The following is a 144,179-nucleotide window of genomic DNA, read 5'->3' on the forward strand; positions in this document are numbered from 1 at the left end:
GACTGAGTGGGATGTTTTGGCCCGTATTTCACGAGGCGTTTGGACTAGAAGTCAGACAGTTGTGCTGTCCCCCGTTGTAAAGATGCTGGTTAAGCGTTGCAGGGGGAGTAGGAAGGTGGCTTAGGGCGTCATTTAATAGTTACATGGTGTTCATCCTATGGGACCAAATGTGTGGCCCCCACAACAGAGAATGAAGCACATGAGGTAGAGGGACCACACGGGTAGAAAGGGTAACGTGGGGCCCCTAAATGAGGAAGAGGATTCCAGGGGGGTAGATTGTGCCGATGAGGTGGAGGGATCCGGGAGAATGTAGGAGCAGTGCTCACTGAGAGTGACTCGGGAGTCCCAATATGGCCGCCAGGTAGGCCAGAGCCTCAGTGTTCAGCGGAGGGTAGTGGTAGGGGGAGAGGCAGAAGTCTATTGCTCTGCCTGCGTGCACAGAGTGCAGAGCCAAGCCAGCGGGGGTAACCAGACTAATAAACTCCCAGGGCTTCTCCTCACCTTAGGCCCTGGGTGTAGCAAGATGGCTGCCGGAGCTCACCAGGGGCCTGAAGAATCACTGCTCCTCGATACCTCCGGGGATACCGCTGTGGATGCTTCGCCGTCCGCGTGTTCACCCTCCGGTGCGTGCGGCGGTCTTGCGGTGGGCAGATGTGTCTGCCTGTTCGGTGGAGCCCGGAGCCTGCAGGGCCCGTCAGAGGAGGTAGGCCGCAAGATGGCGGCGGCGGGACTCTCACTGTGGCGCCGGCCGCGCACTAGGCCGCGGATGGTGAGAGCGCCAAAAGGTGGAAATATCGCCAGCAAGCCGATCCGGGCGGCTTCCCGATTCAGGATGAGCCGTTTTGGGGCCTCGGCAGTCGATCCTAGGTGTGGATTGAGGTGGATGCAAACGGGGATGCACGGAGCTCTCCTCCAGTGCGTCCGTCCACCTCGGCTTCCGGCCACGCCCCCTGTCTGTGCCATTTTTAACAACCTGCTGGATTGGCCTGCAGACACCCCAATTGAGATGGAGCGTATCCACCGTGCGCTGAGACCCCCCCCCCCCCCCCCCGAGACTCCGAACCCCCTAGAGACATTATCTGCTGTATTGTCAACTTCCCTCTTAAGGAAGAAATCCTCAGGAAGGCGAGAGAACGGGGACGTATTTTATTTAACGGATCAGAGGTAAAACTTTTCCAGGATCTCTCATAAATAACTTTGCAGAACAGGCGCACGCTGCGCCCCCTGCTGGACATACTGCGAACACACAATATCCAGTATAGATGGATTTTGTCTCTCAGCCACCTCCAGAGGGCGCACCGCACTGCTCAGGACCCCGGAGGACTTACCTATGTTTTGCGAACAGCTAGACATACCGCTGGTGGATATTCCGGAGTGGTGTGCCTTTTACTTTCCTACTGAGCCGTGGAAATCAGTGGCCCTTAACGCATCGCCTAAGAGCCAGCGACCGAGCTCCAGACGCCGCAGATTGGACCCCACCTCCCCTGGAGACCGCCAGTCCAGAAGAGACCTCTCCTCACGCAGCGCACACCTTGCTGACACCCCAAGACGAGATCGCCAGAATGACTAACCTGCCTTGACACCTTTTTTCTCTTCCTCACGGTCCCGCCTGAGGACAGCACCGGAGCTTACCAGTTCCACCTCCATAGGCACCTGTTTCGGGTGCTGTCTCCTTTCCCCCCCCCCCCCCTTCTTTTTTTCTTTTTTTTTTTTTCTCTTTTCTTTTTTTTTTTCTCTCTTTCTTAGCATTTTGTTTTTCTCTCCAACCCGCTCTAGGCACGAAAAGCCAATGACTCTCAATTCCTTGTAAGGCTGGCTTCTTTGGAAGACCCATCTGACTCTCAATACCCTGTGAGGATGACATCTCTGGCAGTCCCCTCTGAAGCAAGCACTCTAGACGTCCTCATTTACTTGGACCCAGGTACTGTCACTGTTCTGGCACCTGCCTGTTCACAGGCTAGAGATATATTATGGAATCCTATTCCCTTAACGGGTCTGTGCCACACCTATTTCACTCTCAGGACTCTCCCAGTAATGGTAATTATAGACCCCTCTGCCTGCATTCCTCCACCCCCCCCCCCTTTTTTTTTTTTTTGTGGGACTGCACGGCTGTCGTGTTACCCTTCAGACGGCACGGCACACAAATATGTTGCCATTTTGTTAGGCTATTTGTTCACGCTCTCTTTCTCTCCTCATATTTATGGGGCCTGAAACAGGCGTACTTTATGTTATTTATGCCTTTGGTATTTTGCTTCTATATGTTTATATTCAGGATGCAATTGAGTTTTAACACTGGTTATTTACATGTGTTCCCTGTACTGCCGCACATCACATGCTCGTACGGCGGCCTCCCTCCAACTCTGTATACCTAGCAAGCCCTCGTCTCCAGTTTTGGAGGACTGATCTTACACACAGCAGATGACATCTAAGCCAAGCATTCTACACTGCGAGTTAGTCCCCATGCTAACGCCTATTATTGAGTACTGCCCTGTACAGTACGCACATTCCTCTGTCTTATCTGTTTGCTATACCTGTCCCTCTCGGTGCTACTTCTCCTGACCCTCCCCAAGCTCACTGACCCCACACAGACGGTCACATTGACCCAAGCTGACAACCCGGTTCTCCCCCATTAGGTGGATAGGCACGCCTACGCCCACCTCCGGTATAAATCCCTGTCAGAAATCTACTTGGATTCCTGAATACTTTCTCCCCCTTCCTTCTCTCCTCTCCCCCTCCTTACCCTCTTTTCCATTTTCTGCCCTTACCCCCCCTTCCCTTTCCCCCTTTTCTGCTCCTCTTCCCCCCTTTCTTACGCGGGGCCGCTCCTCTTCCTACTCCCCCATTTTTGGGACATAAAGTCAATCCTCACTAAATATAAGAAAAGAAAGAAAAACTTTTTTATTTTATTTATTTTTTACAATATAATTACCCTTCCTCACGATCATAATCCCAGGTCCTTGCAGTCTAGCACAATGCGGGAAGTCTCGAACGCGCAGACACAGCTCTCTCTGAAATGCCTCTCTCTCAACGTGAAGGGCTTGAACCTTCCGGAGAAGAGATCACAGGTTCTCTCGGCCTTGTCTAAACATAAAGCACACTTTATCATGCTACAGGAAACACACTTTCGCTCCGATGCGATCCCTAAGCTGACGAATCATATGTACAAACATGCGTTTCACTCCACCAACCCTGCCTCCAAGACTAAGGGGGTATCTATACTTATTTCCAAACTTGCTGATTTCCAACTAACTGACACCTTGAGTGATCAGGATGGTAGATATATCTTTATCAAAGGCACATACGCTTCCAAACCTATTACGGTGGCTAATATCTACTGTCCGAATGAACACCAAGTGGCCTTCTTTAGGACGGCTTGTGATCTTTTGTCCTCATTTAAGGAGGGTATCCTAATCCTGGGGGGAGACTTCAATGTCCCACTCAATCCGGCCCTGGACTCCTCTACGGGAGCCTCGGCACTTCCCTACCGAGCGCTAAGACAGATTAAAGTTCAACTACAGAATTTTACTCTCCACGACACTTGGCGCACCATGTTCCCGACGGACAAGGACTACACCTTTTATTCCCACCCACATCAGAAATATTCCAGAATAGACTACATATTTCTTTCCCAGATCGACCTCTCACTCCTCTCCCAAGCTACGATAGAACCAATGTTCCTTTCTGACCACCACCCCATAACAATGACCCTTACCTTCCCCGACTCTAAAACTGTATCCAAGACCTGGAGGCTGAACCCATCCCTTTTAAAAGACCCAGAAAATCGACAACACCTAAACGCCAAACTACGCCTTTATTTTCAGGAAAATACCTCCCTTGACGTTTCACCCATCTCACTCTGGGAAGCACATAAATGCGTATTGAGGGGGGAACTTATCTCCATGGCTGCAAAGGCCAAAAGACAACACCAAGAAAGGATCGCGTCCCTTATTAGCACAATCAAGAGACTTGAAACAGCACATAAGCAATCGACCCTGCAAGCCACACTGCAAGACCTCTTATACGCCCGCTCTTCTCTGTTAGATGAATTGGGCAAACGCACCAGACGTAGATATGTCCTTCAACATAGAGTGTTCTATGAACACGGCAATAAGAGTGGGCGGCTGTTGGCACGCACGATTCAAACAGCTAAAACCTCGTCTATAATTCACACTCTCCGAGACAACCAGGGCTCTCTCCTCTCTAAAAATGAAGACATAGCAGCGCACTTTGAAAAATTCTATTTTGCACTCTATAATCTACCAGAGGCCAACGTAGGGCCTCCTGACGCACCTGACCGACTTTCACAAATAAGAGACTTCTTATCCCAATATAGCCCCAACCCAATTACCCCGCAGCAGACCACGACCTTAGACCAACCATTTTCCACCGAGGAATTATCCCTCGCCATCAAACAAATGAAGCCGCGCAAAAGTCCGGGCCCTGATGGCTTCCCCCTTACCTACTATAAAAGCTTCTCTGACATACTCTCTCCGCGACTGCTGACGACTCTGAACTCTCGCGAACCCCGCTATCCCTGCGGGGCACATGCTAGGAGCCCATATAGCCGTCATCCCCAAAGAGGGTAAAGACCCTTCTCAGGTCTCTAACTACAGGCCTATTTCTCTACTGAACGTGGATATCAAGCTCTATGCAAAGATGATCGCAAATAGACTCTCACCTCTTGTCCCTGGCCTCGTCTCCCCCGACCAGGTGGGTTTTGTTCCGGGGAGAGAGGCTAGGGACAATACTATCCGGACTTTAAATATCCAACACTGGCTCTCTACAAGCGAGACTGAGGGATTCCTTCTTTCACTTGACGCAGAGAAGGCGTTTGACAGGGTGGCCTGGGACTATATGCGGGAGGTTTTGAGGGCCATTGGCCTTCCCCCCGTATGCTCGCATATATCAATGTTCTATATACAAATCCCTCCGCAAGGGTGAGAGCCAACGGCCTCCTGTCAAACGCCTTCCCCATACGTAACGGCACTCGACAAGGATGCACATTATCCCCCCTGATATTTGTCCTAACATTGGAACCTCTTCTCAACAGAATACGTGCCAACACAGACATCCAAGGGATCTTTATTAACCGCAGGGAATACAAGGTTGCCGCATTCGCGGATGATATTTTATTGACACTCCAAACGCCGCGGACATCTCTACCTAACCTCTTAAAGGACATTAAGACTTTTGGACTCTTATCCAACCTCAAAATCAATTATTCTAAATCCCACGCCCTCAACATCTCTCTACCCCCACAGGACGTATCTCACTGCCAAGACTCCTTTCCCTTTCAGTGGAAGAGGGAAGCGATCACCTACCTTGGTATTCAACTCACCAAGGGAACGGCAGGTCTTTATGCCCACAATTACCTGACGGCTCTAGCCAGAATCCAAATAGACTTGAAGAATTGGGCAAACCTTAACGTATCATGGTTTGGCCGCTCTGCCTTAATAAAAATGATAATCCTTCCACGCATATTATATCTCCTACAGACAATTCCAATCCAATTACCCCCGTCTTTTTTTCTGTCATACAAGAAGCTATGCACACTGTTTATCTGGAGAGGCAACGCCCCCCGTATTAAATACACTCGCCTGACGCGCCCTAAGACCAAGGGTGGCATTGCCTTACCTGATTTATACCATTACTACCTAGCATGCCACCTGACGAGACTGGTGGACTGGAAAGCTCATAGGAGGGGGAAGACTTGGGTGGCCTTGGAAAGCTCCTTCTCAGGTTACCCATTGCACACTCTTCCCTGGCTTTCATCGAAGCACTGGCCCCACTCCGTCAAGACCCACCCGCTCATCCACACCTCCTTGCTGGCCTTCAAGAAAGCGGTGGCCTCCCACCATCTCTCCTCATACCTAGGCCCATTGACCCCCTTGAGGGGAAACCCTGACTTCTCTCCCGGGGAGTCGACCGCGTTTCTTATGCAGGAATGGCCACATGATGACGTCTTAGCACAGCAATTCTTTCACAAAGGACGACTAAGATCCTATGACGCACTTAAGACTATCTCACTCATGAAAGAGTTTCCCTTTTGGACCTATAGACAATTAATGCACTTCTTCACCTCCAAGAATCACACTGACGTTTGGACAAGACGACTCACCCCATTCGAATCTCTTCATTCCCAAACCACGCCACAAAGACATCTAATATCCCAGATCTATTCTATCCTCCAAGACGAATCCCACACCCTCCAGACTGATCCCCCTAAAGCATCATGGGGTAGGGACCTGCAAATCTCATGCACAGACGATGACTGGGGTACTATTGCCACGTATGCACATACAGGTTCACTGAATGTAGCCATTCAAGAAAACGGCTACAAGATTATCACAAAGTGGTACAGGACACCATCCCGCTTACATAAATTCTCTCCCTCAATCCCAAATATATGTTGGAGGTGTAATAAAGAAGAGGGCTCTATGCTCCACATATGGTGGGAATGCACCATGCTACAACCATTCTGGAAAGAAGTACATGCCATTATAGCACAAGTCACCACATACACCCTAGATTTTAATGCTGCTCAGTATCTCCTCCATCACACTTCTTTGACCAAACGGTCATATCACAAATCCCTGGCCATGCACATGGTAAATGCGGCTAGACTATGCATTCCTGCGCTTTGGCGCTCCAATAAGACCCCAACTATTAGAGACTGGCTGACAAGGATCGCTAAAATTGAGGAGATAGAGGAACTGATCTATACCTCCCAGGATCGCATGCAGAAATTCTCCACCACGTGGGCCTGCTGGATGCATTTTAAGTCCACAGGAAGATACAAATCTTACTTTCCACATTGACAGTAATAACTATAAGCCACCAGAGCTGGACCCTGGCTGGGCCCGAATGTTGTAACGGGGCCGGGAGGAGGAGCGGCCCCCCATACTCCCTTTACTCCCTATATTCCACCCCTTCCCCCCTAACCCTACACTGATGCCCCTCTAGGGTCCCCCTTATGGATCTCCTTGCTCCCTCCTTCCCCCCTGTCTTCCCCTCCCTTTCCCACTTTTACCCCTTTCTTTCAACTCCCCATAGGTATACTACATTTCATTAACACACTACCCAACAAGAATGCCCCTCACCCCGTGAAGTAATGATACCGGGAGGCACGTCACATCTCATAAACCTATATGCAAGTTTCATGATCCCTTCGAGGCCACGAGAGGACCGAGCATTGGTGGTCCCCATGGTCATTGTCTACTCTTGATTAAACTTGCCACCACTAGACTGGAGCCTCTCGGGAGCACGTAACTGTTGGTAGTAAATACACTAAATCTATCCGTTTATTAGTTATTTCTGCTTAGTATATTGTGTACTCCCTCTCTTCATGTCTAGTAATTTGATTGTTTTGCTTCTATGTGATTTGTCATTGTACCGCACAGTAATTGATGCTGCCTTTCTGTACTCGTTTGCTATGACATGTATGTGATTACTTTATCTTTGAATAAAAATTTTTGTGGAAAAAAAAAAAGAAAGAAGAAGCCTTTTACTCCGTGCACATGTGCGTTAAACAACATCTTGTTTTTTTCAAAGTTTTATCTTGATTTTTTCAAAAGTACATAAACAGGCATGTTTCCAAACATAACATACACAACTCTGGAACTTACAAAGTTCAATATTGAAAAAATGAAGGCAATATCAGACATTATAGTTTCAAAAAAGGGGTTGATATTGCCTTCATCAGATGGGGTGATGTCACCCCTGTAAAAGCCAAATTTAGAAGATGCACACAAATTGTGAGTTAAAATGGGGATTTCCTTTCTTATCCCATACCTAATGTCAACATGTGCTATCTCCCATCATGGGCGATCAATGGACATGTTTTGGGGGTGCAACCGCTTCCTCTCATCTACTAGAGCTGGGAGGAAGGGATTTCACCCACAAAATACATACATTGAAATCCCCTGAAAGCACATGTTGACACACTGTGTGCATCTTACAAATTTGGCTTTTAAACTGTATTAAAACTTTAGATAAATGTTCTTAAAAAAAAAGAAAAGGGCGTAATCTTTGTTGGATTTAGATTCTCCATAATACATCAATCATGTTCTTCATTCTTTGTTGAATCTCCTTGTTTTTTTCCTTGATAATGTCTAAATCCTGACTACACCACATTATTTTCTGGATAAGCCCTTGTGCACTGTCATGCCGCGCACACACGAGCGGAATGTCCGACAGAAAAAGTCAGATGGGAGCATTTCATCGTATATTCCAATCATGTGTATGTCCCCATCAGACTTTTTACGTCGAAAATTCTAATGGACTTAGAAATGGAACATGTTCTAAATATTTCAGACGGAACAAATTCCTATCGGGAAAACCGCTCGTCTGTATGCTGTTCCGACGTACCAAAAACGACGCAAGCTCTGAAGCAAGTATGAGATGGAAGCTATTGGCTACTGGCTATTGAACTTCCTTTTTTTAGTCCCGTCGTATGTGTTGTACATCACCGCATTCTTGATGGTTGGACTTTGGTGTGATCGTGTGTACGTAAGAGTTTCAGCGGAATTCCATCGGAACTTCGTTGGAAAAACCTTCAGAGTTTATTCCAACAGGAAAACCAGTCGTGTGTACAGAGCATTACTGGTGAAATGAGGAGATTGTTCTTCCACAACTTGCACATCACCTAAAATAAAAATACACACCATGTATTATAAATATGCAGGCAGATCTATTACCTCAGTCTGTGGTGTCTGACACTGACCTGTTTTGGGGACAATTTCAACCATTTCTTCCACCTCTCCTTCCTCCACATCCTGAGGTTGTTGTGTCCTCTGCTCCCCTTCTTGAGGTGTGGTGTTCCTGGTGTCCTCAGACCTCCCGAGTCTTTTCTCCCCTATGAGAATGAAACAAAAGGCATACTTAGCACAGACCTATTTGTGGCCAGAAATATAAATGTGAAATATTGCTTGGAAGTGGGGTACAATTGTCTGTTTGGGTCGAGTTCCAAGTTGAAGACATGATTAATTCCCTGAACCAAGCTGGAATACTTTCCATTTTTGGACAAGTTTCACACATGTAGACACCCCAAGTATCCACTGGAGTACCTGTGTCTCCCCTCTGCCTTACAACAAAAAGGCCCAGGAAGGGGAGTAACATGAAGGAGGTAGCACTGGGCCTCATTAAGGATGCTAATGCGGCCCTGAACAGCTCCCCCCCCCCCCATGCTGAAGAGGCCTATGGCTGCTATGTAGCTGCATATTTGCAGTAAATGGAGGAGGGCCAATGCCTCAGGTGTGAGAAATTTATTTTCGAGGCCATTCAGAAGGGGTTGAGTGGCCAAATGAGTGATAGCATGCACTTATGTGCACTCCCCCATCCTCCTTCTCCTCCTCCTCCTCCTTCTCCTGCCACAAGTCCACCTCCAGATCCACACCCTCCAATGAAGGCTGAAAGGAATGCTGAAGAGAAGGCTGCAGGGAAGCGTGGAGGGAAGGCTGCAGGCAAGACGAGAAAGGATTGGCCTGGGTTCAGTCTGGTCCAACAGAAGACGCAGGCTGTGGTACCACAGCCTGGGGACATATATGTCATCTGCTGCTGTTCCTGATCTCTGGGAGTCCTGGACCAGTTTGTGCTCCCCATTATATGGACTTCTCAAGCTACCAATTTTTATTTCCAAATAGTTGATGTGTGCCCTGGGGTACAAAGGTTTTGCAAATTCCAGTAGTTTCTTCAGCCTTGCCTCCATCTTTATTTTGTTATGAACCAGAATAAATGGAGATTTTTTTTTATATGAAAATACTTGCTATGTGTTTTTCTTCAAACAGGACAATTTGTTTGTGAGTAGGCAGGTACATTTTAAAAATACAAGGTCAAAGTAACAAGGGTCACCAACACCAACCTCCTTGAGCTTTAAAAATACAAGATAATAATGTTGTTGTGGAAACTTGACACACAAAAAAAATCATGGAGATGACTAGAAGATAATTTAAAAATAATCCCCAAAAAAATGAGTTCTAGATTTTAAAAAAATTACAATAATTATAAACATTATTATGGAGATCTGGCTTAAAAAAAAGATTATTCATGAGATCACGATAAATAATAAAGAAATACGTTTGTGAGAACTGTGTGAATATGAGTAGCAAAACAATTTAATTCTTCTAGCATTATAAAGAAGAAGAGAATGTGATGCATTCAACTATTTAAAACATTTCAGCATGACGAGTGTGCCATCTCCATTACGAACAGTAGTTTCCTCCTTTAATCTGAGCATGCGTGAGTTTTTGCATGTCCGAATTGCATACACATGAACGCATTTTCGGATAGGAACTTTTTCTGACCAAAAAATTGAGAACCTGCTATCAATCTTTTGCTGGCATAATTGCTAGCAAAAGTCCCATGGAGCATACACACAGTCGCATTTTCTGACCAAAACCTCACATCAATCTTTTGCTGGTGGCATTTACGATCGTTTGTACGCGGCATTAGTCTGGTTTTTATTTTACTTTTTGGTTTTATGGTTTTATTTATCCTTGTCATGTACATACATGCTCCCTCCACTCACTTGCACACCTTCCTGACACTCAGACCATATCCAAACTTCTTACGTCACTCATACTGACATCTACTAGCTCTTTTACCAGCTCTACCCTGGAGAACACCCTCACTTCCATATCTCCTGCTCTAATCCATTTTCCCCAAAAACCTCCATGAAAATTACCTCATGGAACATAAAAGGGCTTAGATCTCCCATTAAAAGACTCAAGATCCTTTGCTATCTTAACCACTTCCCGACCAGCGCACGACGATATACATCGACAGAATGGCACGGGCAGGCATATTGGCGTACAGGTACGTCCAATATTCGATGCCGCCCTGCCATCGGGAGCACGCCGCCGGCGGCGCGCTCCCGCGCTGGTTGGGACCCCCGTGAGTCCGGTCGCGGGACCCGCGGACTCGATCGCCGCGGGCATCCCCGCGATCGTCTCACGGAGCGGCCGAATGGAGGAAATGCTGTGTAAACAACATTTTTCCATTCTGCCTAGCAACTAGTGACGCTGATCTCTGCTCCATGTGATTGGAGCAGAGATCAGTGTACACTAAATGAAAGCCCGACTCCCCCACAGTTAGTAACACACCCCTAGGAACACTTAACCCCTACACTGCCACCCACTGGTTAACCCTTTCACTGCCAGTGTCATTTACACAGGAATCACTGCATTTATATAGCAGTGATTACTGTATAAATGACAATGGTCCCAAAAATGTGTCAAAAATGTCCGATGGGTCCCCGACAATGTCGCAGTCACAATAAAAATCGCAGATCGCCGCCATTACTAGTAAAAAAAAAAATAATAAAAAATTATTAATAAAAATGCTATAAAACTATCCCTATTTTGTAAACGCTATAACTTTTGCGCAAACCAATCAATAATCGCTTATTGCGATTTTTTTTTACCAAAAATATGTAGAAGAATACGTATCGGCCTAAATTGAGGGAAAAAAATGTTTTTTTATATATTTTTGGGGGATATTTATTATAACAAAAAGTAAAAAATAATGTGTTTTTTCAAAATTGTCGCTCTATTTTTGTTTATAGCGCAAAAAATAAAAACCGCAGGGGTGATCAAATACCACCAAAAGAAAGCTCTATTTGTGGGAAAAAAAGGACGTCAATTTTGTTTGGGGGCCACGTCGCACGACCGCGCAATTGTCAGTTAAAGCGACGCAGTGACGAATCGCAAAAAGTGGTCTGGTCTTTGACCAGCAAATTGGTCCGGTCTGAAAGTGGTTAAAAGAGTGAAGACGGACATCACCCTGTTACAGGAAACACACCTTACACCCCATAATTTCCACCATATAAGGAAGCTTCGAGTAGGCACAATTTTAGGATCTGATGCAGTCAGACGGAAGGCTGGGGTACTCATACTGATCCACAAAAACCTCCCTTGTGAGGTCATATTGGTAGACACTGTGTCAGGGCTGGCTTAGCCCTTCCTCCTCTGGGCTGGACACTCAGCTGTCGGCTAATTGCCATCTCTCTTCTTTCTCCACAGTTACCAGCTGTTCCCGATGATGTTCATCCTACCTGCCTATTTAAAGTCTTCCAGCTCATTTCTCCATTGTCTTCACGTTTGGTCACATCACAAAGAACCATCTCCTGCTGTTTGTTTCTAGACTGGCTTGCTGACACCCCTCCTGGCTTCTTATCCAGCTTGCAGTTGCTCTCCTTGAATCCCTGACTTCTGGACTGGCTGATTACCTGATCTGGTTTATGAACTTTGGCCTGGCTGACTACCCGTTCTGGCTACTGGACTCTGGCTATGCTTGACTATGCTTTTTTCTATTTACCTTTTTATTTTTATTATTAATAAACAAGTGTAATTTGATTGTACTTCTGTCTCTGTCTGTTTCATAGTTCCTGATACACTGATAATCAGTAGGGATGAGCTTCGAGTTCGAGTCGAACTCATGTTCGACTCAAACATTGCCTGTTCGCCTATTCAGCGAACAGTGAACAATTTGGGCTGTTCGCGGCAAATTCGAAAAGCCAGAACACCCTATACAAGTCTATGGGAGTGCTAATTTCAAAGGCTAATATGCAACTTACTGTCCTAAAAAGTGTTTGGGGACCCAGATCCTGCCCCAGGGGACATGGATCAATGCAAAAAAAAGTTTTAAAACTGCATTTTTTTCAGGAGCAGTGATTTTAATAATGATTAAAGTGAAACAATGAAAGTGTAATATTCCTTTAAATTTCATACTTGGGGGTGTCTATAGTATGCCTGTGAAGGGGCGCATGTTTCCCGTGCTTAGAACTGTCCCTGCACAAAGTGTCATTTCGCAAGGAAAAAAAGTCTTTTAAAAACCCCTTTCCATTGTCGGCTCCCGTAATACAGAGAACACTCAATGAGTGTTCTCTGTATTAGCCGACAATTCATTCATTGATAAAAAAAATAAAAATAAAAAAAAAGCGTGGGGGTTCCCCTAAATTCAATTGCCAGGGCCTTCAGGTCTGGTATGGATATTAAGGGGAACCCTGCATCAAATTAAAAAAAAAATTGATGTGGGGGTCCCCTAAAAATCCATACCAGACCCTTTATCCGAGCACGCAACCTGGCAGGCCACAGGAAAAGAGGGGGGATGAGAGAGCCCCCCCCCTCCTGAACTGTACCAGGCCACATGCCCTCAACATTGGGAGGATGCTTTGGGGGTCTGTGACCCCTCAAAGCACCATGTCCCCATGTTGATGTGGGGAAGGGCCGGTGGTTGTGGGGGTCTGCGGGCGGGGGGCTTATCAGAATCTGGAAGCCCCCTTTAACAAGTGGACCCCCAGATCCCGGCCCCTCCTGTTTGAAATGGTAAGGGGGTACAAAAGTACCCCTACCATTTCACAAAGAAAGTGTAAAAATGGTTAAATAAGACAAACACACTTTTGAAAAATTCCTTTATTAAAAATAAAAAAAAATAAAAAAAAAGATTCCTGCAGTGCTAATCCACTCTTGCTATCCAGCGACGGATGATCATCTCTCCAGGGTCCAGCGATGGCTGATCTGATCCAGCGACGGGTGATTTTCAGTCCAGCGCTGTCCATACATGCATCCGTCTTCTGTCTCCACTGCGGAGACACTGCGGGGATCCCAGCACTGACGTTTCTTATATTAGGAGGGCGGGGCCACCCGTCACCTGACTCCGCCCCCTCTGATGCTGATGAGGGACCCCATGGGGTTCCCAGTGACGTATGGGTGACCCCGCCCCCCTCTGATGTAACGCAGAACTGACAATATCTTCGGCACTGACAGTACCATCCCAACAGTCTCAGGAGCAGAGATTCACAACACTGTGATCTCTGTATCATTTGCGAACCCTGATTCTTAACCTCCGCCTTTGGTGTTTCCCATCTTACCTCTGTAATAATGCTGACTTCCAGGCTTCTATGGGAGCTGCCTGGGAATAATTTTCCTCCGACAACACCACTCACATAGATAATCCTAACCTGTATTGGGAAGCTGGTAAGTCCTTCTGGGGTCGGATCATTTCATATGCCGCTTCTTAAAGCAAGAAGCATGCTTTAATACACTATCCAGAGGCAAGCTCTTGTCTCCAGCGTGCACAGCGCTCCCTTTTATTCCAAAACACCCCAGAAAGTACAGTAATAATATATATATATATATATATATTACTATATTACCAAAAGTATCGGAACGCCTGCCTTCAGAAGCACATGAACCTTAATGGCATCCCAGTCTTAGTTCATAAAATTCAATATTGAGTTGGCACACCTTTTGCAGCTATAACAGATTTAACTCTGTCCACGGTTTAGTAGGGTGTCTATGAGGATGTTTGACTATTGTTTCAGAAGTGCATTTGTGAGGTCAGGCACTGACTTGTTGGAGAGAAGGCCTGGCTCACAGTCTGCATTTTAATTCATCCCAAAGGAGTTCTATCTGTGTTTTATCGAGTTGATGTCAGGACTCTGTACAGGCCAGTCAAGTACATCCCCCCCAAACTCACTCATCCATATGTTTATATGGATTTTGCTTTGTGCACTGATTCAAATCATTTGGTGGAGGGGGATTATGGTGTGGGGTCGTTTTTCAGGGGTTGGGCCTGGCCCCTTAATTGAAGTGATGGGAACTCCTAGCCCTTGTACACACGGTCGGACATTCCGACAACCAAATCCGTCGGATAAATTCAGACGGATTTAGTCCGGAAGTGGTCCGGAAGTGGTGTTGCATACACACGGTTGGACTAAGTTGTCGGAAGTTCTGGTTGCCAAGAACGCGTTGACGTAAGCTACGTATGACGGCACTAGAAAAGGGAAGTTCAGCACCACGTCTGGCACCCTTTGGGCTCCTTCTGCTGATCTCGTGTTTATCGCGTGTTAGTAGAAGTTTGGTGAGAGACGATTCGCGCTTTTCAGATTTGTGCTTCAGTTCGTTACTGCTCTTCAGTTTGTGCTTGTCTGTGCGTATCTGATTATCAGTGCGTGTAGTCAGTAAGCATTTGTTTCTCATTGTGGACTATATCTTGGTATAGTACGCTTTGATTTGCATTGCTTGTCTGCTTGTTTCTGCTTTTCAGTTTGTTCTTACAGGCATTGCTGTTTATCGGTGCTTTCTGTTGTCCGTTCTGACCAGCCGACCGTTTTAAGCCATGTTTCGTGTATGTACTCGTCGTAGAGTTTGTGCTGTGCAGGGGCTTGGTGTTGGGCTTTTAGCTTTCACACAAGCCCGGTCCATGAACAGGGTGAGGAGGAGTTTGTGGACCAGCGTGACCAGTTTTCGCACATGCCTTTGCTCCGTGAGATCTGGGAGAATAATCCTGGTGATTTCAGGAATTATCTCCAGATGACGGACCCCGTATTTCACCATCTGCTGGCTTTGCTGTCCCCTTATATCACCAGGCAGGATACCTGCATGCGGCAAGCCATCACTCCGGAGCAGAGGCTCATCGCCACGTTGTGCTACTTGGCGACAGGGAGAAGCCTTCAGGACCTAAAGTTCTCCACAGGCATCTATCCCCAGGCTCTGGGGATCATTATTCCAGAGACATATTCTGCCATCATTCAGGTCCTGCAGAAGGACTATATGAAGGTAAGTTTTCTCCTTTAACATCACATTCTATGTATTTAATGATTGCTAATGTCTTGGATTTCTTTCCTCATTCCCTAATTACCATGATTGCAATATGTTCTAATTTATATGCTGTGCCCCTTTGTCCTCATGCATGCTGGAAGCCTTTTAAGTTCCTTGTTTGTCCTTCATGCATATTTGCCTTCACTAACTTCCCCACCATGCTCTTCTGGGCCCATAAACCTATAGACAGCAATACTATGGAGCTGACGTCTAGACACTTAACAATGTCTTTTGTCAGCTCCATAGTATTGCTTTCCCCTAAACACCCCCTAAATTGTCTACAAATGTTATGTGTGTGCTTAAATTCATGCAGAGTGCTATTTTTTTTTGGGTTGTTCCAAACTCATTATGAACCCCCCCCCCCCCCAACTGCTAGATCCTCTATCTGCTGACTTTGCCAAATCCAATACACACTCTACGTACCTTTTTTCTGGTCACATTTATGGACGAATTCACCAAAGCATGTAGTGCAAGGGCCTGCCTCAATACTTTCGAATGCTACACTTTCTTGTTTTATTTCTACTATTATTATCTTGATAGGTAATAGCAGAATGTCAAAATGTGTTTCCATTTTTTTATTTTCTTTTGGTATTATGACACTTCTTACCTGTCCGGTGGGCTGCCAATAGTGTAAGTAAGGAGGGGCTGCCCAAAGTATCACACACTATTTATGCATTCAGCTCTCAATGAAGTGGAGAGGGTTACCTGTCCAAAACATGCCCCCCCCCCCTCATTTTTTGCAAGGGCCCATCAGATGGGGGGGATGGGGGGGTGATGACTCTGATAAGGGGACCTTATACTTTAGGCTTTAAATACTAATTTCCCAAAATGTTATACTGATCTTGGCCAAAAATGTTGGTATCTAATCTGCTTGCAATGTTGATGTGCCAAATTACAATTTTTTTTTCTTGTTTCACTCCACAGTTTCCTTCAACGCCACAGGAATGGCAGACGGTGGTCTCCCACTTTGCCAGCTGTTGGGACTTTCCCAATTGTGGAGGTGCAATTGATGGGAAACACGTCCGCATCATCCCACCCCCCCAACTCGGGGTCCTACTATTATAATTACAAGGGGTTTAATAGTATCGTGATGTTGGTGGTGGTGTCAGCAACCTATGACTTCCTGTATGTGGACGTGGGGCAAAATGGCCGGATGTCGGATGGTGGAATGTTCTCTTCTACTGGCGTCTCTAGAGTGGCAGTCTGGGCTTGCCACTCCCAGAGGAGAATGTAGAAGGACTCCCGTTTGTATTCGTCGCGGATGACGCGTTTTCCCTGGCAAACCACCTGATGCGGCCTTTCCCGATGAGGACCCTCACCCCGGATCAGAGGATCTTTAATTTCCGGCTGGCCAGAGCCAGAAGAGTCATGGAGAACACTTTTGGAATACTGGCCAGCCGGTTCTGCCTATTTTTGATGCCAATGCACATGGCGGAATATAAACTAAATCACATTGTGCTTGCCTGCTGTGTTCTGCACAATTTTTTGAAAAAACATTCAGCTAACTATGTGGTCTCAGTTGGCCCAGATGCAGACTTGCCTGAAAATGACAATCTCGCGTCCCTTGAAGCTGCTCGTCCTGGCTTGCCCCCCCCCCCCCCCAAAGCGGCCGTGAAGTCAGAACCCAATACATGGAGTACTTTGTGGGTAGGGAGGCCATTGATATGCCAGACAATGTCTGAGAGGCATTTTTTTTAATAATTTTTTCTTTGAAACTACAATAATCTTTGTTTTCATTTACTGCTTGGCTTGGTTTTAGGTGTCTCCTAGGTATTTTTGCTTTTTTTTGTTGGGTCTTTTTCTACAACAGTGCAAACCCAAGTTCTGAGCGAGATGAGGTGACAGTCTCTTCTTCAGATAATCTTATTATGCTGTGGGTCTGCTACACACACACCTTGTTTTTGTTGCTAATGTATGTAGTGCATTAAAAATATTGCTAATTTTCAGCACTATGGCAGAAATATGTGGGGTCAGGAAAATGCCGTGATTGGGGAAAAGTAAACATCACTGTGGGTGTTATTTACTAAAGGCACATCCACTATGCACTACAAGTGCACTGCAAAAGTGCACCTGAAACTGCACTTGGAGTGCAAAATGGATTTGCCTTTAGTAAATAACACCCATTGCTACAGAAAACAACAACTTTACTCCAAATACTGCTTTTGCACATTGAAAAAGGAAGCCACAAATTGTTGATAATTTCACTTTTTAAACAAAGCACATTCACATGTGCGTTTAGAAAAGGGTTTTACAACAAACCAACATATTTGGTGTATAGAAAACATTATTTTCGGGAACATTTTTGAAACTTGCCATTTTTGTGTAAACAGGCATGTATCAAAGCATAACATACAGAACACAGGAACTTACAAAGTTCAACTTTGAAAAGTGAAGACAATATCAGACATGAGTATGTACCAACTGTGCTGATATTACCTTCATCACATGGGGTGTCACCCCTGGAAAAGCCAAATTTGGAAGATGCACACAGTGTGTCAATATGTGCTATCTCCCATCATGGGGGATCAATGTACATGTTTTGGGGGTGCAACCCCTTCATCTCAGCCACTTTCCACAATACACGTACATTGATCCCCCATGATGGGAGATAGGACATGTTGACACACTGTGTGAATCTTCCAAATTTGGCTTTTTGTAAAATACTAAAGTTGTTTGTTAAAAAACAAAACAAAAAAAACCCTAGCTAGTTTGGGGTGTTTCAGACTCTCCCCAAAACATCAATAATGTTCTTCATATTATGTTGAACATCATTGATGTTTTTCTCTATATTTTCTAAATCACGATTGCACCCCATTATCTCCCCAATCAGGATCTGGGCACTTTCACTGGTAAAATGTGATTCTTCTTCCACATCACCTAAAAAAATAAAAATAAACACACCATGTATTATAAATATGCCGACATACATTGATTAGTAGACTTGTGCACAATGGAAAATTTTGTTTAGTTTCTGTTCGTTGTCATTCGTAAAATACATAATTTCGTACTGTTATATTCGTTATGTTATGTTAATACGTTTTCGGATGATTCGTTATTATTCGTAGAGCGTCGAATTCATTCGTTCGTATTCGTTGAAATTCACTATTTATGTATGTATAGACATTCGTGATAATGATTCGTAGTTTGGAAAGCCGCTTGTATATTGAATCTTTTAACACACACAACGACAACGTCTCTTCTCTTAGGCTCAAATACAATACAACACCTTTCTAACTCAGTTCTCAGGAGTGCACTTTGCCAGTAATCTATCCTCCGGCACAAAATTAATTAGCTGATTGGACTATAAGATTTACTTTGAGCTGACCTTTTGTTTCATTAGATCTTTAAAGAATTACCGAATCATGTCGAATTCATTTGAATTCATTCGAATTCATTCGTTATAGTTCTTTCGTATTCGTTGTAATTCGTTATTTTTTTATTCGGATGCATTCAAATGTCCGAAAGATGCAAAATTCGGCTGAATTTCGATTCGTTACGAAACGGATTGCACAAGCCTATTGATTAGCTTACCGTAAGCTGTGGTCTCCGACACTCACCTATTGTGGTGACAATTTGTCCAACTTCAACAATCTCTCCTTCCTCCTCCTCCTCCTCCTCCTCTGCTTCTGGTGTTGGAATTTCACCTTCTTTGGGAGGTGTGGGTTCCCTGGTGTCCTCAGACTTTCCGAGTCTTCTCTCCCCTATGAGAATGTAAAAAAGGAATACTTAGCACACAGAGGGCAGAAATAGGAATATGAAACATTGCTTGGAAGCATCGTACAATTGTGTTTTTTGGCCGAGTTCAAAGGTGAGAACATTATTTTGGACACTTTCTAAAGCTTGAATACTTACCTGCAGTGTGAAGAAATGTAGTGAAGTGTAATTTGGGAAAACATTGTTTTGGGAGTGGGCTAACGAACAATGTTTATTATGAATGATTGAACCCATGAACTTGAAAGTTGCCATTTTAAACTGTACAATGTTAAATCAAAGCACATGGAGTAGTATGCAAGCAATAATAATCATATGAACACATGACAACTACTTACATTTTTGCAGAACTCGCTTCATCCTTCTGTACTGATCGTGCTCCCTCAGTTTCAGGTCTGACCAGCGTTTTCTCAGTTGATCCTTGGATCGTCGTACCCCAAACTTCTTCTGAAGACTCTTCACAACTTTAGTCATGATCTTAGTCTTTCTGATATTTGGGTTTGGGTAAGGTCCATACTTCCCATCATAGTCGTTCCTCTTCAATATGTCCACCATCTCCAACATCTCTCCAAAAGATATATTTGAGGCCTTAAATCTTCTCTTCCAGGATGGGGACGTTTCAGGCTCAGGGCTTTCCTCACCCTCCTCCTCGTTAGTGGAACTCTAATTGCGCACCTGCGTTCTCTCCGCCATGTTCTCTCCCCACTGCACCGAAAGAGAAGGGGCGGGGAATAGTCTAAAAAGAACGTCAGGGGCGGGCGGAGTTTCACGCATGTGCACTGTATATAAAATGCAACACGCATTTGTCGTACATACGATCTGTGAGCAAAGTGGGAACGATCGTGCAAACGAAGGTACAATTTTTAACTTGGTACATCACTAGCCTATACCGCTTCTATATAGGCTATATATGTTGGGACAAGATTAGGAGTGTTTTGCATGGTATTATTATTATTAGGGTTTGTCTTGTGTTGTGTCTTGCAGACAAGATGATCCCTTCAAGAACTCCAATTTTATGGGGCTATTCATTGATCTGCTCAGGGAGGTGCCCTGCCTGTGGCAGAAGAACAACCCCTTTTATAATGACTGAAGAAAGAGGAAGGCAGCGCTGAAGAAACGTCTTGCTTTGGTGAAGATCATGGTCCCCACGGCAGACATGACCTATGTGATGTTTAAAATTGGTGCTCTGAGGAGTACATATCTCAGGGAACGAAAGAAGCACCAGGATTCCCTGAGATCAGGAGATCCAGATGCCATTTATGTCCCCAGGATGGTGTACTACGAGAGGCTGCATTTTCTGGTAGACCAGGGGGAACCCAGGCCACCACTCCCCAGTCTTCCTTCAAGGCTTCCTTCACCCCCAGCTGAGGCTTCCAACGTCCAACCTGGGCCCTCCAGGCAGCAACATGTGGAGGGGCCCAGCTTGAGACAGGTATAGCATTGTTGAACATAGTTCTTGTACATTTAATGATGTTAACTAGATGTTACTATTGATCAGTAAGTTGTGATTTAACAAAGTGGTTTACATCTCAATAGACAGTAGTGACCAAAAATTATTGGGACAAGAATGAAAAATGCTGGGCTCAGAATGATAGTCTGTTCTATTTGGTAACATTCAATTTGCAACAGTCATGAGCACAAAATTGTGTGATTGATGAGCAAAAAACTGAAACTATGTCCCATTTTCATACACAGGAAGACCTCAGCCGGGAGGAGGCTGTGGCAAGTGGCAGCCGGGAGGTCAACCATCGCCCTCCTTCTCCTCCTGCCACAACTACAGGAGCCGAGCCACAGCCTGGAAGGAAGCCTGGAGGGAAGTGCCCAAGGAAGACCAGAGAGTGATGGCCTGGGTTCAGTCTGGTCTGACAGAAGATGCAGCCTCTTGTAGAACCACATCCTGGGGACATAGATGGCATCTGCTCCTCCTGATCTCTAGGACTTCTGGACCAGACTGCTCTCCCTGACATATGTACTCCACAGACCACCAAATTTATTTATAATTTTTTTTTTTTTCAAATATAAACTTTATTCAACTCCAAACAAAGGGAAAAAAAGGGTCCCCACAATACAGATCGAGTATACATAATGCCACAGCTTAAGTGAAATACAGTTACAACAAAAAGGGGTATATCTCGCCGATCACAGTGTATCCAGACATAAACAAAAGGCAACATCACTAATTTGCATAGCATCCAGAGCTGTCCCCACATCTTCTGGGACACTCCAGAGATGGAGAGGGTAGAGATCCTAATTCCCAACTTTCCTCATTTTCCTAAAGAGCATTAAAGAAGAGAAGAAACAGAAATGCAAGGCAGAGAAAGAGTAGAGAAAAGGGGGAGGGAGAGAAAGAGGGGGGGGTGAGAGGGAGTAAGGGTGAGACACAACGGCAGCCGATGGCCCCATTAGCAAGGAGTCTAAGGTAATAGAAGACGGTAGCCTTCACTGAGTAGACGAAGGCGTTCCATCTATCCCAAGTTTTTTTTAAAGGCTTCTTGTTTATTTTGAGATGTGAGAACCAGATCCTCCATCTGCTTTATCTCCTCAACTTTTCTAATACAGTGTGAGATGGAAGGGGGAGAACCCTGCTTCCAGTGCCCAGGGATGCAGGATTTTTGCTGCATTTAATAGGTGTCTCAGCAAAGACTTTTTATAAGTCTTAATAATGGTGTAGGAGAAAGAATGCAGCCTCCTCCGGAATAGGCACTTCTGTGAACATCTGTGTAATACGACGCACTTCACTCCAGAAACCCGATAGCCCAGGGCACGACCAAAAAATGTGAAGCAATGTTCCCTCCTCCTCTCCACAATGCCAGCATCGGTCAGAGGAGGAGGGGAAGCACCTGTGAAGTCTGGAAGGTGTCAGGTACCAGCGGGTGAGGAGTTTGAAATTCAATTCCTGTATTTTAGTACAGATGGAGGTTTTAAGTGCTAAAGTGATAATACACTGACTCTGTGCGGGGGAGAACTTGCACCCCAAATCCTCCTTGGGATTGCTCGATTTGCACCCAAAGTTTGGAAAGTTTGTTGTGATTCCAGTCTAGGATTCGGCCAAGATGGGAGGCAAGATAGTACCTCCGAAGATCTGGAAGCGCTAGCCCGTCATGTTGTTTGGAAAGCGTCATCTGTGAGCGTTTAAGTATAGGTTTTTTGCCGGCCCAAACAAAACTGGTAATAAGGGCCTGTGCTTGCTTAAAATATGAGACCGGAATATGTATCGGCAAGGCCTGGATAAGATAAATGAACTTAGGTAGTATGTTCATTTTAATCAGATTGCACCTCCCGAACCAGGAATGCAGGCCTGTGTGCCATTTATCTAGTAAACTTTGTATCCTAGTCAGCAAGGGGGGAAAGTTCAGTTTAAAAGTATGTGAAGTCTCTGCCGGGATGAGCGTTCCCAAATATTTTAACGCCGTATTGGTCCATTTGAGACCATAATTAGCCTGCAACTCCCGTAACATTTTTGGGGGGATCGCGATCGCCATAGCCTCCGATTTGGAGAGATTTATTTTTAAATTTTATAAAGTCCCAAAGGGTTAGTCAGGGAGAACAACATGTCATCCGCGTAAGCCGAAATTTTGCAGTGTAGGGCACCCACCTGAAGACCCGATATATCCGGGTTGAGCCTAATGGTAGAGAGAAAAGGTTCTAACGATAGGGCAAACAGTAAAGGGGACATGGGACATCCCTGCCTGGTTCCATTCCCAATTGTAAAAGGGGCTGATAGCACACCATTTGCTTTTACTTGGGCCGAGGGGCTCGAATAGATATTACCTATCCACTTCATCATTCGAACACCCAGGCTGATATGCCGGAGAACTGAGAACATGAAGTCTCAGCTCACACGGTCAAAAGCCTTTTCGGCATCTGTGCTCACGAAGACACAGGGGGTATGTGTGGATTTCGCACATCGCATGTAGGAGATTAAGTACTTTCGCCGTGTTGTCCCTAGCCTCCCTGGCGGGAATGAAACCAACTTGATCTAAATGCACAAGGTGTTGTGCCAGCCTGGTCGCTAAAATTTTAGAAAACAACTTCCAGTCCAAAGTACAAATTAAGGAGAGAAATGGGCCTATAGCTCCCACAGAGGCCTGGGTCTTTCTCTTCCTTGTGGATCAAGGAGATGTGTGCTCTAAGGGTATCTCCAGGGAAACTCCCATCCGTACCCAGGGCATTAAAAAAAGTCACCAGTCGCGGTCCAAGTATATGGGTGAAGGTCTTATAATACTGGGCTGTAAAGCCACCCGGACCCGGGGCTTTACCTAGCTTCAGGGATCCTATAGCTCTCTGCACCTCTTCCAGAGAAACTGGCAAGTCCAAGACTTCCAGAGAATCCTGGGGAAGTGCGGGGAGATGAGAATTAGCGATGTCGTTATCTATGTCCTCCGGTTTAGTACCAGAGGATGGTAAGTTGTAAAGGTTAGTGTAAAAATCACCAAAGCTTCTCACTATTTGTGCAGGGGTATAAGCTTTCTGCCCTTTCGGGTCTATAATCTGGGGGATGTAGGATTTAGATTTTAGGTCTTTGACTGAATTGGCCAAACCCCACCCACACTTATCCCCAGATTCATAAGTCATTTTGCGGCAGAATTCTAATGCCGCCTTCGCTCTATAATGTAACAGGTCTGTAATCTGAGTACGAGTCGTCTGTAACTCCAGATCTAATGGTTGTGAGGGGGCGTGTTTGTGCTTTGCTTCTAAGGAGGCCAATTTTGAGAGTAAAGTAGAGAGTTGTTTGTTACGTGTCTTTTTAAGGCGTGCCCCCAATTTAATTAGTGTTCCTCTTATGACACATTTATGGGCCTCCCAAAGAATCCCCGGGTCACTCCCATGTAATTTTCCCGAAAGAAGAGGTCCAGATCTCTAGAGACCTCCGTCAGCACCTCAGGTAGTTGGAGGAGGCTTTCGTTAAGGCGCCAGAACACAGATCTAGGTGAGGGGTTGGCAGCCAGGGTGTAAGTAAGGGAAATGGGTGCATGGTCGGACCACGTAATTAACCCAATGGAGGAGGAGCTCACTAAATGTAGTTGGTCGTGTGGTATCAAGAAGAGATCTATCCTCGAGTACAATTGGTGTGATGGGGAATAAAAGGTGTAGACCCTTTCTCCTCCATGTTGTAAGCGCCAAATGTCCACTAACTGAGTCCTTAAAAGGGATTTCGCTATGCGTTTCCTGTGTGCCACAGGGATTGAAGAGGAAACCGTGGAGGTGTCATAGACGGGAGTCAGGGGGGCGTTAAAATCTCCTCCCAGGATTAATTGGCCCATCTTGTATTCCATCGGTCTGTCTAGTGTGGCCCTGATAAATCTGTCTTGGTGGTCGTTGGGGACGTATATTGTCGCAAACGTGAAATGAGCGTCTCCAATCTGGCCTTTAAGAAAAATGTAACGACCGTCAGGGTCAGCTAAAACATCTTGGCAACGCCAAGGCAGTTTATTAGAGCTCAAGATGGAAACCCCTTTAGACTTAGATGACGGGTTAGTGGAGTGATACGTCTGAGGGAAAAGTCTGGTCCAAAGGAGGGGTAACTTGTCATTTTTAAAATGTGTTTCCTGAATGAAGGCCACGTCGGTATGTGATTTCCTCAGATCTAGTAGCAACATACGTTGCTTTTCAGGGACGTTTAGCCCTCTAGCTTTTAGAGAGGTTACTATAATCGAAGCTGCCATCATGTCTCAGGGAGGAGGGAGTGGGGAACGAGGGACGAGAAGAGGGAGTACCTCCGCAAAAAAGAAAGATGTGATCCGGATGGTGGAAGCGGGAGAGGGATAGGAGAAGGAAAGATAGAACAGAAAAAGGAAGGAGAGAGTAGAGGTAAGGAACGCGGCCCAAGGCTCGCGTAGGACAGAGAATAAAGTGCCAACACGAGGTCATGTGGCTAGAAGCAATACTATAACAGCAGAAATCTGCTTATGCACTCACCAGTAAGTTACTGGATATAGAGCGCGGTCCTATGTGGGACAGTGGACAGACAGGACCGAGAGGCGAACCCCCGGACCTCCCCGCCCGCCCCCGACATGTCAATATAACATACAATGCAACGGTAAACTTAAAATTGAGCAAAACAACAAAAGGGGAAGAAAAAAAAATGAAAGAGTTACATGTCAACTTGTAACTGGCGCCTCTTTTCTGTATAAAAATAAAAATAAAACAAAACTAACGCAGGCATTCCTTTCGCCGCTATGGGGCCCCACTACTAATCACAGATAACACACCCAACCTGATTGAGAAAGAGGGCAACCAGCATTCACATACATGTTATGCAATAATGAGCCCTCCCGTCACCCCAAAATACCCACAGAATGTTGGTCCCAAGGGCCAAAGTTTCTTCACCAGCAACGAGTCTTCCCAAGCCCGTCAGCTATGTAGATTCGCAAACTAATCTGCTCACCGCTAGGGAGACGAAGTGTAGGTAGCCATCCCCCTCCCCCACCCCGGGCCCAGTAAATGCAGGGACTTTGCCTCGAGACCTCTGTAAGCGAGATGGAAATACCACAAGCCCCCGTCCTCCCCCAACAGGGCCAGTGGATATCGTGCCAGAGGACCTCCGGTGCCCTCCAGATCACAGATACAATAGGTCGGTGCACCACTGGGTGTAAACTTGACTGAGCGGTCAAAACCAAGCATCTCCGTGAAAACATCGGAACCCCGTCTCTGCGGGTCAGCAAGTGCAGGCCCAGAAAAAAGGAGGGGGGCTTGTGGTATTTATATTTATATAATAAAATAAAAGGGAGAAACAAGGCAAGTCCCCACCAGGTCCCCCAGATGCCAAAAAGGGAAGGGTGCCCACAGACCTCCAGAACACACCCTAGGGAAGGTGACAGCCTGTCACTCGACAATGGGAGGCGAGGGTGCCGGATGTAAAGGGCCCTCGCTCTATGCGTCTCTTGAGGCCGATCAACGTCTCTGTCCTGCTCTCAGCTGGCGGGGAGGTAGCGGGCCATGGACCCGAAAAGAGCCCAGTCTGCCAGATGGACGCTGGAGAATCTGCAGCCAGTCTGGAACTGGGATTGGATCAGCTTCCAAAAACCAGAACAGGGCTGGGAGATCCATATATGTCTGCAGGGTAAAAGCATTGGCCTCCTTCCTGAATGTCACTGAGAGGGGGAAACCCCAACGATAGGTGAAGCCTCTCTGCTTCGCAAGATCCAGAAGGGGGCGGAGCAAAGCTCTGCGTTTAAGGGTCGCCCTGGATAGATCCAGCAGGAGTTTAACCTGCGCACCTCCCACGTCCACATCTCCGTGTTCCCAAGCCTGGCGGTGGACATTTTCTTTCTGGGTGTAGCGGTGGAACCTGCATAGCACATCACGGGGTCTACTGGGGTCCACCGACCTCTTGCCCAGCCTCCTATGGACTCTAACCAACTCCACAGCCTGTTCTGGGTCTACCACTACCATACGGAAAATGCTCAGCACCACCGTCCCCAGGTCTCCCGTTTCCATGCTTTCTGGGATCCTACGGAGCCGCACGTTATTACGGTGGCCCTGGTCCTCGATTTCCTCCAGGTGTAGCTGGAGAGCGATGGCAGTGTCCCTATGATGGTCCCTTGCCTGCTCCAGAGCCATCACCCTGCCCTCCAGGGAAGAGACCGAAGCCTCCCCTGTCGTCACCCGCTCTGCCAAAGTAGAGACCTCACCTCTCACTTCTTGAATGTCCCGCCGGTGAGTCTCCTCAAGGCAGAGAATCAGTGCCTCGATGTCGGTCCTGGTGGGGAGAGCGTGCAGGAGAGTCCTGATCCACCTCATGCTGTTCTGGAGGGGGGGTTTGCGGCCATCGTCACCTCCGGGGCGTCCTCCTGTGGGAACCGGGGCCTGCTGTGTGAGGGAACCGAGACAGGCAGAGCAGCACTAGCTTGCTGCGGATGTGTCCTCCGAGCGGCGTCCCACGTGGGGCCTCGAGGAGCTGCGGCTATGGCTCCCGTTGAAGGGCCCTGGGTTTGCCTGAAAAAGCGATGAATTTCGCCGGAGTTTCTTGCGGCAGGGGTCCTCCGCGTTGCGGCTCTCGTTATATGCTTTTTAGTGGTAAGCATACCGTTTTCCAAGCATGTATATGTTGGTGTAGGGCGGCGAGGCCGGGAGCTCCGAGAAAAATAAACCTCACGCGGCCATGTCCAGGCCACGCCCCCAGGCCACCAATTTTGCATTTTCAAATTAGTTCATGTCTGCCCTGGGGGCCAAAGGCTTTGCCAAATTGACCATTTTCTCCAGCGTTGCCTTCCTGTTTATTTGTTTGACACCTAAATAAAGTTTTTTTTTGGTTGAAGAAATACTTGCGTATGTGTTTTACTTCAAAAAGGACAGTTTATTTGTGAGCAGGCAGGTGCATTTCAAAAATACAAAGTCAAATAAATAACAAGGGGCACCAACACTAAACAACCTCCTGTAGATTAAAAAATAAAAACAAAATGAAAAAGATAATAATGGTGTTGTGGTAAGTTGACACACAAAACACACCCAAAAAAATGCAAAGATGAGCAAACTGTCAAAAAAGGAGATGCTGATTAAAAAACCAACCACAAAAAAAAAAAAAAATGATTGGGTAGATGTGACAAATTAAAATATTGTATTGCTGAAATGAGTAAAAAGAATAAAGAAATACGTTTGGGAGAAGTGTGTGTGAATATGAGCAGCAAAACAACTTCATTCTTGCCGCATTGTAAAGAAAAAGAGAATGCGCTGCATGAAAGAATTTTTAACATTGCAGCGTGACAAATGTGCTATATCGATTACGAGCGGTAGTTTTACCTGAGCAAGTGCTTCCGTGTCCGAATTTGATTGTGAGCATGCGTGGCACCTTGTCCGTCGGACTAGGTTACACATGATCGGACAATGTCCGATCAGATTATGTTGTTGGAAAATTTTATAGCCAAGTTGGAAAACTTGGTCCGTTGGATATTCCAACGGAAACAGTCCGATGGAGCCCACACACGGTTGGATTATCCGACAACACAGTCCTATCGTACATTGTCCATCGGAATATCCGACCGTGTGTACAAGGGCTTAAGCAGTTGAGGTCAGTGGCTGGTGAGGTACTGGCTAGTATCTGAGCCAGATACACACAGGTTACATACGCTGTAAATGTTAGAGCGAGAGCAATAATTCTAGCACTAGACCTCCTCTATACCTATAAACAGGTAACCTGTAAAAAATGTTAAAGCGTCGCCTATGAGAATTTTTGAGTACTGAAGTTTGTCGCCATTCCACAAGTGTGCAAACATTTAAAGTGTGACATGTTAGGTATTTATTTACTTTTTTTTATTCATGAAACAGGTTTTTTCCAAAAATAGCGCATCAGAAAAATTTCTGCACAAATGCCATGTAACATAAAAAGTTGCGCTGACCACCATTTTATTCCCTAGGTCATTTGCTAAAACAATATATAAACTGTTTGGGGGTTCTAAGTGATTTTGTAGCAAAAAAAATATGATTTTTACATATAGGAGAAAAGTGTCAGAATTGGCCTGGGTGGCAAGTGGTTAATTACCATAAGTAAGTCATATACAAATAATTATTATATATTGTTTTTAAGGTAATTTTCTATATTTTCAAAAACTGTACTCAAGCAGGTGGCTTAACAGACAAATTACTGAATTATCTTCAAACCAGTAATTTCACAGTAAATAGATAAATAATAAATAATTATGTTATAACATATAGCATAACAATATATGATATAGCTTGATTAAAAAAGTAACTTTTCAGCAGTAGAAGATTCTCATTCTCCCTCTTAAATAACTGTGTGAGAAAAACATGGGATTATGGGTAAATCTTATACCCATAAACCCATGTTTTTTTCCTTCTAGTTAAGAGGGCTGGGCTGGAAATGAGCATGAGTCTTTTAGACACATGCCCCCTTCTATGAAACTTCAGTGAGAGGGCAACCTTCACTGCAACATTTTTATTGGACCACTGGGGCCAATGGTATTTGGTCCAAGTCTCCAAGTTGTGCATTGAGCTAAGTGCTTCTCACAAGAAGTCAGAGGCACTGTGAGCTCATCCTCTCAGTCTGCTGCAAACAGAGTATGCGATCTTGTATTTAAACTGGCTGCTCGGTATTTAGCTTATGACAGACTGCACAAAGGGGCCCCATATCTCCAGAACCATAGGTCCCAGAAGTCCCAAATTCTGACCAGTGGGGGGTAGGACTTTGGCTAAAAAAAATTTGATGTTCAAGGCTCTGCCTCACCTGCCTCCATTGACTGCATGTCCCTGCTCTTAAGGCATCAGCATACCAAGACATTTTGGAGAATTTGGGGTTGGCCCTTCCTGTTCCAACATGACTGCGCACCAGTGTACAAACAGGGTTTATAAAGACATGGATGAGTGAGTTTGGGCAGGGGGAACTTTACTGGCCTGCATAGAGTCCTGATCTCAACCCGAAAGAACACATTTGAAATGAATTAGAGCAGAGACTGTGAGCCAGGTCTTCTCTCCGAAATCAGTGCCTGACCTCACAAATGTGCTTCTGGAAGAATGTTCAAACAAACCCATAGACACACTCTTAAACCTTGTGGACAGCCTTCCCAAAAGAGTTGAAGGTGTTATAGCTGCAAAGGGTGGAGCAACTCAATATTAATTTACCAATATACAAAGCCGTGCTTTGGTTTTAGGTTGACAATCCCGGTGGCTGCCTCCCCAAAAAATAGAAGTTCCCCTAGAGGAGTTCCAGATATAAATGAAAAACGTAAAAATTTAAAAAGTGAGGTCAGTGGCGCTACCTTTAACGTAAATTAGTTTTCTCCAGTCATAACTGTGTTTTTACATGCAAAAGACACCTATGTATTAGGGGTAACAGAAGATTATAATTATATATATATATATATATATATATATATATATATATATATATATATATATATATATATATATATATATATATATATATATATATATATATATATATACATACATATATATATATATGTGTGTGTGTGTGTGTGTAACGATCCCACCAGTGCCATCCAACTCTGACCTATTGGAAGTGAATAAAGTGATATATGCTAAGTGTATATAAGCTTAATAATGGTACTGTATCCAGTATCCTAGAAGTGCAGCAGTATAATGAGTGTCATTCCAAAAAGTAATTCAAGCAAAAAAACCTCAAACATAAACATAAAAAAAACCCTAGAAGAACACAAAGGGCAAAAGAAAAAAGAGAAAAAAAACCCAACCAAAACAAAACAAAACAAAAACATCACCATAAATCAGAACCAGCTCTGTCCAATGCAAAGCGGTATTTAATATAACCAGAACTATACAGTGTAAATAAACACTTAAAAAAACAGTTATGACTGGAGAAAACTAAATTACGTTACAGGTAGTGCCACTGATCCCACTTTTTTTTTTTTGAATAAAATTTTATTGAAAGAGTTAGAACAGTACATAATATCATCATCAGCAGGTACAAGTACAAGTATATATTTTTTGTGTAAAGTACAGTGTACAAGGCAAAATAAGACAACAAGACGAGTCTCGCATCATCTTAAAAAGGCATAAAAAAGAAAGAAAAGGAAAAAGGAACTTAATCGAGAGCGGACACTAATCCTCTCCCAAGTATGACTATAAAAATACGAGGAGGCTATAGCTGGATGGATCTAATGACCATAAGGCTCTAAACTAACCTCATAGGGCTAACAAAAATGCAGTACATAACAAAAGGGAGGATGGGAGAGGGGTGGGGGAGGAAGGGGGGGGCCTAAATCCAATACTCTATTGAAGGGAAACATCCAGTAGTAGAAAGGGTCATGTTCGACAAGGATCCTTGTAGACAAAGGAGAGTTTGTCAAGGTGAGTTTGGTCGTGTGGAGAGAGCTGCGCCCTAACAAAGAGGTCCCATCTGTCGTGGAAGCGTTTGGAAGCTTTCTGTTGGTCCAGATTGGTATTAATCTTGTCCCGAAAAAGGAGCTGTAGGAGGTCTCTTTCGACCTGGGAGATGGAAGACTTGGCTGTAGAGGTCCAGTTGGCCAGTATGGCCCTTCTTGCTAACAGGAGGCAGATCAAGGTCCAATCTTTCCCCGGAGGGCTGGGAGCGGTGTACCAGGGGAGTAGTGTGGGGTCCCAGTGTCCAAAGATGAGGAGGAGCGGGTTCTTGGGGAGCTTCAACAACGTAATCCGGAATATATAAGCCAGAACCTGGTCCCAGAAAGTAGCAATATAGGTGCAAGTCCAGTATCGGTGTACGAGAGAAGGCTTGGGTTGCTGGCACATTGGGCACATTGAGGGCAAGGTTGAGGCTGAGGAAAGTTTAGAAGTAGGAAGAAAAGGAATATGGGCGCGGTGAGTGATTTTCAGCTGTGTTTCCCTCCACGATTCGTTAGGAACCAGATTGTATACTGAATTGAGGCCTTGCAGGATTTTGTCCACTATGTCTTCTTCTGGAAAGTCTTTTGCCCAATTTAACACAGAGGACAAGGCTAAAGAGGGAGTAGTTTTCAAAAGTAAAGGTTTGTATATGTCAGAAATTTTGCAGGTGTCATTTTGTACGAGTGTTTCAAGGAACGATGGCGCGAACCTTGTGGATTCGTTCCTGCAGGTTTTCTGAAGGAAGCTAACACATTGACCATAATGGAAGGCCGAGGCATCCGGGAGAGAGAATCTTGCGGCTAGGGATCTGAATGATGCTACCCGACCAGATTCCGGATCACACAGGGAGAAGAAAGTAACGAGTCCCTTTTGGCGCCATTCATCATAAGGCTGTCGTTCCAAACCCGGAGTGAAATTTGGGTTCCCTTGTATCGGGAGGAATTTGGAGATGAAAGGAGACAGACGGAGGCTTTTCCTCACCTCCCTCCAGGCAACGGCAGTGTCTCTCAGCAAGAGGTTGTGTTGGTGCGGAGTTGGTATAGATTTCCACTTGCAGTGAAGAAGGGCAGTAAGGGAGTAGGGATGGACCATTGCTGTCTCCAGACGAAAGTTAGAACATTGGGACTTTTGGGCAATCCAATCTAGGCTTACCCGCAAAAGACAAGTTAAATTATACAGTCTAAGGTTAGGAAGACTAATACCGCCCTCGGTCCTGGGAAGATGTAGTTTTGAAAAAGTGATGCGCAGTCTTTTGTTTCGCCAAAGAAATTTTGATATTGCAGAGTTCAAAATTTGGATGTCTTTGTGTCTGATAAGTAAAGGTATTGTTTGGAGAGGGTATAGCAGGCGTGCGAAACTGACCATTTTTACCAAGTGGCATCTTTCCAGGAGGGAGAGAGGCAGATCCATCCAGTTTTCCAGTTCCAAAATGATCTTGGCAAAGAGGGGGGGGGGGGGGGGGGTAGTTCAGATGATAGAGGGAGGAAGGGAGTTTCCCTATCTTGATACCCAGGTAAGTGATATGTGACTTTGCTATCGAGAAGATGGAATTTTGAGTCCAGGCCGGAGGTGGGAGGGGACCGAGGGGCAATATCTCGCTCTTAGAATAATTAATGCGTAAACCGGAACATTTTTGGAATAGATCAAATGTGTTCTTTATCGTGGGCATATCTGCGGAAGGATTTGCGGAAAATATGAGGACGTCATCTGCAAAGAGAGACGTCTTCAAATGTTGCTCCCCTATCTTAATTTCATGAATTGGGGCTACTGTTAACAAGTACCTAGAAAGTGGTTCCAGGGCCAAATTAAAGAGGAGAGGGGATAAAGGGCAGCCTTGCCTTGTGCCCTTATGTAGGCGAAATTCATGTGAGAGCAAGCCAGCAGCAACCAATCTGGCTGCCAGAGAGGTGTACATAGATTTTATGAGCTGTAGAAAAGGACCGGTGAAACCCATTTTGTTCAGAACCAGAGACAGCCATTCAGTACTAACATTGTCAAAGGCCTTTTCGGCTTTAAGAGTAATAATGGCAAAATCCCCGTTCGGGTTACATCTAGCGTGCTCTAGTGCCATCATCACTTTTCTGATGTTGATCGTCGCCGTTCTGCCCTTCACAAAGCCTGACTGGGCAGGGTGAATCAGAAAAGGGATGACGTCAGCTAGCCTTGTGGCTATTATTTTGGATAAAATCTTGACATCAAGATTTAGAAGCGAGATGGGCCTATAGGAGCCTGGTTCTGTAGGGTCCTTCCCCTTTTTTTCCAGAAGTTTTACTATTGCCCGATTGCCCGTAGGTAGATAGGGGCCACCCATCCATATGTGTTGGTAAACCTTTTCAAATGTGGGTGCTAGGAGCGAGTTCAGGGATTTATAAAATTTGCCCGTTAGTCCATTCGGGCCAGGGGCTTTCAAGGATGCTAGAGTCCGGATCGTGTTGGTTATTTCCGCGAGAGATATGGGGGCATTAAGAGAGTCTAGTTGCGAGGGGGATATTTGGGTCAGAGTCACTTTGTCTATAAATTCGTGTGCCGTGCACTCGTCGATAGGGTCGGCCGCATACAACGACGTATAATAGCGCAGCATGGCCGAATTTATGCCCTTTTGTGACGTCGTTATAGAGCCATCCGGCTCCCGGATAGCTGGGATAATAGTTGGGCGGTAGGGACCCCTACATAGTCTGTCTAGCAGTTTGCCGGCCTTATTCCCAAATTTATGAAGAGTGGCATCAAAGTGAGCTCTCTTAATCGATTCCAGGGTGTCGGCCCAAGTGTCAAACGACTGCTTGGCTATTCGCCAAGCTATCCGGTTCTCGGGTGTGTCATGGGTATAGAGTGTTCGTTGAGCCTGGTGAAGTCTGGAACTGGCTGTGTTGTAATTAAGGTGTGCGTTCTTTTTGAAGGAGGATGCGTAGGAGATAATGCGTCCCCGAAGGAAAGCTTTCCCTGCGTCCCATAGCAGATTAGGGTTATCCGTATGAACCGCGTTCTTTTGTGTGTACAGTCGCCATTCTTTTGTGATATAGGTGTGGAAATCCGCGTTGTGTTGGAGGAAAGCGGGGAAGCGCCAGAGTTTGGGATTTGGATGGATATCAGGAGTCTCTAGAGACACAGAAATGGGGGGGTTTGATCGGAGATAGCAATATCATGTATCTCTGCATCCGGGATTAAAGGGAGTAGATCATGTGAGCTAAATATGTAGTCAATCCTGGTGAATACATTGTGTGGATGTGAGTAAAAGGAGAACTCCCTATCAGGGGCGTAAATGTTGGATATCACTATTTCTTTTGTCCCTATGCGGACACGAATAGAGAGCAATCTGCCCTGAGTATCCGTGTCCATGACAATATGGTACATGGGAGATGCTTGTGAACAAGGATAAGGACTCCCGCTTTACGGCCTAAAGCTTCTGAGCCAGCCACCGCTCCCACCCAGAGTTTCTTCATCCGAACAAAGTCGGGTGAAGAAAGGTGTGTCTCCTGTAGCAAAGCTATATCTGCTTTGAGCCGTTTGAGATGTCGAAGAACCTTCATTCTCTTAGAAGGAGAACGAAGGCCCTTCACGTTCCACGAAATTATTCGCAGCATAATGGGATTAGGACTGGGGTATGGTGTGCAAGTAGTAAAATCATTGGGATATAGGAAGTTGAGCGCAGAGAGTAGTGGTCGTCTACACTGGAGCATATGTGTAAGGCCCTAGGAAGGGGGAAGTGTGTACTATTAGTAAATTTAGTGGGTAGAGGGGGAGGAGTAGAGGGGGAGGGGTAGAACTGGAGCATTAACCAAAGATAGGGTAAGCAGAAGTGAACATTATAGCTAACCAACTTCGCTTTTTTCCGCATGGGGATCACTGTGAAGACCAGTTCCCATAACCAGCCCAGTATCATGTCAGGGGCTCCCGCCCCTCGGAGATGGGGTATAAGATAACAGCGGGGCATGCGGGAGAACAGTGTGTGGAAGCAGGTCTGCACAAAGAAACCCAGGGGGAAGAGGGCATAACTGTATACACAAAAAGATACCATCAACACAAGTCATTGAACATAGCATACTACGTTGAGCAAAATACCTATATAGCTTTGAACCATTGAAGAATGGTAAAGAGTATAAATAAAATATAACATAACGAAATAGTGCAACAGACAAAAAAGAAAAAAAAGTCAAATCGGTATGTAGGCAAACAGAACCGCAAATCCGATCAAGTAGTAACGGATATTACCTGAGAGGTGTGGACTCTCCAGGAGGGAGAGTCCAAAGTCAGAGCACCTAACCCAGGTATGGAGGAAGGCCAAACAGTGCCGTAAAGAAGGAAACACTTGTGTGTGGAAACAGCGGGGCCAGGCTTCGCCCCTCAGCGCGCGGTCAGGCCATGTTGAGTTGGACCCGAGGCCCTGAAACGTGAGGGAGAGTCTTTTCGCGGGCTTCTCTGATCCAGGGCTCGGTTGATTGGTGGGGCCTTGGGCGTGGGGCTGAGGTGGGAGCCTGAGCGTGATGATTTCAAGTAAGAAGATGCCTCATTCGGGTCTTGAAAGGACAGTTGTTCACAGGAGGGCGTTTTGATCCGGAGAGTAGCCGGGAATGCCAGTGTGAACTTGATTTGCCGCTGGTGAAGTTCTGCACAAATATGCTGAAAGGCTTTGCGTCTTTTGGAGACGTCCACCGAATAGTCTGCAAAAATCAGAACGCGGACTCCGTCTATCTGCAGAGATCTGGATTGCCGGTATTGTTGCAGTATGGCGGCTTTGTCCGAGTAGTTAAGATACTTGGCTATGATCGGGCGTGGTGATTTGCGTTCCGAGTTGAAGGCCCCCACGCGGTGTGCGCGTTCCACGGTGCATGGGCCTCCCAGACCCAGAGCTTCAGGAATGCGACGAGCGCAAAGTTCCATTAAGGCAGATTGATGAAGCGATTCAGGCAAACCTACAAAACGCAGGTTGCTCCTCCTGGACCTGTTCTCGAGGTCGTCGAGTTTTTCCAGAATGAATTTGTTCGTTCTGTCCTGAGCATGTTCCAGAGATTGCGTCTGGTAAAGTTCCTCTTCAATCATGGATATGCGATGCTCTGCTTCATTCAGCCTGGATGCATGCTCCCCCAGCTGGGCTTGGATTTTCTGCATGCCTGAGCTGACAGCCTTCTCCACTGATGCAGCTATCATAGGGGAGAGGAGAGCAGCCACAGCCTGTGCCAGGAGTTCCGTGTGGTGGTCCTGTGTCAGTGAAGGCATGAGAGGTTGCTGCATGAAGGTAGAAGTTTCAGGGCTGGATGGAGGAGGGGGGGCCTGGAGCTGTGGCAGTTGTGTGTCTCTTATAGTGGGCTGATGATTGAGCCTTTCTCCTACCTCCATCGCTGGTGCCATCTCCTCAGGCTGGGCCGCACATGCCGGATCCACGTAGGCCGAAGCCGGGGCCTCGATTTGCGGCGGGGGCCAGCCGCGTGGCGGCGGCCACGTATGATCGCGGCCCGGTTTTTTCAACGAACCGGTCCATCTCGTGGCCGGGGTCGTGGGGGAGGCTGCTGTAGCGATCGGGGCGGAAAACGCCGTTTTTTTAGGCCGATGGGGCGGGCGGTTTGTGGGAGCTGTGAGGGGAACAGCTACTCCATGCGGCGCCGGAACCGGAAGTCCCCACTTTTTTTACGTCTTTCATTCAACTCAATATTAAACCCTACAGACTTAGAATGGGATGCCATTAAACTTAATGTGTGTAAAGGCAGGCGTGCCAATATTATTGGTAATATAGTGTACGGTATGTATTATTCATAGGATATGATAGCATATGATCTGATATTGATATACATACATACTATATACAGTATACAGTAGATAACCAACGTATCAAATTTACAATACAGTCAAACATATGTAAATATACACATACAGGGAATGCTTTAATGCTCAAGCTTTTTTTATATATGTTCTCCCCGACAGAGATCAGATAGAGAACTGAAATCATTCTAGACTCCAGATACAGTAGTTATGCTTCCTAGGTATTTTTAGTTGGGGGCCCCAAATGAGATTTTTGAAATTGTCTGTTCTTACAAAGTAGTTTTACTTTTAACTTAGATGTGTCTTATTACAACGTAATTTTGTTTTTGTGATGTCTGGTTTCCTATGTTTGCTTTTGAGGTGTAACCACACATTTTTGGAGTACTGGCAGTGGGGGTAATCAGCCAGCCACATTCCTTCAGCACTGGGTACCATTCAGCTTCTAAAGCATTATTAGATCTTTTAGGGAAGGAAGGAAGTCAGACAGCAGGAAATTAGCTAATTGGTTTTTTAACAGTTTACTAAGTCAGTCCTGTTTAAGAATTATTAATCAGACTTAGCATGCAGACTACAATACATATCAAGCCCACAAATCTGCCATCTACACAATTTATTTAATGTCCTTTCAACAGCAGCAGTGATAATCACACAAAACACAGGATATAGTCACTTTGGTTTTCTTATTCCCACATATTTAGGTCTTTCCAGCAGGCCCTTTCTGAGGCCCCTATACCTACAGAAAACTGTAATATGTACACACACAGTGACAAATATTTTAAGGGAGTATTAAAGTTGAACTGCAAGCATAAAAACTTGTATTGGTATAGTGACTTACGCTTGCCGTTACCCAAGAGAGCCACTTCCATGGAAGGAGTGGACGAAGCAGGCACCTACAGCATCAGCCGCCGTCGAGCCTACCCTCCCGCACCACTCACTCCACCACGGATACCAGGAGCCCAACGCAATGGTAGCCCAACTGCTTCCCCAGCTCACCGCACGGCCCGCATTACCTAGACAGGTACTCAGGCCCTCTCTCTACGCTTTTTTTACTTTTTGTTGTTGCTGTTGCTTCTCTTTGTTTTATGGTCCCTTCTCATGACACAGGGCCCTAGCTCTCCTCCTGGGGAGAGCAGGGGATGGGGAAAAGACTTCAGCCCGATAATAAGGTAGACTTTTCTATATTTGCAACGTATAGATGATACCCATTGCCCGGAACCACACTGAGACAATACTTCGTGCCCACCATATCTTTAATTGGTGCAGATCGGCTATAACCCCAATATCCGTTACTCTTCCTGACTGACTCACGTAACGTATACCACTCCAAAGGAGCAGATGCGAGGCCCTCACCTCCGCAATGTGTAACTGTCATCACTGGTTCTTTATCCTCTGACTGAAACTCTTTGTATTTTACTTGCCTTCAATGTTTTTCTACACAAGGTATACCAAAAGGCAGATTTTTCAGCAGACCTCTACGCCTGGCTTATAGTTTACCTGAATATCCATAACAGCCCCCCCTAGAGACTCACGAAATAACAGGGAAGTAACAGGTCACTTCTCTAGGTGGAGGGCCAATCACGTAACTCACTTAACTCTCTTACTTTTTAGCCTGTCCCTTCTGCCCTCCTTTCCTTCTGTGCTCATACCTCACTGCTTCCTACTCTTTTTTTCTTTTCTTTTTTTTGGATCTCTACACGATGAACCACCTTCCCCTTCTGAATAAATTATCCTCTGACCTCACTTCATGGAATAAATCTTTATTTTCCTGATTCGGTAGGGCGGCGATCCTAAAAATGAACGCTCTACCAAGAATGCTCTATATATTACAAACGGTACCTATAAAACTCCCATCCGTATTCTTCAAAGCTTACAGAAGCATTTACTCCAGATTCCTATGGGGGGACCGCAAACCCAGAATTAGCTTTTCCCAACTTTCCCACCCAAAAAAAACTAGGAGGAATAGGTCTCCCAGACCTCCTAAATGATCATATGGCCATACACCTTACAAGAATAGTAAACTGGAATGTGCACTCGGCCCATAAAGACTGTGTTTCACTTAAGGCATCCTTCACAAACATGTATCTGGAATCCCTTCCTTGGATTCTCCCTAAACATATACCCCAAAGGTTAAAACAACACCCCCTAATTGGCTCCACGCTAGAGTGTTTTCGGAAATTATGCCACAAAACCCCAATATCCTCCATTCCGGGCCCACTAACACCGGTCAGACTAAACCCAGACTTTCCGCCGCGCTTTCATAGCAGATTCCTCACTGAATTCTGGCCACACGATCAGATGAAGGTTCACCAATTCTTTCACCAACATAAACTACTGACAGCCTCCCAGCTATCTACCCAAGGAGATAAACCACCCATTCCTCCCTGGACATACCTATTGCTGACGCGCTTTCTAAAAGCCCTCAACAAGGACATGCAATGCTCTAGGCAGCTCACACCCTTCGAAAGGTTATGCACCCAACGTTCACCACAAGCCCACCTAATAGCTGTCACACATGAGCTCCTCTTCGCTGATTTGCCAGCCAACGACAGCCTATCGTGCAAAGCATGGGAGAAAGACCTTGCCATATCGCTCTCAGAAGAGCAATGGGAAACAATCTTTTCTAAACATCCATAAAGGTTCCGTTAACGTTAATACCCAAGAAAATGGATACAAAATCCTAACCAGATGGTACCGTACACCTTCCCTCATACACAAAATGAACCCAGCCATATCAGACATCTGTTGGAGGTGTCATCAAGAGAAAGGCTCCCTACTTCACATCTGGTGGTCCTGCGCCTCCCTTCAAACGTTCTGGAAGGAAGTTTGCCGGATCACATCCCAGGTCACCTCATACACACTTGATTTCACTCCAGCCCAAATCCTTCTCCACCACTCATCCTTATTACGCCATTCATATCACAAGTCATTGGCAATGCATATGATTAATGCAGCAAAACAATGTGTCCCCTTATTCTGGAACTCCAATTGCGCACCTTCACTCAAGGACTGGATTCTCAGACTTAATAAAGTGGCTGAAATGGAAAAACTCATCCACATTACACGGGATACTCCCACGAAATACAGCACTAAATGGGCCTGCTGGTCTCATTTTCAGTCAACACCGGAATATAGGGCTATAATGGCTTCACCCACGCAGAATAGGAATTAACAAGAGCCCACTCTTAGGCATTCCTCCTCCCTTATCACTTGTAGGACCTGCCATACAGAAGATCATCCTTACCCCTGGCACTTAGGTCCCCTATTGGACCTTAGAGGATTGGGGGAAGCCAGAGACGCCCCCCCCAACATCCACCCTTGACCCCGTCTCCTTTCCTTTGTCCTCCCCTCGCCCTTTCCGTACCTGGTCCCCAAAACGTTCCCCTGTCTTCCTTATTTATGCACTTTCCCTAATCGCATTGGTAGGCTGCGGTGATGGGCGTTGGTAGGCTGCATTGATGAGTGCTGGTGAGGCTGCATTGATGAGTGCTGGTGAGGCTGCATTGATGGGCGCTGGTGAGGCTGAATTGATGGTCGCTGGTGAGGCTGCATTGATGGGTGCTTCAATAAAAAGGTGGGGTATATATGGGCATGGGAAAGGGGGTGGGGTCAGGGGTGGGGCCAGGGGGAGGGGCAGCAAAATGAGGTTTCGCCTAGGGTGTCAAAAATCCTTGCACCCTTGGGGTGAAAAGGTTGCAGCCTTTCATAAGTAGATACGGAAATAGCGAGGCTGCTTGCCTCCGGGGTTTTTAATGGGGTCTACAGTGGGGGTGGTGCCTGAGAAGGAACCAGACACGTTTCGCCTCGTTTCCCCACTTATCTGTCAAAAATAAAAAAAAGGAGTTCTGTCATAATCCGATGCGGAGCACTGTGTCCGATACTTCACGTACACAGCTATAAGGTGGGTTAGGTGTGACGGAAAAGGGGTGCCTATGGCAAACTAGGAATCCGTGTTCCACTTGCTTCCAATTTATTCGGAGAGCTTTGGCTGCTGGATAGATGCTGGCAAGAGGAGTTTTTTACTTGGAACGATGCCTGCCCATGGGTTTCTCAATTTAGTGGGCTATGGTTAGATGTTTAGTTCTTTACTGGAGTGGGGGGGTAGAGACGTGTCGGTCCCTGATTCAATCATACATGGCTTGGACGTTTGTGTGTTGGTACGCCTTCCTCCGATGTGTGTGCGATTATACTTTATACATTGCAGCACATTGCAGGTAGGTTCATTAGTGCCATTGGCTGCAAAACACAGGGGGCCAACGAGGGATATTGTACTATTTTGTTCTGGCATTGTGATTGTTTCAGGGGTTACGGAGGGTCATCTGTCAGTGACCAAGTTGGAGGTACTATAGAAGGAGGTGTGTGAGGCCCAGGAACGGCGTGAGGTACAGTTGAGGACTTTGCATTCATTGCTGGGTAAGTTCAATTTCACCTGCTGGTTTTATTCCAATGAGCGGGTTTTGGCCGACGGCTGCCGTCTGCTACAGTGGGGGTTTCAGGCCCTGGATGATTTAAACAGTTAAATGCAGAACATAGGGAGGGTTAGAAGGTTTGGTACGAGTTCTTGGCCACACATAACGGACGATGGGTGGATGCCAGGTCGATGGGAAAAGAGGTCACGAACACGGCGGGGTAAACAGGTTTGGGGGAAATTTCTCTTTCAGGGGCAATAGAGTGAGGAAATTTGGCCCCAAGTTTGTTGGGTGGAAGTGGGGTGTTCATTCGTAAACTTGTGCTATTGGAATTTTTCCAGTGGTTGCGGCTATGGAGCTGGGGGTAAGGGTCATGCAGGAACCTGACACGGAGTTGAATTGTGATTATGTGGGTGTGGTTATGTGGTCAACCACATGTCCGCATTGTCACAACTGGTCATACGGTGGCTATGCCATTTTGTGTTGCGTTAGGTGCAGTTGAACATTTTCTATATGCTATTCATCTTGCAGGCTTCGGAAACACGGGGGTCTTACTCGTGCATCTATTTTCGGTGGGATAGGTTCAGAGAGTTAGCCGGACACAGAGGGGGAGGAGTTCCCTACTCGGGCTGGATAGGGGAGATGGCATTGGAGTCACCACGGGAGGTAACAGGGCAGTCAGCCAGTGAGTCCACATGGGCGGCTTATGTAAAGGTATGAAAAGAAGGGTGGGTTGTTCGGTGCAGGAGTCTGAGGTCGAACATGGCTGTGTGGGGGCTAAGGTTGTTGTTGGTACTGTGGTTCCAGGAACTTGGTAAACGGGGTTGGTATCTGCCATCGAGCGGAAACTGGTGGGTTTTTAGCTTTTGTTTAACCTGCTGTGCAGGGTGGATTGAAAAAAGGAGTTTGGGTTGGACAATAAATAAAAAAAAAAAAAAAAATGATCAAAGGGTTAGAGGGGTGGAGGTGCTGCTGTTTGTGTTATCAGGATTCAGAGTAATAAAAAATAGATAAAAATAAAATAAATAAATCATAAAATAATAATAATTAAAAAAAAAAAAGGGATAAAACGTTTAGAGCGTTTCTAGGGTTTGGAACAGATGGCATGGGGGGCAGTTCATGTGGCACAAGGCTGGGAAGTATTGGTCGAGGTTCCAGTTTGGGTGGGTGTTCTGAAAATGCCACTGGGGACGCAAGGTTGGATGGTGCAGAATACGCTTCACACTCCTTCCACATCGGGGCAGCTTTAGAAGCTGCCAGATATGGGTTGGATGAGACGGCGGTAAGGAGGAATGGTAGGTGGGAAGCAAAGCGATTACGTACTTACCTATGCCTTCATGTGGTGGTGGAATAAATAATAATAATAAAAAAATTAAAATTAAAATTAAAAAAAACACACGAGTGGGGGAGTAGTCTGTACATACGAGCTGTGTTGTTTGTGGTATGGGGTTACATAGTTTACTTTAAAGTTGGTGCTGCCTTTGTTTGCCGTTTATTTTTTTTTTGTCTAGATGGAGGACTTATACGCCTTGTCTGGATTTTCTTTGTTATCTGTATGTTTGTTGGGGGGGCCAGAAGAGCAGATGCGAGATCGGTTGGCAGACAGTTGGGTAGTTAGAGGAGGGAGGCATGTGTTCACTGGCTAGGTGTATGGGGGTTGAGGTGCAGCAAGGTGATATGGGAAGTGGAACGTTAGGCGCGGCGGGATAAACCGCCGGCCATTTGGGTTATGCATGCAAGGGGTAATGCTTTTGGGTTCGAATGATCAGGGAGCTGATCTCGTACGTTAAGTCAGATATTTTACGACTTCGTACAGTTGTCTAACACTCAGGTGGTGGGGAGGTTGTGGCTCAGAATGGGGGGCCTGGTGATCAGGAAAGTAGAGGTGGAAACTTATGTGGGCCTGTAATTGAGGGTGTTAGAATACACCTCTAGGTAGTAGGGATAGTTTTCTGGGCTCTGGGACTCAAAGATGGGATCCAGCGGGCCCCGGGGGTGTGGGGGAGCCCTTAAGGGTAAGGTGTCATCCTTGCGGGCTGTGGCGGTGTTTTGTTGGTCTTTGACGGTGGCAGTAAACATATGTGATGGAAAGGGGTGGGGGGCTCATCGGTAGTATGTGCCCCTCTGGTGTATTCCAGCGAAAGGTTAGCTGGAATACTGTAATGGTTTCACTGCGAGAAGGGGGTTGTCTCCGAGCTGATCATCCGCTGGAGGCCTATTGTGTGGAAAAAGGTCCCGCAGTGTATTGGTGGAATATGTGTTGGAGTTCCGGTGTGCCGTCAAAGACCAACAGACTGGAGTTGAACAAGTTGTTACGGAGGTGATATTTTGGTATATATTTGATATTGGAGTTATTTATATGGTGTGAATAATAAATAGGCTGCTATGGCCATTTATACTCCAAAATGAAGGTGTGGTCTCATCATTTTAGAAGGGTAAGAAATGAGGATGTTGGAGTAAGAGGCAAGTTGGGTACCTCTGAAGTACACAGGTCATGTCATACTGATTGTCTTACTGATTTGCAAAAGTAAACACTTGCCAGTCATCTCTTGTTTTAGGCTAAGCTTTGCCTAACAATTTCCTTGAAGTACCTCATGGTATAAGGGCAAGGTGTGTCGTCTTCAGGTAATAAGATGGAGAGAAATCACAACACAATTCAGCAGCTCCTCTGGAGGTGGTTCTACAGAAATAATAAATCCAAATAAAAATTAATAAGCTACTCAGCTCTCTGTAACCTGGCAAGGAGGAGTGTAGACAATTAACCTCAGTTGTTAGCACTCACACCTATGTAGGCAGGGAGCCTACTGTATAGTTAGCACCTGGCTGCCCAGGTAAGGGGGAAAGGGTTAATGTTTTGCCACCTTTCCAGGTGTACTAATGGGCTTTCTCTGGGGTCCAGCCTCCATACCGTGTTCTATAAATCTATAAATGTGTTCTATAAGTGGGAAGAGGTCCAGATCCTAATGGTACTCATGCAATGTGGGACTAATGACAAAATGTTATTAATGGGTTGCTGCGCTAATAAATGACATACAAACCCCCACTTAAACAAATGTAGTGGAGGGATGTTTGCCTATTAACTTACCATAGGAATAATGTGATATTCTTTAAACAGAGTTTGGCTCCCTCTAGTGTTCTTTCTTTTTGTATCATGCTGTTAAGATATTTGTTTGGCTTTAGCAATAGCTATGCTCCAATGCATTGTGGGGTATGTAGTGAATAAGGGAGTGACTTATATGTGTAACTCAGTCTGGGAACTACCTACCCACGATGCCCAGGACACTTACCCACAAGGCCAAGGGACAGAACAGCCTGCTGGGTAAGGATATAAATGAGACAGGCATGGCAGGTTTCTGGCCTCTTAGGACGCCATTCAAAGCCTGCCTGCATGGAGCGGTGAGCGTGTGACCAATGGGCTGCGGCCTGTGAGGTGAGGAGCGGAGTCGTGTGGCATCTAAGGAGTTCCGGAACTCATCAGACATTCTTATCTGACTTACAACCTAGGGGGAGCCCTTGAGTATATGACATTAATGTTGGTACTGTATTAAACTGTTGTATTGTGCCTGATATTGCATTGCTATTCTATTGTGTATGTGCTATGAGGTAGTGGTGGGAAGGTGTTCAGTATAAGTGATTTATCATATTGAGCATAAGCCACCTTCTGCCTGTCTGCATATGCTTTTCAAGTGATTATTGAGTTCTGGATTTCACCTATACGTTCATTGTTATTATTTCATTCTTTATATTGAGGTTACCGCTGTGGTTAAATGTATTGAGCCAAGCTCTCTCAGTAAACCGTTTATGTGGTTAAATTACAATTGGTGTGAGATTCTATCTGTTGCCATAGTTGAAGGAGTGACGGATACCCGAGTGACAGTAAATATACAATATAATGTGTTATTGTTGTGATGCACTTTACCATTGGGTCTTATCCCTTGTTCACACGGTTGGACATTCCGACAACCAAATCCATTGGATAAATTCCAACGGATTTAGTCCGGAAGTGGTGTTGCATACAAACAGCTGGACTAAGTTGTCAGAATTTCTGGTTGCCAAGAACGCGGTGACATAAGCCACGTACAACGGGACTAGAAAAGGGAAGTTCAGCACCACACCCGGCACCCTTTGCGCTCCTTCTGCTCATCTCGTGTTTATCACGTGTTAGTAGAAGTTTGTTTAGAGATGATTCACTCTTTTCAGATTAGTGATTCAGATCATTACTGCTCTTCAGTTTGTGCTTATCGGTGCGTATCTGCTTATCAGTGCGTGTAGTCAGTTAGCATTTGTTGATCATTGTGGACTATATCTTGGTATATAGTACACTTTGATATTGATTGCTTGTCTGCTCGTTTCTGGTTTTCAGTTCGTTCTTTCAGGCCTTGCTGTTTATCGGTGCTTTCTGTTGTCCATTCTGACCAGCCGACCGTTTTCAAGCCATGTTTCGTGTACGTACTTGTCATAGAGTTCGTGCTGTGCAGGGGCTTGGTGTTGGGCTTTTAGCTTTGACACAAGCCTGGTCCATGAACAGGGTGAGGAGGAGTTCGTAGACCAAGAATTGGTTGCTCCAGCGTGACCAGTTCTCGCACATGCCTTTGCTTCATGAGATCCGTGAGAATAATCCTGATGATTTCAGGAATTATCTCTGGATGACGGACCCCGTTTTTCACCGACTGCTGGCTTTGCTGTCCCCTTATATGCGCAGGTAGGATACCTGCATGCGGCAAGCCATCACTCCGGAGCAGAGGCTCATCGCCACGTTGCGCTACTTGGCGACAGGGAGAAGTCTTCAGGACCTCAAGTTCTCGACAGGCATCTCCTCCCAGGCTCTGGGGATCATTATTCCAGAGACCTGTTCTGCCATAATTCAGGTCCTGCAGAAGGACTATATGAAGGTAAGTTTTCTCCTTTAACATCACATTCTATGTATTTAATGTTTGCTAATGTGTTGTATTTCTTTCCTCATTCCCTAATTACCATGATTGCAATATGCTCTAATTAATATGCTGTGCCCTTTTGTTCTCATGCATGCTGGAAGCTTTTCAAGTTCCTTTTTTTTCCTTCATGCATATTTGCCTTCACTAACTTCCCCAGCATGCTCTTCTGGGGCCATAAACCTAGCCTAGTCACTTAGCAATGTATTTTGTCCGCTCATTAGTATTGCTTTCCCCTAAACACCCCCTAAAATGTGTACAAATGTTATGTGTGTGCTTAAATTCGTGCAGAGTGGCAGAATTTTTTTTTTGGTTGGGCCAAACTCATTAGGAACCCCCCTCCCCCCAACTGCTAGGTCAGCTGATAGCAATCTTCTATCTGCTGACTTTGCCAAACCCAATACATACTATACCTACCTTTTTCCGGCACATTTATGGATGAATTCACCAAAGCATGTAGTGCAAGGGCCTGCCTCAATACTTTCAAATGCTACAGTTTAAAGTTTTTTTTGCTCCTATTATTATCTTGATAGGTAATAGCAGAATGTCAAAATGTACTTCCATTTGTTCCTTTTTTTTGTATTATGACACTTCTTACCTGTCTGGTGGGCTGTCAATAGTGTAAGTAAGGAGGGGCTGGCCAAGGTATCACAAATTATTTATGCATTCAGCTCTCAATGAAGTGGAGAGGGTTACCTGTTCAAAACACCCCCCTCATTTTTTGCAATGGGCCATCAGATGGGGGGGGTGATGAATCTGATAAGGGGACCTTATACTTTAGGCTTTAAATACTAATTTCCCAAAATGTTATACTGATATTGTCCAAAAATGTTTGTGTCTAATCTGCTTGCAATGTTGATGTGCAAAATTAAAAAAAAAATGTATTGTTTCACTCCAGTTTCCTTCAACGCCACAGGAATGGCAGACTGTGACCTCCCACTTTGCCAGGCATTGGGACTTTCCCAATTGTGGAGGTGCAATTGATGGGAAACATCATCCCACCCCCCAACTGAGGGTCCTACTATTATAATTACAAGGGGTATAATAGTATCATGTTGTTGGCGGTGGTGTCAGCAACCTATGACTTCCTGTATGCGGATGTGGGGAAAAATGGCCATATGTCGGATGGTGGAGTGTTCGCGCGGACGGAATTCTACGGCCGTCTCCAGAGTGGCAGTCTGGGCTTGCCACCTCCAGAGAAGAATGTAGAAGGACTCCCATTCATTTTTGTTGCGGATGAGGCGTTTGCTCTGGCAAACCATCTGATGCGGCCTTTCCCGATGAGGACTCTCAACCCGGATCAGAGGATCTTTAATGTGCGGCTGACCAGAGCCAAAAAAGTCGTGGAAAACCCTTTCAGGATAATGGGCAGCTGGTTCCGCCTATTTTTGACACCAGTACACATGGCGGAATATTAACTAAATCACATTGTGTTTGCCTGCTGCGTTCTGCACAATTTTTTGAAAAAACATTCAACAAACTATGTGGCCTTAGTTGGCCCTGATGCACAGTGGCGTACTAAGTGGGGGGCAGGCCACCCCAGGTTCCACACACTGGGGGGGTGTCAGGCCAGCGCCCTTCCCCTCCACAACTGAAGAGGAGACAGTGCCGCGGGTTAGGAAGACCACACAGAGAGTGCCAGAGGCACTGGCAGTGAGCGGCATTGCAGGGGGGAGGTGCGAGCAGCACCCGAGTGGAGTGACACCTGTCGGCTCAGGGATCTGGGACCCGGCGCAACAATCCCCTTCTCTCTGTGGTCGCGTCGCGCCGTTCTGATCAGTCTCGGCAGCGGCTATCACTCACAGCCGAGCAGAGTGAAGCCACCTCCCCCTCCTCCTGCATGCACAGCACTGTGTAGGCATAAAGGAGGAGAGGGAGGTGTCTTCACTCTGCTCGGCTGTGACAGCCGCTGCCGAGACTGATCAGAATGGCGCGACATGACCACAGAGAGAAGGGGATTGTTGTACCGTGTCCCGGATCACTGAGCCGACAGATGTCACTCGGGTGCTGCTCGCACCTCCCCCCTGCAATGCCACTGCCTTGAGCTCTCCGTGTGTGTTCCAAGGTACATTATGGGTCTGTAGGGGGGTCTGTGCACTTTAGGGGGGTTCTTTACTGTAGAGGGTCTGTGCACTGTAGGGGGGTTCTGCACTGTGGGGGTCCTGCACTGTAGGGGGGTCCTGCACTGTAGGGGGGGTCCTGCACTGTAGGGGAGTCCTGCACTGTATGGGAGTCCTGCACTGTAGGGGGGTCCTGCACTGTAGGGGGAGGGGTCTGTACTGTAGAGGAGGATTCGGCACTGTAGGGGGGTCTGCAGTGTAGGGGGTATGCACTGTAGGGGGGGTCTGTACTGTAGGGGAGGATTCTGTACTGTAGGGGGGTCTGCACTGTAGGGGGGGATCTGTACTGTAGGGGAGGATTCTGCACTGTAGGGGGGTCTGTACTGTAGGGGAGGATTCTGCACTGTAGAGGGGGTGTGCACTGTAGGGGGAAAAGGTCTGTACTGTAGGGGAGTCTGTACTGTAGGGGGGTGGGGTCTGTACTGTAGGAGGGTCTGCACTGTAGGGGAGGATTCTGTACTGTAGGAGGGTCTGCACTGTAGGGGGGTCTGCGCTGTAGGGTGGAGGGGTCTGCACTGTAGGGGATGATTCTGTACTGTAGGGTGGTCTGTACTGTAGGGGGGTCTACACTGTAGATGGGGGGTCTGTACGGTAGGGAGGGGGGTCTGCATTGTAGGGGGTCTGTGTAACATGCAGGGGTCCAGAGCTGTGAGGGGCTGTGTAATGTAAAGGGGTGCAGAGTTGCAGGGTGCTGTGTAATGTAAAGGGGTCCAGAGGTACAAGGGCTGTGTAATGTAAAGGGGTCTAGAGGTACAGGGTGCTGTGTAAAGTAAAGAGGTCCTTGGTGGAAGGTCCTGTGTAATGTAAAGGGGTCCAGAGGTGCAGGGTGCTGTGTAATGTAAAGAGGTCCTTAGGTGCAAGGTCCTGTGTAATGTAAAGGGTTCCAGAGGTGCAGGATGCTGTGTAATGTAAAGGGGTCCAGAGGGGCAGGGTGCTGTGTAATGTAAAGAGGTCCTTAGGTGCAAGGTCCTGTGTAATGCAAAGGGGTCCAGAGGGGCAGGGTGCTGTGTAATGTAAAGAGGTCCTTAGGTGCAAGGTCCTGTGTAATGCAAAGGGATCCAGAGGTACAGGGTGCTGTGTAATGTAAAGGAGTCAAAAGGTGCACAGTGCTGTGTAATTTAAAGGAGTCCAGAGGTGCAGTTGTGGATGGGGGGTACACAGTAGTGACAAAAAGATATTGAAGGGTGCAGAGGTATGCAGGGGCACAGTGGGGTGTTTTTACAATTTAAGGTGGGGGGCCAGATATAGGAACCTCCCCGGGTGCCAAATGTTCTAGGTACTCCCCTGCTGATGCAGACTCGTCTTGGCTTGCCCCCCCCCAAAAGTGCCCACGAGGTCAGAAACCAATACATGGAGTACTTTGTGGGTAGGGGGGCTATTGATATGCCAGACAATGTCTGAGAGGCATTTTTTTAATAAATTTTTCTTTGGAACTGCAATAATCTTTGCTTTCATTTACTGCTTGGCTTTGTTTTAGGTGTCTCCTAGGTTTTTTTGCTGTTTTTTTGGCCCTTTTTCTACAACAGTGCAAACCCAAGTTCGGAGCAAGATGAGGTGACAGTCTCTTCTTCAGATAATCTTATTATGTTGTGGGTCTGCTACACACACCTTGTTTTTGTTGATACTGTATATAGTGCATTACTGACAAAAATATTGCTAATTTTCAGCACCATGGCAGAAATATGTGGGGTCCTGAAAATGGCATGATTGGGGAAATTTAAACATCACTGTGGGTATTATTTACTAAAGGCAAATCCACTATGCACTACAAGTGCACTGCAAAAGTGCACCTGAAACTGCACTTGGAGTGCAAAGTGGAGTTGCCTTTAGTAAATAACACCCATTGCCACAGAAAACAACAACTTTACTCCAAATACTGCTTTTGCACATTGAAAAAGGAAGCCACACATTGTTGATAATTTAACTTTTTACTCAAAGCACATTCACATGTGCATTTAGAAAAGGATTTTACAACAAACCAACATATTTGGTGTATAGAAAACATTATTTTTGTAACATTTTTATAACTTAGCGTTTTTGTGTAAACAGGCATGTATCAAAGCATAACATACACAACACAGGAACTTACAAAGTTCAACTTTGAAAAGTGAAGACAATGTCAGGCATGAGTATGTACAAACTGTGCTGATATTACCTTCATCGGATGGGGTGTCACCCCTGGAAAAGCTAAATTTGGAAGATGCACACAAATTATGAATCATAAAGTGGCCAGTTTCCTCCTGATCCCATGCCTAATGTCAACAAGTGCTATCTCCCATCATGGGGTGTCAATGTATGGGTTTTGAGGGTGCAACCCCTTCATCTCAGCCACTTTAGTAGCAAGGAAGGGGTTGTACCCACAAAATACGTACATTGATCCTCCATGATGGGAGATAGCACATGTTGACACACTGTGTGCATCTTCCAAATTTGGATTTTCTAAAAATATAAAAGTGTTTTTGAAAATGTAAAAATGATGCTAGCTAGTTTGTGGTGTTTCAGACTCTCCCCAAAACATCAATGATGTTCTTCATTTTTTGTTGAACATCATTGATGTTTTTCTGTATATTCTCTAAATTGCGATTGCACCCCATTATCTTCCTGATGATTATCTGGGCACTTTCACTGGTAAAATGCGATTCTTCTTCCACAACATCCACATCACCTAAAAAAAAAAACACACACCATGTATTATAAATATGCAGACATACATTGATTAGCTTACCTGAAGCTGTGGTCTCCGACACTCACCTGTTGTGGTGCCAATTTCGCCAATCTCTCCTTTATCCTCCTCCTCTGCTTCTGGTGTTGGTATTTCCCCTTCTTTGGGAGGTGTGGGATCCCTGGTGTCCTCAGACGTCCCGAGTCTTCTCTCCCCTATGAGAATGTAAAAAAAGAATACATAGCATACAGAGGGCAGAAATAGGAATATGACACATTGCTTGGAAGTGTCGTACAATTGTGTTTTTTGGCAGAGTTCAAAGGTGAAAACATTATTTTTTACACTTTCTAAAGCTAGAATACATACCCGGTGTGTGAACAAATGTAGTCAAGTGTAATTTGGCAAAACATCGTTTTTGGAGTGGGCTAACGCACAATGTTTATTATGAACGATTGAACCCATGAACATGAAAGTGGCCAGTTTAAACTGTACAACATTAAATCAAAGCACATGGAGCAGTATGCAAGTAATAATAATAATATGAACACACGACAACTACTTACTTTTTTGAAGAACTCGCTTGATCCTTCTGTATTGATTGTGCTCCCTCAGTTTCAGGTCTGACCAGCGTTTTCTCAGTTGATCCTTGGATCGTTGTACCCCAAAAATTCTTCTGAAGACTCTTCACAACTTTAGTCATGATCTTGGCCTTTCTGATATTTGGGTTTGGGTACGGTCCATACTTCCCATCATAGTTGTTCCTCTTCAATATGTCCACCATCTCCAACATCTTAACAAAAGACATATTTGAGGCTTTAAATCTTCTCCTCCGGGATCAGGACATTTCAGGCTCCGGGCTTTCCTCGTCCTCCTCCTCGTTAGTCGAATTAGCATGCCCCTGCTGTGTCTTCACCATGTGCTCTCCCCACTGCGCCGAAAGAGAAGGGGCGGGGAATAGTCTAGAAAGAACATCGGGGGCGGGAGGAGTTTCATGCATGCGCACTGTATATAAAAACGCATGTGTGTCGTACGTACGATCTGTGAACAGAGGGAGAAGCTGACGCGCGGATCGTGCAAACGAACGTATAATTTTTAACTTTGTACATCACTAGCCTATACTGCTTCTAGATTGAAGCCTGTATTGGGACAAGATTTAGTCGAGTTTAGCGTGACATTAGGGTTTGTCTTGTGTTGTGTCTTGCAGAGAATATGGATGGGTTTAACGACCATAGTTTCCTCTCTCTGTTCATCAATAAGTACAGGGAGCTGGCCTGTCTGTGGCAAACTACGCATCCACACTACAGTAACAAAATAAAGAGGCAGGCAGCGATGGAGAAACTGGTGGAGTTTGTGAAGCCAGTGGTCCCCAGGGCAGACATCAACTATTTAAGAACGAAAATTGGTGGCCTCGGGAGTACATATCTGAGGGAGCGCAAGAAGGTGCTGCAGTCCATGCAAACTGGCGCTGCAGCAGATGACGTTTATGTCCCCAGGCTGTGGTATTATGACAGGCTGAATTTTCTGTAAGACCAGGCTGATGTCAGGGAATCCCTCTCTACCCTTCCTTCCACGTGTCCTTCTATGCTACATTCCACCCCTGCTGAATCTTCTGACGCCCAACCTGGGCCTTCCACTCAGGAAGAACTGGAGGAGCCCAGCTTATGCCATAGTATTGTTCTACATATTTTGGGAGTAAAAATGAATGATGTTAACTTGATTTTTGCTCACTAATTGCTGATTTTAGAAAGTGTTTCACATATTAATAGACAGTAGTGGCCAAAACCTTTGGGCCAAGAATGAAAAATGCTGGGCGCAGAATAATAGTCTTTTCTATTTGTTAACAATTTGCAACAGTCTTGTGCTGAAAATTGTGTGTGTTGTTTGATGAACCAAAAACTAAAAGTATGTCCCTTTTTCATACACAAGAAGACCTCAGCCAGGAGGAGGGTGTGGACTGCAGAAGCCAGGAGGAGGCAGGGGTAAGCGGCAGCCAAGCAGTGGGCAGGCGGAGGAGCCTGACTGAATCCCAAGTCCCTCCCCTCCACCTTCCACACAAAAGGGCCAGAAGGGGGGGGGGAAATGTGCAGGAGTCAGCTCTGAAGCTCATCGGGGAGGCTTCAGCGGCCCTCAAAGCCAACCCCACATACGGTATCAAGAGGCGTTTGCCACCTTGGCTGCCTGCAAACTCCATCAAATGGAGGAGGGGCAACACCTCTTGTGTAAGGAGCTCATCTTACACACCCTCAGCAAGGGGTTGTTGGGCCAAATCACACAAGCAACCCACTTGTGTGATTTGGACCATGCTCCTCCTCCTCCACACCTCCAGCATCACAGCAACAGCCTGGAAGGAAGCGTGGAAGGAAGACCAGAGAGTGATAACCTGGGTTCAGTCTGGTCTGACAGAAGATGCAGCCTCTTGAAGGACCACAGCCTGCGAACATAGATGTCATCTGCTGCTGTTCCAGGCTTCTTGGACTTCAGGACCAGACTGCTCTCCCTCAGACATGTACTCCTCTGCCCACCAATTTTTGCGTTTAAATAGTTGATGTGTGCCCTGGGGGTCAAATTGCAAAGATGAGCAAACTGTCAAAAAAGGAGATGTTGATTATAAAAAACCAACCACCAAATAATAAAAAATAAAAAAATTATTGGGGAGATGTAACGAATTAAAATATTGTATTCATGAAATGAGGAAAAAAAAATAAAGAAATACGTTTGGGAGAAGTGTGTGTGAATATGAGCAGCAAAACAACTTAATTCTTGTAGCATTGTAAAGAAAAAGAGAATGCGCTGCATTAAAGAATTTTTAACATTGCAGCGCGACGTATGTGCTATATCGATTACGAGCGGTAGTTTTACCTGACCGAGCGCTTCCATCTCAGAATTTATTCTGAGCATGCGTGGCACCTTGTCCGTCAGACTAGGCTACACACGATTAATGATGGACGAACTTCCGACGGGACGTTTCGCGAACGTGGACCGCAAACGCGGCCGATAGTTCACGAACCGTAACGTTCGCGGCGGGCCCCATTGACTTCAATGGGGGGCGAACTTTGCAAACCTACAGGTCAAATTTGCAGCCACAAAATAATTACTAGCTGTGCAAACATAGTCCCACCACATGGCCAATGACATAACACATGTATGAGGTGAATCTGGGATCGACAACTACAAGCATTCTTTTTTTATATGGGAAATTGTTGTGACAATTCAGGACTGTGGAGCACATGAAGGCAATGGAGGAGAGGGAAGGTCAGGGTAGGCAAAGAAGAGGGTGCAGGAGATGATCACCAGCAGCGTGACATACAGCAATGACACCTGCACCGTGATAGAGTCATCTGACACCAGCACCATGATAGAGAGCACTGACATCAGCAGCGTGACATACAGCAATGACACCTGCACCGTGATAGAGAGCACTGACAACAGCACTGTGATAGAGAGCACTGACAACAGCACTGTGATAGAGAGTGCTGACATCAGCAGCGTGACATAAAGCACTAACACCAGCACCGTGATATACAGCACTGACAGCAGCACCGTGATAGAGAGTACTGACATCAGCACTGTGATATACAGCACTGACACCTGCACCGTAAGCAGCCCCAGGAGGAAGTCAGCATAGTGGATGGTGGGATGCCCCTCATAATGAGCATAGCACAGGGATGGTGGGAGCCCCTCATAATGAGCATAGCACAGGGATGGTGGGAGCCCCTCATAATGAGCATAGCACAGGGATGGTGAGAGACCCTCATATAATATGCACAGCAGAGGTACAGCCCCAGGAGGAAGTCAGCACAGCACAGGGATGGTGGGAGCCCCTCATAATAAGTAGCCCCAGGAGGAAGTCAGCATAGCACAGGGATGGTGGGAGCCCCTCATAATAAGCATAGCACAGGGATGGTGGGAGCCCCTCATAATAAGCAGCCCCAGTAGAAAGATGACACCGCTCAACCTCTTCAAAGAGGAGGGTACGGGCATATAGTACGATGTGCTTTTTTTGGACAAGGAAGTGAGCCAAATGAAGAAAGAAGGTCTGTGTGCTCGATTAAAAAAATAGTTTATAGACATATACATGGTCTACTGGTCACATGTGTTGAATTCCTCCGAGATCCATGCCTCATTCATTTTTAGAAATGTGAGGTAGTTAACACTGTCGTGAGCTAGGCGAGTACGCTTATCGGTCACGATCCCCCCTGCTGCGCTGAACGTCCTTTCGGACAGGACACTGGACGAGGGGCAAGCCAACAGTTCGATTGCAAATTGGGCAAGCTCTGGCCTGAGGTCAAGCCTGCCCACCCAGTAGTCCAGGGGTTCATCACTCCTCAGAGCATCCACATCGGCCGTTAACCCGATGTAGTCGGACACCTGACGGTCTAGGCGTTCCCTGATGCTGGATCCGGATGACACCTGTCGATGGGTCGGCTGAAAGAATGACCTCATATCCGAAGTCACCAACACATCTTCAAACCGGCCTCTTCTTGCAGGCGCTGTTGGATTGGTACCCGCAACTCCTTCTCTGGGAGTGGGAATTGCTCCTCTGCCAGCGCACGCAAAAGCAGAATGCAGCATTTCTCGATGCAAAAGGCCTGGAAGTGCTCCATTCTTACAGCCTTCTGTGACGGCGGTAACATTTCCGGCATTTTGTGTTTGTACCGGGGGTCTAAGTACGTTGCCACCCAGTACTGGTCCTTGACCCTTATACTTTTTATATGGGGGTCCCTATTAAAACACTGGAGCATGAAGGCCCCCATTTGCACTAAACTGGAAGCGGTGTGGTGGCCTGGCTCCTGCTCATCATCCAGGATAATGTCGTCCTCTTTATTCTCCTCTCCCCATCCACGCACAACAACAGGGATCCCAGAAAGGTTTAAAGCATGCTCTTCTTGCTCCTCCTCATCCGCCCCGGCACCATCCTCCTCTGACTCTTCTTCAGACTCCTGTTGTTCACTTGTCTCTGATGGAGTAGCACCCCCTGGCAATTCATCCAGCATTGCGACTTCCTCATCTTCCCGCTCCTGCTCCTCCACAGCTTGATCAATGACACGACGCAATGCATGCTCCATAAAGAAGGCATAAGGTACCATGTCACTGATAGCGCCATGGCTGCGACTGACCAGCTTGGTGATCTCCTCAAATGGCCGCAGAAGTCTGCATGCGTCGCGCATGAGTAGCCACTGACGCAGTGAAAAAAAAAACCAGCTCCCCAGAACCTGTTCTGCCACAGAGTTCATACAGGTAGACGTTAACTGCACGTTTCTGCTGGAGCAGCCTATCAAGCATATAGAAGGTTGAGTTCCATCGCGTCGGGCAATCTCAAATAAGACGTCTGACCGGCAGATTGTGTCGCCGCTGAATGTCAGCAAGGCGAGCCATGGCCGTGTAAGATCTTCTGAAATGGGCCGAGATTTTCCTTGCCTGCCGCAAGATGTCCTGGACCCCAGGGTATTTGACAACGAATCGCTGCACGACCAAGTTTAAGACGGGTGCCATGCATGGCACGTGCGTGATTTTGCCCTGTTTCAATGCGCTAAGCAGATTGGCACCATTGTCACACACCACTTTACCAACTGTCAAATTGAGCGGTGTTAGCCACTGATCTGCCTGTGAACGCAAAGCTGAAAGGAGTGCCGGGCCAGTGTGGCTCTTGGCTTCCAGGCACAACAGACGCAGCACGGCATGGCAACGTCTCACCTGGCATGTCGAATAGGTTCTGGGGAACTTGGGTGGCGCAGCGGAAGAGACGCTAGCAGCGGAAAAGGAGGAGTCAGCCGAGGAGGAGAGGGGAGGAGAAGAAGGGCCGGGCCTGCATGCAATCCGTGGCGGTAAAACCAAATTTACACGGGTGCCACGGGTTACATGCTTGACGGCCGTCAGAAGGTTCACCCAGTGGGCAGTAAAAGTGATATACCTTCCCTGTCCGTGTTTGCTAGACCACGTGTCTGTGGTCAGATGTTTCTTGGCACCGACACTGTGTGCCAGAGATACATTCACTTGCCGCTGAACATGGCCATATAGCTCTGGGATGCCCTTCTGTGAGAAATACTTCCTTCCTGGGAACTTCCATTGTGGTGTTCCAATGGCCACAAATTTGCGAAAGGACTCCGAGTCCACCAGTTTATATGGCAGTAGTTGGCGGGCTATGAGTTCTGACAAGCCAGCCATCAACCGTTGGGCAAGAGGGTTATCCGGCATCATCATTTTTTTATGCTCGAACATTAGGCCCACGGAAGCCTGCCTTTTTGCAGAAAAACGTGAGCTTGGCGTGATGGAAGGTGGAGTGGAGGACAATTGTGAGGAGAGAGGAGAAGGAGAAGTAGAAGACGAGGCTGGACGGTGAGAGCCTGGAGTGTGGCTTTGTGTGTTCCGTTGCTCCCACTGGGCTCGGTGATGGCTGCTCATGTGCCTTCTTAAGGCGGTCGTCCGTAGGTGAGTGTTGGGCTTACCGCGACTAATGCGTTGACTGCAAAGATTGCAGATGGCAACGCTATTGTCAGCAGCGGACACGTTAAAAAAAGCCCACACTGCGGAGCCATGTGCCGGTGTACTGGGAGCGCCAGATGTGACTGTACATGGTCGATGACTCGCTCCTGATACATTTGCAGTCTGCTTTGTCCCTCCTGTGCAATGTAAGTTATTCCTGCTTCTCCTCCCTATCTGCTGGTTCATATCTCCCTCTGAACTCCCCTCCCCTTCCTCTCTTGTGGGCACCCACGTGACATCACTAGACACGTCATCATCGACGTCACCTTCCCCACCGCTATAAGTAGAGATCTCGGAGTAGGCGGCAACACCGGAGACCAACCTCCTCCTTGGGCTGATCTGGGTACTGTCGTCAGACTGCTGAGTAGCGGTTGTTGCTACCTCCTCTTCCTGATCCAATACCAAGAGTGGCTGCGCATCAGAAATGTCTTGATATGGATCGGAAAATAATTCCTGTGACTCAAGCGGAAGGTATGTGGTGGTGGTGGTGTTGGTGGTAGTGTCTTTGGGGGTGCACATAGCAGAGAATGAAGAAGAGGGTGCAGATCGAGAGGATGAGGAGGGTGCAGAAGAGTAAGGCTGAGTGAGCCACTCAACCAAGTCTGGTGCGTCCTTTAAATGAATTGAACGCACCTTCTGCAACTTCCCACTTTGGCTCAAGTCTGTTGCTCCTGCCCTACCCCTACCACCCCTGCGGAAGGGCCTGCCTCTTCCTCTGCCTGTCATTTTTTTAAATGACCCTGTGACAAAACTCTCAGTCCCTATACTGATAAAGGACTGCTGCAATATAGGGCAGTGGTCAGCAGTAGTGCACCTCAACCCTATGTATTGTGGACCTATACCAGTCCTTATGGAATAGCAGACTGTACCTCACTCAACCCTATGTACTGCAGCACCCTAGACCAAGTTACCAGTCCTTATAAGGACCTTTGTGGAACAAGTAGGTTGTGACTGATTAGCAGACGGTACGTCAGTCCCTATACTAATCAAGGACTGCTGCAGTATAGGGCAGCGGTCAGCAGTAGTGCACCTCAACCCTATGTATTGTGGACCTATACCAGTCCTTATGGAATAGCAGACTATACCTCACTCAACCCTATGTACTGTAGCACCCTAGACCTTACCAGTCCTTATAAGGACCTTTGTGGAACAAGTAGGTTGTGAATGATTAGCAGACTGCAGCAGAAGGGCAGCAGTCAAGTATAATATGCTTTCTATATTTGGAAGAAAGAGTATTATACGTGTACAAGCCTATTACCATACCAGTCCTGAAAAGAACCTTTGTGGACCTAATAGTAACAGCTACTGATTAAACTGACTCTCACTGCCTCACACACAGCTTCCTGCCTGTCCCTATATAAACTGACAAAACAGAGGCTGCTGGAACAATAACTTGAATAGCACTTTTGTGGACCTAATAGTAACAGCTAATGATTAAACTGACTGTCCCTGCAGCACACAGCGTCCTGTCCCTTTCTCTACACTGACAAAAGACACTCAGGCTGCTGCAACAATCACTAGCACAGCACTGCCTCAAACCTATATCCTGAACTACACCTAACACCTATACCAGTCCTGAAAATAACTTTTGTGTACCAAATAGCTAGCGATTTGGGTCACTGCAATCTCTCCCTGCTCCACACAGCAACCTCTCCCTATAGTGACAGAAGAAAGAATGTAAAATGGCCGCCGGATCAGGTCTATTTATAAGTTAGGGGGAATGTCCAAGTGTCCATGTGCTGTAATGTCTCAATTGGCTGTCCTGTACCCCATGATGGATGTGTAATCATAGGTCAAAGTTCTTTTACACAGTAAACATGGAAGTCCGCCGGGCGAACGGCGAACAGCCGAAATTTGCCGCGAAACGACCGCCGGGCGAACCGCTCGGCCATCACTACACACGATCGGAACTGACGCGATCGGATCATGTTGTCGGAAACTTTTATAGCCAAGCTCTCAAACTTGGTCCATCAGATATTCCGACGGAAACAGTCCGATGGAGCCCACACACTGTCGGATTATCCGACAACACGGTCTGATCGGACATTTTCCGTCTGAATATCCGACCATGTGTACAAGGGCTTACAGTAACATTACCACACAGCTGTGCCAAGGGGTTTGAGCCATTATTTGGGGTTGAGAGGCAGAGTGCAGACCCAAAACAATTATTAGCAGCTTCTGAGGGGGTCAGTGCTGCACAAATATACAGTAACCAATGGTGCAATCTATAGAGGCATAGTGACACAAATGGTATGTGAGTATATGTCCCTTTGGTATACTGAACAGCTGAGATTGGAACGCACGCCGGCTGCAACATATGGAGCGGTGTGATAAGTTTACATTTGGTTGCTGGATAGACTTAGTGCCGGTCCGAGGGCACTTGTAAATGTCAGTGGACATTTTATGTTTTATGCTTTTATACAAAATAAATATGTTGAGCTATGATGGTACCTTTTCTATTATATGAGTGATTAAGAGAGGGTGCACAGGATTCCTGGATGCTTGAAAGGCCAAGGGTAAACTGAGAAATTTTGCTGATCCTAACATCCCTGGTGGGTTGGACGGACATGCTTTGTATTGGAGGGGCTCTGGTGAGTGAGTAGTGCATATGTTGAAGGATATACTCACAGTGGTGTGGAATAGAGTTTTTGGCACTAAATTGGAATTCAGAACCATAAAGCAGTGATCACAGACTTACACATTTTTATAATTTTCTTATTTTTTCTTGCGCAAGTGGACTTTCTTTATAAACATTTATACATGATTTGCACATAGGTTGCGCCATTGGTTATACTGTATTTGTTTAGGGGGGTGTTTTGTATGCCATATATTAGTGCAGCTACCCATTAATAGCATTTTTGTCATTTGTTATTTCACTATGTAGTGAAGAACTGTATTCACAGCTGACAAATTTAATATAATAGGATTTTTATATACAGCTTACCTGTAAAATCCTTTTCTTGAGAGTACATCACGGGACACAAGAGCTTCATTACATAGTGGGTTATATAGGCACCTCTGGTGATTGGACACTGGTTAACCCCCAATTAAGGAGAATTCCTCCCCTATATAACCCCTCCCATATGGGAGGCACGTCAGTTTTGTAGCAAAGCAATAAGAAACCACGTAAAAAACCCAAGAGGGGCGGGAGCGCTGTGTCCCGTGATGTACTCTCAAGAAAAGGATTTTACAGGTAAGCTGTATATAAAAATCTTATTTTCTTGATCATACATCACGGGACACAGGAGCTTCATTACATAGTGGGATGTCCCAAAGCAATGCTCAGTTTGAGGGGAGGGAGACACAGATCAGAATTATAGACCGCCAGGACCGGAGGATCTAAACTGCAGCCTGCAGTACACTGTGCCCAAAGGCGATATCCTCTTGCACTCTGACATCCACCTGATAAAATCTGGTGAATGTGTGGACTGATGACCAAGTTGCAGCCTTACAGATCTGAGCCAGGGAGGCCTGGTGATGCACTGCCCAAGAAGCACTTATAGCCCTCGTTGAGTGTGCTTTCACTTGAAAAGGAGGACTCTTCCCCTTTACACTATAGGCCTGAAGAATAACCTGTCTAATCCATCTTTCCTTCCGGCAAAATAAATAAGCAATCAGTTTTCCTTATCTGAGCAGTTGCCTGAAGATAGATACTGATTGCCCTTACCACATCTAAAGTGTGGAAAGATTCTTCTTCTGCGGACTGTGGGTCCTGAAAAAAGGATGGTAGGATTACATCTTGATTCCAATAGAATCCTGAAACCACCTTAGGCAGAAAAGACCTGTTGGGACGCATTACCACCCGGTCCTTATGAATAATTAGATACGGTTCCTTGCTGGAGAGAACTGCTAGTTCTGACACTCTTCTAGCTGAGGATATGGCTACCAAGAAAACCAATTTTTTTGTCAAAAGAACTAATGAAGCCAGATGCAAAGGTTCAAATGGTTGCCCCTGCAAAGCCGAGAGAACCAAATTCAGATCCCATGGGCATACCAGAGGTTTGACTGGCAGCCTTATCCGCATAGCCCCCTGGATGAAAGCCCGCACAAGGGAATGTGATGCAAGTGGCTTCTGGAAAAACACTGACAAGGCCGAAATCTGTACCTTGATAGTGCTTATGGCCAAATTCATTTCTAGGCCTGACCGGAGGAAAGCCAAGATCCTGCTAGTGACATACTTTCTAGGATGCCATCCCCTGGGTTCACACCAGGAAACATATGCCTTCCAGATTTTGTAGTAAATAAGCCTGGAGGCCGGCTTTCTGGCACTGACCAGAGTAGAAAGGACTGGCCCCAAAAGCCCACGATCCCTCAGAATGTGGGTCTCAGCAGCCAAACCGTCAAACTCAGACTGTGTAATAGACATGGGCGCCGTCAATAAATTTGTTTCGTTCTGTTCCGTTTCGATTCGTAATAAAATAATTCGTACTCGTATTTCGTGTCCGAAATTCCGTTCTGTTTCATACGAAATACAAATTATCGTTAGGTTCATTAACGTGTACGAACGTTCTTTACGATGAATTTAAAGGCAAAAACATTGCTCATTATGCTTATTATGTCTTGCAAAAGACTTCGGTAATAGAAGTCAATGTAGGTTGCCTGAAGACATCAGTGAAGGACTTTCCTCCTCTCTGGGCAGGCTGCCAAGAAAAGATCCAAGTGATACAATGTTTCTTCTTCAATGGGCTGAACTCCGTGTAGAAGTTCTCAGTTTAACCATTTAAAGACAAAATCTTTTCTGACACTTGTTGCTTACAAGTAAAAATCCAGTATTTTCTGCTAGAAAATCACTCAGAAGCCCCAAAAATTATATATATATTTTTTAGCAGAGACCCTAGGGAATAAAATAGCGGTTGTTGCAATATTTTATGTGACGCGGTATTTGCGCAGAGGTCTTTCAAGCGCAATTTAGCCCTTTTTTTTCTGGTCAACCTCTAGAGAGCACTGACATTAGCAGTGTGACATACAGCAATGACACCTGCACCGTGATAGAGTGATCTGACACCAGCACCGTGATAGAGAGCACTGACATCAGCAGCGTGATATACAGCAAAGACACCTGCACCGTGATAGAGTGATCTGACACCAGCACCGTGATAGAAAGCACTGACATCAGCAGCGTAACATAAAGCACTGACACCAGCACCGTGATATACAGCACTGACACCAGCACCGTGATATACAGCACTGACACCTGCACCGTAAGGAGCCCCAGGAGGAAGTCAGCATAGCACAGGGATGGTAGGAGCCCCTCATAATAAGCAGCCCCAGCAGGAAGTCAGCACATCACAGGGATGGTGAACTTTACAAACCTACAGGTCATATTTGCAGCCACAAAATAATTATTAGCTGTACACACATAGTCCCACCACATGGCCAATGACATAACACATGTATGAGGTGAATCTGGGATCGACAACTACAAGCATTCTTTTTTTATATGTGAAATTCTGAAAATTCAGGACTCTTGAGACAATGGAGGCGAGGGAAGGTGAGGGTAGGCAAAGAAGAGGGTGCAGGAGATGATCACCAGCACCAGCACCGTGATATAGAGCACTGACACCTGCACCGTGATAGAGTGATCTGACACCAGCACCGTGACATAACACATGTATGAGGTGAATCTGGGATCGACAACTACAAGCATTCTTTTTTTATATGTGAAATTCTGAAAATTCAGGAATCTTGAGACAATGGAGGCGAGGGAAGGTGAGGGTAGGCAAAGAAGAGGGTGCAGGAGATGATCACCAGCACCAGCACCGTGATATAGAGCACTGACACCTGCACCGTAATCATGCTCATTATGAGGGGCCCCCACCATCCCTGTGCTGTGCTGACTTCCTCCTGGGGCTGCTTATTATGAGGGGCTCCCACCATCCCTGTGCTATGCTGACTTCCTCCTGGGGCTGCTTATTATGAGGGGCTCCCACCATCCCTGTGCTATGCTGACTTACTCCTGGGGCTGTACCTTCCTCTGCTGTGCATATTATGAGGGGCTCCCACCATCCCTGTGCTATGCTCATTATGAGGGGCTCCCACCATCCCTGTGCTGTGCTGACTTCCTCCTGGGGCTGCTTACGGTGCAGGTGTCAGTGCTGTATATCACGGTGCTGGTGTCAGTGCTTTATGTCACGCTGCTGATGTCAGTGCTCTCTATCACGGTGCTGGTGTCAGATCACTCTATCACGGTGCAGGTGTCAATGCTCTATATCACGGTGCTGGTGCTGGTGATCATCTCCTGCACCCTCTTCTTTGCCTACCCTCACCTTCCCTCGCCTCCATTGTCTCAAGAGTCCTGAATTTTCAGAATTTCACATATAAAAAAAGAATGCTTGTAGTTGTCGATCCCAGATTCACCTCATACATGTGTTATGTCATTGGCCATGTGGTGGGACTATGTGTGCACAGCTAGTAATTATTTTGTGGCTGCAAATATGACCTGTAGGTTTGTAAAGTTCACCATCCCTGTGATGTGCTGACTTCCTCCTGGGGCTGCTTATTATGAGGGGCTCACACCATCCCTGTGCTATGCTGACTTCCTCCTGGGGCTGCTTACGGTGCATGCGTCAGTGCTGTATATCACGGTGCTGGTGTCAGTGCTTTATGTCACGCTGCTGATGTCAGTGCTCTCTATCACGGTGCTGGTGTCAGATCACTCTATCACGGTGCAGGTGTCATTGCTGTATGTCACGCTGCTGATGTCAGTGCTCTCTAGAGGTCGACGGGGAAAAAAGGGGCTAACTTGCGTTTGAAAGACCTCTGCGCAAATACCGCGTCACATAAAATATTGCAACAACCGCTATTTTATTCCCTAGGGTCTCTGCTAAAAAATATATATATAATTTTTGGGGTTACGAGTGATTTTCTAGCAGAAAATACTGGATTTTTACTTGTAAGCAACAAGTGTCAGAAAAGATTTAGTCTTTAAATGGTTAAACTGAGAACTTCTACACAAGGAGTTCAGCCCATTGAAGAAGAAACATTGTATCACTTTGATCTTTTCTTGGCAGCCTGCCCAGAGAGGAGGAAAGTCCTTCACTGATGTCTTCAGGCAACTTACATTGACTTCTATTACAGAAGTCTTTTGCAAGTCATAACAAGCATAATGACTGAGTCGTCGTCGATTCGACGACAACTGATCCGAAATCCGAAATTCGTAAACAAAAGTTCGTATAGAATTCGGACGCACGGCAATTCGTAGTTCGGATCCTCCCGAACGTACGAATTTTGGGAAATTCGTACGAATTTGAGATTCGTACGAAACAAATCGCACATGTCTACTGTGTAAAGCAGGATGGTAAATTGGACCCTGCGAGAGCAGATCTGGCTGGAGAGGGAGGATCCACGGCCTGCCTACTGCCAACTTCATGATCTCTGCGTTCCAAGGTCGCCTGGGCCAAGCCGGGGGGTACCAAAAGAACCGACTTTGTTTCCCTCTTGACTCTTCCCAGGAACCGTGACAGAAGCGGGTACGGTGGGAAGGCATAAATCAGATTGTACTGATCCCAGGGAACTGTCAGAGCATTCGACCCCTGAGCAAGTGCATCTCTTGTCCTTGACACAAATTTGTCCAGCTTTCCGTTGAATCTGGATGCAAACAGATCTACGTCTGGAGTACCCCACCTGCGACATATGTTCCGAAACACATCGGGGTGCAGAGCCCATTCTCCTGGGCACAACTGCTGGCGGCTCAGAAAATCCGCCTGCCAATTTTCCACTCCTGGAATGAAGACTGCAGAAAGGCATGGAACATGCCTTTCTGCCCAGGCAAGTATGCGATTCACCTCTCTTTGTGCAACCAGACTCCTGGTGCCACCCTGGTGATTGATATAGGCCACTGCTGTGGCATTGTCAGAGTGAACCCGAACAGGGCGACCCCGTAGTCTGTAAGACCAGTTTATGAGAGCCATATAAACTTCCCGGATCTCCAAGACATTTATGGGCAAAAGCTTCTCGATCGCAGACCATTTCCCCTGCGAGCACATCTCCTCCAACACTGCTCCCCAGCCTGTCAGGCTGGCATCTGTAGGTATAATCTTCCATTCTCGGTTTGTAACCACCAAACGAGACTCTTGCGTGTCCCTGGGGATAGACACATAGGAAGATCCAAGGCCTGGGGCTTCCTGTTCCAAGCCGCAAGGATGCATCTTTGCAGAGGCCTTGAGTGGAACTGGGCGAATGGAAAGGCCTCGAAGGAGGCGACCATTTTCCCTAACAGTCTCATGCACAACCGAATGGGGGAAGATCTTCTGCCCAGAATTAGGCGCACCAGACCCCCTATGGCCAAGGCTTTTGGCATTGGTAGAAACACCCCGCCCTGAGCAGTGTCGATGACCATGCCCAGATACTCCAACCTGGTATCAGGCAGTAGGGACGACTTTTCTAGGTTTATAATCCAACCTAGGCGTTCCAGGTGTTCTAGTGTTCTGGTAACACTGTGCCTCAGGAGCGCTACTGTTTTCTCTATGAGAAGCAAATCGTCTAGATAAGCCATGACGGCTATACCCTGAGCTCTTAGGTTTGCCAAGAGAGGGTCTAGAATCTTTGTGAAGACTCGAGGAGCCATAGCGAGACTTAACGGCAAGGCCACAAATTGAAAAATTGGCACATGAAGATATGCATCCTTGATATCTATTGATGCTATAAATTCTCCCCCTTGCAGGGAGGATACCACAGCGCGTATTGACTGCAATCGGAAGGACCGGATGCGTAAAAACCGGTTCAGATCCTTCATATCCAGGATAGGTCTGACACCTCCATTTGGCTTTGGAATGGTGAAGAGATTCGAGTAAAAGCCTGAACCCTGTTCTTTTGGGTCCACTTCCACTATCACCCCCTGGGATAGTAAGTGATCTAAGGCCAGAAATAGCGGTCTTTGCTTTACTGGATCCCTGGGGATCCTTGACCTTAGGAAGCGAGAAGGTGGAATCTCCTGAAACTCTAGCTTGTAGCCCAGAGATACCGAGGAGACTACCTACTTGTCCCGGATCTATTCCTGTCAGGCTTCTGCAAACTGCAGGAGCCTTCCTCCCACTCAGCAGAGCGGGGGCGCCCCTTCACAAGGAAGCTTTGGGGCTCTGCTTGGCAGGCTTTCGCCCCCAAGTCTTTTTCTGCCCCTGGGCCCGGCCTTGAGCCTTTCCTGTAGAGGGAGTTTGGGAAGGCCATCGCCACTGCTTAGAGCTTGATGCTCCGGGAGAAAGAGAACACCTAAATGATGGACGTTTGCTCCTTTTGATTGTGAGGAGAGTAGATTTACCCCCTGAAATTTTTTGGACGAATTTGTCTAATTCTTCTCCAAATAAACGTTCCCCCTTAAACGGGAACCCAATCAAATGCTTCTTGCATGATAGCTCAGCTGCCCAATTTTTTAGCCATAGGGCCCTTCGCATGTGTACCAACAAGAGAGACAAACGAGATGCTTGTTGGGCAGAATCCAAAATCGCATCAATCATAAAACACAGAATTTTAGGTATTTCTGCATAATTCTCCACTTCCTCACTGGGAAGAAGGCCAAGCATCTGCTTAACTTGTTCCTTGAGGAACTGACACAACCCCACAGCTGCGACTGTAGGTTGCACTACAGCGCCAGTCATGGAAAAGGAGGCTTTCAATAATGTTTCCAGCTTCTTATAGTTGGATCCTTAAATACCTGAGCATTATCCAAAGGACAGGTCAGGTTTCTATTCACGCAAGAAACAGCCGCATCGACAGATGGGACCCCCCATTTCTTGAAGAAACTTTCCTCCAGAGGATAAAGCACAGAAAACCTTTTAGGAGGAGCAAACAGTTTATCGGGATGTCCCCAATCCTCATACAACAATTTATCCATTAAGGGATGAATTGGAAAGGAAAAGGCAGTCTGTGGGATTTTCCTGACCCCCAGGGAAGAAACAGAGGATGTGGCGACCTCAGCAGCAGGCATTCTGAATGTGGTATGCACCAACTCAGTATAATATTGGACCTGTTTTCTGAGCGCCTGGGAGGAGGGGACCCTCTCATCTTCCTCTGATTCATCCGACTGCTCATGATCCCTGTCCCAAGATAGGGATCTCTCCTCATTGTCAGAGGTGTCATCTGAAAGAGGAATCTCAGCAGAGGGAGGGGATCTACCCCTTTTTCTGCTATCTTTTAGGGAAGCTGAAATAAAATTCATGATTCTCCCTTCAAAACCCTCCAATGTAGCCTTAAGGGAGACTTCAGAGACATATACCCGGGCTGAAACATTAGGAGAGGCTGCAAAACCTGAAAGGGGCACTGACTCATCCTGTGAGGCTGGCTCCAGTCTTGCAGGGGGGGATGGTAATCTACAGGCATTTTTAGAACCCCTAGACCTAGGCGGTGAATTACCAGTGCCCTTGTTACCTCCCCCTGAGACCCTCTTACGAGGAGACATAGTCCTAAGCTACAAAGCAGAGGTACTAGTACAGAGTGCAATAACTGTTGTGCTCCAAGTCTCACAATAAATATAAATGCTTAAACTGCACAACCTGATGCTGAGTAGGTGTCTTCGGTTTGCCTGGATCCAATCCCTTAGGATGCTTACTGCCCACAGCTCCTGTGTCTTCCACTTACAGCCCCCAGGCACTCTGGGCTTTTTAAAATTGCCGCTTGGCGCCTGCGCAGTACCGCGCCGTGCACACCGACGTGCACGGCTCGCAACCACACCCCCCTCCTCCATTAGCATGAGAGCGCGCTCAGCGTGCATGCACGAGGACTGCCTGTCATCCAGGGGGGGAAGGGGATCCCCAACAGAGCCGCGCAGGGACCCCTAGACTACATGGGACCCCTGTTTTACCTTTATTGTGGCAGAGATTGCAGTGGAGACGTGAGTCATCTGGAAGAACCAGGCTTCACTGAACATGTGTATCTGAAAGGCATGTAAGTATGCATCAGGCTGCTCTTACTCCCTCTTACTAGTGGTGGAAAATAGGTAAGACATAAAACTACTCAAATGAAGAAATCCATAATATATAATTTATATAGGATTAACTTCCCTTACCTGTCCTCGCCGCAGGAATTGCTGAAAACAGACAGATTCCAGCCTTTACCCATCACGGCGGGCAGAGTTGTGCCAACCTCAGGATTTTTTGGGTTCCTTCTCAGAGGAACCTCTTACCTGGACCTTGTAAAAGACTCTGCCAGAAACTTTCATGCCACTATGTAAATAGTACACCAAGTCTGGTTTTCCCAGAGCCCAGTCTTCCAATAGGAGAGGACTTACAGGCAAAACCTTGTTTCTTTGGATGATGAGGCCCGGGTACCATACCATCTTGGGAGTCAAAATATCGACCCAAGATATGGATCCGGTTATCATAGCCCTTAGGCCCCCGCAGGGACCTGCAGAGAGCTTTCTTCATAGCACATGTTTTACGTGACCAACCACCTTAGACACTGGCGAAAAAACTGAGGTGCCTCCCATATGGGAGGGGTTTTATAGGGGAGGAATTCTCCTTAATTGGGGGTTAACCAGTATCCAATCACCAGAGGTGCCTATATAACCCACTATGTAGAGAAGCTCCTGTGTCCCGTGATGTATGATCAAGAAATATTGTTTATAATTTGCGCAGGAGACACATACATCACAGTGGGGGACTCCCGCAACTAGGGATACATGCCGCAACTTGCTGGGACCTGTGGTCCACTCTGGAACGCCGATTCTCTGAAAGACCCCAAGAACATGGACTATTCCATTTGAAAATTGCCAGGTATGGTCCTTTCCCAAAGAAGCTTTATCTGTGCAGGTAACCTGAGACAGCCACTGTTAGTTTTAGTTAGGAGGAAGATGTTATTGCATGTTATACATGTTGTACCATGTTTACAGTAAAAGTTGATGCAACTGCTAGGAGCCATGACCAGTGTAGTTCAGAGGTACCCAACCTACCTCATACTGCTATACCACTTGTACTCCAACATCCCCATTTCTTACCCTTCTAAAATGATGAGACCACACCTTAATTTTGGAGTATAAATGGCCGTAGCAGCCTATTTATTATTCACACCATATAAATAACTCCAATATCAAAAATATACCAAAATATCACCACTGTAACAACTTGTTTAACTCCATTCTGTTGGTCTTTGACGGCACCCCCGAACTCCAACACATATTCCACCAATACATTGCGGGACCTTTTTCCACACGATAGGCCTCCAACAGATAATCAGCTCGGAGACAACCCCCTTCCAATACAGTATTCCAGCTAACCTTTCGCTGGAATACACCGGAGGGGCACATACTACCGATTAGCCCCCCACCCCTTTCCATCAGATATGTTTACTGCCACTGTCAAAGACCAACAAAACACCGCAAATCCGCAGTTGCCATGACGACCATCTGCCATGCTCCTTAACCACTTTCAGACCGGACCATTTTGCTGGTAAATGACCAGAGGTCTTTTTACACTTTGGCACTGCGCTGCTTTAACTGGTAATTGCGCGGTCATGCAATGTTGTACCCAAACAAAATTTGCGTCCTTTTCTTCCCACAAATAGAGCTTTCTTTTGATGGTATTTGATTGCCTCTGCGATTTTTATTTTTTGCGATATAAACGTAAAAAGACCGCAAATTTTGAAAAAAAATGATATTTTCTACTTTTTGTTATTAGAAAAATCCAATAAACTCAATTTTAGTCATACATTTAGGCCAAAATGTATTCAGCCACATGTCTTTGGTAAAAAAAAAGTCAATAATTGTATATTTATTGGTTTGCGCAAAAGTTGTCACATCTACAAACTAAGGTACGTTTTCTGGAATTTACGCAGCTTTTAGTTTACGACTGCCTATCTCATTTCTTGAGGTGCTAAAATGGCAGGGCAGTACAAAACCCCCCCAAATGACCCCATTTTGGAAAGTAGACCCCCTAAGGAAATTGATAAGAGGCATGTTGAGCCCATTGAATATTTTATTTTTTTGCCTCAAGCGATTGAATAATGACAAAAAAAAAAAATTTTTTTTTTTTTTTACACAAAGTTGTCACTAAATGATATATTGCTCACACATGCTATGGGCGTATGTGAAATGACACCCCAAAATAAATTTTGCTGCTTCTCCTGAGTACGGGGATACCACATATGTGGGACTTTTTGGGAGCCTAGCCGCGTATGGGGCCCCGAAAACCAAGCACCGCCTTCAGGCTTTCTAAGGGCGTAAATTTTTGAGTTCACTTCTCACTACCTATTACAGTTTTGAAGGCCATAAAATGCCAAGATGGCACAAAACCCCCACAAATGACCCCATTTTAGAAAGTAGACACCCCAAGCTATTTGCTGAGAGGCATGTTGAGTTCATGGAATATTTTATATTTTGCCACAAGTTGCGGGAAAATTACAAACTTTTTTTTTTTTTTTTTTTTTTTTCACAAAGTTGTCACTAAATGATATATTGCTCACGCATGCCATGGGCATATGTGAAATGACACCCCAAAATAAATTCTGCTGCTTCTCCTGAGTACGGGGATACCACATATGTGGGACTTTTTGGGAGCCTAGCCGCGTACGGGGCCCCGAAAACCAAGCACCGCCTTCAGGCTTTCTAAGGGCGTTACAGTTTTGAAGGCCATAAAATGCCAAGATGGCACAAACCCCCCCAAATGACCCCATTTTGGAAAGTAGACACCCCTAAATTTAGGGGTACACTAGTGAGACTAGGTAATAAATGGCGGGTGCCCTGAAACTATAAAAAAATAACTAACCAACCAGCGTCACCTGTAACAGTTATATGGTGATCACTGGTGAAAGGGTTAACTAGGGGGCAATCAGGGGGCTTTATGCGGTAGTATATGGGGGTCCCTGGCGCTATAAAAAGCTGCGGCGAACCTAAATACCTACCTGCCTAACTAGCGTCACCTGTGACACTAATACAGCGATCAGAAAAACGATCGCTTATTAGGCTGGGTTCACACTGGAGCGATGCGGAAACGCCGCGAATCCGCGGCGGGTTCCCGCATCGCATGCCTCCCGGCGGCAGTTCACACTGCCCTATGCGAACTGCTGGGAGTGTCAGTGAAATGTTACTGACACCCCCAGATCAGTTTGCATATCGCAGTGCGATCTGCAAACTCGGATCGCATGGTGTGAACACCCATGCGATCCGATTCTGCTGCGGGCCAAAAAAAGGGTCCCGTGCGAATTTGCGGCGGGTGCGGCGGGTGTGGCGGGTGCGGCGGGTGCGGCGAATGGCTGAACTCGAATCGCACAGAGATCGGATGTGATTTGCACTGCAGTGCGGTGCGAATCACATTCGTTCTCATAAACCGCTGCAATGTGAACCCAGCCTTAGTGACACTGGCGACAGGGGGTGATCACGGGGTTAAACCTTTATTGGGAGGGTTAGGGGGGTACCTTAGAACTAAAGGGGGCTAACCCTAACTGCCCTAACAGTTATTACAGTCACAAATGACACCCGCCGGGTGATCAGGGGGTTAAACCTTTATTAGGTAATAAATGGCGGGTGCCCTGAAACTATAAAAAAATAACTAACCAACCAGCGTCACCTGTAACAGTTATATGGTGATCACAGGTGAAAGGGTTAACTAGGGGGCAATCAGGGGGCTTTATGCGGTAGTATATGGGGGTCCCTGGTGCTATAAAAAGCTGCGGCGAACCTAAATACCTACCTGCCTAACTAGCGTCACCTGTGACACTAATACGGCGATCAGAAAAATGATCGCTTATTAGGCTGGGTTCACACTGGAGCGATGCGGAAACGCCGCGAATCCGCGGCGGGTTCCCGCATCGCATGCCTCCCGGCGGCAGTTCACACTGCCCTATGCGAACTGCTGGGAGTGTCAGTGAAATGTTACTGACACCCCCAGATCAGTTCGCATATCGCAGTGCAATCTGCAAACTCGGATCGCATGGTGTGAACACCCATGCGATCCGATTCTGCTGCGGGCCAAAAAAAGGGTCCCGTGCGAATTTGCGGCGGGTGCGGCGGGTGTGGCGGGTGCGGCGGGTGCGGCGAATGGCTGAACTCGAATCGCACAGAGATCGGATGTGATTTGCACTGCAGTGCGGTGCGAATCACATTCGTTCTCATAAACCGCTGCAATGTGAACCCAGCCTTAGTGACACTGGCGACGGGGGGTGATCACGGGGTTAAACCTTTATTGGGGGGGTTAGGGGGGTACATTAGAACTAAAGGGGGCTAACTCTAACTGCCCTAACAGTTATTACAGTCACAAATGACACCAATGCAAAAAAAAAAAAAAAAAATGACATTGGTGTCACTGTGACTGGGGGGCAGGGGTAATTGGGGGGGTGATCGGGGGGTAAAGGGGGGGTGTGAGTGTGCCTGGCATGTTCTACTGTGTGTGTAGAGTGTTGGTGCAACTCACCGATCCGCTCTCCTCCGTGTCGGAACGAAAAATACCGACACGGAGGAGAGAATACATCACTTCCTCTCCTGTGTTTACATTACAGGAGAGGAAGTGATGTCACGGGGGATTCCTATTCGTCGGGAGCGATCGCGAGGGGGTGGCCATGAATGAATGGCCGCCCCCTCGTCCCGGATCGCTCCCGGACGAAAACCGACCGCCACAGGCACCGGGCGGGGGCCCGATCGGGCCCCCGACCCGTGGGAGGCAAGGGACGTACATGTAAGCCCTTATGCCTGCCCGTGCCATTCTGCCGACGTACATCGGCGTGCGGCGGTCGGCAACTGGTTAAAGAAAGAAAACACATAAACCAACAAACACAGACAACATGTAGGGAGGGCGGATGGGAAAAACTGCCTCCTCTTTTCTTTCTCCACAACTCTCTGTTCCCCAGCCCAGTCCCACCTCCTCCTTATATATTACCACTCCCCCTTGGACTTTACTCACTGTCCCCTCCCCTCTTATCTCTTCATATTAACCCATGCATTGTCTCCCCTAAACACACAGTCATGCCCGGCCCTGCACTACTTTTTCTTTTCTGTCTTTTGCGTTCCGGGCCTCACTTGACCAGTGTAGTTCAGAGGTACCCAACCTGCCACATACTGCTATACCACTTCTACTCCAACATCCCCATTTCTTACCCTTCTAAAATGATGAGACCACACCTCAATTTTGGAGTATAAATGGCCATAGCAGCCTATTTATTATTCACACCATATAAATAACTCCAATATCAAATATATACCAAAATATCACCTCCGTAACAACTTGTTTAACTCCATTCTATTGGTCTTTGACGGCACCCCCGAACTCCAACACATATTCCACCAATACACTGTGGGACCTTTTTCCACAAGATAGGCCTCCAGCGGATAATCAGCTCGGAGACAACCCCCTTCCCGCAGTGCAACCAATACAGTATTCCAGCTAACCTTTCGCTGGAATACACCGGAGGGGCACATACTACCGATGAGCCCCCCACCCCTTTCCATCACATATGTTTACTGCCACTATCAAAGACCAGCAGCCCCAGAGCCCAGAAAACAATCCCCACTACCTAGAGGTGTATTCCAACACCCTCAATTACAGACCCACATTAGTTTCTCCCTCTACTTGCCTGATTACCACGCCCCCCATTCTAAGCCACAACCTCCCAACCACCTGGAACCACAGTACCACCAACAACCTTACCCCCCCACATAGCCATGTTTGACCTGAGACTCCTGCACCAAACAACCCACCCTTCTTTTCATACCTTCACGTAAGCCGCCCATGTGGACTCACTGGCTGACTGCTATGTTACCTCCCGTGGTGACTCCAATGCCATCTCCCATATCCAGCCCGAGTAGGGAACTCCTCCCCCTCTGTGGCCTGCTAACTCTCTGAACCTGTCCCACTGAAAATAGATGCAAGGAGTAAGCCCCCAGTGTTTCCGATGCCTGCAAGATGAATAGCATATAGGAAATGTTCGACTGCACCTAACGCAACACAAAATGGCATAGCCGCTGTATGACCAGTTGTGACAACGCGGACATGTGGTTGACCACGTAAACCACACCCACATAATCACAATTCAACTCCGTGTTAGGTTTCTGCATGACCCTTACCCCAGCTCCATAGCCAGAACCACTGGAAAAATTCCAATAGCACACGTTTGCGAATGAACACCCCACTTCCACCCAACAAAATTGGGGCCAAATTTCCTTACTCTATTGACCCTGAAAGAAAAATTTCCCCCAAACCTGTTTAACCCGCCGTGTTTATGACCTCTTTTCCCATTGACCTAGCATCCACCTATCGTCCGTTGTATGCGGCCAAGTACTCGTACCAAACCTTCTAACCCTCCCTATGTTCCGCATTCAACTGTTTAAATTAGCCAGGGCCTGACACCCCCACTGTAGCAGACGGCAGCCGTCGGCCAAAACCCACTCATCGGAATAAAACCGGCAGGCAAAATTGAACTTACTCAGCAACAAATGCAAAGTCCTCAACTGTACCTCACGCCGTCCTTGGGCCTCCCACACCCCCTTCTATAGTACCTCCAACTTGGTCACCAGCAGACGACCCTCCATAACCCCTGAAACAATCACAATGCCAAAACAAAATAGTACAATATCCCTCATTGGCCCCCTGTGTTTGGCAGCTAATGCCACTAATGAACCTACCTGCAATGTGCTGCAATGTATAAAGTATAGTCGCACACACACCGGAGGAAGACGGCCCAACACACAAACGTTCAAGCCATGTATGAATGAATCAGGGACCAACACGTCTCTACCCCCCCCCCCCACTCTGGTAAAGAATTAAACATCTAACCATGGCCCACTAAATTGGGCAACCCATGGGCAGGCATTGATCCAAGTAAAAAACTCCTCTTGCCAGCATCTATCCAGCAGCCAAAGCTCTCTGAATAAACTGTGAGCAAGTGGAACATGGATTCCTAATTTGCCATAGGCGCCCCTTTTCTGTCACACCTAACCCACCTTATAGCTGTGTCCCTGAAGTATCGGACACAGTGCACCGCATCGGATTCTGACAGAACTCTTTTTTTTTATTTGACAGATAAGTGGGGAAATGAGGCGAAACGTGTCTGGTTCCTTCTCAGGCACCACCCCCGCTGTAGACACCATTAAAAACCCCCAGAGGCAAGCAGCTTCGCCATTTCCTTATCCGGGTATCTACTTATGAAAGGCTGCAACCTTTTCACCCCCTTCCAAATGTCATCCCTTGTGTGACTAAGCTCGCCTGTATATTGTCCTCACGTGATGCCACAATACAATGGATGGGTCCCCTCACCCCTTTAACACTTGTGTTTAACGTCAAAAACCACCGAACTGACAGGAGCTCACATTGCACTGCCAACCCACCCCCCTTTCTTTTTGGCCGACCATCCAGAGGGGGGTATACCCCCTGAAGGAACTGCTTTGGGGGCCTCTACTACTACAGAAACCGCATCCAGAGGCCGCTATCCTTTGATCCCCACGAAGAGACAGCCATAACGACATGCGCAGTCTAAACTGCTTATCATCCCGTAGCCAATCAGATCCCCCTTTTTAACATGTGCACCTACCAATGGCCTACATATAACAGAACAATGCTGAACCATGTTCGGGTTCTTCCCCCATGACAATCGCATAATGGCGACTGCCTTCCGCAAAAGCAATTGTACCTCCTCTTACCTTCATCCTTTTTCCCTTAATCTTCCTGCTTGTCCCTATACACTTAAAATTTAAATTCCCCCTTTTTTTTTTAAAGGGGGCCATAACGAGAAGATCTCCACACACTTGACTTTTGAAATCGTATCCCGGACCTCCTATTTAATTGTGTTCCCAGGGGACCCTCAAAGCCCCCGTACATCTCACATTTTTTTGCGCCTGCAATCCTTACCATCTCCATCCTACCATTACCTTTTGCATTTTTGCATTCCGGGCCTCATTGGTCTGAGGTTATTCAATGGGTACATGTGATGCCTTGGCGTATTATTAACCACTTAAGGACCGCCGCATGGAGATGTACGTCGGCACAATGGCACTGACAGGCACAAGCACGTACATGTACGTGCTTGCCTTCCAGCGGGTGGGGGGTCCGATCGGACCCCCTCCCGCTGGCTGCGGCGGTCCGTTTCGCTTCAGGAGCGATCCGGGATGAGGGGATGGCCGTTGGTTTATGGCCATCCCCTCTCAATCTCTCCTGGCGAATGAGAAGCTTCCCCTGCCTGTGTAGTGTAAACACAGGCAGGGAGGAAGTGATGTCACTCTCCTCAGGGCGGTCTTTTTGACCGGACTGCGAGGAGAGCAGAGATAGTAAGTGCACCAACACTACACTGACACATAGGTACACATAGGCACACCAATCACCCCCTGATCACCCCCCGATCGCCCCCCGATCACCCCCAGCCCCCCCACCCCCCCGTCACAGTGTCACTGATTGCAATGATCATTTATTTACTGTTCACTGCATTTAGTGTCAGTTGTGACAGTAAAAACTGTCAGGGCAGTTAGTGTTAGGTCCAGGGTAGCCCCCTACCCCCCTAATAAAAGTTTAACCCCCTGATTACCCCTAGAGTTAACCCTTTCACCCCCTTTTGCCAGTGTCACTAAGCAATCGTTTTTCTGATCGCTGCATTAGTGTCACTGGTGCCGCTAGGTAGCTAGTTATTTTTTTAGGTTCACTGCCAGGTTTTTATAGCATTAGGTACCCCCATATACTACCCCCAATAAAGGTTTTAACCCCCTGATTGCCCCTAGAGTTAACCCTTTCACCAGCGATCACCGTATAAGTGTCACTGGTGATGCTGGATAGCCAGTTAGTTATTTCGTTATTTAGGTTCCCCGTCAGGTTTTTATATAGCGTCCAGGGACCCCCATATACTACCTAATAAAGGTTTTAACCCCCTGATTGCCCCTAGTTAACCCTTTCACCCCCTTTTGCCAGTGTCACTAAGCAATCGTTTTTCTGATCACTGCATTAGTGTCACTGGTGCTGCTAGGAGGCTAGTTATTTTTTATGTTCACCGACAGGTTTTTATAGCGTTAGGTACCCCCATATACTACCTAATAAAGATTTTAACCCCCTGATTACCCCTAGAGTTAACCCTTTCACCAGCGATCACTGTATAAGTGTCACTGGTGATGCTGGTTAGCCAGTTAGTTATTTAGGTTCCCCATCAGGTTTTTATATAGCGTCAGGAACCCCCATATACTACCTAATAAAGATTTTAACCCCCTAATTGCCCCTAGTTAACCCTTTCACCAGTGATCACCGTATAAGTGTTACGGGTGACTCTGGTTAGTTAGTTTGCTTTTTATAGCATCAGGGCACCCACCATTTATTACCCAATAAAGGTTTAACCCCCTGATCACCCCGCAGGTGATATCAATTAGGTTTTAGGGTCAGGGTCTGCATCGCCCCAGGCAGCGCTAGGTTAGTGCCAGTACCGCTAACACCCACGCGCAAAGCATACACCTCCCGTAGGGGTATAGTATCTGAAAAGATCAATATCTGATCAGATCTATACTAGCGTCCCCAGCAGTTTAGGGTTCCAAAAAAACGCATTGTTAGCGGGATCAGCCCAGATACCTGCTAGCACCTGCGTTTTACCCCTCTGCCAAGCCCACCCAAGTGCAGTATCGATCAATCACTGTCACTTACAAAACACTAAACACATAACTGCAGCGTTCGCAGAGTCAGGCTTGATCCCTGCGATCGCTAACAGTTTTTTTTTGGTAGCGTTTTATATTTAAATCCTGAAGGCAGTGATTGGTTTTCGGGGTCCCGTACGCGGCTAGGCTCCCAAAAAGTCCCCCACATGTGGTATCCCCGTACTCGGGAGAAGCAGCAGAATTTATTTTGGGGTGTAATTTTACTTATGCCCATAGCAGGTGTGAGCAATATATCGTTTAGTGACAACTTTGTGCAAAAAAAAAAAAAGGTTGTGAATATTCCCGCAACTTGTGGCAAAATATAAAATATTTCATGGACTCCATATGCCTCTCAGTAAATAGCTTGGGGTGTCTACTTTCCAAAATGGGGTTATTTGGGGGGGTTTTGTGCTATTTTGGCATTTTATGGCCTTTGAAACTGTGATAGGTAGTGAGGAGTGAAATCAAAAATTTGCACCCTTAGAAATCCTGAAGGCAGTGATTGGTTTTCGGGGTCCCGTACGTGGCTAGTAGGGATGAGCTTCGAGTTCGAGTCGAACTCATGTTCTACTCGAACATTGCCTGTTCGCCTGTTCAGCGAACAGTGAACAATTTGGGCTGTTCGCAGCAAATTCGAAAAGCCGGAACACCCTATACAAGTCTATGGGAGAAATCTAAAGTGCTAATTTTAAAGGGTTATATGCAGGTTACTGTCCTAAAAAGTGTTTGGGGACCCGGGTCCTGCCCCAGGGGACATGGATCAATGCAAAAAAAAGTTTTAAAAACGGACGTTTTTTCAGGAGCAGTGATTTTAATAATGATTAAAGTGAAACAATAAAAGTGTAATATTCCTTTAAATTTCGTAGCTGGGGGGTATCTATAGTATGCCTGTGAAGGGGCGCATGTTTCTGCTGCTTAGAACTGTCCCTGCACAAAGTGTCATTTGTGCAGGAAAAAAAGTCTTTTAAAATCACTTGTAACTTGTAACGGAAACCTGCGTTACATCAGAGGGGGCGGGGTCACCCACACGTCACTGGGGAACCCCTGGCTTCCCTCTCAAGCGTCAGAGGGGCGGGGTCAGGTGACGGGTGGCCCCGCCCTCCTAATATAAGAAACGTCAGCGCTGGGCTCTCTGCAGTGTCTCCGGAGTGCAGACAGAAGAAGGATGTATGGACAGCGCTGGACTGAGAGATCCCCTGTCGCTGGATATGATCATCCATCGCTGGACCCCGGAGACCCGTCGCTGGATAGAAAGAGTGGATTAGCACCGCTGGAATCTTTTTTTTATTTTTTTTATTTTTAATAAAGGAATTTTTCAAAAGTGTGTTTGTCTTATTTAACCATTTTGACACTTTCTTTGTGAAATGGTAGGGGTACTTTTGTACCCCCTTACCATTTCAAACAGGGGGGGGGCGGGATCTGGGGGTCCCCTTGTTAAAGGGGGCTTCCAGATTCTGATAAGCCCCCCGCCCGCAGACCCTCACAACCAACGACCAGGGTTGTGAGGATGAGGCCCTTGTCCTCATCAACATGGGGACAAGGTGCTTTGAGGGGTCACAGAACCCCAAAGCATCCTCCCAATGTTGAGGGTATGTGGCCTGGTACGGTTCAGGAGGGAGGGGGGCCGCTCTCTCGTCCCCCCCTCTTTTCCTGCGGCCTGCCAGGTTGCGTGCTCGGATAAAGGGTCTGATATGGATTTTTAGGGGGACCCCCACGTCAATTTTTTTTTAAATTTGATGCAGGGTTCCCCTTAATATCCATATCAGACCTGAAGGGTCTGGTTATGGATATTTAGGGGGACCCCCACGTCAATTTTTTTTTTTAATTTGACACGGGGTTCCCCTTAATATCCATGTCAGACCTGAAGGGCCTGGTAATTGAATTTAGGGGAACCCCCACGCTTTTTTTTTTTTTTTTAATCAATGAATGAATGAATTGTCGGCTAATGCAGAGAACAGTCATTGAGTGTTCTCTGTATTACGGGACCCGACAATAGCCGCAAGTGATTTTAAAAGACTTTTTTTCCTGCACAAATGACACTTTGTGCAGGGACAGTTCTAAGCAGCAGAAACATGCGCCCCTTCACAGGCATACTATAGATACCCCCCAGCTACGAAATTTAAAGGAATATTACACTTTTATTGTTTCAATTTAATCATTATTAAAATCACTGCTCCTGAAAAAACGGCAGTTTTTAAAACTTTTTTTTGCATTGATCCATGTCCCCTGGGGCAGGACCCAGGTCCCCAAACACTTTTTAGGACAGTAACCTGCATATTACCCTTTAAAATGAGCACTTTAGATTGTGAACGTTCGAGTCCCATAGACTTTAATAGGGTTCTAAAGTTCACACAAAGTTTAGGTCTGTTCGCAGGTTCTGGTGCGAACCGAACAGGGGGGTGTTCGGCTCATCCCTAGTGGCTAGGCTCCCAAAAAGTCCCACATACAGTGGTGTGAAAAAGCGTTTGCCCCCTTCCTCATTTCCTGTTCCTTTGCATGTTTGTCACACTTAAGTGTTTCGGAACATCAAACCAATTTAAACAATAGTCAAGGACAACACAAGTAAACACAAAATGAAATTTGTAAATGAAGGTGTTTATTATTAAAGGTGAAAAAAAATCCAAACCATCATGGCCCTGTGTGAAAAAGTGATTGCCCCCTAAACCTAATAACTGGTTGGGCCACCCTTAGCAGCAACAACTGCAACCAAGCGTTTGCGATAACGTGCAATGAGGCTTTTACAGCGTCCTGGAGGAATTTTGGCCCACTCATCTTTGCAGAATTGTCCTAATTCAGTTACATTAGAGGGTTTTCGAGCATGAACGGCCTTTTTAAGGTCATACCACAACATCTCAATAGGATTCAGGTCAGGACTTTGGCTAGGCCACTCCAAAGTCTTCATTTTGTTTTTCTTCAGCCATTCGGTGGTGGACTTGCTGGTGTGTTTAGGATCATTGTCCTGCTGCAGAACCCAAGTTCATTTCAGCTTGAGTACACGAACAGATGGTCGGACATTCTCCTTCAGGATCTCTTGGTAAACAGCAGAATTCATATCACTTTTATCACGGCAAGTCTTCCAGGTCCTGAAGCAGCAAAACAGCCCCAGACCATCACACTACCACCACCATATTTTACTGTTGGTATAATGTTCTTTTTATGAAATGCAGTGTTCCTTCTACGCCAGATATACTTGGACACACACCTTCCAAAGAGTTCCACTTTTGTCTCATCGGTCCACAGAATGTTGTCCCAAAAGTCTTGGGGATCATCAAGATGTGTTGTGGAGAAATTGAGACGAGCTTTGATGTTCTTTTTGCTCAGCAGTGGTTTTCTCCTTGGAACTCTGCCATGCAGGCCATTTTTGCCCAGTCTTTTCCTGATGGTGGAGGCATGAACGCTGACCTTAACTGAGGCAAGTGAGGCCTGCAGTTCCTTGGACGTTGTTGTGGGGTCTTTTGTGACCTCTTGGATGAGTCGTCGCTGCGCTCTTGGGGTAATTTTGGGCGGCCAGCCACTCCTGGGAAGGTTCACCACTGTTCCACGTCTTCGCCATTTGTGGATAATGGCTCTCACTGTGGTTCGCTGGATTCCCAAAGCTTTGGAAATGGCTTTATAACCCTTTCCAGACTGATAGATCTCAATTACTTTCTTTCTCAATTGTTCCTGAATTTCTTTGGGTCTCGGCATGATGTGTAGCTTTTAAGGATCTTCTGGTGGACCTTACTGTGTCAAGCAGCTCCTATTTAAGTGATGCCTTGATTGTGAACAGGTGTGGCAATAATCAGGCCTGGGTGTGGCTAGAGAAATTGAACTCAGGTGTGGACAACCACAGTTATAGTATGTTTTAACAAGGGGGCAATCACTTTTTCACACAGGGCCATGATGGTTTGGATTTTTTTTCACCTTTTAATAATAAACACCTTCATTTACAAATTGCATTTTGTGTTTACTTGTGTTGTCCTTGACTATTGTTTAAATTGGTTTGATGTTACGAAACACTTAAGTGTGACAAACATGCAAAGGAACAGGAAATGAGGAAGGGGGCAAACACTTTTTCACACCACTGTATGTGGTATCCCCGTACTCAGGAGAAGCGGAGGAATATATTTTGGGGCGCAATTCCACATTTAACTATGGCATGTGTGAGCAATATATCATTTAGTGACAACTTTTTGTGTCTACTTTCCAAAATGGGGTAATTTGGGGGGGGGGGGGGGGGGGTTCGTACTGCCCTGCCATTTTAGCACCTCAAGAAATTAGATACCGTATATACTCGAGTATAGGCCGACCCGAGTATAAGCCGAGGCCCCCAATTTACCCCCAAAAAACTGGGAAACCTATTGACTCGTGTATAAGCCGAGGGTGAGATATGCCTGTCCATCCCTGTGTGTGTGTCCATCCATCCATCCATCCCTGTGTGTGTGTGTGTCCATCCATCCCTGTGTGTGTGTGTGTCCATCCATCCATCCATCCCTGTGTGTGTGTCCATCCATCCATCCATCCCTGTGTGTGTGTGTGTCCATCCATCCATCCATCCCTGTGTGTGTGTGTGTCCATCCATCCATCCATCCCTGTGTGTGTGTGTGTGTGTGTGTGTGTGTGTGTGTGTGTGTGTGTGTGTGGCCTTGTGTGTCCAGCCTACCTGTGTCCCGAGCCTCCGTCCGGTCCCGTCCCGTCCCGAGCCGAGCCTCCGTCCGGTCCCGTCCCGTCCCGAGCCTCCGTCCGGTCCCGTCCCGTCCCGAGACTCCGTCCGGTCCCGTCCCGTCCCGAGCCGAGCCTCCGTCCGGTCCCGTCCCAGGATCACCGCTCTTCGTCGGCGCCCATTCCCCTGTTCAAATGCCGCGCCTCCCTGTCTGTGATAGGCGGAACACAATTTCCCAGCAGTCTATGTTCCGCCTATCACGGACATCCTTTCATCCTCGTCCGTAGTACGAGGATGAGACGATGTCCGTGATAGGCGGAACACAGGCTGCTGGGAAATTCAGTGTTCCGCCTATCACAGGCGAAGGCGGAGCCGGAGGCGCGGCTTTTGAATTATAGAATGGCCGCTGTCTGTCTGCTCGACACGCTGATCGAGCAGGCAGACAGCGATGACTCGAGTATAAGCCGAGGGGGGCACTTTCAGCCTCAAAAAAGAGGCCGAAAATCTCGGCTTATACTCGAGTATATACGGTAGGCAGTCATAAATTAAAAGCTGTGTAAATTCCAGAAAATGTACTCTAGTTTGTAGACGCTATAACTTTTGCGCAAACCAATAAATATATGCTTATTGACATTTTTTTTTTTTTTACTAAAGACATGTGGCTGAATACATTTTGGCCTAAATGTATGGCTAAGGGGGCGTGTCCAAGATGGCGACTTGAGAGGTTGTGCCTGCCAGAGCTCTGCTGATCTATTATCCTGAATACCTATTTCATACATCTATTTTTGGCCGAACGCTGCATTCCGGTGCTCCGGATGTCCAGCAGAACACGCCGAAAGGGGAAGAAGCTGAATTTCTGGGGTTCCAGCTCCGGTTTTGAACGAACAGGCCGCGGTCCCCCAGGCCAGAGCGCGCAATATGGCGTCCCAGACAGAGATGGAGGCCCAAGCAGAGGACACTGCCATCGGCTTTCGTGAGGTGATGGCGGCCATAGCTACGTGTCAGGCGGCTCTGACCAACAAAATTGAGGCTGTACAACTAGATGTGGGTCTTGTCCGCCAGGATCTCGACAAGCTTCGTTCGCGGGTCTCGGAAACGGAGCAGCGTATTGGGCGGACAGAGGACGTTACCTCGGAACACGCGGAGTCCCTTCGCTCCCTTCACACGCGGGTGCGGGCTCTGGAATACAAGGCCGACGACGCAGAGAACAGAAACCGGAGAAACAATCTTCGAATCGTCGGCCTGCCAGAAGGGGTGGAGGGGAAGAACCCCACTGTCTTTGTCGAGGAACTGTTACGCGGTCTCTTACCTGAAGCGCAGTTCTCCTCTTATTTTACAGTGGAAAGAGCGCATCGTGTTCCCCCTACTCCGGGGCCCCCCGGTGCACGACCGCACACTCTGATCTTCCGGCTCCTGCATTTTCGGGATCGAGATGAGGCCTTGAGATCTGCCCGGCGGCTAGGGGAGCTGCGTTACCAGAACTCTACCATTATGCTGTTCCCGGATTATTCTTTGGAAACGCAAAAAATGCGCAGGTCTTTTGACCAGGTGAAAGCGGGTCTCCGGTCGCGGAACATTAAATACAGTGTTCTATTCCCAGCCCGACTGAGAGTGCAGGACGGTGAAGCCGTTCGCTTCTTTACCGACCCACGTGAAGCTGCTGCCTGGTTGGAATCTCTTCCTCCGCGCCGATGAGGGATGGCAGTACCCGTGATGATCCTATGTTGTTACCGGTCGGCTGGGGCTATATTTGGACTGTTGTGTTCTATTTTTGTATTTCCCACTGTGTTGGATATTTGATGGAGGACTCCCTGAACACTTCGCACTGACATTGGACAGGCCTGTTCCTGGCTCTCCTCCTAGGGATTGGATGTAACACCGTGCGGCATGGCGGGGTTGCTGGACTTTCCATCTGGCTACTTACCGGTCGCGTGGGGAGCTACACACTGGCAAGGACTCTTTCCAAGGCGATCTGCTTCTACATGGACTTGTGCGGCCTGCCGTGGTCCCGGTGCCCTCGTCTGTACAATCACTAGGTGAGCGGGATGCTGGTCAATGGGGGACGGTGCATCTCTTCAGTGTTAATGGGGGGACTCTGACTGCACCAGATCTCCTCAGATACGGAACTGCTCGGGCTGCTGCCCGATCTTTGGCCGGGGACTTCCTTATTTTTATGTTGAGTAGACTGTAGTAGACCCTTATTTGACCGTGGATCTGTTTGTAACTAAGCCAGTACCCCTAACGGGAGTTGGGAGACTTTGGTTCTTTTTGTACCCCCTTTTTTTTTCTTTTTCCTTTTATTTTCAGCAACTCTTTGGCTCACTTGTGCCCGCAGGGCGAAACCTCTAGCTATGAACTCACGCTCTCCATAGCGGATGTGTTGGATCTTTTTTTGGGGGCATGAGGCGCCCCCGAGGTTCGGGGGGGGGTGCGGGGAGGGGGGAACTACTTGTTTCTGCCGTTGCAGACGGGGTGGTTATGTTTTTTTCTGTCTTTTTTTCTGTTTTATGATGTTTTTGTTTTCTTGTTTTCTTTCTCTACTGTTTTTTGGAGTGACTTTGTGGTTGGGGGGAGTGTGCTCTTGTCCTACTATTATAATGTACGGGTCTGGTTTAGCTCTAATTGATCTTGTGGTACTTCCGGATGGGGGGTGGTGGAAGGGGGGATGCCTATGGATCGGGTGGCCTCATCTACATAATGACTTAGATGGCTGACATCTCGATTGTTTCCTGGAATGTCCGGGGTCTTAATTCGGCCACCAAAAGATCCCTGGTATTTAAATTCTTACAAAAATATAATCCCCAAATTTGTATCTTCCAAGAGACCCATTTGCTTGGTTCGCGCATACTTGGTATCCGGAGGGCGTGGGTGGGTGCTCATTACCATGCTACCTACTCGGCGTATGCCAGGGGTGTCAGCATCCTGATCCATAGGTCTCTTCCGCTCTCGATCAAAGCGGTGCGGACCGATCCGGGTGGAAGGTTTGTGATTTTGCATGTCTCCCTATACGAACAAGAAGTGGTGCTGGTGGGGCTGTACCTCCCGCCTCCGGCGAATGGTCAGTTGTTATATGACATTATGCACACAGTTATGGGTTTTCAAGTACCAGAGGTTTTAGTGTTTGGGGATTTCAATTTAGTGCCCCATCAGGACCTGGACAGGCTCCGCCCTGTATCTCGGTCGGGGGGGGGGGCTCCAGGCATGGGCGGACACATTTGCTCTGGTGGATGTTTGGCGCCACTACTATCCCTATGCACGTGAGTTCACGTGTCACTCCGCTACTCACCGGGCGCTGTCTCGCATAGACTTGGCTTACGCCTCTCCGGGGGCTTTACGGTGGGCTAGGTCTGTGCGACATCTACCCCGTGGGATATCGGATCATACTCCGCTCCTACTTACACTGTCCCTGGCCCAATCTCCGGGCCCTAGGCTGTGGCGTCTGTCCAGGTTCTGGGCCACTGATGAGAGGTTGCGGGAAAAAACTGTGGAGGCGGTATGCACTTTCTGGCACCAGAATGATGACTCTGCGGAGGGTTCGGTTACATGGGACACATTCAAGGCTGTAATGCGGGGCCACTACATCTCCAATATTGCCGCTATCCGTAAGGCAACGGATAAATCTCTCAAGGATTTAGAGGAAGACTGTGGGAGGCGGGAGGCAGAATATGTTCGGACGGGACATGTGGATACCTATCGCAGATGGCAGGAGGTCCTTAGGGAGGTATCTCTCCTTCAGGTGACTCAGACTCAGCAGTCTATGTTGCATTCCAAGCAGAGGCTTTTTGAGTACGGTAACAAGAATGGCAGGTTATTGGCATGGTTGGCACGGGTTCAATCAGCCTCCTCCCATATAGCTAGTGTTACGGACGCCCAGGGCAGAGAGCTTACCTCCCAAGTGGATATCAACAGAAGATTCTGTGAATTTTTTCAAAGCCTCTATGCATCAAGGGCGCAGTACTCGGCTGAGGAACTGCAGAATTACCTGGAGGATATCCCCTTCCCGGTTTTATCTGCGGAACATAAGGTGTTGCTGGACGGGGATATTTCCCTGGAGGAGATACAATTAGCTATCGGGGGCCTTCAAAATGGTAAGACCCCGGGAGCTGATGGCCTACCTGCTGAATTCTATTCCCAGCATGCTGAATTAGTGGCACCTCGATTTCACAAACTCCTTGAGGGGCTCGGGAGGGAGGACGGCATCCCCGAATCTATGGGGGAGGCTGTCATTGTCCTGATTCCCAAGCCAGGCAAGGACCCTCGGGAGTGTGGGTCTTATCGCCCTATCTCCCTTTTAAATGTGGACGCTAAGGTGCTAGCCAAAATCTTAGCCACCCGGTTAAATTTAGTGATATCTACGTTGGTCCATGCCGATCAGACGGGCTTTATGCCCGGCAAGGGCACGGATATCAACATCAGACGTCTGTATCTTAATTTATCTGTGGAACATGAGGCTGTGGGGTCCAGAGCGATTGCCTCTCTCGATGCCGAGAAGGCTTTCGACTCTGTGGAATGGAACTTTCTCTGGGGGGTACTCCTTAGCTTTGGGTTTGGCCCTAGGTTCATCAATTGGGTCAAGCTGCTTTATAGGGCTTTACAGGGCCAGGGTGCGCACGAATACCTGCCTCTCAGAACCTTTTTTCTTGCAGAGGGGTACCAGACAAGGGTGCCCTTTGTCACCTGGTTTGTTTGCCCTGGTCCTGGAACCCCTAGCCATCCTGATCAGGGGATCACCCGCCGTACGGGGCCTTAGGGTGGGTACGGTGGAAGAAAAGATATCCCTTTACGTGGACGACACCCTACTCTACTTACATGACACGGGTCCATCTCTTTCAGCGGCACTCACGATATTTGATAAATTTGGCTCGTTTTCGGGCATTAATATTAACTGGTCTAAATCCATCCTATTTCCCATAGATGTTGGCCCACCTCCGTCGGTTGGCACTGTGCAGTTGCACTGGACCACCGAATTTAAATACCTGGGGGTGTGGGTGGCTAGGGACCCCAGTCGGTATTACAGCCTGAATGTGCTCCCTCTCCTCCGTCTTTTGCGTGAGAGGTGTCAATCGTGGTCTGGACTCCCACTAAATTTGCTGGGACGTATAAATATTTTTAAAATGATACTTTTGCCCAAATTTAATTATGTTTTCCGGAACTGTTCGGGGTGGATACCGGGTTATTTTTTTCGGGAAGCGGACCAAATTATAGGTTCCTTTATATGGAACGGTTCTGCCCCTAGGCTAGCTAAGTCCACGTTGCAGTCCCCAACGACTGTTGGAGGTCTCGCCCTTCCTAACCTGCAGCTCTACTACTGGGCCGCCGTGTTGGTTACCGTATCTTGGTGGTTTGCGGCGTGCAGGTCGAATGCGGCGGTGTGCTTAGAAGTGGCTATCCTGGGTTCCCTGCAGGAATTGGGGGTGCTGGCCTACAAGGGGGCGCGGGCCTACGCTGTCCTCCCCGGTCCCACGAAGACGTCACTCAGGGTCTGGGGGGTGGCTGGACGCAGGTTTCTGCGTCCGGGATCTTGGTCTCCGGCCCAACCTTTGTGGGGCAATCCGAATCTGCCTCACTTTAGGACAGTCCCAGACCCGCAGGTATGGGTGAGGTTTGGGGTCCGAACGCTGGGGGACATAATGCCGTCAGGTAGTCTTCTCTCCTTTGCTCAACTGTCTGCCTCCCACGCTTTGCCCGGTTGGATGTACTTCAGGTATGCCCAGCTGCGCCATGCAGCCAGAGCGCAGTTCCCTGCCCCCCCGACCCTACAGGCCACTCCGTTGGAAGAACTTTTCACGGGAGGTGGTCTTAAAAAGCCACTCTCCGATGTGTATCGTGTCGTGTCTCCTGTTGCTCTTTCTAAGCTGAACTCGTTATGGGATAAATGGAAAGCGGATATTCCGGCGTTGGAAAGGGATGACTGGGAGGAGTGTCTGGATAAGGGCAGTAAGTTAGTAATATCCGCAGGAGATAAGCTTGTTCAAACCAAATTTATACACAGGGTATATCATACCCCCGTCCGTCTGTCCAGAATTTATCCCGCCAGAGATCCGTACTGTCCCCGGTGCAAAACGGAGCTGGGGACATATCTTCATATGTTCTGGGATTGTGTGAAATTGGTTGACTTCTGGAATGGGATTTTTGACCATTTAAATACCAGGCTGGAGCTGGGTGTCCCCAGGCTCCCCGAGCTAGCTTTGCTGGACATTCAGGCCGATGAACAAACACCCTATCATACTAGGCTGTTGATTTCATACCTCCTCTTTTACGCCAAAAAATAAATTATCTGTCATTGGTTCTCATCCTCTCCTCCTAGTGTAGCCCTGTGGGAGAAGAAAATAAACAGTGTTCTGCCACTATACAAACTCACGTATCACAATCGAGGCTGCCCGTGGAAGTTTGACAAGGTCTGGCTCCCGTGGACCTCGGGATAGGGTGGGAGTGCTTACCTAAACCCGGTGGTGTTGTTGGTTTTTTCCTTTTTTTCTTTCTTTTTTGTTTTTTTTTCTCTCTCTGAGTGTTATTGGGATGGTATTTCTGTTGGGATTGTATGTATTTCCTACTGGCCATCTGTATTATATGTGGGAAGTGTCACCTTTTCATTTTCTGTACCCGTTTGTGATGTGGGTTACTCCCCTGTCTTTTGTTCTATTATTCTGTACATTTGTCTTTGTCAATAAAGCACTCCTGTTGTTTAAAAAAAAAAAAAATGTATGGTTAAAATTTAGTTTATTCGATTTTTCTTATAACAAAAAGTAGAAAACATCTTTTTTTTTTCAAAATTTTCAGTCTTTTTCCTTTTATATCGTAAAAAATAAAAATCGCAGATGCATTCAAATACCAACAAAGGAAACCTCTATTTGTGGGAAGAAAAGAACGCAAATTTCGTTTGGGTACAACATTGCATGACCGTGCAATTACCAGTTAAAGCAGTGCAGTGCAAAATTGTAAAAAGACCTCTGGTCCTTAGGCTGACAATTGGTCCGGGGCTTAAGTGGTTAAAGTGGTTGTAAACCCTTACAAACCACTTTGACATACAGGTAAGCCTAGATTAAGGCTTACCTGTAGGTCTAAGAAATATCTCCTAAACCTATACGGTTTAGGAGATATTTTCCTGAAGACAGGCACCGCTGTCTACGGCGCATGCGCCGTAGACAGCGGCGCGCAGGTGCACTGAGCGCGGCATCATCAATGACGAAGATGCCGCGCGTGTCGGCTCCCATGCGCATGCGTGGGAGTGACGTCACCGCGGCTTCGCCGAATGACAGCAGCGGAGCTGCGAGACCCCACCGAGAAGATGGATGCTCCGGACTATAGGGGACAGCGGTGACTTTGCTGGCTCCTGTGTCAGGTAAGTGACACATAATGGACTACTATGCGATGCATAGTAGTCCATTATGCTTTGTCTTTGCAGGGAATGAAAGAGGAAGTAAACCCATCAGGCTTTACTTCCTCTTTAAAGAACCTGGGTCCATAACAACAAAGTGGGATATGTTTAACAGCACTTGGTTCATTCAGAAAAACAAGCAGGAAGAGGTAGTTGTCGTGAGTAATTACAAGGAAGAACAGCAAGGCGTTGGCGTGGCACCTGGTTATGTGACAGGTCCCCAGGTAGCAAGGGGTCGGTGCTTTGAATTTCCCCTAGCTCTCTATCTCTGCTGCCACTGGGACTGGACTAGGGTTATGGAGATCTATGGCCTGATCACTAGTTACAGGAAGAGAAGAGTTAAGTGAGAGCAGGCATGAGGCATGTGCTATCCACTCAGCAGGACCCCATTCTGTTACTGGGAGTGAGGTAACATAGGTACAGTATACTGACTGGTGAAGAGGGCAGAGACTCAGCTTGTCCCTCCAAATGCAACATAAACATTAGTACAAGTGTGTAGGACATGGGACGAAGCAGCTCATGAAGGAACCCTGTACTTTGGGTACAGCACACATGTGGCTCATAGGAGGCCACCTTAATGTTTGTGTAAATACTACGCCGCGCTATAAATATGATCTCATCAAAAATATATAAATATATAAAAGGTAATAGGATCAATATGAGAAACAGCAGCTAAAATCAAAACAAATTATAAAATAAATTAATTGAAAAGTGCTCTGCTATGTAATATGCACTATACACCCAATAATTGGATACCAAATGTATATATAACATAGAAACACACAAATATTGATTATATGATTGATTAATGGTGAAGTGCCAATAAATAATAAATAAAAAAAATATAAATAAATATATAAGGGAGTGGAAACTCAAATGCACAGTTAGGGCCGGTTCACACTGCGACGCGAGGCGAGGCGACACGGCTCGCCTCGCCTCGCTCCCGCAAGTCGCCCCCATTCAGTGCTATGGAACCGTTCTGAGAGGAGCGACTCGAGTCGCTCCGACTCAGAAAAAAGGTTCCTGTACTACTTCGGGGCGACTTCGGGGGCGACTTGCATTGACTTCTATGCAGAAGTCCTCTGCAAGTCGCCGCTGAGGTCCGTGCAGGTCGCGGCGAGGCAAGTCGGAGACGCCTCGCCGCGCATCGCTGTGTGAACCGGCCCTAAGTATATAGTGCTCATGTGAAAAAAAAACATATAGATTCATAAAATTCATAAAGTTCATAGAAGTCCATAAAATATTTGTGAGAGAAAAAAATAATTCCTGACAGACTCCATGGCAGCCAATGTGTGGGTTTAGTCCCGCCTCCATTACCCTATAGGACGATACTCGCAAAAATCTTTGCTCCCTGCCAGAGGCCTTGTTATTTTTTTGTCCTCCAAAGGACCTAGCATGCGTCTTTTTTACCCTGAAGACTTGCGTTTTTTCTCTTGCCATGCGGACCGGCCGAGCGACTTGGAGTTGCATGTTTCCAATAAGCTCTAGCTACTAGCGGAGTATGGAAGTGGCATATGGAAGAGGCGCTGAAGAGGTGTATTCCTGGTCACTGACAGGTTAAACCATGTTCTTGTTGTTAGCCTAGCTACTAGCAGGTGACTACCACCCCCCAAGAAGTCTGGCATGTATATTGATGGCTTACGTTCGGCTGGTGACCATGTGCGGGAGTGGTGAGTGCTGATGTCTGTCCATGGCAGCCATTCTCTGTTGTTTATGTGTCTTTTTGTCCGTGTCACTGTGTCCCCACACACCATTTGTTCGGTGTGTCTGGCTAGCAGGGCGGCTGGTTTCTTTGCGTTCCAGCCGCCTAGCTACTTCCTTGTTCGCTGCATGGTCGTTCTGCGCATGCGCGGGGCCGGCGCAAGCGAGGCTTGGTTCGCGCATGCGCGTAGCGTTTTTTGTGCATGTGCACTAGCATTGTGATGGCCCAATTGATGACGTCATTAAGGCGGCAGTTTTAAAAGGGGAAAACAGCTTACAAGCCTCTGGGATGCTTGTAAAGCCTACAGTGCCATTCCTGAGTTCTGATTTCTTCAGCAAAATGTATGAGTCTGTGGGGAAAAGGTATACTACCTGTTTTTTTCTTAACTGTTCACTGTGTTTAATTGGGGCTGTTTTTATTTTAGCCCTAATGGACCCTTCCAGAATTCTGGATTCATCACCGCCTGCTAGTGGCCAGCCCTCTCGTAGCAGGTATTTGGTTGGGGTGTTTCCCTTGGATTACCTTCTGGGTGGGGGGGGGGGGATAGTGGAACATCAGTGTATGTTGTTCCGCTAACACAGTTGGTTTTCTCCTTTTCAGCCCCTCTAGGTCTACCCAACACCGGAGTTCTCACAGAGGAAGTGATTCGTCAAAATCCCATCGCCGGCATTCCTCTTTCAGATCCAGATGCCACGGTCCTCCTGCGAGAACTAGTCACCAAAGCCGGGAACCATCCCGTCCTTCCACGGCTTGCTCCAGTCATGCAGGAGAAGGATTATGTTGGGGGTGTAGGACACATGTCCCTGCAGACAAGTCCCTTTGTGATGCCTGCTATGTTAAGGCAACTGGCGAAAGGAGTGACTCTGACCAGCAACTGAAATCTCTGTTTGAGAAGGACAATCTAAAGAAGTTGGAAGCCCCCCATTTGTCTCCCGTAGAGTCTCCAAGGTCTCCAGGGAGGGATGTTCAGGCCCAGGACACTTGAGATTCCGCTTTGCCTAGCCATCCGTCCGCTGTCCTCTCAGATAGTGAATCTGAGGAGGATGAGGCTGGTTCCGGTTTCGATTTTTCTCTGCTTCCTACTTTGGTCAAAGCCATCAAGGAAACATTGAATTGGGAAAATCCTATAGCAGCCCCAGCAAAACAGAGAAAAAATGTTAAGCAACTAAAGAAGGAGTGTATTAGCTTCCCCTTTCTTTCAGAATTGGGGGAAGTGATCACGGATGAGTGGGGCAAAGTAGAGAAGAAGAATTCTCTCCTATCCAAGATTCAGAGGCTTTACCCTTTCAAGGAGGAAGAAGTTAAGCAATTGGAATCTTCCCCTCTGGTGGATGCGGCAGTAATGAGATTGGTCAGACATGTGACCCTTCCTCTGGAGGATACAGTCTCTTTCAAGGACGCTCTGGATAGGAGGATAGATTCTGACCTGAAGAGGATCTATCTTACGGCTGGTATGGCCTGTAAACCATCATTGGCCTTGGCTGCCTTGTCTAGAACAATGGAAGTCTGGTCTGACAATGTTGACAAGACACTCAGAAACGTCTCGGAAGATCTTGCCAAGAGTTCACCCATCCAGGAACTAAGGCTGGCTTCGGCTTTCTTGGGGAAGGCCTCGATTGACATTATTCGGCTGGTGGCTCGAGTTATGCTTTCGTCCGTGACTGCCAAGCGTGCCCTGTGGCTCCATCCTTGGCTAGCCGATCCTGCTTCTAAGCAGGTCTGATGCCGAATCCCCTTTCTTCTCTTTTCGGCAATAAACTTGATAGTGCAATAACTCGGGCCACTGGGGGTAAGTTGGGGTTTCTTCCCCAAGACAGGCATCTGAAGAGTCAAAGGAGATTGTTTCCAAGGAAGCAGAATCAAGACTGTGCCAGGGCGGCCTGGACGGGAATTTTCCAGATCTTGGAGGCCCAGACAAATGTCTCTCAAGAAGACCATGAAGAGCAGTTTGATGGGGGAGAAGGAACCGACCAAGTCCTTTTGCGATCAGGCCCACCCAGGCGGTCCAGGTAGGAGCTTGTTTGCTCTATTTTCGGCATGTCTGGGCGGCCTCGATCCAGGATTTTTGGACCGTCAAGACGGTCTCTTCGGGACACACTTGGACACTCAGCAGTGTCCCCAAGCTCAAGTGTGTTCCCACATCCATTCCGGTGTCAGAAATGAAAAGGCAAATACTTTCAGCCTACATAAAATCTTTGTTGGATCAAGGCGCCGATATTCCCGTTCCAGTCGACCAACGCGGCATGGGGATGTATTCCCCTCTTTTCTTGGTCCAGAAGAAGAATGGTGCATGGAGACCCGTAATAGACTTGACGCATCTAAATTGCTTCATAAAAAAGGAGAGGTTGAAGATGGAGACCCTGTCCATGATCCAACAGTCAGTGCAGCCAGGGGACTGGCTTGTCTCAATAGATCTCAAAGACGCATATTTTCACATCCCGGTGGCAACAGAGTTTCAGCAATTTCTTCGGTTCTCCATAGGCCAGCTTCACTTGCAATTTACATGCCTTCCCTTCGGTCTGTCAACTTCTCCACATACATTCTCAAAGGTCCTGCTGGCAGTAGTGGCATTATTAAGATTCAGAAAAATCCGGATTCATCACTACCTGGACGATCTGCTCCTTCTGGCTCAGGACATAGTGTCTCTTGGAACACAGGGATCAGACCATTTCAAATCTCAAGGAATTCGGGTGGCTCCTGAATCTGGAAAAGAGCCAGTTAGTGCCTGCGCAATCTCTCATGTTCCTCTGAGCACTTTTCGACACGGTGAGAGGTACCATCTCCCTGCCCGAGGAGAAGGTTGCAATAGTTCGGGACAGGGTTCGCCTGGCTCTTTCTTCTTCTCACCACAGCGCACTTCACTGTCTAAGGATCATAGGCACCATGGTGTCCACTATACCGATGGTGAAGTTGGCACAATGGAGGATGCGCCCCTTTCAGATGGGCTTCCTTCACCAGTGGTCGGGAGAGAAAGTTCAGTCCATCTGTATCACTCAGGTCATGAGGGGTTCCCTCCTCTGGTGGCTTTGTCAAGAGAACCTGCTAAATTGCCGCTCCATTCTCCCAATCAAGTGGATCACAGTGACGTCAGGTGCCAGCAACAGAGGTTGGGGGGCGCATTGTCTGACGGAGGTGGCTCAGGGCATTTGGGACTTCCCCTCTCGGGGAATAGTGTCAAATTTTCTAGAGTTACGGGCAGCCTTTCTAGCATTACTGGCTTTTCCGCATCTAATAGTGGGAACATCTGTAGTCCTCAGGCTGGACAATACGACAGCGGTAGCCTATATAAGGAAGCAAGGGGGCACCAGAAGTCGGTCTCTGCTACTGGAAGTCGAACCAATCATGCATTGGGCCCAGAAGAATCTGGCCAACTTAGCGGCAGCCTATGTGCCTGGAGTTCTCAATGTCCAAGCGGACTTTCTCTCACGAGTCCACTTGGTCAACAATGAGTGGGCTCTTCACAAGGATGTGTTTCAGTGGATACTAAACTTGGGGATTTCTCCAGAAGTGGATCTCTTCGCCTCCCGATACAACAGGAAGCTAACGAGATTCTATTCGAGGTTCAGGGATCTGCGAGCCTACAGGATAGACGCCCTAACAGAACAATGGTGGTTCCACAGGGCATATGCCTTCCCTCCAATCCCAATCATCTTCCAGTTCCTGAGGAGACTCAGATGGGAAGAGGTGGAGATAATAGCCATAATTCCTCAGTGGCCCAACAGGCCTTGGTTTCCTCTCCTATCCCTCCTCAACTTCCAGGATCCAGTTCCTCTTCTGTCCAGATGGGATCTGCTCTCCCAAGGCACGATTCTCCACCCAGGTCCAGCTCACCTACAGTTGAGGGCCTGGTTTTTGAGAGGGGAAGGTTGGAAGCACAAGGATGTCCCAAGGAGGCTATTCCCACTTTCTTAAGTGCTAGAAGACGGAGCACTAATAAAGTGTATGAATGGATTTGGGCTAAGTTTGCGTCCTACTGTATATGTCCTCCAGAACTAATTCATGCGGATCACCGTTTTGAGCTTTCTGCAAACAGGTCTGGACTTACCCCTGTCAGTTAGTTCCCTTCGGGTTCAAGTGTCTGCTATCTCCGCATTCACAGGAGTGTCGCGGGCCAAAAATGCAAACATGTCGCGGGCCAAACATTCAACAATTCTTTAAAGGAGCAGTGAGACTGAGACCCCAGAGGAAACCCAGGTTCCCTAAATGGGACCTGCCACTAGTTTTGGACTTTTTTTCTCATCTGTATAAATCTCTTTCCATCAGAGAGCTTACCATGAAAACTGCCTTTTTGGTGGCTGTCACCTCGGCGAAGAGGGTATCGGAGATTCAGGTTCTAGGAGCCAAAGAACCTTTCTTAACCTTCTTCTCGGACAGGGGGGTCCTAGTTCCAATGTTGGGGTCAAACCCTAAGGTCACCTTGATTTCTCATGAGAATCAGGAGATTTCACTCCCCACCTTCAGGGCCACTGGATCCTCAGATGTTCATCCTCTCGATGTTGGTGGCTCCTTAAAGCAATACCTGGAAGTTACAGCTCCATTTTGTCAGTCGGATTATCTGTTCGTTCTGTTCTATGGGAAAAACAAATGCTTCCATGCGTCAGTTAGATCAATTGCGGCATGGATAGTTCAAGCAATCCAGTGGGCATATAGCGAAAAGGGCTTGGCTCCTCCTCAGGCGGTAACGGCACATTCAACCAGAAGTCTTTCTACCTCGTGGGTGGCCTCGCGCCATGTGGCTCCTAATGTTATCTGCAGGACAGCTTCTTCGTCAATCCACACCTTCATGACTCATTATTGTGTTGAGCCGTCGGCTCTATCTTCAGTTGACTTTGGTGTTAAAGTTTTGTCGGTTGACAGTGTCAAATAAATCTTTGTTTATTCAGCATTTTTTCCCACCTGGGTGTGTTTGGCGAGTTATTTCCCACACGTTGGCTGCTATGGAATCTGTCAGGAAAATGCAAAATTTATGTCAAAATACTTACCGTAATTTTCCTTTCCTGATGGACTCCATGGCAGCAGGAGTTCCCTCCCAAATGGCTGGAGTAGGATAGTTACCGAACACGGCCTCTGGCAGGGGAGCAAAGATTTATGGGAGTATAGTCCTATAGGGTAATGGAGGCGGGACTAAACCCACATGTTGGCTGCCATGGAGTCCATCAGGAAAGGAAAATGACGGTAAGAATTTTGACATACATTTTCCGTTATATATGTATATATAGCAAGTGATAAAGTGCAAACAGAGTGTCCTGCTGTGTTCCTAATCATTATGCAAGGCAGTCCATGCAATCACAAAACAGCTTGGTAGGTGTTCAAATGTGCCAAGGTGTCCTCCCCAGTGATTCCCTAGGTAGTGAATGCTCACCTTAGAGCGTGCAACTTAGCGATTAAGCCAAGTCTGCACACACATTAGAACCTCCTATGTGTTCAGAAGGGAAAAACTGCATCCAGGGCTCTTCAATTAACCACTTGGGATCCGCGCTATTGCAAAATGACGGCAATAGCGCGGACCCACATTTCCGGGACTACGTCTATTGACGTAGTCCTGGTTACGAGCGGCCTGCGCGCCCCCTGAGGGGCGCGCGCGGCGCGCTCTGTGATCGGCGAGTCCGTGAGACTCGCCTGATCACCGATCCGTGTAAGGGGTCGATCCCGACCCCTTATCACGTGATCAGCTGTCAGCCAATGACAGCTGATCATGTGATAAAACGGAGCCGGTAATCGGCTAGTATTCCTCCTCGCGCTGACAGCGCGAGGAGAAAAAAAAAAAGCCGATCGCCGGCGGCCGTGTTCGGGACATCAGTCCCGATCACGGCCAGCAATATAAAAGGACACCTGCCCCCTGCCAGTGCCCACCTGCCACCCGCAGTGCCATCCTGAATAAAGTAAGTGCCCCCCTGTCAGTGCCACCCAGCAGTGCCCATAGTGCCCACAGTGCCACCCAGCAGTGCCCACAGTGCCACCCAGCAGTGCCCACAGTGCCACCCACAGTGCCACCCAGCAGTGCCACCCACAGTGCCACCCAAAATCTGCCTCAGGTGCTGCACCCCAGTGCCGCCCATCAGTGCCCAGCAGTGCCGCCCATCAGTGCCCAGCAGTGCCGCCCATCAGTGCCCAGCAGTGCCACCTATCAGAGCCACCTATCAGTGCCACCTATCAGTGCCCATCAGTCCCATCTATCTGTGGTACCTATCAGTGCCCATCCGTGCCACCCATCCGTGCCACTTATCCGTGCCACCCATCCGTGCCATCTTATCTGTGCCCATCTTTGCCCATCAGTGCCGCCTTATCTGTGCCCATCGGTGCCGCCTTATCTGTGCCTATTAGTGCCGCCTTAACTATGCCTATCAGTGCCCACCAGTGCAGCCTATCAGTGCCCACCAATGCAGCCCATCAGTGCCCACCAATGCAGCCCATCAGTGCCCACCAATGCAGCCTATCAGTGCCGCCTAATCAGCGCACTTCAATGAAGGAGAAAAATGACCCGTTTGCAAAATTTTATAACAAACTATTAAAACATGATTTTTTTTTTTTTTTTTTTTGCATCTTTTTTTGTTTGTTTAGCAAAAAATAAAACTCCGAGCTGTAACTAAATACCACCAAAAGAAAGCTCTATTTGTGGGAAAAAAATGATAAAAATTTCATTTGGGTACAGTGTTGTATGCCCGCGCAATTGTCACTCAAAGTGCATCAGCGCTGAAAGCTGAAAATTGGTCTGGGACTGAGGGGGGTTTAAGTGCCCAGTAAGCAAGTGGTTAAATACCTCAGTTTATGCAAAAATAAAAGCAATTGATAGTGTAGTAGGTTTAACCAGTTAACAACCGGCCCATAGTTGAATTACGGCTACAGGGTGAATAACTCTGTAACTTGATTGACTCTGTAATCTTAACTCTGGGAGGCCGTCATATGACGTCCTCCCAGAATTCCGCTCTCGCGCGCCCCCCTGGGGCGTGCACTCGAGAGCATCCGTGACCGCCGGGTCAAATGACGGAGCGATAACTTGTAAACAAACCTCCATCCCCTCTCTCTATCGATCAGTACATTGAGAGGGGAGAGATCAATGTCAGCAGCGCTGTGGGCTGGATCTGCAGTGCCTACAGTGCTGCTCACCGACAATTAACCCCGCAGTGCCCTGCCAATACACTGCAATACCCAGCAATGCCCTGCTAATACTCTGCAATACTCTGCAATGCCCTGCCAATACTCTGCAATGCCCTGACAATACTCTGTAATACCCAGCAATGCCCTGCCAATACTCTGCAATACCCAGCAATAATTTGCAATACCCAGCAATACACTGCAATAGCCTGCAATACCCTGCCAATACTCTGCCATAAATTGCCATACCCAGCAATATTCAGTGATACCCTGCAATACCCAGCCATACTCTGAAATATCCAGCCATACTCTATGAAACCCTGCAATACTCAGCCATAATCTGCAATACCCAGCCATACTCTGTAATATCCGGTGATACTCTGCAATACCCAGCCATACTCGGCCATGCTCAGCCATACTCGGTGATACTCTGCAATACTCGGTGATACTCAGCCATGCTCGGCTGTACTCGGCCTCTGTATGTGGCCAGGCTGTGGAAGTCTCACACACATGTTATCACCGTACTCAGGAGGAGTAGGAGAATCTATTTTGGGGTGTCATTTTTGGTATGTTCATGCTATGTGTTAGAAATATTGTATAAATGGACAACTTTGTGTTGAAAAAAAAAGAAGCATTTTCACCACTTCCCGCCCGCCGGCCATTATATGACGTCCTTGACATTGTGAGGGAATATCTGAATGATGCCTGTAGCTACAGGCATCATTCAGATATCAGCTTTTTCAGCCAGCGATTCCCTACACTAAGGATGAGCCGAACACCCCCCTGTTCGGTTCACACCAGAACCTGCAAACAGACCTAAACTTTGTGTGAACTTTAGAACCCTATTAAAGTCTATGGGACTCGAACGTTCACAATCTAAAGTGCTAATTTTAAAGGCTAATATGCAAGGTACTGTCCTAAAAAGTGTTTGGGGTCCTGGGTCCTTCCCCAGGGGACATGTATCAATGCAAAGAAAGTTTTAAAAAGGCCGTTTTTTCAGGAGCAGTGATTTTAATAATGATTAAAGTGAAACAATAAAAGTGTAATATTCCTTTAAATTTCGTACCTGGGAGGTGTCTATAGTATGCCTGTGAAGGGGCGCATGTTTCCCGTGCTTAGAACTGTCCCTGCACAAAGTGTCATTTCGCAAGGAAAAAAAGTATTTTAAAATCACTTGCGGTGTAATACAGAGAACACTCATTGAGTGTTCTCTGTATTACGGGAGCCAACAATTCATTCATTGAAAAAAAAAAAGTGTGGGGTTCCCCTAAATTCTATTACCAGGCCCTTCAGGTCTTTGTACCCCCTTACCATTTCAAACAGGGGGGGGGGCCAGGATCTGGGGGTTGAGTTGGACTCGAACCTGAAGCTCATCCCTACCCTACACCATAGGAATGATCATTGTGGCTGCTCCACTACTTGATCGTTCTTACAGGAGGCGAGAGGGGACATCCCCCTCCCGACACCCTCTGGTGCTTCTACCGACTTGCAAATACGATCAAAGCTAGAATAGTTTTTTTTATTTTTTTATTTCAGGCTTCCCAGCCTAGAGGTGAGATGTGGGGTCTTATTGACCCCATATCTCACTGTAAAGAGGACCTGTCATGCCATATTCCTATTACAAGTTTACATGTTTACATTCCTTGTAATAGGAATAAAAGTGATCAAAAACATTATTTTTGGGGAAAAAAGTGTCAAACTTAAATAAATAAAGTAAAATGAACAATAAAAAAAATAAAAAATTTAAGCGCCCCTGTCCTCATATGCTCACAATAATTCTGGCCCTAGACCTCCTCTGCAACTCAAAACATGTAACCAGTAAAAAAATTTAAAGCGTTGCCTATGGGGATTTTAAAGTAGCGACGTTTGGCGCCATTGCTTGAGCGTGTGCAACTTTGAAGGGTGACATGTTAGGTATCTATTTACTCGGCGTAACTTCATCTTTCACATTTTGCAAAAACATTGGGCTAACTTTACAGTTTTGTTTTTTTTAAAGCACAAAACTGTACGAAAAATTGCTGCGCAAATACCGTGCGAGAGAATAAAAAGTTGTAACGAACACCATTGTATTCTCTAGGGTCTTTGCTAAAAAAAAACATATATAATATTTTGGGGTCATATGTAATTTTCTAGCAAATAAATGATGATTTTTATATGTAGGAGAGAAATGTCAGAATTGGCCTGGGTGCTCCAGAACACCTGATGGTGCTCCCTGCATGTTGGGCCTCTGTATGTGGCCATGCTGTGTAAAAGTCTCACACATGTGGTATCGCCATACTCGGGTGTAATAGCAGAATGTGTTTTGGGGTGTAATTTGTGGTATGCATATGCTGTGTGTGAGAAATAAACTGATAATATAACAATTGTGTGAAAAAATAAATCCTAATTTTGCAAAGAATTGTGGGAAAAAATTACAACTTCAAAAAACTCACCATGCCTATTACTAAATACCCTGGAATGTCTTCTTTCCAAAAAGGGGTAATTTGGGAGGTATTTGTACTTTTCTGGCATGTTAGGGTCTCAAGAATTGAGATAGGCCGTCAGTAATTCAGGTGTGATCAGTTTTCAGTGATTGACACCATAGCTTGTGGACTCTATAACTTTCACAAAGACCAAATAATATCCAACTATTTGTACTTATTTTTACCAAAGATATGTAGTAGTATAAATTTTGGCCAAAATATATGAAGAAACCTCCCAGATATCATGTTCGTTTAGTGTGAAGACAGATCGTCTGTTTACCTGGACTAGAGAGGGAACAGGGTGTCTTCTCTAATGGACTGTTCCCTGATTTGTAAGACTATGGAACCTAACTGTCAGGTACCTGACGATAGAGCCTGATATGCAGCGGACGGCCTCTTTTACACCTCTGACTCGAGCCCCCCCCCCCCCCCCGGTAGAGGAGACAGGGAGCGCAGGAGTGCAGAGTCGCACGAGTGCCTGATTGGTTGCAGATCGTGGAATCCGAAACAGCTGTAGGAGGAGCGGTAGCTCAGCAGGATTCTCCAGGCGGAAGAGAGGGATGATACAGGCAGGCCGGGTCATACACTGGTGGACACGTCAGGAGCAGATGCAGAGGCAGAAGAATAGTCAGGATGCAGGCCGGGTCGGCAACAGGCTGGCAGCAAGGTAGCGGAAGGAGCAGGCAGGTACGGTGGTCAGACAAGCTGGGTTGGGTGCAGATGGATAGCAGGGATCGTCAAAGGCAAGCCGGGTCGGGTAACAGGAACATGACTAGGGTAGCCAGATAACTTACTTCCCCAACAATACATGTAAACCTTAACTATTAACCTTAAAATAAATACTCGGACACCTGCTTGGATGAAAATGGCCTCAACGGCCTTTATTTAAATAACAATAAAAAACTAAACTTTATTTTAAATATTTTAATAATACAAAAACTTGTAACAACTTCTAGTTACCCAAAAGACCCTAAGGCTCGGTTCACACAGGGGCGACTTGTCCAGGTGACTTCGCCGCCTGACAAGTCGCCCGCGTTCTGTACTACGGAACCGTTCTAATAATAGCGACTCGAGTCGCTCCGACTTAGAAAAAAGGTTCCTGTACTACTTTGGCGGCGACTTCGGGCGACTTGCATTGACTTCTATACAGAAGTCGTTTTGCAAGTCGCCGCTGAGGTCGCGGCAGGTCGCGGCAGGTCGCGGCGCTGCAAGTCGTGCTGTGCCCTGTGTGAACCGAGCCTAAGTGCTTTTTGGCTGGTCCCTGACGACCCCTTATTATTTTGAGCCTGTGATACCCTCTTCGTCAGCATCTGTCCCCAGCCGCCAAACTTGCCTCGAGGACTCACTAACTGACCACAGACCCCCAACACATGTTAGCCATTAATCTGGACTGACACCAGCCCAAACACAATGACTCCATCTCTGGCATGGGTCCCAACCTTTTTCAAATGACCCATGCATTTCTACATATATATTTTCATATATATATATAGCAGTCGCCAAGGACCCAACGCCACACCCGTAACGACAACACTACTAACCCCAACCACTATCCATTATTAGGGAGGGCGGGCGGGAACGTCTCTCCTCGCTTGCTGACCCCCAACTGCTGACTTGCCCCACCCTGGCACATGGACGAAGGACCCACACTCCTCCCCCCCTTGTGACCATCCACCAATGGGGTAAGTACGCCTGCATCCTAAAACCACCCCCACGCAAGAGGCGCATGCGCGGCGGCTCCATGGACGGTCGCATGTCCTGAGGGCTCCGCTCCGCTCCGACCCGCCGACTCCGCCACAGCTATCTATAGCCGGAGATTGTCACCGCCGAGCACCCCCGCAGCATCCCGAGGCTCCGCTCGATATACCCGCATGAACGGGAATTCAGCCAGACGCTGCCCGACGAATCAACTGGCCTCCGCTCCACAGACTGCGGCCTGCCCTAAGATGGCGACCGCTCAAGCAGCACGAGGCCTGCAGCAGGATCCGGACGAATCCATCGCTGATCCGCCCTCCTTCACTCCACAACGAGAGGTGTACCATCGACAGACTGTGAGTACCCTGCATCTGCCCACATTGTCTCCCTCCTCAACGGAATCTCTATTGGGCAGAACTCTCAATGGCTCCCCACTCACTCCAATGGAGGATATCTCTGCATCCCCAGACCCTTCTAGGGCCCATCTTACGCCAGGGGTCCCCTCAGACTTTGCATCCCTAATGGAAACATTCTCTTCCATGCTTTCCAGAGGCCTAGCCCAAAACGCTTCACAAATAACATCTATCATACAGGCTGACCTGCAGCACTTGGGCGCCAGAATTGAAGCGATTGAGCAAAAAACTGACCAAACGATCGCCATGGCCCAACAAAATACCGATAGGATACAGGATCTGAATGACCAACTTGAGACAGCGTACTCCAAAATTGATGACCTGGAAAACAGAAATCGCAGATATAATTTTAGGCTCAGAGGAATTCCTGAATCATTTAAAGACACAGACTCAGTGATTAAATCTTTTATTAAGAGCCTCCTCCCTGAGATCCAGGAGCACAGACTGGAACTTGATCGTGCACACAGTGCACTGCAACCCCCCCGACAAGATGGTCTGCCTAGAGACATTGTTGTCAAGCCACATTTTTTTAAAGTAAAAGAAGATGTAATGCGCAAGGCCAGGGAATCCGACACGCTTTCTTTTCAAGGACATCCAGTACAAGTGTTCGCTGACCTCTCACCCTACACCATTCAGAGGAGGAGGTCCTTGAAGCCTCTCCTGCAGGTCCTGTCCCAGAAATCCATTCCATACAGATGGGCCTTTCCATTTCGACTCTCTTTCTCATACCAGAATAAGTCACACAGTTTCGCTTCCTTTGTTGATGGCGAACGCGTCTTGCTGCGCCTGGGCCTCATCTCTACCTCCCCGGTCATCCCGCTGGATCCGAAACTCTCGCTTTCCACGAAGAGACCTCCACCAACTAGCCCTCCCAAACCTCTCTGGCAGAAACAACAGGCTAAACGCTCGAAGGATGGACACCCTCCCTGAGAACATTTCATCCTCGGGTCCTTTTTCATTTTTTCCGGCCTACCAGCCTTTTTTTTTTTTTTTTTTTTCTCGATTTTTCCTATTTGCTGGGTAGAGCCGCATAATGGGTGACATTCCGCACCCGGTCTGAGACCTCATATCTGATTTACTCTTTACCTTACAGGCAATGCAGCTTTTTGTTTGTTATTTTAGTTCCTGGCTGCTGTGGGGCTTGTTCCTTGGGACCCCTCTCCGCCCCCCCCTTATTTCTTCCTGGGGGGGCGGAGGGGGAATCCGGGGCCCTTTTGGGGCTGAGAGCGCTATGACAGATCCAAAGACAATCCTTTCCAGTGTTATTAATTACTGATTAGTAGCTCACCTTGGAGTTTAACTCTGCTGGGTTATTTGACACTTGGGGTTTGTCATTTTTGCTTTGTTACTTGTATTTTGCTTTTCTTTATAGTCTTTAGTAGTTAGGTTTAATTACCCCTCCAAGCCTGCCAATCTCGCATTTAGCTCAAGGGTTTTTCATTTTAGTGGCGGACGGGTCGGAGCGGCTGCTCTACGTCTCCCATCTCTCTTAGAGTGGCCTTTTTCCCCTCTTTGAGACCTACTTTGAGAGGATCCCTATTTTTGGGATTTCTCTTCCTATATTTTGTTTTTTTCTCCCCTTTTTATTTTCTCTCCCCACCCCGTTTTTTTTATTATTATCTGATGATGATCTGTGTAAATGACATGGGTTGGGATGCAACCTCCACACCCAGTCGGAAGACTTCGGTCTTGCTTAGGTTGCTTCTTTATAATGTACTTTGTTTCTGTAACATGTTATGTCATAAATTGCATTTGGTAGCTATAATGTTTTCTATTCTCTTCTCAGGTACCTCGATTTCTTTTCTTCTTGCTTTCTCTTTCCCCGCTTTTCACTCCCCCTACAGGTCTTCCAGTCTCCAGGATCCTCCCCCGTCAGTCTGTTTCCGGAATCAAGTGGTTGGGTCGTCCATCCTCAGCCTCTTTCCACGGGGATTCAGGGTAAGATCCGTCCACACAAAGCAGTTCTTTCTAACTCTGGTCCGTGGCCCCTGATCCCAAACCCAACAACAATCTAAAGATTGTTACACACAATGTACAGGGCCTAAACTCTCCGGTCAAACGCCGGAAAGCTTTTAACCTTTACCACTCCCAACGCTTAGATGTCTTGCTATTACAGGAAACTCACTTCCCAACATCTTACAACCCTTCTTTTCTATCCGGGCACTTTCCCCAATTTTTCCTCTCTAAAGCTAGTAATAAGACGAAGGGTGTTGCTATCTGCTTTGGCAAAAACGTAGGTTTTTCTCACGCTTCCACATTCAGTGATAAAGAGGGTAGGTACATCTTGGTAAAGGGCACTATTGAGGGCTCGGTGTATTCCTTTATTTCCTATTACGCTCCAAATAAGAACCAGGCGGGTTTCTTTTCCTCCATGTTGTCCATTCTTGGCCCTATGTTGGAAGGGAGGGTAGTGATGGGAGGGGATACTAACCTTCCCTTTGACCACTCGCTTGATAAATCATCTAGGGGAGCCCCCAACTCGCGGAGACCCCCGAGACACAGCACTAAAATTGCCTCCTCATTGTTTTCCCTGGGATTGGTGGACATCTGGAGGGAACTAAACCCTAGAACAAAAGACTACACCCACTATTCAGCCCCACACCAACTTTACACGAGAATCGATCACATCTTCCTTCAATCACGTGACATTCCAACTGCTTCTAAAGCACTGATTAGAGACTCTCCCATTTCGGATCACTCTATGGTCATAGTTCATCTATTAAGAACTTTTGACTCGGGACGTCGGTTTACTTGGCGGCTAAACAAGGCCCTTTTAAGTGACATGGCTAATTGTGTCTCCATTCAAAGAGATATCCAAGAGTATTTCGTACTGAATAACACGGGTTCGATTTCCCCAGAATCATTATGGGCGGCCCACAAGGCAGTGATCAGGGGTAAGATCATCCAACTTTCTACACAGCTTAAGAAGGGGCGGCAGAACGATATAGACAGACTCACCAGGGAATTTCATTCCTATAGTAAGGCACACAAACGCAATCCTACTAGGGCGTCGCTACTTGCTTGCGAAACTGCTAGAACTGCATTAAACTTAGCCCTTACCACTGTTGCGGAGAAACAACTAAGATGGTCGGGTTCCCGCTTCTACTCCCAAACAGACAGAATAGGACCCAAACTGGCACTAAAGTTATCCCCGAGACCGCGTCTCCACGCTTTCCCCAAAATTCGTGTCCTCTCGGGTGAACTATCCAATAACCCTCTCAGTATCATGGAAACGTTTCACAAATTTTATAGTTCCCTATACAAGGAGAACAGTCAGGACACCTCTTCCCAGTTAGATGAATTTTTGGACTCTATCCCTCTTCCGAGGCTCTCTTCGGAACATTCGGATCTCCTAGAGGATCCAATTTCTGAAGCGGAAGTCCTAGGAGTTATTTCACACCCCGGGCCCAGATGGCTTTTCAGTAGGATACTACAAGAAATTTGCGACAACTCTAGCACCTTTCATGGCCAAATTCTTCAATTCGCTCAGGTCTGGGTCTCCCTTGGACAAGGCCCTGAACCTGGCTTTCATTTCCGTTATCCCAAAACCGGGCAAGGATTCTACACTAGTATCAAATTTTCGTCCTATTTCTCTAATCAATAACGACATCAAGATCTTTACGAAAATTCTTTCTAACAGGCTGTCTTCCTTTATTGCCCAATATATCCACAAAGACCAGGTGGGCTTTGTTCCGGGGAGACAGGGACCGGACCAAGTTAGGAGAACAGTGGATATTATATCGCTACTTAAGTCGCGCTGGGATGGGGGTCCCAACCAGGAGGGATTTCTTCTTTCAGTTGACCTACAAAAAGCCTTTGATACCATATCTTGGTCCTATTTATTCAATGTACTGCAGCGATGGGGATTTGGCCCAAATTTTTTACAATCACTGCGAGCTCTATATTCGTCCCCGTCGGCTCAAGTCAAGCTTCAGGGATGCTTTTCAGACCCCCTCGTTATAGAAAGAGGTACTAGACAAGGTTGCCCCCTATCTCCTCTCCTATTTGTTATAGCGATCGAAACCTTAGCCATTACCATTAGGAATCACCCTGATATTTCGGGAGTTAGATGTGGAGGCCAAGAACACAAATGTGCGCTATTCGCAGACGATTTATTATTATATGTCACCTCCCCTCTGATCTCCACTCCTAACGTATTCTCTGTACTAGACGCTTTCGGTAGGGTCTCGGGTCTATGCGTTAATCCTGCAAAATCTCTAGCACTTAATGTTACAGTCCCCGCAGAACGCCTCGAAAGCTTACAGAACCACTTTCCATTTACTTGGTGTCAATCTTCCCTCCCATATCTCGGGGTGCACATATCCCCCTCAATAGACTCCCTATACGCCCACAATTACCCGGCAGTCTTCCGGAGGCTCACATCAGACCTATTGAGCTGGGAAAAGCTACATATATCCTGGGTGGGTCGTATTAATGCAATTAAGATGACCCTTCTTCCACGTCTCCTCTACCTGTTCAGATCTCTCCCTATTCCATTAAGAAAAGCTCAATTACAACCGCTGCAAACCAGAATTCTCCAATTCGTTTGGTATCCTAAAGGCAGGCGCTGCTCGAAACACATTTTATACAGATCAAGATCCCAAGGAGGTTTGGCCTTGCCGAACCTCTGGTGGTATTATCAATCGGCGCAACTCGCACAATTAGCAACAGTTTACTCCAAAGGCCCGAAACCTGATTGGGTTGAGATTGAACGACAGGCGATCCCCCGACATACTATCGATTACATCATTTGGTCTTCGCCCAAACTCCGACCCCCTATTCTATCCCCCACACTCTCACACTCTATTGCCCTATGTGACCAACTACATAAACAATCGGCTCTTGTCTCTGCCCTCCGCCCTCTCACACACATGTTCCACAACCCCGCCTTCCCCCCGGGAATGAATATTCTAGCATTTAGTTGGTGGCTAAACAAAGGCCTTTTTAGAATTGGCGACTTCTTTACCCCGGCGGGCCCCGTTACAGCAGCATACTGTACCAGTAAACTCAAAATGCCACCGTCTGAACGCTTTAGACTCTCACAACTGTTACATTTTCTCCACTCACTCTGGCCCAAGAAGACTATTCCCCCACGAGCTACCCCTTATGAAGCTTGGTGCTCTGAGGCTACGGACCAGAGGGGAGGGATTTCAATTATTTATGCCTCATTGGCTAATGCGCCCTCCAAGCCTTCCTATGCTTTGGCCTGGGAGGCTGATTTGGATATTTCCTGGGATCAGAGAGTGTGGTTTGCGAACTTTCAACGTTCCTTTAAACGGATCTGCAATGTTTCCCTGATAGAGGCGAACCTTAAGGTCTTGACTAGGTGGTATAGAGTCCCTGTCACCCTTGCCAGGTACTATCCCAATGCCTCACCAATGTGCTTTAGGAAATGTGATCATTGGGGCTCCATGCTGCATATATGGTGGTCGTGCCCGAAAATCCGGGGTCTGTGGAACAAGGTGTTCCAGCTGATCCGTAAGATAACATCAGTCCAGGTCCCACAGACTCCGGAGATAGCGATTCTCAACCTAAAAATCGACAAGATAGACAAATACACCCAAGCTTTGATTTTCTTTATCCTATTGGGGACCAGGATTACTATCGCAGCCCACTGGAAGAAACCTAGTGTTCCCATGGCAGCGGTGAGGCACAAAATATCCTGGATAATGGCTCAGGAAAAAATGGTCAGCATCACCTTAGACAAAACCCGAATCTTTGAATGCATTTGGGAACCCTGGGCGAAATATTGCCATATCTCCCTGGCCCCGGGGATTCCCCCGGCCTAATCTTCCATTCCGGAGGTCCTGGATATTCCCTCTTGCTGCTTCCCCTGTAGTCCCTTTCCCTGTCCCTTATCTGTCTCTCCTTCTCTTTTTCCTTTCTTCCTTTTTCTTGTTTTTGCTTCTTTCTCTCTCTGATTTTGGAGATCCTCTTCTCCTGAGAACCGAGGTACCTGGGTAGGGCAGAGTTTGCCCATTTCAGTTTGTTACGTATATTTTTAGTCTTTCTGGTAAATACGCCTCGTCCCCCCTATTACCTGAAGGTGGGCGACTACTTTATTGTTCATAAGTGCCGGAGGACCCTTTTTAAGTTTGCAACCAGCCTTCCTCCAGTATTCTTCCTCGGGTTTATGAGATACATTTAGGAGGGCATTGGTTTCCTGACCTCCTAATTTTTAGGCGGCTGGTGGCGCGTGGGGAGTGGGGGGAGTCGGGGTCTTCTCCTCCGCAGCAAGATCCCTCCAGGGGCGGAGGGGGGACCCTGCTCTCGCCCCCTCGCTCGTTCTCCAGCTGTTGGTGCATGGCCGGCTCTCTTTTTTCCTTATAAGGTGATCCACTAGAGCAGGCATGCTAGGGCCGGGTCCATATTATCTCTGGCTGTCATATTCATAGACTTAGTGGTTATCTCAGCCAGTTACATGCATCCAGACTTGCTACATTCCCTCATGTACTCACTATGATGCTTATTGTATGTTGTAAAGCTGTCATTCTGAAATTTGAATTTTGCTTACATCTACTGGCTGATGTTATTGTTTATTACCTGTTACTATAAATAAAAAAACTATTGAAAGTAAAAACCACCCCCACGCTGCTTTTTCCTTAGCCCAGTCATTCCCTTGCACCTTGTCATGTATGTCCTGCGCTTCCTTTTTAATACAGCTCCGTACATGTCTTGACTAGGGTAGCCAGATAACTTACTTCCCCAACAATACATGTAAACCTTAACTATTAACCTTAAAATAAATACTCGGACACCTGCTTGGATGAAAATGGCCGCAACGGCCTTTATTTAAATAACAATAAAAAACTAAACTTTATTTTAAATATTTTAATAATACAAAAACTTGTAACAACTTCCAGTTACCCAAAAGACCCTAAGTGCTTTTTGGCTGGTCCCTGACGACCCCTTATTATTTTGAGCCTGTGATCCCCTCTTCGTCAGCATCTGTCCCCAGCCGCCAAACTTGCCTCGAGGACTCACTAACTGACCACAGACCCCCAACACATGTTAGCCATTAATCTGGACTGACACCAGCCCAAACACAATGACTCCATCTCTGGCATGGGTCCCAACCTTTTTCAAATGACCCATGCATTTCTACATATATATTTTCATATATATATATAGCAGTCGCCAAGGACCCAACGCCACCGTGGAACAAGTGTGAAACCTCACACTTGTGACCGCCGCCACGCCAACAAAGCCCGGTGTACTCCATCTTCCAGCCCTAAGGCCCACAGATCAATGCCCACAGGGTTCAAATGAACCCCGTCACCCCTCAAATACCTCCAGGTGTCCACCTCCAGCTCCCAATGACGAATGACCACCCCTCCATTCCGGGCCACAAACCTACCCACCTCCTTGTTTACCTTAATCCTGGTTTTGTTCAGTTTTTCCCAGGACCGAGCCCCTCTCCACGACATGTGGGCCACTATATCTGACCACACCACCGTCATGTCTGGGAAAGCGGTACGGAGCCTCAATAAATCCCACTGGATATCTTTGATCACCTGTCGCATAGGTCGGACCCCCAGATCATTGCCCCCAACATGGAGCACCAAAATATCCGGGGACCGATCCAAAGCAGCAAAACGATGTACCTCGGGGACTACCTTATGCTACATCATCCCCGGAATCCCAATCCACCTGACCGTGCCTTCCTCCCTGGCCACCCTGAGTTGTCTACCTTCAGGCCTGACATCTGCCCTCCTGGCCCCCCAAAAAACAAAAGAATGTCCCATTATCCAAACGAGACATCTTGGGGGATCTGAAAAGACATAACCAAAGGAAAAACATTCAAACCCATCAACATTAGTAACAGACAAAATTAACACAACAAATCAGCACAACAGTTGTGGCCTAACATATAACCGGTACCTAGCCGATTCCCACCGACCAATCCGCTTAATGACTTCCGATGGAAGTCCCCATAGAGCTGCTTCAGTAGCCGCCCCAATCCTAAAAGAGTGGGAAGCATACTCACCCGAAGAAAGACCAGCCGCCTCCAGACACTTCCGAAAAACCGCAGAAAATTGGAACCTGGACAGGCAGGATCCATCCTGATGTACCGACAACGCTCCCTCCCCCGGCGGGCGGAGTGCCAAAAACCGCTGCATAGCCGTAACTGGACAAAGCTGCTCCTCCACCCCTAGAAACAACTCTACCTAGGCCCCCCTTCCTTCCTGATCCATCTTCGACTTCCTAATCCAGATCCTTACCTTGCCTCCCGAGCATTGGATGTCACTCCACCGCAGTCCACCAGCCACCCTCCTGGACGGCGAGACTAGCTCCCCAATCCGAAAGGCCCCAAAGAACGCCAGCACAAATGCCGCCTTAAACAGTACTACCTCGTAACCCGTTGAACACACCTCCCCCAACACTGAGGCCGCGTACACACGGGCGGACTGTTCGCCCAACTTTGTCCGCTGAACAGTGTTTCAGCGGACAGTCCGCTGGTGTGTGGGCTTCAGCGGACAGTTTCAGCGGACAGTCTGACGAACAAAGTTTTTCGGAATTTCCGTAAAACTGTCCGCTGAAATTTGGTTTGAGCGGACAGTCCGCTCGTGTGTAGGCTTGTTCGTCAAACTAAGGTCCGCGCATACTCAGAAAGGATTTACACGCCGAAGGTTGCATTGCAGTGTATAGGACGTCGTTTTCTAGTCCCGTCGTACGTGCCGTTCACGTCATCGCGCACGGTTTCAGCGGACTGTTCGTTCATCGTGTGTGGTCAAGTCCGCTCATGCTAATTTTGAGCGGACTGTTTGTCAAACTGTTTGACGAACAAGGTTGGGCGAACAGTCCGCGCGTGTGTACGCGGCCTGACAGAACTGACCCCAGCACCGCAAAAGAAACAGGGCGCCTGGAGTCGCGTTTGTGGGAATCCCTTCTGTAACCCCGCAGAGCCCTGCGGACCAAAAATGCCTTTGTGACATCTACCCTACCTTCCATCTGAAACCAGAAGGCCAACGCAGCCATCTTCCGTCCTATGGTTGCCCCAGACACTCCCCTTGCATGATTAACACATACAAAGATCAACACCAGCATCTCCATCCCTTCCGGGTCCCCCATACCTCCTACCTCATTCACCAAGACCAACCATTCCTGCCAAACTTTCTGATAAGCCTTCCACGTTCCTGCGCTGAGAGACTGTCTGATCAATCCTGCGGCGACTCCAATGCAACCGTCCACAGCTCCTGCGGGCACAGTTCCCCTTCCCGATGTGCCTCTGGTGCCAATTTGCGAAACGTGTCCCACTGGAAACGGGACAAAGCATCCGCTAAGCCATTGTCGACCCCAGGGATATGCACAGCATATATAAACGCATTTATGCGCAAACAGCAAAGCACCAAGCGTCGCAACAACCTTATCACCGGGGGAGAAGAGGCCGAGATGTTATTAATGGCCATCACCACCCCCATGTTGTCGCAATTGAATCGCACCTTCCTGTTCTCAAAGACCTCCCCCCACAACTCCACAGCTAAAACGATGGGGAATAATTCCAGCAAGACTAAGTTTTTGAGAAAACCCGCTTCCCTCCCACTCTCCGGCCACGGACCCGCGCTCCACCTACCCTGACAGTAAGCGCCATAGCCACCCGAACCGTCCGCGTCCGTGAACAGGACCAGATCAGCATTGCGGACCGGCCCAACCTGCCAAATGGCCCGCCCATCGAATTCCGCCAGAAAGGAATCCCAAATCTTCAAGTCTTCCTGTAACTCCCTCGTCAACCTCACAAAGTGATTCGGCATGCGCACCTCAATGCCTCAATGCCACCAATTTGTCCTCCGGCAATCTACACTCCATTGCCATCGAATCAATCGTGATTCCCAGGAAAATCAAGTCCGATTTTGGGCCTTCGGTCTTATCCGCCGCCAGGGAGATCCCAAATCTGTTCGCTAAATGCTGAACTGTCCCGAGCAAAATGCCGCAACAACGATAATCCGGGGGGCCTATGCATAAAAAATCATCCAAATAGTGGATAATAGAACTCACCCCCGCAACCTCCCTAACTGCCTATTCCAAAAATGAGCTGAACTGTTCAAAATATGCACAAGAAATGAAACATCCCATCGGGAGACACATGTCCACGAAGTACTCCCCCTGCCAGCAACAACCCAACAAACACATGCTCTCGGGGTGTACCGGCAACAACCGAAAAGCCGATTCCACATCGGTTTTCACCATAAGCGATCCCCTACCATATCTTCTAACCCACGCTACTGCCGCATCAAATGATGTATAGGTAACCGCATATGCCTGCGAGTCAATACCATCATTACCCGAGCCGCCCTTAGGGTAGGACAGATGATGAATCAACCTGTACTGACCCGGTTCCTTTTTTGGAACAACACCCAACGGGGAAACAACTAAACCTGGCAGCGGAGGATCCACGAACAGGCCCGCCATCCGCCCTAACGCCACCTCCTTGGCCAATTTGGCCGACACCACCTCCTGATGGAGACGGACCGACCTCAAATAATCCGAGATCGGTGGCACCTCACACACCATACTCGGAATCCTAAACCCTTCCCTAAAGACAACCTCCAAAAACTGCGCTGCCGCCCTCTCCGGATACCTACTTAGAAAAGGAAGCATCCTTACCAGACCGGAGTCAATACCATCATTACCCGAGCCGCCCTTAGGGTAGGACAGATGATGAATCAACCTGTACTGACCCGGTTCCTTTTTTGGAACAACACCCAACGGGGAAACAACTAAACCTGGCAGCGGAGGATCCACGAACAGGCCCGCCATCCGCCCTAACGCCACCTCCTTGGCCAATTTGGCCGACACCACCTCCTGATGGAGACGGGCCGACCTCAAATAATCCGAGATCGGTGGCACCTCACACACCATACTCGGAATCCTAAACCCTTCCCTAAAGACAACCTCCAAAAACTGCGCTGCCGCCCTCTCCGGATACCTACTTAGAAAAGGAAGCATCCTTACCAGACCGGCGTCATCCCTTTTTCCAGCGTTGTCCCCTGGCCGACCCTTGCCCTGCTTAAAGCAACGCAGGAAGGGGTGGCTCCCGCTACAGCCTGAGCACTCGTGCTTGTATCTGCACGCTGACCCGAAACGCACGTTCCTTCATTGAACTGCCAGCAGACCCCTTTCTTTTTAGGGGCCGGCGATCCTGCGGAGGAAGCGCCGCTGGCCCCCCCTGGAAAAAACTGACCTGACCCCCTCGAAGATGTCATCAACTTCATCCAAAGACTAATGTCTTTGTGATCCCATCTGATGGAGGGGCGAACTGCCTTCCGCTGACGAAACTGTTTGTCATACCGAAGCCATGCCAAACCCCCATAAACCCTATGAGCCTCACTGATCGCCTCAAGATAGCAAAACAGTGCGGAGCAATTTTCCGGGGCCTTTTCCCCGATCACACTTGCAAAAATCGCAAACACCTGCAACCAGTTTGCAAATGTGCGCGGGATTAACCTATACCTCCTCTTCTCTTCTTCATCCTTTTTACTCTCATCCGGCTTTACCCGATCTAAATTAAATTTCTCCAAGGGGAGCAGGGAAAAAATTTCCACAAACTCGTCCTTCCAAATCTTTTCCCACACCTCCTTCTTCAAATGAGCCCCTAACGGGCCCTCAAAACACACGTATACCTCACAACGCGCTGCGTCCGCTAAACGCACCTTGTCCAAATCCTTGTCCAAATCCTTGTCTCCCGCCTCCGATCCAGTCTTAGTACCCCCGGCATCCTTTTCCGTCTGCGTCTCCGTTGTCACCGACACCTTCTGCGCTGTCCCCCCCACCTGACGGCCCCCCCACCACCGCAGGCGGAAGAACCCATGGCGTCACCGGAGCTGGGGGTCTCACCTCCCCCCCGTCCAATCGCCGTAGCAGCTCCCTGAGGGACTCCCACAACCCCTGAGACCCTTCCCCCACCCCCTGCCTTATCTGAGCACTGCCCTCCCCCATCCCCCTCCCCCCCCACAACCTCCACGCCCCCCCCCCTAAGACCCCCCCTCCCCCCAATACGTCCCCACTCCCCCCTTACATCCCCCTTTCCCCCCCCACAACCCCCCCCACACCCCACAAGACAATGCAGAATGTGAGCACTCACCAGGCTGTCCCAGGCGATAGGAACCTCCAGCCGCCCCACCGGATACTCCTGCAGCCTCCTGGGGATCTTCAGACAGCTCCCCTTCCTCACTGCTGCTGTCAGCCCGGTCCACCGATCGTTGAGACTGCTGATGTCCTTCAGGTCGTCCTCTTCCCCTGGGCACTGCAGCGCTGGGCACAGGAGAAAAGCTGACATTCCTCAGAGTGCTCTGTCCAGGATTCAAAATTGGCGCCGAAACGGTGATGTCATCAAGCCGCGCCGCACTCCCGTTCACCGCACAGGCATTCCTATGGCCAGCCCTCCCAGGACCCACACTGAGCCTGGAGGCGGGGCCTCCCGACCGACGTGAAGCACTGGCGCAATCCTGCACACTGCCAGCAGCCAAGATGGAGACTCCACGAGGTAAGCCCCCAGCTGCCTCAACTCCCGCACTGGTGCCCGCTTGTCTGCTTCTCCCCCGGCGGACTGCCCCCCCGACCGGAACATCGCCGGAGGCAGCAGCCGAATGTATCTGAGCCACGGAGGTGGCAGGAGGGGGTGGGGGCCCTCCGGCCCCCCGAACCTCCCCCCCCCCCGGGACTTTGCCGTGGACGGGGATTCCTTCCAGGCCCCCCGCTGGCTGTCCGGAGTGTCCGCTCGGCGGGGGGCCTGAAGGGGCCCATCTGGGGCTCCCATAACGGCGTCGAGTCCTGGGGGTATTGTCTGGGCTCAGGCGCTCTGGGGGTCTGGACAGGCCCTGCTGTGGAAGGACCCTGTCCTACCCCCTGCAGCGTGGCAGCAATCTGGCCCTGAAGCCACTCCGTGCCATGAGCCTCCGCTGCTTCCCTAAGCTGCGCCCAAAGCTCCTGCAACCCACTCATCCTAACTAACCTCTCTCTATCTGCTTGCAGGACACAACGTCTCTCCTCGCTTGCTGACCCCCAACTGCTGACTTGCCCCACCCTGGCACATGAACGAAGGACCCACACTCCTCCCCCCCTTGTGACCATCCACCAATGGGGTAAGTACGCCTGCATCCTAAAACCACCCCCACGCTGCTTTTTCCTTAGCCCAGTCATTCCCTTGCACCCTGTCATGTATGTCCTGCGCTTCCTTTTTAATACAGCTCCGTACATGTCTGGTAGCAAGATGCAGGTAGCAAGAATGCACAGGAACGCTGTAGAGCAGACAGCACCAAATCTGTGCACTAGCAGTGTTTAAATAGGCTGTTGGGTGTCAAAGCTGTTACCGCATGCACACATGTGCATGAAGATGCGTGCATGTGCACGGGCGGCAATCTGACAGGTCTTGGATTCTCATGTGCATGTGTGCGCGCATATGTGCGTGTGCTCGCACAGGTGTTCGTATTCTTCGGCCGCCATCTTGGATATTTGCTGGCCCTTCCTTGCATTGCCCTCCCCTAACAGGCAGCCTCCGGATGCCCAATCTGGCCACCTTGTCTGGGTGAGTCCTCTTGAAGGTCCGGATAAGTTCTTGGGCATGAATACTGGTTTCTGGCTCCCATGAGTTGTCCTCCAGGCCCCATATCCTCTCCACTTAATCAGGTATTGAACCTGATTCCTCCTTCTCCTGCAATCTAAGATTGCCTCTACCTCTAATTCATCTTCACCATCTACCATCACAGGTTCAAAGGGACCTGTATTCCGATCTGGAAACGAATTAGGAACGGCAGGCTTTAGTAAGGAAATGTGAAACACCGGATGGATCCTGAAGGCGTCAGGTAGCTCAAGTTCATAAGCGACATTGTTAATCCGCCTCTTTACCCAGAACGCCTGTCAGGAAATGTTCCATCCGCTGATAATATCTGTCTTTTGGCATGCAGTACTGAGGTCCACCAGCAGGTGTCTCCTGGCAGTTTGGAACTGTCAGGAGAGCTTTTCCCTGCTGATGTTATGTCATCTTTGGGCTGCAGTACTGGTGTCCACCAGCGGATGGATCCTGGCAGTATGGAGCAGACAGCACTTCCTGCAATCAGGTGTCACTTGAGGCCAATCACAGGCCTATAAATAGCTGGCAAGCACTCACATGTTTGCCTTGGTATTTTCCTTGTGCCCTGACCTGCTGCTTGTGATCCTGAGCCTGATTCTGAACCTGTTCCCCTGTCCTGGTCCCTACCCTGTCCCACCTGTTACCATCATCTCTGCCCTGCAGTCTGATCCATCCATCCTCTCCCTGTCCTGTGTTCCTTACCCCATCTGCTGATCTCCCCGTGTATGACCTTGGCCTGGCTTGTGTCTCTGATTCTGGACTGCCCTTGTTTATCTACTGATCCTCTGTGCATGACCCTGGCCTGCCTATCGTTTATGATTCTGGTATTTCCCATTTATTGTACATATCTGTTTGTTGTTATTTGGGGGTCTCTGTTGGTTGATTTATTGCACTGTGTGGCTGTACTTATATTATTCACTTCCCTTAATAAATCATTATATTTCACCTATACACGTTTGGGTTTCCTCTGTTGCAGTCCACACAGTTCTGGTCTTATCTGATATATGACAACGGCTGTCACATACCTGGTTTTGGAGCCCAGAATGCAGGGAGCGGCCTCTCGTAAGCCTCTGGCTCGAGAACCCCTGGTAGAGGAGACAGGGACTCAAGAGTTCAGAGGGCACAAGTGCCTGAATAGATAGCAGGTGTGGGACTGGGCCGGACCTCTGAAGTAGCAGTAGAAAGGCAGGCAGGAACAGCAAGCTGGAACTGGTGACCAGAACACCGCAGACCACTGGGAGGAGTTCTGTAGTGCAGCAGGAGCGCAGGATCTGCAGGCTGCGAAGTGGTGCACAGAAACTTGGCAGGAACACTGGAACAGCGGAAGTATGGAGATGCCTGAGCTTGGCAGGAACTCTGAAACAGCTGACAGCGAGGAGGTGTCCTGTAGTACGGCAGGAGGCTGGAACAGAATGTAGCAGAAAAGTACTCAGAGGTCAGGCAGGAACACAGGCAGAGTCAGACAGGCTGGTTCAATACTAGCGGGCAGAGCAAGTACCACACAGAGGAAGAAGGGTAGTCGAGGTAACAGGCGGGCAGCGATCAATCCAAAGGAAGAGGCAGAAGCGTAGTCAGGCAAGCCGGGGTTCGGAGGCAGGCAGCAAACAGACGTCGTCAGGAGCAGGCTGGGTAGACAGGAATCAAGTCAACTGGTAACAGATAGCAGGATCACAGGAAACACTGTAGACTGGACAGCAAGGAGGCACAGTGACAGATTCCCTTAAATAGCATTCTGGCTGCCAAAAACAGTCACACGGCACGTTAGCTCTTAGGATAGGAATTCTGCTGGCAGGTCTTCCATATACCGTTGGATTACCGGGATGTCCTTGACAACGGCCCTTCAAATTTGGGACCTAATTTCCTTGAAGGACAGGCTAGTTTTAGGTTTGTAGTGGCTAACCAGACTTGGTCATCTGGATTCAGGATCAACTCCCTTCTCCTCTTGTCGAAGATCTCTTTGTTGTAGGCCATCATCTTGGCCATTGTCTCCTGTAACAGCTTATTGCTGGAGTTAAAGAAGTCCATTGTTTCAAGTACAGTGCGTACGGGACATTCCGGGATATTGTTAAACAGGAAGGAGGGGTGAAAGCCATAGTTGGCGAAAAAGGGGGATTGTTTTGTGGCTGAGTGAACAGAGTTATTGTAGGAGAACTCAGCCAGGGGAAGTAGGGACACCCAGTTATTTTGTGAAAAAGATGAGAAGCAGTGTAGATATTGTTAAAGGGTTTGGTTGGTTCTTTCTGTTTGTCATTTGTTTGCGGGTGATAGGCTGAAGAAAATGAAAGTTTGATTCCATGAGATTCGCATAAAGCCTTCCAGAATCTGGAGGTGAACTGGACCCCTCTGTCAGAGATGATATTTGCTGGAACCCTATGAAGTCTTACAACTTCCCTGATAAATGTCCATGCTGCCTCTTGTGCAGAGGGGGGTGCCCTTCATAGGGAGGAAGTGGGGCCATCTTGGATAACCGATCAACAATCACAAAGATAATACTGTAGCCTTTGGATGTAGGCAGTTCCACAATAAATAAATTGAGATCATTCTCCAAGGCCTGTCCGGGACTGGTAACGGTTTCAGCAAACCCCGAGCCCTCGGTACAAGTAGTACAGGATTCAACGTATTTCCTACAGTCTTTCGCCAACCTGGGCCACCAGAATGTTCACTGCACAAGTTCCAAGGTTTTGCTAATGCCAAAATGCCCTGCAAGCATGTGGTCATGGCACAGACTCATGGTGGCTCTTCGTAGACCCTCCAGTACGAAGATCTTATCCTTGTACCAGAGTAGCCCTTCCCTAGCCCGTAAGGTGGTCCCGGGTGGTGTGGAAACTCCCACTGAGGCTTGCTTGATCTGGGTCATTAGGTTCCCTTGCAGAAGGACATTCCCCGAAGATAGAATCATATCCAGGGGAACGTTTCTCGAGACTTGCTGAACATGCGTGATAGTGCATCAGGCTTTATGTTCTTTGATCCGGGTCTATATGTCAGATGAAATGTAAATCTAGAAAAGAAAAGTGCCCACATGGCCTTCTGGGGTCTCAGTCTCTTTGCTGTCCTTAAGTATTCTAGATTTTTGTGGTCTGTATAGATTAAGATTGGGTGCACGGCCCCCTCAAGAAGATATCTCCATTCCTCTAAGGCCGCTTTGATTGCTAGAAGTTGCTGACGTTGTAGTTCCTTTCGGCGCTTGACAACTTACAAGAAAAGAATTCCGGTGTAGCAGAGCCTTGGGACCCTGTCTTTGGGACAGAATAGCTCCGACTGCTGTTTCTGAGGCATCCACTTCTAGAACATAGGGTAGGGCTGAGTCGGAATTCTTCAGAAAAGGTGCGGAAGTGAACAGCTTCTTTAGCGCCTCGAAGGCAGCCTGAGCCTCTGGGGACCACCAGAACTTAGAACCCTGTTTGATGAATTGTGTAATAGGGGCAATGATTGCTGAGAACCCCTTAATTAATTTTTGGTAGAAGTTTGCGAAACCTATGAAGCGTTGGATGCCCTTCTTGTCACTGGGAGTGGGCCAGTCTAGGATAGCTGTGACCTTCTGGGGGCCCATCTTGATACCCTCAGTGGATATGATCAGGCCCAGGAATTGGATGCTCTGGCGTTCAAACTCGCACTTCTCGGGCTTGGCGTATAGTCCATGTTGCCTAAGGCAAGTTAGTACACTTCTGACATGTCTGCGGTGGTTGTCTAAGGAGGAAGAAAAGATTAGTATGACATCAAGATATACAATAACAAACAAGTACAGGAAATCTCAGAAGACGTCATTAATGAAGTGCTGGAAGGTGGCGGGTGAGTTGCAAAGGGCATTATGAGATACTCAAAATGCCCAAAACGTGTGCAGAAAGCGGTCTTCTATTCATCGCCTTCTCGAATGCGCACTAGATTATATGCGCCCCGAAGATCCAGCTTTGTGAATACGGTGGCAGAACCAAGTCTCTGAAAAAGTTTGGGTACTAGTGGAAGCGGATAATGGTTCTTAACCATAACTTTATTGAGCTCCCGGTAATCCACACAGGGCCACAAAGAGTGGTCTTTCTTTTCCACAAAGAAAATTCCTGCCCCCGCCGGGGATGTGGAAGGGCGGATGAACCCTTTCTTAAGGTTGTCATCGATGTAGTCTTTTAGGGCTACCAGCTCACATTCAGACAGGGGAAAGATTCTCCCAAAAGGAACTTCGACTCCAGGGTGGAGTTCTATTGGACAGTCGTAAGACCGATGAGGAGGGAGGGTCTCTGCCCCTTTCTTGCTAAACACGTCTAGGAAGTCATGATAAGCTGTGGGTGCAAGCTGATGGGTTTCAGAGTCCATGTCAAGGCATAGCAGAGCAGGTACCCCACAGGGGGTTTGTAGGCAGTACTGGATGCAGTAAGGGGAGAAGAACTTGACTCCTTCTGTGGCCCAATCAATGTGGGGATTGTGGGCCTTCAGCCAAGGCATCCCCAGGATTACCGGGAACAAAGGAGAAGCGATGGCGTCCAGACGTAGCAGTTCCTGATAATCCTTGGACATGGTCGTGAGTAGGGGAATGGTTTAATCAGGGCCACTGATAAGCCAGTACAGCCAGCCCTGTTGTACCGGACCCGGCCAGCAGGGGGGGGGGGGGGGCCTGTGCAGCTTCAAAGACAGTTCAGTGGAGGAAACCCAAAAAACGCTTTCTAATTTACACCCCCAGGGGGCCCATGGCTCCCTGCGCTCATTGTACACTACACACTGGATCTTTCCATTACAAAATCATGGAAACAGAATCCAGGAATCTGTGTCTCCCAGGACCTCAGCTGAGCTCTGTAATCCAGTCCAGAGCTTCTAGTTTGCCTTCTCCCCAGACCCAAGACCACACCCCTCCGCTGCTCTCATTGGTTGGAGGAGAGAAGTCTGAGGATTAGCAGCCCAGGACAGGAGCTTATGAGGTAAGAGACAGGATGCTGTGCAGGAGAGTTCTTTCATGTGGGCACAGATTAGAACAGGCCCACTGACACTGCATCTGGCCTGACAGCACTGACACAACACGAACAGTCATAAATGTTTTGTAATGTAAACGATCCTAACACCTCCTGAGAGGCCTCCTCCCCCACCAACCTGAAGTGGGGACTGATGTTGAGTGGTGCTCTGATGTGATGGAGGGGGCTCTGATGTGATATAGGGGACTCTGATGTGATATAGGGGACTCTGATGTGAGGGAGGGGGCTGTGATGTGATGGAGGGGGCTCTGATGTGATGGAGGGGACTCTGATGTGATATAGGGGGCTCTAATGTGATGGAGGGGACTCTGATGTGATGTAGCGGGCTCTGATGTGATGGAGGGGACTCTGATGTGATGGAGGGGGCTCTGATGTGATGTAGCGGGCTCTGATGTGATGGAGGGGACTCTGATGTGATGGAGGGGGCTCTGATGTGATGTAGCAGGCTCTGATGTGATGGAGGGGACTCTGCTGTGACGGAGGGGGCTCTGCTGTGACGGAGGGGGCTCTGATGTGACGGAGGGGGCTCTGATGTGACGGAGGGGGCTCTGCTGTGGTGGAGGGGGCTCTGCTGTGGCGGAGAGGGCTCTGATGTGATATAGGGGGCTCTGATGTGACGGAAGGGGCTCTGATGTGATATAGGGGGCTCTGATGTGACAGAGGGGGCTCTGCTGTGATGGAGGGGGCTCTGATGTTAAATGGGGGACTCTGTCCATTGTTCTACTGGCTTACCCCCCGCATGTTCTGCCAGTTATACTGACTTTGCTGCATATTTTAATATAATGCCCATAAATAAAAAGATTGCAAATTTACAAAGTAAGACATGGGCACCTCTTGGCATCATTAACCCCTTCCCACCCATATCAGCCCTTTCGCTGGATGGAGGGGTGGGGTTGAGGTTTGGGGCGGAAGGGGGCCCCATCAGGTAGGCTGTACGGGGCCCCATGGTTTCTATCAGCAGCCCTGGGTTTAATGAGTGACTGCTCTAGATTTAATAATGGAACCATCGGCCAGATGGACAGAGAGCTTCTGAGACTTGGGTTGTAACGGGATGTGATGTCTTGTGGCTATGAAAACATTTTTGGAGGTAAGGGACTTTGCGGTACCAATAGGTCAAATACAAAACATATAGTAAAAAATATAAATTTATTAGAACATACTAAAATTACTCAGACATATAAAATCTATCATTTGTTTCAATTCCTTATGGTCTATAACAGAGACCTGATACAAGAAAGCAGGCAACATTCTATTATGAACCAACATATTCTCCATGCCAGTGTGTTCAACATGTTTCGTCTTAATCGGCTTCCTCAGGAACAAGGGACTAGGAGTATCCAATCCACAGAAAAGGAGTATATTACAATCTAAATATGCATAAAAAGAAGAATAACAATATCACATACATGTCACTATGAATCAATAACAAAACAGTATACAAATAAAACATAGAGAAGTATTACAAGTCATAAATGCAGATGTGTGGAAGAGGAGAGAAATTATTTTTTTTTTTTGAGAGCCCCAAAAAATAGAGAACCCTCCCCCCAACCTTGTAAAAAACTAAGGTGTTGAGTAATTCCCTTACCTCCAAACGAAAAACCAACAAATTAGGGGGGTTAGTTCCCATCAAAAGGAGTCCCCATCACTATCATTGCATGCAATGCCAGACACAGTCCAATACATGGCCAGATAGCCCAAAGAGAGGGTTACAATTTCTACATGTGTCTCTGAAAAATATATAAATTAGTACCTGAAAAAACAACCACAATAATAAGACTCATCTTGAGCTATATAGATATAGAGGTGGAGGCAAAGAAGGACCCCAAACAGGTTTACATTAAGGGACCACACCTACCTCCCCCCCCTAAAACACTTGGACAGAAATGATTGTGAATCATGGAGCTCGGGTTGAGGACTTAAGCCTACAGATAGAAAATGCCCACGAAATCTAGTGGAAAGGGAGACAACAAACATAGATATGGCCCTCTCAATATTGGTGTAGTAATGTATCCCAATATATATAAAAAAAACTGAAAAAACAAAAAAACACCCAAAACTAATAATCTCTCACCTCTAAAGGTACTGAGTTGCTGGTACTTAACTACACCAATTCCCAAAGATGGAGACGGGGGGAGAGAAGAAAAAGGCGGGGTTGGGGTTTGTTTTTCACCCCACCTGGGATTATAACCCACACCCCCAGACACAGCAATCCTGCAGCGCCAAAACAAAGCCAGCTCAAGTCCAACATGTTATCTGTATAACATCTGTGTTATCTGTATGTCTAAATTGAAACAATAATACAAAGCAAAACCCATGAGACCTACATGGATACACATCAAGTCCTAAAACACATGGTCATATAGATCACTTTTACCTATAAGATGTCCACACAACAGAGTCCCGAGCTCCTGAATGCTCCTGGCTTGTCACATGGCAAACCAGGTTTAAATGGCCCTCTCCATGGCGCCAAAATGTGACATGTGACGTCACAGCATCATGGCACCAAGGGGACGCAAAAACGGATGCCCCCAGGGCACCAGGTTATAGCTAATCCCCTCATTAAGACCAGGGAAACTGGTCGACTGCAAGGAATAAATCCATTTTGTTTCTAATTGTAGTAATTTTTTATCCAAATTCCCACCCCAACCATGTGGAGGAAGATGTTCCAGACTAAAGAAACCAATGGATTTAAGGTCGAAATTATGGTAAAGCCCCACATGGCAACTTATGGCGGTGCTGGGAGGGGGGGGGGGGGTCAAGTCCACGAAGCAGCTGCAGGCCCCGGAATCAATTATTGTGAAAGTCTGAATAGTCCCTCCTGGCAGCTGTAATGAAATGGGGAGAGTAAGATGAGCGGAATTGTTGAGCACACTTGGGGGAGGAGAAAAAGAAGTGATTGAAAGGCAGTTACGAGGTTTAACTGGGCATGACCTTACATAATGTCCTGATCCTCCACAGTACAGGCATAGGTTCTGCTGGTGACGACATTGTCATTCTTCTGTGGAGAAAGAGGGGACGCAGTACCCCGAGCTGCATAGGTTTTGGAGCATCAGGAGCGGGTGTGGCAGGAGTTAGTGGAGCGGGGTTGAAGGAGCTGGGTACCCTGGGTAGCATCCATACCAGCCGGGATGGACCCGTGTTTCTTTCCAACCTTCGTTCTCTCAGACGGTGGTCAATCTGAATGGGCAGGTCAATCAAGGCTTCCAAGGTAGCGGGTACCCCCACTCGAGCTAGTTCATCCTTGAGCGGGTCGGAAAGACCCATACGAAACTGGTAGTGTAGAGCGGCGTTGTTCCAGTTGGTATCAAAAGCCCATCGTCTGAATTCTGAAACATAGTCCTCCACCGCTCTACGACCCTGTTGCAACAAGCGAAGAGCCACTTCTGCAGAAGCCATTTTCTGGGGGTCTTCATACAGCTGGGCCATGGTGCTGAAGAAAGATGCTTAGTCTGATAAACATTCTGCCTTCTGCTCCAGGAACTTTGCAACAAGGAGATGACAAAGCCGATTTTAGTAGCCTCCAAAGAAAAGGTGCGGGGCTGAAGGGCGAAGTAGAGTTTGCATGCATTCCGGAACACCCTAAACTTGCTGCGTTCACCTAGGAATCTGTCTGGGGTTGGTACTCTGGGCTGGGGTGGGAGCATGACCACGGCTGGAGAGAAGAGGTTCCTTGAGAGAAGGAGGGTGCTTGTGGGGGCCCCTGGGTGGCCGTAGAGCCAGACAGAGTCTGTATGCATCTCTCTAGCTGGGTATAGCCCCGTTGTAAGTCCTTGACAGCTTGCGTCAGGCTGGCCAGGTGCTGGCAAAATTCCTCCATGGTAGAGGGTCCCTGCGCAGGCTCAGACATGGCTGTCTGCTACTGTCACATACCTGACGGTAGAGCCTGATATGCAGCAGATGGCCTCTCTTACACCTCTGACTCGAGACCCCCCCGATAGAGCAGACAGGGAGTGCAAGAGTGCAGAGTTGCACGAGTGCCTGATTGGTTGCAGACCATGGAAATCTGAAACAGCTGTAGGAGGAGCGGTAGCTCAGCAGGATTCTCCAGGGAAGAGAGGGATGATACAGGCAGGCCGGGTTATACACTGGCGGACACGTCAGGAGCAGATGCGGAGGCATGAGAATAGTCAGGATGCAGGCCAGGTCGGCAACGGGCTGGCAGCGAGGTAGCAGGCAGGAGCGGTAGTCAAGCCGGGTCGGGTGCAGGCGGATAGAAGGGATCGTCAAAGGCAAGCCGGGTCAGGTAACAGGAACAGGTAACAAGATGCAGAAACACACGGGAACGCTGTAGAGCAGACAGCACCAAATCTGTGCACTAGCAGTGTTTAAATAGGCTGTTGGGTGCCAAAGCTGTTACCGTGTGCGCGCACGCATGCGCACATGTGCGTGCTGATGCGCGCAAAGATGCGCACAAAGATGTGCGCATGCGCACGGACAGCAATCTGACAGATCTTGGATTCTCATGTGCATGTGTGCACGCATATGCGTGTGTGTGCACAGGGCGCATTCTTCGGCCATCATCTTGGATATTGGCTAGCCCTTCCTGACACTAACCCCCAAAAAAATCCTCTTTTATCCAGGTGCAACACTAATGCCCTGTACACACGATCGGAATTTCTGACGGAAAATGCTTGATGTGAGCTTGTTGTCGGAAAGACCGACCGTGTGTATGCTACATCGAACATTTGCTGTCGGAATTTCTGAACACAAATGTTTGAGAGCAGGTTCTCAAATTTTCAGACAAAAACATTGTTATCGGAAATCCTGAGCGTGTGCACACAAGTCCGACGCACCAAATTCCACGCATTCTCAGATTCAAGTACGAGACAGAAGTGCTCGGTCTTGTAAAACTAGCATTTGTAATGGAGAAAGCACATTCGTCACGCTGCAAATTTTTAAATCCTTCAATGTAGCTCATTCTCTTCTTCTTTATAATGCTAAAATAGTGAAGTTGTTTTGCATTCACATATTTCTGACAAACGGATTCCTTATTATTTCTCGTTATCTCCTGAATAAGGATGAGCTCAGGCGTGTTTGCATGCTCCATGTGTAGAGCCTGCCAGGAAGTCGGCGCAGTGCTGCGTTAATCACAGGCAGTGAGACATTGCCCCGATGTGTGGCTGTAGAGATTGGGCAATGTCTCACTGCCTGTGATTAGTGCAGCGCTGTGCCGACTTCCTGGCGGGCTCTGCACGTGGAGCATGCGAGCACGCCTGAGCTCATCCCTACTCCTGAATAATCTTTGTTTTTGTTTGTGTTTTTTCCCAACCACGACACTACCTGCCTGGAGTTTACATGTTCTCTCTGTGCCTGCGTGGGTTTCCTCCGGGTACCCCGGTTTCCTCCCACAATCCAAAGACATGCAGGTAGGTTAATTGGCTTCTGCCCAAAATTGGCCCTAGTATATGAACCTTGGATTGTGGGCTCCTTAAGGGTAGGGACTGATGTGAGTGTGCAATGTACAGGGACAATTGTAGACACACACTTAGGTTGAACTGGATGGACTGGTGTCTTTATTTAACCTTACTTACCGTATATACTCGAGTATAAGCCAAGATTTTCAGCCCCTTTTTTTAGGCTGAAAGTGCCCCCCTCGGCTTATACTCGAGTCACGGAGATCAGGTAGGCAGACGGCGGCCATTCCACTATTCAAAAGCCGCGCCTCCCTGTCTGTGATAGGCGGAACACTCAATTTCCCAGCAGTCAGTGTTCCGCCTATCACGGACATCCGCTCATTCTCATACTACGGACGAGGATGAGAGGATGTCCGTGATAGGCGGAACACTGACTGCTGGGAAATTGAGTGTTCCGCCTATCACAGACAGAGAGGCGCGGCTTTTGAACAGTGGAATGGCCGCCGTCTGTCAGACGAGGAGGAAAGGCTGCAGATTGGCACAGGTAGGCAGGGATGGACACAGGGATGGACAGGACACAGGGATGGACGGGACACAGCGATGGACGGGACACAGCGATGGACGGGACACAGTGATGGACGGGACACAGCGATGGACGGGACACAGGGATGGACACAGGGATGGACGGAACACAGGGATGTCTCACCCTCGGCTTATACACGAGTCAATACGTTTTCCCAGTTTTTTTGTGGTAAATTAGGGGCCTCGGCTTATATTCGGATCGACCTATACTCGAGTATATACGGTACTATGAAAACTATGAAACTATGAAGTTACCACAACACCATTATTATCTTGTATTTATTAACCTCAAAGAGGTTGGTTGGTGTTGGTGTCCCTTGTTAAATTTACATTATATTTTTGAAATGTACCAGCCTACTCACAAGCAAACTGTCCTTTTTGATGTAAAACACAGTCCAAACAAAAATTAAAAATGTATTAGGGGTCCTAACAAAATAAAGAGGAAGGTAATGCTGGAGAAACAGTTGGCGTTGGTGAAGCCTTTGTACCCCAGGGTAGACATCAATTATTTGACATGCAATCTCCTCCTCCCATGCTTGTCTCCAGGATTTCTCCAGAGCCTCTCCCATCCTCTGGAACTCGATACCTCCACTGGTCCAGCTATCCCCTACTCTTGCTACCTTCAGGCGATCCCTGAAAATGTATCTCTTCAGGAAAGCCTATCACGTCTCCAACTAATCTTCTACCATTTCCAACAGCTCATTCCCCACAGTTGCAACCTTTTGTACCACCTGCCCCACCCTATTAGATTGTAAGCTCTTCTGAGCAGGGCTCTCTTAATCCTCCATTACTTTCATCTTACTGGCCATCATACTCGCAAAGGGCTCCTGAACACTAGGGGTGGTTGTGAGTACTGCAGTAGCCTGGCAAATCAAATTAGTCTCTGACTCCTCCAGGTTCTTCACCTTCCTGGTCCTTTTGTTACAAAGTGGAGGGGAGGAACCTGGGATTCGGTCAGCCTGCTGGGCACAGCCACCTCCTGGCTGCCACTTTCCACAGCCACCTTCTGGATGCCACTTTCTAATGGCCACCTCCTTGCTGCCACTTTCCACGGCCACCTCCTGGCTGCCACTTTCTACAACCTCCTCCTGGCTGAGACTTTCCTGTGTATGAAAATGGTACATAGTTTTAGTTTTTGCAATCACACACAATTTTTAGCTCATGACCATTGCAAATTGAATGTTAACAAATAGAAAATACTATCATTCTGACCCCAGCATTTTTCATTATTCTCCTAATAATTTTTGGATACTATTTTCTATTGATATGTAAACCACTTTGTTAAATCAGAAAGTAGTGATCAATAATAACATCTAGTTAACATCATTCATTTTTGGACAAGAAATATGTAGAACAATGCTATACCTGTCTCAAGCTGAGCTCCTCCACATACTCTTCCTGGGTGGAAGGCCCAGGTTGTACGTCGGAAGCCTCATCTGAGGTGGAAGGAAGAGTGGAAGGAAGTATTGATAGTGATGGCCTGGGTTCACTCTGGTCTGACAAAAACCACAGTCTGCCATAGTACCAGAGCCTGGGGACATATATGTCATCTGCTGCTGCTCATGGAATCTCATGGAATCCTGGACCTTTTTTCTCTGCCTATTATATGTGCTTCTTAGGCCACCGATTTTGCACTTCAAATAGTTGATGTCTCCCGTGGGAATCACCGGCTTCACCAATTCCAACAGTTGATCCAGCGCTGCCTTCCTCTTTAGTTGTTATAAAATTGGTGTTTCACTTGCCACATACAGGGCAGCTCCCCTGTACTTATCAATAAAGTTGGGGAAGAAGTTGGTCATTAAATGTATCCATTTTCTCTGCAAGACACAACACAAGACAAACCCTAATGTCAGGCTAAACTCTCCTAATATTGTCCCATTATAGGCCTCAATCTATAAAAGCAGTATAGGCCACTAACCACTGATGCCCCAAGTTAAAATTGTACCTTTGTTTGCATGATCGGTGCTTAGGCTATTCCGTCCTCCACTCACAGATCGTAAGTACGACGCATACGTGTTATGCTTTATATACACTGTACATGCATGAAACTCTGCCCCTGACATTCTTTCTAATGTATTCCCTGCCTCTTCTCTTTCAGCACAGTAGGAGAGCACATAGCGGATAGACAACAGGTGTGTGAGAATAGCAGCAACGAGGAGGAAAGCCTGGAGCCAGAAACGCCCAGATCCAGGAGGAGATTTAAAGCCTCAAATATATATTTCGTAGAGATGGTGGAGATGGTGGACATCTTGAAGAGGGCCCTCTATGATGGGAATTATAGACTGTAGAGAAACCCAAATGTGAGAAAGGCCAAGATCATGACTAAAGTTGTGAGAAGTCTGCAGAAGAATTTTGGGGTACGACGATCCAAGGAGCAATTGAGGAAACGCTGGTCAGACCTCAAATTGAGGAAGCAGGATCAGTACAGAAGGATCAAGAGAGTGCCGCAAAAAAAGTAAGTATTTTGTCATGTGTTTCTATTATTATTATTACTTTAGTGCTGGTACATGTGTTTTTCTTTAATGATGTACAGTTTAAAATAGCAAGTTTCAGGTTCGTGGGCACAGTAATCGTGTGTATTAAAAATCGTTAGTTCGACCACTAATACAATGTTTTTGGCAGATGTAGGTTAACTACATTTGTTCATACCTATTTCTATTAAAAGAAGTTTAGTATATTGTTGTCTAGATGGGTTTGTAACTAGAATGAAATGCAAACTTGATTCAGTGTAAGGAGAGGACACTCAGCAGCTGTTTATACATCTGGACGTAGGAGCACAAGTGTGGGACACCAGAACACCCTTTTTAGGGTTCTCGAGTGGATACTATGGGTCTCTTCATGCGATACTTTACCAAAAAGGTAAGTATTCCAGCTTTAAGAAAGGAAAAAAATCATGTCTTCAGCTTGGAACTCTGCCAAAACAGACAATTGTACGTCACTTCCAAGCAATGTTTCATATTACTATTTCTTGCCTCAAATATCTGTGTGCTAAGTATACTTTTTTTTATTCACATAGGGGAGAAAATAATCTGGACATCTGAAGACACCAGGAATCCCACTACTCCAGAAGAAGGGGAAATCCCCACACACCCCAAAGAAGATGTGGAGGGGGGAGAGGTTCAGGAATTGGGTGAAATAGTGATCACAACAGGTCAGTGTCTGAGAGGTAATAGATATATGCATGCATATTTACAATACATGGTGTGTTTTTTTTAATTTTTAGGTGATGTGGATTTTGTGGAAGAAGAAACTCATTTCAACAGTGCACTCATCGGGGAGATCATGGTGTGCGATCGTGACTTAGAGGAGGTCAAGGAAAACATCAATGATGTTGAAAAAAGACTCAACGGTGGCGTGACCTGACCTTGCTTGAAGATGGCCGCTTGAATCCAGAGCTCCCATCACCACAAGACAATTAGCCCAGAAAACAGAGGTTCTCTCACCCCAAGCCACGCACACAACATGGGGACTGCTTACAGGAAATCGTCGACCTTGCGGTCCCGCTCTCCCCACGAACAGAATGGGACCCTGAGCCAGAATATTCCAAAGATGTTCCGATCCCACAGAGGTAACCTGGTGTCTTCCCGCCACAGACACTCACAGGGACAATCACAGGCACCCTCTCCGCCTAGGACTGGACCCTCACTGACAGGCACAACTCCCGCTCCTATACATCTAACCACAGCCAACAATGAAGGGATGGATATCCCCCCTCAACCCCACCTAAGTATCCAGGACCTGTGAGTTATAGCCGCGGATATCAAAGACAGCCTTTCGGTGGCCATTTCGGAGCTTCGCCTATACATACATGCCCTAGCAGACAGAATGAATGTGGTAGAGAAAGTAATGGAGAGGCAGGACATGGCCCTCCGTCAGGCCACCAGAAAAATAGACTCCCACACTCTCCACCTAAGGGACATGCAGTAGCGCCACCTGGACAACAGGGGCAGATGCCATAACCTACGGATCAGAGGAATGCCAGAATCCATTGAAGGGGATAGGATTCCCCCAGCAGTCACTAAGCACTTCAACGATCTGTTAAACAGACCACCTCAGTCAGCAATTGACATGGAATGCATCCACCAAGCCTTGAGACCTAGGGGTAGAGACACAGATCCCCCCAGAGACATTGTTTGTTGCCTGGTAGATTACAAGCTCAAAGAGGACATTCTTCACCAGAGGGGAAGCAGACCCCACCTCACTTATAAAACAGCAAACATCCAGATTTACCATGACCTCTCAGGGATCACTCTACAGCACTGTAGAGATTTGAAGCCCTGTTCGAATCCTTGCGCAGTAAGGGAATACACTACAAATGGAAATTCCCTTTCTGCCTATCAACTACAATACAAGGACGCACAGCACTCCTTAAAGTGCCAGAGAACTTGCCTGACTTCTGCGACACCTTAGGCATCCACCATGTTGAAGCCCCTAACTGGTATGCTAACTTCCGTCGCGCGTTGGAAGAATTGATTAGCATACAGATGAACCGTTGGACGATCAAGATATCAGGTACCGTAAGAGACAGTCCCCCTTGGGACACAGACAGCATACAATGACATGTAACCCACAGAGAGACCCAAGTCCCACCAGGTCTGCCAGGAGAGCCCAAATGGACCTCTAATCTCCAGCTGTAACACCTCTCTTCACACAGTCTAAGTTGGCTAAAGCCTGCTAAAATATGACTTTAAGTTCATTGTCCTTTTGTGGTTTACACCTTACCCATTTTCACAGTTATACAGTTTCTCAGTTTTTCTGTGTTTTTTTCTCCAAAAATCTCTACACTGTGTAATACATGACAGCACTGTACACTAGCAGTGTAGTCATGTTATTCACCGCTGCCAAGGGGCGGACTGACCATTCGGGCATATCGGGTGAGAGAAAGCGACAGAAACCAAGAGAGCCTGGGGAGGAGGAGAACACTTCTCGAACCAGTGAGAGAACTTAGGGCAGGGGTCAGCATCAGTTTAACAGCAGCTCCAGCAAATAGGCTGCATGTGTGACTTGCTCACATTATACTGTCTCTCTGCTCATGTCAGTGAGGAGAACAGCATCGCTGAAGTCTCTCCTGCACTGCATATATACATATTTTCACTTTCACCTCCCAGCAGGACCGCAGGATGTTTAGCTGCCAATTCACTCGAATACAGCTAAAGATGATTAGCCCTGTCATGCAACGCTGGCGCCTGCCTTCTCCTGAAGTCCAGGCTGTGCTTCCCGCACAATATGCATCCTGGAGAATTAAATGTCTGCTGGAGCAAAGGTGGTAAGAGCCAGTGGCTTCTCTTGGCATAGCTTTAGATGAACATGTGTGCAGGGGGGAGTAAAGTGATAGAATATATGTAGGGGCCTGTGTGTGTGTGGGGGGGCACCATACTTCATATATTGGGGGGGGGGGCTCCTGTGTGCCCTTAAAAGTTCTCATAATGAACAACCCCCTGTCTTGTCATGTGGATGGGGAAGAACTAACTCCTTATATTGAGAGATCCTGTGTCCTGAGGATGGGGGGCACTGAACCTATAATGGGGACCCCCTGTGTGACCTGAGGATAGAAGCTCTATACACCTTGTGATGAGGGGCACACATTGTGACTTAGGGCTTATTGTGTTTTGTAGTTGGGGATCCCCTTTCTGCCCTGAGTAAGGGGCTCTGTGCACCTTATAACAAGGGGTCCACTCTGTGACCTGAGGATGATGATGTATTCTGCACTTTATAATGGTGAGCACCCAGTGTGCCCTGAGATTAAATATCTTATAATGGGGTGCCTCCTGTGTGACCTGATGATGGGGGGACTTAATGTCTTCTAATAGGGGTTCCCCTGTGATTCCCAAGGTTGGGGGCACTATATGCCTTATAATGGTACCCCATTTGTGCCCTGGGTATGGAGTGGCACTGTATGTCTTATAATGCAAACCCCCTGAGTGTCACCTTCCCTCAATACCTCCCCATCATTCTCTTTTTCTCCCCTTCCCTCTCACCCTCTCTCTCACCCACCGTTTCTATTTCACCCATCCTCTCTGTGTCACCCCCCTCCCCTCTCTGTGTCATGCCCTCTCTCTCTGTGTTTCCCTCTCACATTCCCCCCTCTAATTTCTCCTCTCTCTCACTTCCTGTCATGTACCTGGTGTTGGAGCCCAGAATGCAGGGAGCGTAAGCCTCTGACTCGAGAACCCCTGGTAGTGGAGACAGGGACTCAAGAGTTCAGAGGGGCACAAGAGTTCAGAGGGGCACAGAGGGGCACAAGTGCCTGATAGATGGCAGGGGTGGGGGCTAGTCCGGACCTCTGGAGTAGCTGAAGAAAGGCAAACAGGAAAATCAAGCTGGAACTGGTGACTGGAACACAGCTCGGACCTTCTGCTTGGCAAAGGAATCTGGAACTGTGGGTTTACGTAGGGCCATGTGAAAGATCGAGTGAATCCGGAATGATTCCGGTAACTTCAGCTCATACGCCACATTATTAATCTTCCTTACAACTGGAAAGGGACCCATGAATTTAAGGCCCAATTTCTTGAACGGGCATGCCAATTTCAAGTTCAAGGTAGATAGCCAGACCTGATCCCCGCGTTTGAGATCAAGCTCCCCCCTTCTTTTCTTGTGCCTCTTTATTGTAATTCTGAGTCCTTGTCATAGTCTCCTGCAGAAGCTTGCTGTTTGACTCAAAGAAGTTTAGGTTCTCTTGGATGGCATGTACCGGACACTCCGGGAGGTTGTTGGATAGGAACAGAGGATGGTAACCATCATTTGCAAAAAACAGGGATTGCATTGTGGCAGAATGAACAGAATTATTATAGAAAAATTCGGCAAGAGGTAGAAGAGGAGCCCAATCATCCTCAGAGAACGAGGAAAAGCAGCGCAGATACTGTTTCAGCGTCTGATTTGTTCTCTCCGTCTGGCCATTTGTTTGAGGGTGATAGGCAGAGGAGAAGGAGAGGTCAATCTTCAGAGCCCCATAAAGTGCCCTCCAAAACTTGGAAGTGAATTGCACTCCTCGATCTGAAGTAATATTTGCAGGGATGCCATGGAGTCTCACTATCTCCTTGATGAATGTCTTAGCCGTCTCTGCGGCAGAGGGTGTACCCTTCATTGGCAAAAAGTAAGCCATTATGGATAATCTATCCACCACCACAAAGATTGTAGTACAATTTTCTGAGGGTAGCAGCTCGACAATTAAATCCATGGAGATCATCCTCCATGGTCTTTCCGGGATGGGTAATGGCTTCAACAAGCCCCATGCCTTAGACTTGCTGCCCTATTTATGGGTGCAGGTAGCACATGCCTCCACATAATCCTTACAGTCCTTCCATAATTGTGGCCACCAGAACGTGTGCTGAAGCAGTTCAGAGGTCTTGTGCACCCCGAAGTGGCCGGCCAGCATATGATCATGACAGGAGCTAAGGACCAATACTCACACTTCCTGGGGAACGAAAATCTTGTCCTTATACCATAGAAGATTGTCTCTGGCCTGTTTGATTTGAGAAAGTAAATCCCCTTGGAGCAGGAGGAAGTTTCCTGAAGACAGGATGGTGTCTGGGGATGAAGGAGCTTCAGGTTCATTGTACATTCGCGACAAGGCATTGGGCTTGGTGTTCTTTGACCCGGGGCAAGAGGTTATGTGGAACGAGAATCTCGTAAAGAAAAGTGCCCACCTGGCCTGTCGCGGTCTCAGTCTCTTGTCTTTAAATATTCCAGATTATTATGTTCTGTATAAACAAGGATCGGGTGAGCTGCTCCTTCCAGAAGATAGTGCCATTTTTCAAGCGCAGCCTTGATTGCTAACAGCTCTCGATTGCCAGCATCTTAATTTTTCTCTGCTTCAGATAACTTATGAGAGAAAAACGCGACTGGGTGCAGAAGGGATGTAGGTCCTTGTCTCTGGGAAAGCACTGCCCCAACTGCTATCTCCGAGGCATCTACTTCCAAGATGTATGGCAGGGTCGAGTCAGGGTGCTTTAAAACTGAGGCTGAGATGAACAGACCTTTTAAAGTTGTAAAGGCTGCTTGAGCTTCAGGAGTCCACTGGAACTTTAGACCCTGCTTTTCTTCTTTGCAGTTCCACCAAGGTGTCATTGTGTATTGTGGAAAGGATGTAGACATCTCTTTTTTTATCTCTCCACTTCACTGCTAGTACCTCGTCAGTCCGCATACTGGCCATTTCACCCTGTTTTAATTTCTTGGTGACCAATATCTGTGGGAAGCCTTTGCGGTTGGTCCGTGCTGTCCCACAGGCCACAGTCTGCTTTAGGTATAGATGGCGGAAAAGTTGGAGACTTGTGTAGAAATTGTCTACATATAGGTGGTAACCTTTCCCAAGCAATGGTTGGATCAGCTGCCAGACAATTTTGCCACTTGTTCCCATGTAGGTAGGGCATCCAGGGGGGTTTAGCTGTCGCTCTTTTCCCTCATAAATTATGAAGTCATATGTGTAACCCGTGGCCCTGTCACACTCCTTATAAAATTTTACCCCACGTCTGGCTCTTTTACTGGGCATGTATTGTTGTATTCCAAGTCGCCTGGACAGCAAGGAGGCACAGTGACAGATTCCCTTAAATAGACCTCTGGGCACCAAGAACAGTCACTCGGCATGTCTGCATGCACCTGCGCACACCCATGCGTGTTCGCGCCATCGTGAACCCGCATGCGCACATTCACACTATCGCGCACCCGTTCGCGCTGACGCGCACCCGTGTGCGCCGGTTATCTCTTCGGATAGGGATTCTGAGGGCAGGTCTTCCACATACCGCCGGATCACCGGGTCGTCCTTCTTGACACTTCCCCTCTCTCTCTCATCCCCCTCTCTCTCACCCCCTCTTTTTTCTCACCTCCCTCTTTCATCCCCCTCACAATCCCCCACGTCTTCTCTTTCTCACATCCATCTCTCTCTCTCACTCCCCTCTCTCTATTTGTCTTACCTCCCTCTTTCACTCTCCTCTCTCTCTTTCTTACCCCTCTCTCTTTTTGTCTCATCCCCTTTCTATAACTTCTCTATCTCCACCCTCTCTCTCACTCCCCTCTCTCTCTTACTCCCTATCTCTCACTCCCCTCTCACTCCCTTCTCTCTCTCTTACCCCCCTCTCTCTCACTCCCCTCTCTTTGTCTCACCCCCCTCACTTCTCTCTCTCTCTCTCCCCTCTCTCTTCCTCACCCCCTCTCTCTTAAGGAAGGAGCTGAGTCGTAGCTGAATGGCTGCACAAGGCAATGAAAACCAGCCCCCTGTAAACCACATTCATGCCACACTTCTTTCTCTGGCATTGGGGGCCAAATTATGATCTTGTGCTTAAACCCACTGCTTTTATAAAACACCTCTGATTGCATCATAAAGATCACTGCAGTGCATCAGCCATCTTTAAATCTGGAACCTTCTAAGGAAAAAAGTTGAGAACTTCCATGCAGGCTATATTTAAATGCCCCTCTATTGAGTTGAGCTGCACTATGTAGTTTGGGCTTTTTGTGTGTGAGGACACAGGGGACCCCATGATGTCCTGTTGCCCGGAGTCCCCATGGGTTGTCAGTCCGCCCCTGCCGCTGCCTCTGTATACAGGCCACTCTAGCAAGAGAAAGATCATCTCACACTTGGAGAGTGTAGAACTCATGTACCCAGGCTAGTACTACAATACCCAGAACACATTGTAGCATCCAAGCGGTGCCTGATTGGAGAGGAGAAGGATCCAGCCCACTTCCTGCTTTTCAACCTGACACACTGAACACTTTGGAAGCTGCACACTCTAGGCCTGACACTGCATTAAAGAGCAGTCCTGACTGTGGACTAAAAGTAACTCATAGTTGCCAACTCATCAATACTGCAGCTCCGAAATATCCCTAGACCACACCGGGGCTGAAAACATGATTCGAGGGGTCTCCATTCTGATGCTCCCTCCTACAGAGACTAGTGAATAGGGATGGGCTGTCTGTTTGAGTCAAACATGAGTTTGAGTTGAACATTGGCTGTTCACCCGTTTGCCTAATAGCAAACAATTTGGAGTGTTCGCGATAAATTCGAAAGCCGCAGAACACCCATTAAAAGTCTATGGTAGAAATCAAAAGTGTTAATTTTAAAGGCTAATATGCAAGTTATTGTCATAAAATTGGTTTGGGAACCTGGGTCATGCCCCAGGGGACATGTATCAAGGCAAAAAAAAGTTTTAAAAAGGGCAGTTTTTTCGGGAGCAGTGATTTTAATAATGTTTAATGTGAAACAATAAAAGTATAATATTCCTTTAAATTTCGCACCTGGGGGGTGTCAATAGTATGCATGTAAAGGGGTGCATGTTTCCCGTGTTTAGAAAAGTCCCTGCACAAAATGTCATTTCTAAAAGAAACTACTCATGGCTATAATGAATTGTTGGGTCTTGGCAATACAGATGAAAGTCATTGAAAAAAAACGGCATGGGCATTCCTCCCAGTCCATTACCAGGCCCTTTGGGTCTCGTATGAATATTAAGGGAAACCCCAAACCAAAATGTAAAAAAAAAAATATGTGGGGGTCCCCCCAAATTCCATTACCAGGCCCTTCAGGTCTGGTATGGGTATTAAGGGGAACCCTGTACCAAATTAAAAAAATAATGGCGTAGGGGTCTGGTCTGGTAGTGGTCACGCAATAAAAAAAAAAAAAAATTGGTTCGGGGTTCCCCTTATTATTCATACCAGACCCAAAGGGCCTGGTAAAGGACTGGGAGGAATCCTCATGCCGTTTTTTTTCAATGACTTTTATCTGTATTGCCAAGACCCGACAATTCATTATAGCCACAAGTATTTTTAAATTACTTTTTTTTCCTTTAGAAATTACATTTTGTGCAGGGACTTTTCTAAACAAGGGAAACATGCGCCCCTTTACAGGCATACTATAGACACCCCCCTAGGTATGAAATTTAAAGGAATATTACACTTTTATTGTTTCGCTTTAAACATTATTAAAATCACTGCTCCTGAAAAAATTGCCATTTTTAAAACTTTTTTTGCATTGATACATGTCCCCTGGAGCAGGACCCAGGTCCCCAAACACTTGTTATGACAATAACTTGCATATTAGCTTTTAAAATTATCATTTTGATTTTTCACGTTCGACTCCCATAGAATTTAATGGTGTTTCGCGTGGTCGAACACATTTTTTGCCTGTTCGCATGTTCTGGATGCGAACCGAACAGGGGGGTGTTCGACTCATCCCTACTAGTGAACATCCACTTAGCTGCAAAGTCCTCCTGCTCCCCCACACAGACACTGATGCCCCTCTCTCTCCTACAGATAGGGATGAGCCGAACACCCCCCGGTTCGGTTCGCACCAGAACTTGCGAACGACCCCCGCGTTCGAAACGAACGTTAGAACCCCATTGAAGTCTATGGGACTCGAACGTTCGAAATGGAAAGTGCTAATTTTAACGGCTAATATGCAAGATAGTGTCCTAAAAATGGTTTGGGGACCTGCCTCCTGCCTCAGGGGACATGGGTCACTGCAAAAAAAGTTTTAAAAACTGCCGTTTTGGCGGGAGCACTGATTTTAATGACGATTAAAGTGAAAAAAAAGGTGAAATATTCCTTTAAATATGGTGCCTGGGGGGTGTCTGTAGTATGCCTGTGAAGTGCCACGTGTTTCCCGTGTTTGGAACAGTCCCTGCACAAAATGACATTAAACGGAAATAACACCATTTAAAACTGCTTGCGGTTTTAATGTTATATCTGGTTCCTGCAATATGGTTGAAAATCATTCAGAAAAATGGCATGAGTAGCCCTCCCTGCCCATTACCAGCCTATTTGGGTCTTGTACGCATATTAAGGGGAACCCCGTACCCATATTAAAAAAAGGAAATGCGTGTGGCCCCCAGGCCCTATATACTCAGAACAGCAGTATACAGGCGGTGCAAACAAGACAGGGACTGTGTAGGTTTGTTGTGTTAAGTTGAATCTGTTTGTAATTTTCAACTGGTACATTTTTAAAGTGTAGCTCCAGTCAAACAAACTATTTTTAAGCTTTTTGGAAAACATAGGGAAAGGTTATCACCCCTGTATAATTTGTTTTGTCGTCCATCTTTTTTCATCTCACTTGCTGCTGTCTCCTTGCGTTTGCAAGTAGGAGATGTTTGTAAGTTGGATGTTTGAAAGTAGGGGCCTGCCCTATATTATAGCGGTATGTACTGGGTACAGAGCACGCAGACAGCACGCACTATCTCCTAACACTACTGACTGCAAGCTCTATTATTAACCACTTGACCACTGGGCACTTAAACACCCTTAATAACCAGACCAATTTTCAGCTTTCGGTGCCCTCACATTTTGAATGACAATTACTCAGTCATGCAACACTGGACCTATAGGAAATGTTTGTCCTTTTTTTCACACAAATAGAGCTTTCTTTTGGTGGTATTTAATCACCTCTCAGTTTTTTATTTTTTGTGCTATAAAAGAAAAAAGACCGAAAATTCTGCGAAAAAATGATTTTTTCTTCGTTTCTGTTATAAAATTTAGCAGATTAGTAATTTTTTCTTCATAAATTTTGGCCAAAATTCATACTACTACATATCTTTGGTAAAAATAAGTACAAATTGGTGGATATTATTTGGTCTTTGTGAAAGTTATAGAGTCCACAAGCTATGGTGCCAATATCTGAAAATTGATCACACCTGAAGTACTGACGGCCTATTTCCTTTTTTTTTTTTCCACAAAATTGTCATATTATCAGGTTATTTCACACACACAGCATATGCATACCAAAAGACCCTGGAGAATACAATGGTAGTCATTGCAAATTTTTATCTCACACGGTATTTGCACAGCAATTTTTCAAACGCGTTTTTTGGGGGGAAAAAACAGTTTTGTGCTTAAAAAACAAACAAAAAAAACAGTAAAGTTAGCCCAATGTTTGCATAAAGTGAAAGATGAAGTTATGCTGAGTAAATAGATATCAAACATGTCACTCTTCAAAATTGCACATGCCCGTGGAATGGCGCCAAACGTCGCTACTTAAAAAATCCCCATAGGCGACGCTTAAATTTTTTTTTACCTGTTACATGTTTTGAGTTGCAGAGGAGGTCTAGGACTAGAATTATTGCTCTCGCTCTAACGTTCTCGGCGATACCTCACATGTGTGGTTTGAACACCGTTTTCATATGTGGGCGGGGCTTACGCATGCGTTCGCTTCTGCATGCGAGCACATGGGGACATGGGCGCTTTAAAAAATTTTTTTTTTTTTTTATTGTTCATTTTACTTTATTTATTTTAGTTTGACATTTTTTTCCCCAAAAATATATTTTTGATCACTTTTATTCCTATTACAAGGAATGTAAACATCCCTTGTAATAGGAATATGGGGTGACAGGTCCTCTTTACAGTGAAATCTGGGGGTCAACATGACCCCACATCTCACCTCTAGGCTGGGAAGCCTGAAATAAAAAATAAAAAAAAGATTCTGGCTTTGATCGTACTGGCGAGTTGGTAGAAGCACCGGAGGGCGGTGAGGGGTGGGGGGCGTCTATGGCTGGGTATTTCAGGGTATCACCGAGTATGGCTGGGTATCTCCGAGTATGGCTGGGTATGGCAATTTATGGCAGGGTATTGCAGAGTATTGGCGGGGTATTGGCGGGGTACTACAGAGTAATAGCAGGGTACTGCAGAGTATTGGGGGGTACTCCAGAGTAATGGCAGGGTACTGCAGAGTAATGGGGGTTACTGCAGAGTAATGGGGGGTACTGCAGAGTAATGGCAGGATACTCCAGAGTAATGGCAGGGTACTGCACTGCAGAGTAATGGCGGGGTACTGCAGAGTAATGGCGGGTACTGCAGAGTATTGGGGGGTACTGCAGAGTATTGGGGGTACTGCAGAGTAATGGGGGGTACTGCAGAGTAATGGGGGGTACTGCAGAGTAATGGCAGGGTACTGCAGAGTAATGGCAGGGTACTGCACTGCAGAGTAATGGCGGGGTACTGCAGAGTAATGGCGGGGTACTGCAGAGTATGCACTGGTATTGCAGAGTATTGGCAGGGAATTGAGGGGTTAAATTCGGTGAGCAGCGATGTGGGCACTGCTGATGCAGCCCACATCGCTGCTGACACCGATCTCTTTCCCCTCCGCTGTACCGATCGGTACAGAGAGGGGAGGGAGGAACCGGCGTCATAACATGACGCCGGTTTGTTTACAAGTGATCACTCCGTCATTTGACGGAGCGAACACGTGGTAAACGGCCGCGACGAGCGGCCGTTTACCGTGATCCGTGATGCGCCGGGTCCTGTGGACCTGGCGGTCACGGATGCTCTCGAGTGCGCGCCCCAGGGGGCGCGCGAGAGCAGAATTCTGGGAGGCCGTTAATTAACGGCCTCTCAGAGTTAAACAACCGCCCTGAAGCCGTTAATTGGCAATGGGCAGTTGTTAAGTGGTTAAAGCTAGATCACTAGCTATATAGGTGAGGTGAATATAGTGGTGTATACTGCGGTCAGGGCACAGACAACAGCCACTACACAGCAGGATGCCTGTGGCCAATCATGGCTCTCCTCGCTGCTGGCGCTACGATTGGCCAAGCATGCGGGGTCACAGTGCATGCTTGGCCAATCATGAGCCAGCAATGCACTGCGCCACTCGAATTTTGACGCGAACGGCCCAAACGTTCGGAATTCGCCGAACGGCCGAACAGCCAATGTTCGAGTCGAACGTACGTTCGACTCGAACACGAAGCTCATCCCTACCTACAGACAAGTGATGAATGAATCTCCGGAATAACCCAGACTAATCACAAGAGTCTCTCTACAGTCTCTCTACTGTATTGCCAAGACCCGACAATTCATTATAGCCGCAAGTATTTTTAAATTACTTTTTTTTCCTTTAGAAATTACATTTTGTGCAGGGACTTTTCTAAACAAGGGAAACATGCGCCCCTTTACAGGCATACTATAGACACCCCCCTAGGTATGAAATTTAAAGGAATATTACACTTTTATTGTTTCGCCTTAAACATTATTAAAATCACTGCTCCTGAAAAAATTGCTATTTTTAAAACTTTTTTTGCATTGATACATGTCCCCTGGAGCAGGACCCAGGTCCCCAAACACTTGTTATGACAATAACTTGCATATTAGCTTTTAAAATTATCATTTTGATTTTTCACGTTCGACTCCCATAGAATTTAATGGTGTTTTGCGTGGTCGAACACATTTTTTGCCTGTTCGCATGTTCTGGATGCGAACCGAACAGGGGGGTGTTCGACTCATCCCTACTAGTGATGGACGAACTTCCGACGGGACGTTTCGCGAACGCGAAACGCGAACGGACACAAACGTTCGCGAAAACGACCGTTCGCCGCGGGCTCCATTGACTTCAATGGGAGGCGAATTTCGCAAACCTTTAGGTCGAATTTGCGGCCACGGGGTAATTATTAGGGGGTAGCACGTAGTCCCACCACCTGGACAATAGCATAATACATGTATGAGGTGAATTTGGGATCGATAACTACAAGCATTTTTTTTTTATTTGGGAAATTGTTCTGACAATTCAGGACTATGGAGCTAATGAAGGCAATGGAGGAGAGGGAAGGTCAGGGACCAGGGTAGGCAAACAAGAGGGTGCAGGAGATACAGAGCACTGACAGCAGCACCGTAATACAGAGCACTGACATCAGCACCGTGACATACAGCGCTGACAGCAGCTCCGTGACATACAGCGCTGACAGCAGCTCCGTGACATACAGCGCTGACAGCAGCTCCGTGACATACAGCGCTGACAGCAGCTCCGTGACATACAGCGCTGACAGCAGCTCCGTGACATACAGCGCTGACAGCAGCACCGTGACATACAGCGCTGACAGCAGCTCCGTGACATACAGCGCTGACAGCAGCTCCGTGACATACAGCGCTGACAGCAGCTCCGTGACATACAGCACTGACAGCAGCTCCGTGACATACAGCGCTGACAGCAGCTCCGTGACATACAGCGCTGACAGCAGCACCGTGACATACAGCGCTGACAGCAGCTCCGTGACATACAGCGCTGACAGCAGCTCCGTGACATACAGCGCTGACAGCAGCTCCGTGACATACAGCGCTGACAGCAGCTCCGTGACATACAGCGCTGACAGCAGCTCCGTGACATACAGCGCTGACAGCAGCTCCGTGACATACAGCGCTGACAGCAGCTCCGTGACATACAGCGCTGACAGCAGCTCCGTGACATACAGCGCTGACAGCAGCTCCGTGACATACAGCGCTGACAGCAGCTCCGTGACATACAGCGCTGACAGCAGCACCGTAAGCAGCCCCAGGAGGAAGTCAGCACAGCACAGGGATGGTGTGATCCCCTCATAATAAGAACCCCCAGGAGGAAGTCAGCACAGCACAGGGATGGTGGGAGCCCCTCATAATAAGAACACCCAGG

Source organism: Lithobates pipiens, unplaced genomic scaffold (assembly GCF_037356315.1).
Source record: "Lithobates pipiens isolate NorthernLeopardFrog02 unplaced genomic scaffold, aLitPip1_a1.2 Scaffold_30, whole genome shotgun sequence".
NCBI classification, from domain to species: domain Eukaryota; kingdom Metazoa; phylum Chordata; class Amphibia; order Anura; family Ranidae; genus Lithobates; species Lithobates pipiens.